We start from the raw sequence: 144,179 nt of genomic DNA, 5'->3' as shown, positions 1-144,179 counted from the left end.
TAGCAGTACCTCTGGTAGCAGAAAGTGATTATGTTAGCAATATCATGGATTTAAATCAGATGGAGATTTCTCTATTATTTCCCAATAAGTGTGCAGGTAGACACAATGATATGAATGAGAATTGTGCCAAAGTTACTACTTTTTCACCATCTGAATAAGAACTTGTAGACATAATATGACCAATAAAATCATGAAAGCTGAAGGTCATGTTGGAATCTCATCAGAGATAAGGGAGAATTTGCACTGCACTGTAAAACCCTAAAGAAGCAGTAGTGACATCTGCTATCATTCCTGATTCCCAAAAAGGAAGCATCCAATAAATAAAAAAGTGGAGTGCTCTCAACCTGGGAATTACAGGATGGGGATCTTCAAATAGGATTCAGAAGGAATCATGCCACAATGGACATGGTTACTACACAAATTACTTGCAAAAAGTGCATAACTCCAAAGACGTCCCCAGATGTGTGGACTATATAAATGTTTCAACAGTTTATAATTTAATCAGTAGACACATCTTATGAAAGAAAATGATGAAATGGGGAACCCTGATACATTTATTCTGTCACTTAATTGAGTTATGCAAGGACTAATGGATCAGGATACAAATGGGTAAAACATTACAAAAGCTGCTGACCCCTAATGGATCGAGGTAAGGTTGTACCTTAGCACTCTTACCTTTTCCAATCTATATCTCAGACATCCTAAATGTGCTAGAAATTGTTAGACTCTTGCCACTTAATGGACACTAAGAAACTATAAAATGGGCCGACTTCAGAAAGATAGGTGCATGTATAAATCTAATCAAGTGTATACCTACTCCCCCACACATATGCGTACACTTCAACATTGTTGTTATTCACCATTTCTGAGTGGAGATTTGAACTTAGAGCTAGGCCTAAGAGTCTCAACCCCCTGAATTGAGATGGATGAAGAATCCTACTACTGAATGTTTCAGTATAAAGTTACCAAAAGTAAGTTCCATGTGTTTGTGGATTTTTATATTATTTTTAAATACATAAAGAAAATTAATTTACTGTGAAACACACAAGTCGAATCAGAAAATAATTTTAAACAAACACAATCATACTATGATCACCTAAAGATAAAGATACAACATTCTATCTCCTAAAATTGCTTTGTATTAAATTGTAAATCAATTACAAACATTTTTCAACACTTTTTAAAACATTTTTTATATTTAAAATAACCCACTTTCACTTAATTTTTTTAATTTTAATTAACATTGTAGCAAACATAGTTATAAGTTGTATTTTTTTAATTAGTTGAAGATTTTGGGGATTTCTTAAAACTAACTTAATGATATAATTCAATTTATCTTAAATGACATTGTATTATTAAATTAAACATAATAACCTTCATCAATAATTATTCTTACATTTTCACTTAAAGATATGTGCATGTGTTAGACCTGGCATCCTTGGTGTGGTTTCTCCTAACATTCTGCCCTTTGACCTCCTGTTTTACTGGCTGATTTTTGTTGGCTTTTTGTATTCTGGGCACTTTAGCACTGCTGACCAGTGCCAACGTGCATGTGCTCTGTGCTTTAAACAAGGTAACATTGGCTTTTCCATAATTGGAATTTTTATTTTATTTGTAAGTCCCTAGTAAACTTCACTACATGTGCCCAGGACCTGTAAATGAAATACTACTACTGTGGCTACAACAATGATTATGCCAATCAATCAATCAATCAGGGTCCTTGTAGAATGCGGCTAATAACTTGTTAGAGTTATAGTAGCCTTTTTAACATGTCTCAGGCCTGCAACTGCAGAGCCTGTGTAAGCAGTTTTAAATTGCAGTTTCAAACTGGCAAGCGCAACCACTTGCCAGGCCCAAACCTTCCTTTTTATTACATAGAAGTCACAGCTGAGGTAGGCCCTTGTTAGCCCCATGGGCAGCGTGCAGTGGATTTAAATAGTTGCATATATACTATTAAGTTTTACATATCCAGGTAGTGAAAAAGTGCCAAAGTCTTTTTCTACTACTGTAAGGCCTATTTCTCGAAAGGGTAAGCATTAGGGTTACCTTGAAGCATCCTTTAGGTGCAACTTTCAACTGGGAAAGATAGAAATCTGGAGTTTGGGTTCTTTGTACTCATAATTTATAATCACAATTAATGGTGATTTTTTAATGTAAGTCTGAAAATGCCACTTTTAGAAAGTTAGCATTATCTTACTTTAAGCATTCTGGGGGTCATTCTGACCCTGGCGGTAATTACCGCCATGGCGGAGGTCGGCGGTAGCACCGCCAACAGGCTGGTGGTGCACCGCTGGGCATTCTGACCGCGGCGGTTCAGCCGCAGCCAGAAACGGAAAGTCGGCGGTGTACCGCCGACTTCCCGCTGCCCTTGAGAATCCTCCATGGCAGCGGAGCGTGCTCCGCTGCCATGGGGATTCTGACACCCCCTACCGCCATCCGGTTCCTGGCGGTTCTCCCGCCAGGAAAAGGATGGCGGTAGGGGGTGCCGCGGGGCCCCTGGGGGCCCCTGCAGTACCCATGCCAATGGCATGGGCACTGCAGGGGCCCCCGTAAGAGGGCCCCACGAAGAATTTTAGTGTCTGCTTTGCAGACACTGAAATTCGCGACGGGTGCAACTGCACCCGTCGCACCTTCCCACTCCGCCGGCTCCATTCTGAGCCGGCGTCCTCGTGGGAAGGGTGTTTCCCGCTGGGCTGGCGGGCGGACTTTCGGCAGTCGCCCGCCGGCCCAGTGGGAAAGCCAGAATGACCGCTGCGGTCTTTCGGCGGGAACCGCTTGGCGGCCGGCGACCGCCGTCCGCCGCGGTCAGAATCACCCCCTCTGTGTCTCTGCATGTCTCTGAAATCATCAGGCTGATGAGCCTTTCTGGGCTAGATGGGTGGGAGGAGCTGGTACACTAGAGGAGGGTTGTGCCTCTCCTCACACAAAGGGCTCTATACTCCTCTGTAGAATATCCAGAGCCAGGGAAGCAAGGGCAGGTATGTTGTGATCTTCAAAGCCTCTTTGAATTCTCCCCCACTTCAAAGGCACATTTGAGTATAAGTACGGGGCCCCAACCCCACCAAATTAGAATTATACTGGAAATAAGAACATTCTGCCAGGAAGGACTGCTGTGCTGCCAGAAGGGATTGCCACTGCATTGATGTGTTGACCTACTACTTGCTGTGTGCTGTGCTGTAGGAGGGACTACTTCTTTGCTACTTGCTTTGCTGTGTTGGCCTCCTGCCTGCTGCTTCTTTCCTCGAGTGAGAAAGATTGGACTTGTTCTCTACATCCTTGAATCTAAGGGCCAGATGTAGCAATCTTCCAAATTGCGATTTGCAATTTGCGAGTCCCAGCGACTCGCAAATTGCAACTCGCAATTTGGAATGCAGAAAGGTGTCTCAGACACCTTCTGCGAGTCGCTATGGGGTGGCAAAGACCCACCTCATTAATGTTAATGAGGTGGGTCGCAATTTGCGACCCCATAGCGATTCAGGGCACTCACGGGGATGGTGGCCTGCTGGGAACAGCAGACCACCATGTCCATGACTGCTTTTAAATAAAGCAGTTGTTTTTTTTCAAAGTGCAACCCATTTTCCTTAAAGGAAAACGAGCTGCACTTTGAAAAAAAAAAAGAAACCTTTAGTTTCGGTATTTTTCAGGGCAGGTAGTGGTCCATTGGACCACTGCCTGCCCTGAAAAATTATTTTTTGTGCCAGAAACAAAGGGGAAGGGGTCCCATGGGGACCCCTTCCCGTTTGCGCCTGGGTTACCATCCACTTCAAGTGGATGGTAACTGCGCTTTCTGCGGTCGCAAATGAAAATGCATACCATTGTGACTCGCAAATAGGAAGGGAACACCCCTTCCTATTTGAGACTCGGAAATGCATTTTGCGAGTCAGTTCCAACTCGCAAAATGCATTTCAACATAGCGAAAACGCATTTGTGACTCGCAAACGGCGATTTTCGCCGTTTGTGAGTCGCAAAGTCTTTGCTACATCTGGCCCTAAGTTTTCCAAGGACTTTATGGCTTGCCCCCTCTTCAAGAGGTCTCAGTGCCATCAGATACTTTGTGTATGCTTATCACACCGTGGCAGAAGACGTCCTTTGAGAACTAGAGCCTCAACTGCTCAAGAGAACAGACCCTTGCAGAGATAACCTGTGCTCTGCTCTGCACCAGCGAAGAGACCCATGTGATAAAACCCTGCGCTTTGCCTGAGCTACAGCCATTTATTTCTGTAAGTGGTGTTGCAGTACCTGTGGTTGGCCACATGTGTTTCTTTATTTATTCCAAGGTGGGGCTGGAGCATATATAAGCCTGTTTTCTAACACTTAGGGCTGTTGTAGAATTCAAAGTGCATTTTGTGATCTGCAATTTTTATATTCTTATGCAGGTGTGTGTTTTGTATTAGCATGTCCCTTCCTAAGTCTTTCAATAAATTTCCCTCAACCCCACCGATATTGCAGTAATTATTACCAATTTTCCAACACTTCCCCTTGTCCCTCTCACATTTACTACTAAATCCTACACATACATCTGAAGAGATTAATGCCACCAGGGGGAATATCACTGCAAGAACAATATTTAAGAGGTAGACATCTCTGGCCTTAGGTTTGTGAATAGTATTTTGTAGTACTGGATTACTAATTTATGGAAACATTTTTTTTTGTTCAATGGGCCTAATTTGCATTCTCGGGAGATGATACTATGATTTTCGATTTGACAGCAACACATGCTCTTACAAGGTTTGGGACATTTTCTGAGATCAACATTTTAAAGATCAACACATACAAAGAAATGACAATTTGAACAAATATTTGCATGGACTTTGGATGATCTACATCTTGAAACACTGACTAGTTACTGCTATATGTGGGTACATTTTCTATAATCTATCTATAGTCTATTATTCACATGACAAATAGATAACATAATTGAGCAGTCTAAGGTGGTCTCAGGAACCCTGGGGAGACTGGGTGACAAGATGGGTTACAAATCTAACCAACGAAACTGCATGAGCTACTTGTACCTTACTATATGGATGTAATGTTTTATATAAGAAAGCCCTTGATACAATCCAGTCCTCAGAAAAGAGTGTATGGACACATTGGCTAAGGTTAACACTAGGTATGCCAGGATTCACACTCAGATTAGAACTACGGATGGCAAAACTGATTTATAAATAATACCCTAAATCCCTAACCAATTGAAAAATGTATTACTTCTGGAGCTGTTTTTGGCACAGTATAAAAATACTGGAAGTTAATTTAGGCAGCCCCCGCCATGCAAAGTAAAGATAATTTTATGCACGTGCATGTTAATACTTGCCAAAGAAAGATTAAAATAATGCATTGAAAAAAATAGGCTAAAGCAAGTCTAAAAAGCTACACATGAGCCAGTATGTCCGATCCAGCAAACTCAAATATGAGTTTATAGTAATAGTGATCTAAGTGGGTCCCCCAGCAGTTATGTAGTGTACAAACATGTAATAAGAACATGGATGCTGAAACTAAGACTAGGTCAGCTTCTGATCCTGGAGGGTGGGGTAAAGTGGAAAAGGAAGGGATATCAATATTTTCATTGCATGATATGTTAAACTTCTACAGAAACCTTGATATTTGTACTAATAATTTTGTGATGCGCTGAAGGATGAAAGAAATGCTTAGATGCTGCTGCGGTATAGAACGTTACAAATTCAAATAGTGCCAAGACTTGATATCATATATAATATGATGTAAGGATATCGGGTTACATTTTAGGCTTTTATAGTGTTTTTACACTATATGAGAAGAAAATGATGAAGGGAGATTTCTTTAAAAAATATGTTTTTTTTCCTAGACTCTATTTTACATTGCATGTTTATTAGAAAACGTTTATAAATGCGTATTTCCTAGAATGGCAAAAATCAAGCAATAAATAAACTTGAAACCAGAAACAACTTGAACACCTTGAGGCAACTTCTATCAGATATTAAACTACCAGAGAAGTATAGATGTCACAGCTGTGAATTTCTACTGTGGGAGACTGTCCTATATCTAAATCCATACTTTTGATATAAGAGTGAAAGCTGATTCTTATATCTCAAATCTACTAATGAATGGGTGAGGAAACAGGAGACCCAAGCCTCAGTTACTGCTATCCTTAAGCATGACAAAAATGGAAGCACACAATGGCTCCAACAGTCACCTAGTAAACACTTGCAAGATGCTTCTACAGGAGATCATAATTCATGCTGTCAAAATACCCCTACAGGACTATAATATAAAGTTAACCAGACAATCCTCATTTGTGATCCTGTTGACCCAGGGAGCGCTCATTGCTCTCTTTGTAATATACATGGGACAAAAATGTGACTGTTGCCTGCTTGGTAACCAATCCTGTTGGCCATGACAAGTTTGGTATGGTTTTCCCCCAACGTTTTACCTTTGAGCCCCACTCACTTAAACCTAAAATCTAAATCTTGCATAGATCGGGTTTCACTGATTAATTTGATCATTTCAATCTTAAATTCTTTATTACATTTTTCTCTAGATTTATAAATTGGTGTGAGGTTGTTCTCGAGTTGTGTTTCACTTCAAAGTTAAGTCTGAGTGCTCTGTGCTAAGCTGCCTGAGTGTGGAGCACAGGTTATTTTACAGATTGCTTGTGACTACACCCTGAGCAACTGTGGTTGCTGCTTGAGTCGGGTTTCACCCCCTCAACCAGTAACCCTGTTTCTTCCACTGGTGTCAGCAGTGGAATCACAACTTGTGCAGAGCCATACAGTGAATTTATGTTCCACTGAAAACCCAGGTAAGTAATGTGAGACCGATTTGAGCCTTTTTAAATTCTACCTAATTATTTATTGGCTGTTTTTTTCTCATTTCAAATTTAAATTCCATACCTCTTTGTCTTATATCATGGAGAAGAAGATGCTCAATGTTCATAGCCTCAGCATGAAGGCATGGCTGGGCTGCAAAAATTCTGTGTGGAGAGGAAACTGCATGTTAGAAAGAGGGCAACAAAGTTGGTCCTTCAGACAGCCCACCAAACCTATGAGGAGATCACAAGGATGCATTGCAGTCCTGAGGACTCTGATGCATAGGATCTTAATGAGGATGATCTTGATTAGGGGGAATTTGATTTAGGAGTGCAGACCGCTTGGCTGCCGGCCCTGACCAGGAGCTTTTCGAGGGCTGAGACTATCTTCCCACTGAAAGAGAGCACATTGTGAGGTCAGGGAACAGTGTGTCTTCAAGGAACTTGTCCTAAGAGGAGCTGGAGTACAGGAGGGCAGAAAGGGAGATCAGGCTGCAAATAGCCAAGCTCAATATGGAGGAGAAGAGAATGGCTTATAAGCTAAGTCTCAGGGAGCCGGTCATAGAAGTTAGAGAAGGAGAATCCAGCAATGGTGACAGGATACTTGCAGTGTCTGAGGGAGTCAAGAGGGCCCCATCTCTAAAGCTCTGGCTCCTAACTATGTGATGGGAGATGATATCGACAAATGGTTTGTCATATATGAAGTAGCTCTGAGTATACACAAGATCCCAGAGGAGTACTGGGGCAGTAGCTTGTGGAACCATATGCCTGCAGTGGGGAGGGACACACTACTCACATGGTAGATGAACAGGCAAGTTATACCTCCATGAAAGTCATACTTGTGCCAAATTTGGGCAGACCCCTGAGAAGCACTGTCAGAGGTTTGGGGACAGTCCCAAACCTCCAACCCAGTCTTGGTTGGATCGCTTATATTATTTGAGCAAGGCACGGAATGGCTGGGTGAGGGGCAGCAAATGTTATGATCATGACAGACTGTACAACAAGTCCTCAGGGAAGGCACCCCAAAGTGCTATGAGTACCTACAGGTTGGACACTACAAGAGGGAAGCAAAGTGTCCTAAGTGGGCACAGCCCCTACCAGTGGGCAGACATCAGGGCTGGTGAGTGTAATGCTTGGAGGGAAGATTTCCCCGGTTAGTGTTGGGGAAGTGAAGGGGTGTCTGGGTGTAGTGCTTGGATAAGAGATTGCCCCAGTTAGTGTGGGGGTAGTGCAGTGTTTACCCTCCTGTCCCTGGTGCATGGGGAGATGCTGCCAAAGGCACATATGTCTAGCAACACTAAGGCGTATAAGCAGTGTGTCACTATCAATGGGCAGAGGGTGGAGGCTATGAGCCCTTCATACATGACTCATGCCTGCGAATGCAGCCTTTGTGTGTAGTTTTCAACTATCATTTTGATCTGGCAAGGTAAACCTCTTGCCATACCCACCACAATTCACAATTCTGAAAATGCCACTTTTATAAAGTTCTTATAAAACAGTGGTTCTCATTGGCGTCATAATATCTCAAAGTTAATATGATTTCAGGAGCAACAATGGCTATAAACAGTTACAGTGTTCATAGAATTAACTCCAATCACAACACAACAATTTCTGAACTATTGCTGGTAATAATGTAGCATCACCCAAAGCCAATAGTTTTATGATATTTTACAGCATATAACCACAGTACATATGATTGCACAAAGAGAAGGTGCACTGTGTCCAATGTGATGAAGGAACCACTAAATCAGTAATTCACAGTTTATACATATTTTCAACAAAAAATAGACAAGAAAGTAAAATGTGTATGTTCCGTAAACAAAACACAACCTTGTGTACTAATTAAGTCCTAGTATTATGGTAAATCCATGCCTCTTCCTGAATAAGGCTTCAAGTAGGTTTGTTTGAGTATTCAATGTTGAAGAAGTTTTGACCCTGTTATGGTCCCCGTGATGTGTTTTATATGTGACGCGTTCTATGCTCCCTGTGTCATCAGTGATGTCATCAATGGTGTAATTTGAGGCATCATGAGTGATGTCATAAAATATGTCATAGAATATATCATGAGTAATGTCATGTGTGAGGTCATAAGCCGTGCATGGTGGGGGCACAAGTTATAGTTAGTGCTAAAGTTAAATTTCTGTGTTTTTAGTAAAAAAATATAGGGGCATATTTATACTCTGTTTGCGCCGTAATTGCGTCGTTTTTTTTTACGCAATTCCGACGCAAAACTAACTCCATATTTATACTTTGGCGTTAGACGCGTCTAGCGCCAAAGTCCATGGAGTTTGCGTCATTTTTTAGCGTGGACACCTACTTTGCGTTAATGATATGCAAGGTAGGCGTTCCCGTCTAAAAAATTGACTCCGAGGCATGTGCACCGTATTTACACTCCCGGGCAAAATTCACACCCGGGAGTGGGCGGGTCAAAAAAAATGATGTCCAGCCGCTTTTGTGCCGTTTTTTAGCGCCTGGACAAGGCAGGCGTTAAGGGACCTGTGGGCTCGGAAGGAGCCCAGAGGTGCCCTCCCATGCCCCCAGGGACACCCCCTGCCACCCTTGCCCACCCCAGGAGGACACCCAAGGATGGAGGGACCCATCCCAGGGAACTTAAGGTAAGTTCAGGTAAGTATTTTTTTTTGTGGCATAGGGGGGGCCTGATTTGTGCCCCCCTACATGCCACTATGCCCAATGACCATGCCCAGGGGACAGAAGTCCCCTGGGCATGGCCATTGGGCAAGGGGGCATGACTCCTGTCTTTGCTAAGACAGGAGTCATTTCAATGGGGGTTGGGAGTCGAAAAAAATGGCGCAAATCGGGTTGAGGCGAAAAATTTGCCTCAGCCTGACTTGCCCCATTTTTTGGCGCCCAAGCTCCATATTCCCCTACGCCGGCGCTGCCTGGTGTACGTCTTTTTTTTTCACGCACACCAGACAGCGCCGGCGGCTAACGCCGGCTAACATCATTGAATAAATACGGCGCCCGCATGGCGCTTCAGAATGGCGTTAGCCGGCGCTAATTTTTTTGACGCAAAACTGCGTTAGCGCAGTTTTGCTTCAAAAAGTATAAATATGGCCCATAATGTCATTGACAAATTCACCTAGCTATAACATTACTTTAACAGTTGTTGTTTTTTTTCAGTGGATTTCCAGTGGTTTTTAACCTAAAGTAATACTTAATTATCATATGTAAATGCAACCCCCTCTGCTCATGACCTCCTGCCATTCAAGGCAGGGGATGTTGACTGCAGGATCCCAACTAAAGTGGGAGATTGGCCATAGAGCCTAGCACTGGGCCCCATCACCCAGGACTGTTTTTATTTTAATTAAAGTGAAGGGAGGGAGCCGCACGCCTTCCTTCCCAATCATTGTTATACTGGGGGGACCCCTCCATCCAGGGTCCATTCTAATCCAATTTAAGCTCTAGGAACTTCATTCCACAAGGCTTTGTAGTTTTAAGGGGAGGGGGACTGCGTGCCCCCCTCCCTGACCCATTGTTCACCCCGTGGGACTTCATCCCCAGGGCTATTTATTTAAGTAAAGGGGAGGGGGCCACATGCCCCCTCTCATAGCATTGTTCGGCCCCTGTGACCCTGTCCCCCAATCTTTTAAATGAAGGGGAGTGAGTGCACATGGCCTCCTTCCCTTAGCTGTTTTCAGCCCTGGGAACACCGTCCTCCTTGGCCCGACATTCTTTTGAGGGGGAGGAAGGCATGCAGAACTCCTCCTCGGGCTGATTTTGGCCTGGGGACCCCACCTCACAGGCTGTGCATTATTTTTAGAGGGAGGTTGTGCATGATGCCCCCCTCCCTGGCCTTATTTTGGTCCCGTGGACCCCATCCCCCAGGGCCCAGTGTTCTTTTGAGGGGGAGTGGAGAGAGCATGTCTCCCCAGCCTTTGCTGATTTCAGCCACATGGACCCCACACCCCCAGGCCTGGCATAATGTTAGGGGGAGGGGGCATGCAGCCCCACCTACCCGGGATGATTTCTGCCCAGGGAACCCTGGTGCCCGACATATATTTCAGGGGTAATGGGGCACATAGCCCCACTCCCTGGGCTGATTTTGGCCCTGTAGACTCCATCCCAACATTCTGCAGGGAGAGGGCAGCATGTGGGCCAGTGACATTCTGCAAGGGAAGGGGGCATGCAGCACCTCTAACTTTGGCCGATGTTGCCCCCAGGGACCCCATCCCCCAGGGCCCTCAAACATAAAGGTAGGTGCCTTGGTGCGCACCCAGGGTACCCACCTTATTCTAATTGGGGAAGCGGGGGAGCCCTAAGTCCCTTGCGGCTCAGACAGTTCGGTTTCATACAGCGGGAGCCAGCATTGTTCCTGCCTGCAGGAAGCAGCTCCTAATGCTACTCCCTGCAGGTGGGAGAAGTATTTTGATCTGTTTCACCACCCAAATCACTGTGGGCAGGGAAACAGATCATAGGTCCACTCCCAGATGGCTGGAGCATTTTTGAGTGGACTTGGTGTTTGCTCCCGTTGGTGTGAGTTTTGAAAATGACCCCAACAAGTGAGAGCAACAATATTGTTCCCTGCTCATGCTGCTGTAGGAAGGGAATGCGCTATGTCATGGGGATGGGCTCCCCTGGACATAGCATCTGAGCCAGCCCCAGAGGATGAAGCCCCCCTGGCCATTAATAGCTCAGGGAGAGGGCAGACAGTCACTTTCCCATTTTGAACATTTTGGGCCCAAGGGGGTCCTCCCCATGGCCTTTAAAGGCTCAGGGACAGAAGCCATGCAACCTTTCTCCTCTCCTTTAATGATTTCAGCCCCAGGGGTGAGCTCCTCAGAGCCTTGAATGGCTTGGGGAGAGGGTCTGCAAGTCCCTCCTTCCCATAGTTAATATGTTTAACTCCAGGGGTGGGTTCCCCAGGGCCTCTAGAGGCCTGGAGGGAGTGCATTCCCCCTCACCATATATAATAGGTTGCCAAGGAAGGATATCTTTAGAGCATTCAACAACGCCATAAGGTCAAATTGTGAAATATGCTTCCAAATAATGGTGTTAACCCATGTATTGTCTATCCTGTTGCTCAGCTACGTGCTGATGTCGAAGGCTGAATTAGGTTTGGGCCAGGTGAGGAGCGCACCCCCTGTATTACGATCAGGAAAAGGGCTAGGCAGGAGTGTGTGCTTGCACCATTACTTTTTAATATTTATGTTAATGGCCAAGATGACCATCTGGTGAGTGCAGCAGCTGACCCACCTAGGTCAGGGAATCACCTATTACCCATCCTTATGTACGCAGATGACTGCATTCTTTTGGCCAGACCACATCTGGGACTCCTAAAATGTCTGACCTGGGCCTTACAACAAATACATCTAAATCATATGCCATGGTTTGTAGATGCACTAAGAGCAGGCCAATCCATTTTGAAGTTAATGGGAACACACTCAAGTTTGTGACTTCTTTTTCCTATTTGGGGATACTGTTCAGTAATAAGATTACTTGGAGGCACCTGAGGAGTGTGGGAGTAACCCAGCATGAACAAACCACAGCTTCTCTGTTTATATTTTCAGCAAGGCTGTGTCTATGCCCCTGAAAGCCTCTGCCACAATTTATAAAACTAGGGGCCAGATTTAAGAAAAGTGGCGCTGCACCCAGTGCAGCCCACTTTTCTTTCACCACCTAGCACCCCCCAAACGCCACCATGTGTGCGCCGTATCTAAGATGCAAAGCACACAAGGTTCACGGTGGAATCACTTGCATACAAATATTTTAGCAATATTAAATCCTATTAATGTTGTAATTAACCATAGATCAAATTCCATAAATGAATAAATCTTCAAACAGCATGCAATTAGTTTCTGGGACAGTGAAGAATTTTAATATATTCACTAATTATATATCCATTAATATAGCAAAAAAGAATGTTTTGTGTTTTTATACAAACGCACTGGTGACCCCTAGTCCACAATCCCTTTTTTATCAAAGGGACCGAAGGAAAATACCAACCCTGCTGACTCTCTAGCCACAGAAGGTTGGAGTCCTATATGCAGTCTTTCAAACAATCAGAAATCACTCCTAATGGACTTCAGCAGCTCCTGCGAAGAATTGAGTAATGGAGAGTATAAGGTCGATGTTTCCGTCTCCCAAGGCTCAAACCATCCATGAGACCATCCTCAGGACAATGAGTCAGAGAGGATTAACTCAAAATAATTGTTGCTTTCAACATCAACTTACTAGAACAGCACTGCTTAATTGTTTTCGTCTGGCACATCCAACGCTAGTCAGTTACTCCAGTATAAAGAAAGTGCGATGTAATTTCACCACAGATAAGTAAACTCTCAGAGCACTGGAATCAATCACAAAGCTAGGATGTGGTGCACCATGGCAGTAGTTAGGGAACTAGCATCAACATTTTTTATGCTACTTCGAAGCTTTGCCAAACTTTTGACACTAATCCTGCAAAGCCCATTGAGGCCCATTTTAAAGAATGAGCAGCTGCTAAAAGTGCTGAAAAAATGACTCAAAGAAATCTATTAGATTTCTTTGTGACATTTCTTTGTCCCCTTAATGGTGGAATGCCCACTCTGTAGACATTATTCGTGGCACAGGCATAATATAGCACAAAGGGTTGCAAAGTGGCGCAATGCATGCATTGCACCACTTTGTAAGTTTAGCGTGGCAATTTTGGCCTCGTTGGGCCACATTAGCGTAAAAAAATAAATGACACTTATATGGCTCAAGGATTCACTAGGGGCTCTTAAATTAGCCCGTAGACCTGTACCGATTGTCAGCTATGGTGCTGGTATGTTGGGATATAGTAATAAATTCCAATGGAAAACTAACAAAGATAGTTTTCCCCATAGATTACTGTCTTTCCCTAATTCTGCTCCTTCCACAATAGCGCACGAAGAACTAGGACGTCAATACATGGACAACAAATGAAGGCTGGCACCAACTTAGTTGGGTAGAAGAAGAAGAAGTCTGTTGAGTAATGTTTACCATTAAGTACTACTCCAGCCACTTAGTCCTACCTACTCAAAACACCACACAGTCAAAGGTTTTACCTTATTAGATTCAGGCTGGGATTGTCTCAGTTTTTAGTGTGATATCCCTCAAGATTATGCAACAGCAAAGATTTGCTTCCATGCCCATGCAACACAATTGCTTAGCAGGCACAACTCCATTTGTTCTTTTCTTTGCAAGTTATATAGAGGCCAATGAACTCACATCCAGAGACCTTTAGTGCGAGGATCAAATATACAGGAATGTAAAAGGCTTTAGAATATCTGCAGCTGCTAAAGACTGATATTGTATGTCACACTATCTACAGATGACTTGCCTCCGTAGTTAGATGTAGGAGACTTGTTTGAAAGTGAACGTGCATACTTGTATAAATATTTATAACATAATTTTAGGCAGGTGCAAATTTCCCCCTTTGTTCACATAGGCCCTCATTATGATATTGGTGGAAAAAACCGCCTAACGCTGTGGCGAAGGCCGCCAAAAGACTGTTGCCGCGGCTACCAGCTGTCAGCCGGATTATGACCACATCGGGATTTCCGCCAGAAGGATGGTGGAAATCCTGCTGTGGCAATGCCGGCGGATGGCATTAAGGTGATGCTGCTGCCAGCAGAAGGGCCACACCAGAAGACCACAGCAGACTGTATCATGATGTATGATACAGCCTGGCCATGTTCTGCTGGCGGACGCTGCTGCTGGCAGCAGCGACCCGTCCCGTCTCCTGCCAGAGGACCCCCTGATATCAGGTGAGTCGGGTGCTCCAACTGGGGAGGGGGGTGGGGCGTGTTGTGTCTGTGTGTGTGTGTATGTTTGTGTGTGTGTGTATGCCGGTGTGTGGTGCGTTTTGTATGTTGCATGCATGGATGAATGTGGGTATGACTCTGTCTATGCATGTGTTTGTGTGTGCATGAAGGTGTGTGTATGTAGTGGGGTGTCTGGGGAGGAGGGAGGGTTGGGGGGAATCTGGGGACAGGGAGAGGGTGGGGAAGACCGTTATCAGTGACAGGGAAGGTATTCCCTGTCACTGACAGTGCCTACTGCCATGGTTTTCGTGGCGGTAAGGTTGCCACAAAAACCATGGCGGTAAGGAGGGTCATAATTTTCCAGGCGGGCAAGTGGCGGCCGCCAGGCTGGAGACTCCAGTCTCCAGCCCGGCGGTCATTACCACCGTGGAGGTCGGTGTGGTACATTGGCGGTTTGGCTTTAGCCAAACCGCTAATGTCTTAATATGGAGAAAAGTACCACCAGCCTGTAAGCAGTACTTTCCTCCATATTAACGCTGTCCGCTGGGGTCATAATGACCCCCATAATGTTTGTATAGTAGAAAAAGTCATGGGTTATGTACTGTATTAAGAAGGGGAGGAAATATATTGCATTGTTTTCTTTGATATATCAAGATACCTCATGTACTTTTTGTAGATACATTGTCTGATTTTTTTTATATTTAGACAACTGTTTTAACTTTTTTAAATTATTTTTTAATAATGTATGTATGTATTTTATATGTGCACTTTTATGGTTTTGATCCAAACCAAATAAAGCTTTTTGAATCGAATAGGTTTGACACCAGAGGTTGGCTCCCCAGGAACTCTGCTGCCTCAGGAAGGGGGTTCCCCTGCCTTCCTATCCTATAAACACTGTTATTTTCCCAGGGGTGGCCTCTCCAGGGCCTCTGGAGGCTTGGGGAGGATGGCCATGCAGCTCCTCTCCCCTTTATGGATATCGTCCCAGGGGTGGGCTCCTCAGAGATTATAGTAAATAAATGTGGCCTGGCCGCCATTTTTGTTTGTGTATTTCTGATCCTGCGAAAGTCTCAGAGGATCACAGCATTTTTTTTTTTTTTTTTTTTTTGTGGGCCCGGGTTGGGGTCACTCTAGGTCCCCCTATGGCCTAGGGGGTTCTGGGTATCTCTACACTGACACTATCTATCTTTTTTGTTTTACAACTTCAAGACAAGGGACTAAGGTGGTCATTTTGACATTGACGGTGAGTGATAAAGTGGTGGTAATACTGCCAACAGGCTGTTGGTAATTACCACCAAATTATGACCATGGCGGTGATAACTCCCATAGACATCCAATGTACCTCACCAACCACCAGGGTGTAAAGACCACTGACCACGGTGGTAGCAATCAACAGCCAGGCGGAAGACAATGTAACACCCACCATATTATGACAGAGCACACCACCACAATTTCTGGGGCCGTTCCAACACCATCAGAAGCCTGGCGGAAATAGATCACAGAAAACGAAAGACTAACCCTCGGAGACACAGAGAAGATAAAGGCTGCCATGGAACCGGAACTTCAAATCTTCCCGATGCTCTTCTACGCCATTCTCCACCTGGAACACCAACGCCGACGAAGACAACGAGGGAGAGTACAGCAGTCAAGCACACAAGGGAGGGAGGGAGGAAAAGGAGAGTGAAACACACACGCACAACACACACCATTCACACAGACACCATAAAAACAATCAGCTGCATAGGAAAACCAGTGTCACAGGACACACGTCATAATAATGCAAGGACTACAGCATTCTAGAACTGAAAGCGTAATTGGATGAAAACAGCCACCATATTATCCATGAAACAAAATACACATGAGTCACTGTGCAGAAAGGGCCAATGGCCCGTCCAAAATACAGTACAAAAGGCTCACATGGCTACAGGGCACAGTCCAAGCCCCAACTCTTTCCCTAACATAATCTGCACTACACTGTGCAATGCATCATGGTCGGAATGGCCAGGCTCCTCAGGGGGAAAGGGCGTGGGAAGCACTGAAGCTGAAGTGGAGAACTTGCCCACTAGTTCTGGAGGGGGCTCCATGCCCATTTTCCTATGCTGGGTAGTGCAAGGCCACAGTCTCTGAGGTGAGGAACTTGCACACTGCTTCTGGAGGGGGCTCCATGCCCATTGTCCTATGCTGGGGAGTGCAAGGTCACAGTCTCTGAGGTGGGGAACTTGCTCACTGCACAACAGTCCCTGGGGTTGACCTACATGCCTCTGCTGGAGCTGAGGGCTTCTGTGTTCCAGTCTGAGGTAAGTTGTGTTGTGTCCTAGCCTGAGGTGAGGGCTGCTGTGTCCAATCCTGAGTTGACGGCACCTTGACCACTGCTGTTGGGGGAGCTCATGCCCCTCTTAGTTGGTGGAGTGGGATCCTTCCCTTCCCCGGGTGGTGGAGTGGGATCCTTCCCTTTCCGGGGTGGTGGAGTGGGATCCTTCCCTCTCTTGGGTGGTGGAGTGGGATCATTCCCTCTTTTGCCTCCACGACACGGAGATGCCTCCACTGTCCCGGTGGACAGTTTGACTGAGGTGCTGGGCTGGGTCGTTAGGTCCCAGCTCTTACGGGCAGGACGGGGTGGAGGGAAAGGGAAGAGGTCAAGTTGGGCAAGAAAAAGCTTCTTAGGGACAATGGGGCAGGATGAGGGAGGAGGGATGGGAGTCGAGGTTGAGGGAGTGGTTGTCAGAGGTGTACATCTGCTGGACCTGGGTACAGGTGCATGGGCAGTGTGCTGCTGTGAGGTGGATGGTTGTTGGATGCCTGTGTGCATGCATTTGTGTCTCTTAGGAGGTGGGGGCAGGCAGGATGGGGCAGACAGGATGGGAGAGGACATGAGACGCCTGGATGGATGTTGTGAAGGTGTCTGCAAGTGAGGTGTGTGTTCTTCTTGGTGTGGTGATGGTGGTGGTGGCTGTTGATGCAGTGCATGCATGTGTGAGTGTGAATGTGACAGTGAGCGTGGAGAAGGAGGAGGAGGAGAGGGACAGTGGAGGCAGTGGATGTTGTTTTGTGTGCAACTGTCTGTTGTTTGTGTGAGTGCTTGTGTCCTGAAGTGTGCTGATTGTGTTTGTCTGTGCCACTCTTGGGTGATGGTTTGTGTGCATGCTTATCTGTATGTGTGCATGGGATGGGTTGGGGGTGAGGAGATTGGGACTGGGAAAAGGTAGTTGGAGGGGGGACAGTAGGAACAGGGACAATGGCTGCATCAGAGAGGAGGCCAGAGCCTAGAACAATCTCAGTTGGGCTGCCAATACACCGTGAAAGCCCTCCAGGAATGCATTGCATTGCCGTATCTGGGATGCCAGCACCTGGATGGCATTCACCATGGTTACATTCCCTACAGAGATGGTTCTGAGCAGGTCAATAGCCTCCTCACTGAAGGCAGCAGGGCTCACTGGGGCAGGGCCTGAGATGCCTGGGGCAAAAGAGATGCCCACCCTCCTGGGTGAGCGGGCACGGGCAACTCGATGAGGGGCTACTGGGAGGGTTTTGCTGGTACTGGGGTGGCGGCTGTACCTGTAGCTGGGGTGGTCCTAGAGGTGTCCGCCACCACCAGGGAGCTTCCATCGTAGGAGGTATCATAGTCAGTGTTGTCAACGCCTGTCTCCGCTGTGGTGCTCCCCTTGCCCCCGTCCCACTGGTCCCCTCGGCGTCGGTGGACTCTGCCTCCTGGGTCCTGTGGATGCAGCTCCCTCTGTCGCCGGTGCCCCTGCTCCTCCGCCAGATGATGCTAATGCACACATGGAAAGGATAACAGAAGAACAAAGGAGGGGTATAAAGAGAAATGGAGCACTAGGTCAATTACTGCACCAACACCACATATGGCATACACATTACAGTCACACACAGGGATCAGGACTGTGTCCCATGCATCGCACTGGCATTACATTGGCTATGTACTACAGCTAGATGAGAGCTAAACACCACCAACTGCACTCCTGCTGGTACTCCCTATTTCCTGTTTGACATGGTATGCAACCTAGCTATGTTACCAGATTTAGCAGTACACCCATTACACTTGAGCTGGATCACGCTGCGTTCTCAGAGCTGGAATTGATGGGCACCTACTAACTGACAGCCACCACCAGGTTCCCATGTCCCCTACTAATCATAGTTGTAACACACACTGAACTCACCCCCTTGTGGCTGCTGTGATGCCCTCAAGCACCCATCCAGCTCTGGATAGGCCACCGCCAGTATGTGGGCCATCAGGTGGGTCAGGTTCCGACAGGCAACCTGCCCTTGTTGGGAGGCCATCCCCAGCTGGGCCTCCGTGGTCTTCTGTGTCCAGCGTCTCTGATCCTCCCACTTCTTCCTACAGTGGGTGCTCTGCCTGCTGTAGACCCTCAGGGTCCACACATCTTTGGTGATGGCATACCACAATCCCTTCTTCTGATGGACGCTGACCTGCAGAGGAAACAGAGACATAAGGACATCATTACACATACAATCCAGCCTGTCACACATATGGCCCACAAATGCCATTTCCATCTCCATTAGCGCACACATTACTCAGCGCCCATGTACACTACCATCAGACATATGACCCCCCAAATAACACGATGCTTGCACAACATCTCCATGCAACCCTATTATGTGCCTCGTGCCCAAGGTGAACTCACCTGTTGGTCTGGAGGCCCATACAGCTGCCAATACTGGGGTAGGAACCCATCCACCAAACGCTCCAATTCCTCCAAAGTGAAAGCAGGGACCCTTTCCTCAGTCACACGGGCAATGGCAGGATCCAGACACAGGTCACAGCAGCACACACAGTGTAGTTGTTGTCCTGTGTAAAGTCAGGAATTGAGTGAGGTTGTTGACAGAAAATGGCGGTCACGTCCGCGGTGCTGTACACCATCACCGCCGCTGGTGATCCCCATAGGCCACTATACTCCATAGAGACTCATGTCATCTAATGAGGAATAGCACAGCGGTGCAAGACTGCCTTCCGCCATGACGTGCAACCCCGGCGGAGTTACCTCACTTCCACCTGTTCCTCCATACAGGACAGGCAGTTGCCATTTTATGGTGGTGGACAGTATTCAGATAATCGAGAACTGCGTCATTTCAATTTTTTGCACATACATTGCCATTCACAATGTCCCATCACGTGCCTGCTCTATGTACACTGAAGTGGTGGATCCATTGTTTAAATTGTGACAGTCTACTCACTCTTGTGCCCCTTAGATACCTACCACTGCGGAGGAATCAGAGGACAAGACAAGCCCCCATGTACAGACCCCTTGTGGACTTGGCTACACTGGGGGAGAGGCATATAATACTCACCTAGAGAATGGACAGGGCCACAATCACAGAGCTATGTGCTCAATTGGAGCCTGATCTGATATCAGGTATCCGTCATCCCACTTGGATCCCTCCTCTAGTGTAGGTTCTATCAGTGCTCCATTTCCTGGCAACTAGTTAATTCCAAGTGACAGTGGGCTTGACAGCAGAAATGTCATAGCCAATGTTCTCAATCGTGCTGGCAAGGGTTTTGTCTACCCTGGTGAAACACATGTGCAGCTACATTGCTTTCCCCCAGGTGGAAGATTTGGCCACTGTGAAGGCAGATGAGGACATATACCCCAAGGCATGCAATGGGACATATACCCAATATTATCCGGACGATTGATGGTTCATATGTTGCATTTGTCCCACCCCCCTGCCAGAATGAACAGGTGTTCAGGAATTGGAATAGTTTCCACTCATTCAATGTGCAAATGGTGTGCCTGACTGACCAGTACATCTCCCACGTCACTGCCAAGTATCCTGGGCTGGTGCATGACACCTTCGTCCTGAGGAATAGCAGCATGCCTCATGTGATGGCACAATTACAGAGGCACAGGGTATGGCTAATTGGTGAGGCTGAGTCCCCACCCAATGTATGTCAGTGTATGTCTTTTGGTGTTGACTGCATACCATTGTGTATGGCTAATGTTTGTCCCTCAATACTTGCAGGTGACTCTGGCTACCCAAACCTATTGTGGCTCCTGACCCCTGTGAGGAATGCCAGGACAGGGGCTGAGAATCATTATAATCGCGCACATGGGTGAACCAGGAGACTTATTGAGAGGACCTTCGGCCTCCTGAAGGGCAGGTTGAGATGCCTCCATCTAACCGGTGGATCCCTGTGTTACTCAATCGAGAAGGTCTGCCAGATAGTAGTGACATGCTGCATGTTGCACAACCTGGCCCTCAGATGACATGTTCCTTATCTGCAGGAGAAGACTGGAAATGCCCTTGTGGCATCAGTGGACCCTGTGGACAGTGAGGATGAGGAGGCAGAGGATGAGGATGTGGACAACAGAACATCAGTTATACGTCAATACTACCAATGACACAGAGGAGCTCACCATTCCTCTGATTATTGATTTGTTCTGTGCGGCTGTAGCAGGATATCATTCACTTCCTTTGCATGTCTACTTACTGTCACCTAAGGCTTCTCATTTTGCAGATGTTGGTAATATGACAACAGTGTACTGATGTGATGTCTTCAGACAGATAGAGGTCTTAAAATGTATGCTATCACAGTGTTCAGATCATTTGCACATGATGTGACTGTTTCCATTTATGCACATTGTCATCACATAAAACACTTTCACTTAGTTTGGGTTCAAGGGTGTTTATTGTAGTGCAGATAATTGATGTAAAAGTGCAATGAAATGGGGTGATGGTAGAAGTTAGTCCAGGGTATTGTTCCAGTCTGTTTGTAGCACAGCTCCAGTGTCCAAGGGGCCATAGGAAGGGGAGCAAAGGCAGTTCAAAGTGGGCAAGGTGGGCCACAAGGGGGACATTCAGTAGGGTCTCATTTCCTGGCAGTGTTCTTGGCAAGTGTCTCTGGCTTCTGTCTGGGTCTCAGGGAACATTTGCGGGATGGTTCACCTTCTGCAGGAGGAGGGGTGCTGGTGGCCTATGGATCCTGTGGCAGGGCCTCCTGCCCTCTAGCTGCAGTGGAAGTGGTGGGCTGGTCAGTAGACTAGCTAGTGGTAGGGGTCCGCTGGTGTGCTGTCCATTCCCTCATGTTGTTGGCCATATCTGCCAGAACCCCTGCTCTGGAAACCAATGTGGTTTGAGGGCATGCAAATCTTCCCTGATTTTCTGATGGTGTAACTCCTGCAGCCGCTTGTTCTCCTGCATGTTGGTAAGGATCTGGCCCATGTTGTCCTAGGATTGTTGGTAAGCCCCCAGGACATTGGTGAGTGCCTCCTGGAGAGTCGGTTCCCTGGGCCTTTCCTCTTCCTGGCGTACAGCGGTGTTCCCAGTGTCCCTGTTCCCCTTTGCCTCTGTCCCCTGAATGGTGGGCCCACTGCCACTGACCCTTGATCCCTGACTGTCTTGGGTGTGAGGTGTGGACTGAGGTCCCTGTACAGGTGGACACACTGCTGATTGACAAGTCCTGGAGACAGAGTTGTGGTGATGTTGGGTGGGTGCTGTGGTGTTGGATACTGATATAGGAGGCTCTGTGGTAGACTGTGATTGGGCTGGGGTGGCCGACTGGCCAGTGGTACCTGATGGGCCAGGTAGTTCATCCAGATCCTGAAGTCTAGAGTTACTGTCATCATTGGGGGCGTCTTTTGTTGGGCGACTGGTTAGTCGTTGCACTTCCTCGCGGCTGATATTGGCTTAGGTAACTGTGGGGATGTAAGTGATGTATTATACTTTATGTCTGTGACATATTGTGCAACCCTTGCTTCCCCTCTATTGTTGCTGTTGCCCTGCCACCTTTGTTTGTATATGGTGATGGATTGTGTGCTTGTTAGTTCTCCATTCTGTGGACGCTTTGGTGATAGGTGTCCATGCAGGGCTGGGAGGGCTGTCCATGCATTAGTATGGCATGCAGGGCTTGGCATTGGGATTAGTCATATGTGTAGGTGCAGTGTGTGGGATGGAGTGGAGTGCTGGGAGTGAGGGGATGAGATGGCAGGTATGGGGGGTGATAAGTAGTAAATATTGACTCACCAGTGTCCAGTCACCCGGCAACTCCAGTGAATCCTGCAGGATGCAGTATTGCCAGGACTTGCTCCTCCTATGCTGTGAGCTGTGGGGAGGAGGTGGGGGTCCACCACCAGTCTCCGAATGGTGAGCTGGTGCCTTGCTGCAACAGAACGTACCTTCCCCCATAGGTCGCTCCACATCTTCCTGATGTCGTACCTTGTTCTTGGAAGCTGTCCCATGGCGTTCACCCTTTCCAAGATTCTCCACCATAGTTCCATCTTCCTGGCAATGGATAATTGCTGTACCTGTGCTCCAAACAGCTGTGGCTCTACCATGACTATTTCCTCGACCATGACCTGCAACTCCTCATCTGTGAAACGGGGGTGGCTTTGTGGGGACATGAGTGTTGTGTGGTGTGGGTTGTGCGGAGGGTGTTAAGTGATGTGTTCGGGTGTGGGATGTGGGGTGCGTGACGGATGTATGGAGGTTTGTGGTGTGTGTAGTTTTCTCAGTGGTCTTCGTGTTAGTCTTCTAGCACTTATTGGTATTCATAAAGGGTGGTGTGTGATGTGGGTGTGTATTTTATAGTGCTATGGGTGGGTGGATGTGGTGTGTGTATGAGTGTCAGGTATGTGGGTTTAGTTTTGGCCAATGTTGTTTTGTTTTGTATTAGGGTGGACATTCTGAGCGCACTGGTGTGTACCGCCAATGGTTTACCACCATTGAATGTCTGCCGTAGTGATTAGTGGGTCATAATGTGGTGGTTGTTGTTTTGTTGGAATAACGGTATGGGTGTTCGTATTGTCACTTTAGCACTGACCTTTGGGCTGGCAGATTAGAGTTTGTGGCAGTATTCTGTCGGTTTGGTGTGTGTGTGTTATAATATGGCAAATGGATATTCGCCACCCAGTCGGTATGTTGACGGCCGTCACCGCAGCAATAAGCAGGATTTGCCGCCAATGTCATAATGAGGGCCTAAGTCCCAGAGGCCTGTAATGGCTGCCAGCAACATTTTTCTCTTGTTGCTGGCCAAACCGAGCCCTCACTACGGCGGGAGTCTGACTGTCACGGAAGTGAGATGGGTGAAGGGGAATGAAGCTCCCTGGGCCAATCAAAAATTGGTGCTTCTCTCATGGACCCAACTGCCAAAACATACAATTATCCTTGAACCTGAATTCCTCAAAAAATACTGAATTGATTTACACAAAATCACAAAAACACATTCTGTGGACCAAAATCTTGCTTCCTGCTAAATTTGATGTAATTCCTTTCAGCAGTTTTTGCTGTAGCTCGTCTTAAAGAAGACTATGGAAAAAACATGGGGATCATATGTTTTGGGCCCCCCCTTTTTTGTCGGCATCCGCTTGATGGATCACTCCAAAATGATCCAGGAAGCAACTGAAGTGGATGAACTTTTTTTTAAACATTTTGTGAAGATTCAAAAATCACAGCCAATGTTATAAAACCAAAAAAGTGTTCTTCCTATGGAAAAGCAGTCCTAACTGTAAGTACAGAGTGGCAATATATGTATATGTATATATATATATATATATATATATATATATATATACATATACTCGCGCACTCGTCATGCACAGTTTTCTCATCAATAATGTTACAGCAAATGTTACAGCTATAATATCAATGATGCCATAGAAGATGTCATGAGTGGTGTATTGTCTGGGGTAATTAGCAGTGCATGGTGAGGGTGCAAGTTATAACTACCTACAGGTACAAGTTATAGTAACTTTATGTTGAAAAGTGGGTTACTGGTAAAGGCAGGTAGGTACGTACACATAGCAATAGGCCATAAACCCCCATTAGGTCCAGTCAAGATCTCAGTAAATTAATCCTTGCTCAGCCCTTGGTAGCTTGGCTCACGATCAGTTAGACTTAACTTAGCATACAGGTGTGTAAAGCATTTAATATCAACAAAACAGTAAATAAGAAAAACACAACACACCATAAAAATCCAACACCAATTTATAAAAAACAGAAACTATTTTTATATTTACAATGACACCAAAACAGAAAATATCCATTGTAGGGAACAGGAGATGTGAATTTTTAGAGATTAATATAATAATAAAATGCTTTCTAGTGCCTAAAACCCAAAGTGCCTACAGGAGACATCTGGTCGCACTCAATTGGGGCAAAATTCAAATTTGAGGCCAACCGTGGTGGAGACCTACTCAGATACACTAAGCTGGAGGCCTCGATTAAGGTTTTACCTGCACACGTAGAACATGTTTTGGAGATTTTCTTTGACCATGGCAAAGTCAAAAGTTGAGGCTGACTGCAGTGGAGCCCTTCTCTGATGCATTGCACAGGAGGAATCGGTCAAACTTTTACCTTCACACTTTGGAAATTTCTTGGAGATTTTCTTCAACCGGGGCAAAGTCAAAAGCTGAGGCCGACATGATGGCGCCACTCTTGGATACAATGTGTGGGAGGCCTTGGTCAAACTTTTACCTTCGCACTTAGAAACTTTTCTGGAGCTTTTATTCCCTGATAACGGATGATCCTCCTCAGCAAGCTGATTTCGATGCAACATCATCGGATTGCCTTTCCGCAAGGCCCCGTCAAATTCTGGAACTCTTGGGATCCAGAGCTTTTCAGCAAGACGAACTGGAAATTCCGGTCAAGTAGTGGTTGAGTGTGGCCGGCTTGACTCTCAAAATCGGGTCGATCCACTTATGGTGCTTTTTTCCAAAGTTGCTCAAAACTTCTCCAAACTTCTGAGTCTTCTTCCAGAAGTATTTTTGGGTCCTCCAATTCTCCACAAACTTGCTCCAGGGTTCCAGAAGCTCTGAGTTGTTCCATGAATGTTGGGATTTCAGTTCCCAGAATGTCCCTGGTCAGAATCCTTAAATGGCCACTGGAGACTGGTCAGCTGGGCTATTCTTGAAGGACTTGATGCAGGGGACTCCGGTTAGCTCCTTTGTACCTGTAGCCCACAGGGAGGCCATGTCTGGAGTTGCAGAAGCAAGGCAAAGTAATTTTCTTGATGAAGCCCAAAGTGTTTTTGTTCTTCTGTGTACAGGGTCCAGGTGCAGGTCAGGGGTCCAGAAGGTCAGTCCTTTTTCTCCAGTATCTTCTCCAGTATCTTCTTCCAGCAGGGATATTAATTGTGGGGCAGCCCCTCTCTGATTCTAATCAAGGGGCTCATAGCTGTCTGGGGCTGTATGGAAATGGAGGAGGTCCAGTTTCTGTCCTAAGTGGCCTTCCCTCCTTGAAGAACAGTTTGGATACTCTTCCCCTATCCTGTTCTGCCATCTGCTGTCGCAGTTCTCTGCTCACCAGATGCTTTTTTTGTTTCAGCCCGGTTACTTTACATCTCATCAAGGCAGGCTGGCTCAGGCTACCAGAGGCTGACCAATCAGGAAAGGACACTACAGGGCTCAATTTGGTAACTTTCAGAAATAGTTCTAAGCCTCTTTCCCTGTGCTAGCTATGTTAAATTCAACATTGGCAAGGACATGCATTAATTATAACAATTGATTTGGTACCAAACTTGCTATCTTTAGCTCTTCTCCATTAAAAATAATACTTTAATATTTAAAAAGAACATCTCCCCATGTTAACTATGGGGTCCATCGACTACAATGTTTTTCCCTCACCAGGGCTTATAAAACATCTTTTATGAAGTCTTTGCTTATATTTATACCCAACCCCAGGGACACTTAGGGCAGACCTTGGGGGTGACATATTACTTAAACTTAGGATTAACTTTAACTTAAAAGCAGGCAGCAATGCTGGTCTGCCTTTAAAATGACACCACGGACCACAGCAGTGCACCCAGGGGTGGCCTATATTTCCTGGGGCCAATAAACCTACATGCCCTTCCTTATACCATAGACTTATAGCTTGGTGGTGAGAGCCAATTATAGTTATGCCTAATTTGCTTATACCATTTTACACAGAGCACTGGCCCTGTGACTGGTTAACAGTGTACAGGGTACAGTCAAAGTCAGTAACCATCAGTATCAGTCCAAATGTTTGGGTGATCAGGTAAAAAAGGGTCACTTTTCCATACTTGAAATAACTCTAACTGCTGAATACCCATGATTTTGTGCATGTAAAATCTGAATCTTACAATACCGTCCATGTAACCTTTGTTTTTAGTGAATTTCTAAGGTGTTTTTAAATTATATTTCCTAACTATAACTTCACTGTAACGGTTGCTTTTTTCAATAAACTTCTAGAGTCTTTTTTAACATTAAGTAGATGCCCATCACAATGCACGGTGGGGGAGGGGGGGGTTGGACACAGGGCATGACTGGGCGATGTGCTCAGCCAAGCTTTCTGCTTCCCCTCCTCCTTGCTATCCATTTTCCAAATCCATGCCCATGTTCCCTCATTATAGCCCTATGTGGCCATTGTTCAGCTACTGCCCTTCCTGCCTGCCCTGAAAAGGTAGCTTGTTGCCCCATGCCACCTCTTCCATGCTCTCTAGTGTCTGAGTCTATGCACAAGCCCCCTCGCTCCAGCACCTGCATGGTCAGAGGGGTTTTTACCACCTTCTATTTAGCTTGATGTCCCTGCCCATTCCTCCTGCCCTACATTGCCCAATTCTATGCCCCATAATTGCCCCCGCTTAGCCTCTGTGCCGTTGGAACATCACTTTTTTGACCCTCCAGTGGCGCACAGTGCAGATCCATATCTACAAGGCCTTACAAAGTCATCCTGCATGGTTTTACATGGCCTTGTAGATATGGTGTAAGGCAACGAGGGAAAAATTGCGGAGTTGCATACACTGTGCCAGGGAGGTGTGCCATGGGCATTTATGTGGGTATTCACACTCAACACTCATGGATTTTGACACTGCCTCAGGTTTACAACATAGGGTAAATCTTGGACAGTGCCAAAAAATTACGCCTCCCCTGAGCAGGCGTTACAAGGAGAAAATTTAAAAATGTTCTTGTTTTTTCCTCTTTCCATGTGTGCTGCATAAGTAAACGCCTCTTGTGAGTGTTTTGTGCAGGAAGGTGTCCCTTCCTGCACAAAAACAATCATGCCAGCAACACAGACACCCTTTAACCATGGTGCAAGGGTGCCTACATTGGCACTCTGAAGCAAATTCTGCACTGGCTGAAATTACAGGAGTGCACCATATCTTGTAGATATGGTGCATTCCTGCTATATACATTTGGCGTATGGCAGTGCAGCTAAAAGGCTTTGCACACTGCCTTACGTCAAATGTTTGTAAATAAGGCCCTGAGTATTCTGTTGAGCTAACACTACCCCTCCCACATGCCAAGCATGGTATGATGGGTATCACCTGTCCCTGCCACCTCCACCCTGCCTGTCTGAGTTCAATGCCCTTTCCATCCTCTATGGTCCATTTTGCTGCCACTCCCTTCTGCCCTGTGTGGTCTGTCGTGAAGCCCCTTCCCTTGACCTTTCATGTCTTTGTCCAGCTCCTATCCCCACCTTCTGTCCTCCATGGTTCTTTGTCCATGCCCCTGCTCCCTACCCCTTCCCACCATGGCTGTTGTGCTGTCACTGAGCCTCCTGCTTGCCATGCATGGTCTTCTGTGATGCCACAGCCCCTCCCAGCTTCCCTGTGTGCTTGGTTTGCTGCTCCTGTCACCCTCTCATGTTCCCTCTGTTGTCTGTGTGTATGCCATTATAGTTTCACTATTTCCTTCCATGGTGTGTTGTGCTTCCAATGCCCGTCCCACCTGCCTTCCATTGTCAGCTAACTGCTCCTGCCCTGCCTCCTTGCCCTCAGTTTTCCATGTTCAGGCCCCTGTCCCCTCCCTCCTGCCTTGTCTGGTCCATTGCCATGCCTCTGCCCCCTCCCTTTTGCCCTTCATGGTCCGTTATGCTGCAGCTGTCCATCCTGTCTGTCCGGTATAGTCAGCTTGATGCCCTTGCTTCTTGTTGCTTTGCTCCCTATTGTCCATGTACACAGCCCTGTCCCCTCCCTACTTCTTTCCATGGTCCGTTGTGCTGCACTGCCTTCCTGCTTGCCCTCTGTGGTATATTGTGCTGCTTTAACCCATGACGCCTGCCATGTAAGATCCGTTTGATGCTCCTGCCCATCTCTCTCCTGCCCTCTGTTATCCAAGTCTATTGTCCCTATCCCATTCCTCCTGTCCTCTGTTTTCCAGTGTACTATACTTGCCAACATTTTGAAGCTGGGAAGAGGGAAATTTTGGGAAAAATCTGGAGAACTGATTTTCCCTACTGACATATATAGGAGGAGATTTTAGGCATGAGACTGATAAAATAAAGCCCTTTCGAGCTTAGAACTATTGGACGTATCCTGCCTGAATTGGTCTGTTGGCATGTATGGTTGTACTGCCACTGCCTCTTCTTTCTGCCATCTTTGGTCTGTTGTATTGCCACAGCCTCTCTTGTCTGTTCTGCATGGTTCCTTTGTTGGCCCGCCCCGCTTTCCCCTTCCCACCATGCTCCCTTGTGGTGCAGGCGTGAGGCCCAGTGCTAAACTCAGGAAGAGTTGGAGGACCGGAGTGTGTGGGGAGGCCCTCGCATCATAATGTCCATGGTATAAGAGTGTTGCTTTTCAAAGGTGCAAGTGATGCCGCCTGAAGCCCTTGTGAGTGGTTCTACTCATAATGCCCACCAATGCTAGCTCCCATACTGCCAACCCCAATCGACATCCCACACTGCCCATTGCTATCAAGTGGCCGGCTGCTTAAAGTCCCTCATTCACAGTGCTTAAAGGTGCTTGTTTCTTACTCAGCCAAGCAGTGCTAGCCTCTAAACGTGTTCACTCAAGCTACCTGTGCACATCAGTGCCAGCTTCACTAGATGCTCCTACCAACCACCACCATCCGCAAAGCCCGGTCAGCCCTGAGCATGTGCAGCACACATCAGCTTCTGCCAGTATTTTCAGCCAGACTAAACTGCAAAATGTAGGCACAAAATAACGAAGTAGCCGTGCGTGTGTTTACAAAGCTCCCTGCTTACGGAAGGTTTACAAGTCTCATTGTCGCTAATAAGGGCACCCACATCTTGTTTAAACAAGTCACCTGTTCACCGGCATGCATATCGTGTTATGAGTCTGCTCACCTGCATACGTTTTTTACAAATGTTATGGTTGATTCTGCATACAATTTCCACAATTGACATACTCATCTACCTGTGTTTTTAACAATAACTCATGTTACCTGCATATCATTTTCTCATTTAATATGAGCACCTAGGTAGACGTTCCTTAAATAATCTAGCTATGAACATGCTTTCTCCACAAATAACCTGCTCCGCCAGCATATATTTTCCACAACTAATCCACTCACATGTATATTTTCGAACTTTTCTACCTGCTTTTTTGCTTTATCTAGTAACCCACGTCATGACTGCGGGTTCAGCCATATGATGGGGTACTCATTCACATTGCCAAATTCACAAAATGGGGAACACTGTTATCCATTATCTTGCGTCAGTACACCGTCTAGGGTACATTTCATGCAGGCACTGTTAATGTTGCCCCCTTACTAAGAACAATTTAAAGATTAAATAATGCTGTCGTTTATTACTTAATTTGTGAATGGGAGACAGACGTATGACAGGGTGTTCACAAACTGCATTTACCTTAACTGAGGAAGGGGGGATGCAGGCTTGGGAGTTCAAAGGCCGGTGTAAGATGGTAAAGCTTTAAATGCTGCATTGCACATTCAGCCATTTCTATTGTGAGAACTAAAGATTTAGGGGGTTATTACAACTTTGGAGGAGGTGTTAATCCATCCCAAAAGTGACGGTAAAGTGACGGATATACCACCAGCCGTATTACGAGTCCATTATATCCTATGGAACTCGTAATACGGCTGGTGGTATTTCCGTCACTTTTGGGACGGATTAACACCTCCTCCAAAGTTGTAATAACCCCCTTAGTGCCAAACGTCGTCAGATAAATAATTATCTGAATTAGTTTATTCTTAACGATGTGGAATGTGCCGTTATATGATGAAGCATAGCTACCAGTGTCATATGTAGGTTCTGTGAAAGAAAATGTTTGGTAAATGCATGTAGGACAGTGACATGTCAGGTTTGTGGCAGAGTGAAGAAAGAATGTTGCTGACATATTTTGAAGGTAGTGGGGAAAAGTGCTGTAGTACAAAGCTCATTTCCATGCTTCCTCCCCTTCCCTTCCTTTGATTTATTGTCAATAGACCAGATTGGGAGCAGCTGACAGGAGTTAGCAGAGTGAGCCAATCAGATCGCCACCCCTTGGACACTAGGCAGTAGTTCCTTCTCCAGCAGGCAGTATTACCCAGATTGACTTGTTTACACTAATGCTACTCTTTATACAATAACAACACACTGTGCCATAGTTTTTGGGGCGGGCTCACAGGTATCCCTGCTGGAATGATTAGATTTACCAGCAAGTACATCTCTCCTTTATAAATGCGTCCAAGCTGTTAAATGATTTGGGAGTGCCTAGCTTGGGGGTAGGGCTTGGCTCTAGGAGCCAGTCCATTAGCCATTAATAATTGATTTGCCAGATAATAAAAATGATAAGGGCAAAGTAAAAAAAAAATGCAGTCTTTGCTCACTACTTAAAACTCATCCCTAACTTTTATGCCCCATCACCTTCAAATACCACCAGCCACCACTTGTTAGCAGTCTAGCTGTTACTTAGAATAATGTGGGAGGCTGCAGTAGAACACAAGTGCAGTGTTGCCACACTGGGCAGCCTCCCACACAAATGGGCATAATTGTTTCCATTTGTGCGGGTTAAATCACTCCTGGCTTGTTGTGTAAATGTGGGCCACAATTGCCCGTCTGTGTGCAATATGTGTAGAATTGGTGGTACCGGCAGATGATCTGCAATTTCATGCATGCTCCCTGGGCTCTGTGCAGTCGCCTACAGTTTCAAACCAGGGCCATCATTCATTCATAGTGCGAACTCGCTACCTACGATGGTCCTGTTTCATGGTTGTTGGCCTACCCCCAAAGAGAATGGACCAATGGTGTCACAAGGGGGAGACCTGTCATCATTCTTTTTTCAATCAACTGCCTCATGCGGTGGGAGTGCTGTGGATTTTGAGGGAAAAGGAGTGTCAAGGCAAGTGCTGGTTGGCCTTGAATGGCATTTAAGGCCTTGATCAGAAGTTTGCGAGCCATTGCTTGGCTAGCCAAATTCGGTTAGTAAAACTTTCTGCAGTCCCAAAACAGTACATGGATTCCTTGTTTTTATGGTTACATGTTTATTTTCTACTAGAGACATGCTCACCCTTTGAAGTCTGTTGTACCACCTGTGGCTGCTTATGAATGGGGGCAGGAAAACGGATGCTGTGGTGCTTCATGACCTTGCCCGTCCTCTGTACCAAAGTACTGTTACAAAAAGGGAACTTACAATCGTAACACCGAGATTGTTTTGTTGTTTGGCTCACCAATCTGTTGCGTGAGTCGTTGGTACATGACGGTCAGTGCCAAGGACAGGAAAAGACCTGAGAGGCAAAACACAAATCACCCGATCTCTCTGTAAAACAGTTACCGTGATTTCAGGTAAAAGGTTGGTTTGGATGTACTGGGACTGCAAGTAAAATGCAGAGAGGGGTCATGAATCATTATGAAAGTTTAACTTTAACCCCTCAGGTGCCTTGGATGCAACGGTTACGTCCTGGGCAGCACTGCTCTGGTGCCCAGGACTTAACCATTATGTCCCAGTAGGGGCCCTCAGGGGAAGTGCTAGTGCCCCCCCCCCGGGGGTCTCACACCCCCATCCCCTGGGCAGGGATGGAAGGGGAATTGCTTCCCCTTCCACCCCACCCCCCTGACCCTCCTGTGGCATCTGATGATGTCAGCACATAATCGCGCGCTGACCTCATCAGAGGCCTGCCCATCCGCGCTGGAAGCTCAGCTTCCACCGCAGATCAGAGGCGAAATGCAAAAGCATTTCGCCTCGGATCACGTGGAGGGGCTGAGAGGGGCATCAAAGGAAAGGAAAGGCCAAATTATTTTTAAGCCGTTCTTCCCTCCCTGGGGGAAGATCAGCCTATTATAATTAGGCCAATCTGCTCCCAAGGGGGGCAGAAACCACTAAGCCCAAGGTATTTTTTTTGTGCGCCAATTTCACGCAAGGGGAGTGACTCCTTAGGTAATGGTCGGTCACCAGGAGGGCAGAAACCACTTAGGCACCAGGGATTGGTGTATGTATACGTGTGTGTTTTCTTTGGAGGGGAAGCCCCTTGGGCAAGGGTCACTCCCCATGGGGGCACATTGCTGTTGCCCATATCAGCCCCCCTTGGGGGCATATCGGCCTATTTTTGGAAGGCCAATATGCCCCTAAGGGGGGCAGAAAACCTACCAGAGACTAGGGAAGATTTTTTTTTCAAAATAAGAGAGTGAGGGTATGGCCATACCACCCACAATGGGGCCAAAGTTGTTCTGCCCACCAGTGAGCAGATGGGGCAATTACCCCCAATCCACACTCCAGGGGTGCATAAAGTCTACTAGATGCCAGGGAATAAAATAAAAAAAAAACAATAACTAGTGGGGTGGTAGCTACCAACCAGTACGGACCTGGTTATGCCCCACCCCAGCTGAAGGGGGTAACAGTCTGTCAGCTCTCCCACTGCACACCTAAACATCTTATCCCACGGCAAGCAAGAGGATGTTTGATTAGTTTAGGTTTTCGTTTTACATTTGGGCCATGAGAGCTTGGCTAAATCTCAAAATTGTCCCACTTGAAAGGTGAGGGCTACACTTTTTGGACTTTGGGATGCTGCCATGTAGAAAAATCCACAAGACCTAGACACATCTAAAAAATAAACATCTGGAGGATTCCAGGGTGGTGTGCTACACAAGCACCCGCACCATTTTCTTACCCACAATGCCTGCAAACCTCCAACTTCGCTGGAAATCACACATTTTTCCCAAAATGTTTGTGATGGAACCTTCTGGAATCTGCAGGAATCCACAAAATTCCCACCACCCAGCATTGTCTTTTCTATACCAATAAAAATTCTGCCACACTTGTCAGCCTAAAAATGTTTTTTTTTTTAAACTGCCCTTTTAGACTCGCTTTGGTTCCCCTAAATTTCGACATGTTTTTGGCTCTTCCCTGTCACAGGCACTTAGCCCACCTACACAAGTGAGGTATAATTTTTACCGGGAGACTGAGGGGAACGTTGGGTGGTAGGAAATTTGTCCCTGTGTGGTGATCCCTCACAGAAATGTGGGAAAATGTGATTTTTTAGCTATATTTGAGGTTTGCTGAGGATTCTGGGTAAGAAAACATTGGGGGATCCATGCAATTCACACCTCTCTGGATTCCCTCGGATGTCAAGTTTTTAGAAATGTTTGGGTTTGGTAGGTTTCTGTTTATGGCTGCTGAGCCCAGGACAACAAAACGCGGGTCCCCACCCCCACAAAAACAGGTAGTTTAGTGCTTGATAATTTTGATGTGTCCACATAGTGTTTTGGGCCATTTCCTTTCGCGGGCACTAGGCCTACCCACACAAGTGAGGTACCATTTTTATCGGGAGACTTGGGGAAACGCTGGGTGGCAGGAAATTTGTCCCTCTGTGGTGATCCCTCACAGAAATGTGGGAAAATGTGATTTTTTAGCTATATTTGAGGTTTGCTGAGGATTCTGGGTAAGAAAACATTGGGGGATCCATGCAATTCACACCTCTCTGGATTCCCTCGGATGTCAAGTTTTTAGAAATGTTTGGGTTTGGTAGGTTTCCGTTTATGGCTGCTGAGTCCAGGACCAACAACGCGGGTCCCCACCCCTACAAAAACAGGTAGTTTAGTGCTTGATAATTTTGATGTGTCCACATAGTGTTTTGGGCCATTTCCTTTTGCGGGCACTAGGCCTACCCACACAAGCAAGGTACCATTTTTATCGGGATACTTGGGGAAACGCTGGGTGGAAGGAAATTTGTGGCTGCTCTCAGATTACAGAACTTTCTGTCACCGAAATGTGAGGAAAAAGTGTTTTTTTGGCCATATTTTGAGGTTTGCAAAAGATTCTGGGTCTCAGAACCTGATGAGAGCCCCACAAGTCACCCCATCTTGGATTCCCCTAGGTGTTTAGTTTTTAAAAATGAACAGGTTTGGTAGGTTTTCCTAGGTGCCGGCCGAACTAGAGCCCAAAATCCACAGCTAGGCACTTTCCAAAAACCAGTCAGTTTTCTTTGGGAATTTGTGATGTGTCCAAGTTGCATTTCCTGTAGTGGGCGTTAGGCCTAACGATGCAAGTGAGGTACCATTTTTATCGAGAGACTTGGGGGAACACAGAATAGCAAAACAAGTGTTATTGCCACTTGTGTTTCTCTACATTTTTTCCTTCTAAATGTCAGACAGTGTACAAAAAGACGTCTATTTGAGAAATGCCCTGTAATTCACATGCTAGTATGGGGACCCCAGAATTCAGAGATGTGCAAATAACCACTACTTCTCAACACCTTATTCTGTACGAAGTTTGGAAATACAAAGTTTTTTTATACCTATTTTTTGCTCTTTATATTTCACCAAATGAATTCCTGTATACCCAGTATAGAATAAAAACCCATTGCAAGGTGCAGCACATTTATTCGCTTTGGGAACCTAGGGTTCTTGATGAACCTATAAGCTCCATATGTCCCTGCAACAAGAAGAGTCCAGCAGATGTAACGGTATATTGCTTTAAAAAATCTTACATCACTGGAAAAAGTTACAAAGTAAAACATGGAGAAAAATTGCTGTTTTTTTTTTACCTCAATTTCAATATATTTTTATTTCAGCTGTTATTTTCTGTAGGAAAACCTTGTAGGATCTTCACAAATTACCCCTTGCTGAAGGGGACGTGCTGAACTTTTTTTTTGTCTTTGTCACCGGGGGAGAGCCCCGGCAACGTTTGGAGGAGGGCGGAGCCAAGCCCTCAGGAAGAGCCCACGAGGAGAGCGCATAAAGTGCTGCCTGCGCTCCCGAATCGCGGGACGCGCTGAACTTTTTTTTTGCCTTCGTCACCGGGGGAGAGCCCCGGCAATGTTTGGAGGAGGGCAGAGCCAAGCCCTCGGGAAGAGCCCACAAGGGGAGCACATAAAGCACTGCCTGCCCTCCCGCATCGCTGGACGCGCTGAAATTTTTTTTCTTCATCACCGGGGAGAGCCTCGCAACGTTTGGAGGAGGGCGGAGCCAAGCCCTCGGGAAGAGCCCACGAGGAGAGCGCATAAAGCTTTGCCTGCGCTCCCGCACTGCGGGATGCGCGCAGGGGGCGCCCGGGCAAAGCCCGGGCCAAAGGCGGGCCCGTTGTTCGCCCGTCATCGACCGGAAGAGGCCGGGCTTGCCCCCCCCTCTTTAATTCATGCCAAAGGGGCCCTGGAGAATGGGCTAATAATGAAACAGTGCAGTTTGAAGGAGAAGGTGGAGCCTTTTTAGGCTCTTAAAGTGTTCTTCTTCTATTTTGTAGATATTTTTTATAGATATTTCCATTGTTTTAAATTTATGTATGTGTTAGATGTTGGAGGGGGTATAGAAGTATAACCTCCAGACTTTTTAAATTATAAGACATTCCGTTTTTAACTTAGGATTTGCTTGCCGTGATGGGGAAACGTAAAGGAGATCATGGAAAGGGGGGATCTTATCAGGAGGTTACTGCCCCATAGCTTATAACTAGTTATCTTATTTCTGTGATGGGTGTCATTGAGACGGAGATAGGAAAGGTGGAAGCCACCCTAGAATCAACTCTTGAGAAAACAGGGAAAGGAATGATGGAAGAAAAGACTCCTCAAGGAAAATCTTTATCAACTGGGACAAGGAATCCCTGTGTTATATTGAATATGGATCCTCGAGTTGATCACATCACCTCTATAACCCCAGAGAGTCCACCCATTAAAAAGAGTAGGCAACCGATTTCTCCCCATGTTATAGACTCCTTTTTAGACCCAGCTCTTTCTCCTGTAAAAACTAATGTACCTGGAAAGCCTTCAGTAGAAACAGATAACAGAAAGGGGAAGTTACAAATCAAACCACCAAAGAGGTCTACAGGGAAACAGACAAAAGATATTAAAACTTTGTAATTTTCCAATGACTATCTTAGTCAGATTGAAAACCAGCTTGGTGATATTAGAAAGTTATGCTCCCTGGTATTGGAGAGAGTGGCTGTTCTCAAAGAGAAGGTTAACTCTATATCAGTAATAGTGAAGTCTCCACAACCGAGGGTGAAATCTCAGTCCTAACACATTGATTTAGCGTGTCCATTAATCTCGGTTACCCTGCCAAACCAAAAAAGCAGGCAAAATCTTGTCCAGAATTTACCCATAAAACCCCTGATTTCTGTGGCTGTAGAAAAACCCACAAATAGGTAACTACAGCAGGGAGGAGACAAGCAGGAGGGCTGTGAGGGTCAGGCGCCTATAAAAGCCCAAACAATGTATCAAAAGATCCCGCTGCCATGAGCTCCATATATTTTAATTTTGGAAAATGTGCTTATATTAGGAAATTTATATCCTGAGTCTTATACATCTCTGTTAAATAAAGTTACACATTGGGTTGGAAAGTATTTGGGGCAGAAGGCTGACCTTTTTAAGGATATCTTAACTGTGAGAAGGGTCCCCTGGGTTGTTATATTGCCCAAGTCTTCACAGGGGGACTGTATAATCATAAACTTTAGGAGTCCTTGGACAATTAACACCTTGCACCATTACTTCTCAACCACAATGCAATTCACGGGATATGTAAAAGTAAAACATTTAATTGAGTTTATTCCACCCCCAGCCCATTCTCATCTGTCAGATCCAAATTGACTTGGGAAACAAAACCCTAGCCATTCTGGTGTCCCTAGGCTGCATGATACTGTCCTGGTGCTGTCAAATAGGTTTGAGCCCCTGGATTCTTTAGAGCAACTAGATTGACCATCAGTAATGGGGTCTTTCCCAGAGGAGAAACCAGAGATAAATATATTACATCACTCTTACTCGCAATCCAAGGGAGTCTCTAATATACCAAATATGACGAGCTCAGGGGTTATCTCCTGGAATGTGGCAGGATTGAAATCAAAAATGGGAAACCTTGACTGGCTAGGATTAGTGACAGAATACCTTTTTATTTGCTGTCAAGAGACATGGCTTATAGAGTCGCCCCATATCAATGGTTATACCACATATAGTATTCCTGCAAACAAGTCCTCCATGGGCAGGGCTAAGGGAGGTCTGGCTACTTTTGTATCTGTAATGGTAAAGGGGGTGGATGTGCGTGTTGTGGGCACATCCCCTATTTTCATGGTTCTAATTTTGAAACTTTCTGAGCATTCGATGTGCTGTTGATTAATTACTGCACAACATTTTTGATCATTCAGACATTAGTGTGGTTGACAACCTTGAAACGATAATATATAAGGCCATGAATACAAATAAGAAGGATTTAAGAATAATTTGGGTTGGTGACTTTAACGCTCATATGTGTGAACCAGAGCTTTTAGATTGCTGTGGGCTTTATGATGAATATGACTGTCCTATCCAACATTTTAAACACTCTCTTTATGGTAACGCCCTAAACCGTTTGATATTAGCTAACTCTTTGCTCTTTCCAATACCATTAGTAAAGGGGGTACCGACGTTTAAAAGAGGTGACGCTCATACCACAATTGATTTTATTATCTATTCTAGAGAACTCACCCTCTTGTTGGGCAGTTTAGGGTGTTGTTAACCTGTCTTAGTGATCATAATCCACTAATCATAGAAACAAGGCTGGGTTTGAATAATGATTTAAGAATGGTGAAGCATCATCTAGATATGAAGTTTTCAGCTCGGAAAGGCCTGAATATTAAATGGGGAAAATGGATAGCAACAGCTTTTTTAAAGATTTAGGTGGTCATTACAACCCTGGCGGTCGGTGTTAAAGCAGCGGTAAGACCACCAACAGGCGGGCGGTAAAAAAATTGCAATTACGACTGTGGTGGAAACCGCCAACAAAGACAGCCACTTTAACACTCCGACCAAACAAACAGCGCGGCAGTCACCTCCATCAGACAGGCGGGAGACAATGTACCGCCCACACTATTATGACAGGCCAATCCGCCTCCTTTTCCGGGGCAGATTCACCGCGGATAAAAACATGGCGGAAACAGGAATCCCGTAGAGAAAACCTCACCTCTACACACCCCACGAGGAACGAGGATGCCATTGATCCGGACCTCCAAATTCTACCTGCAATAGTCTTCCTGCTCCTCTACCAGGAGCGTGAATGCCGGCGGCGAAGACCACGGTAAGTACTGCACCTACAACACAGGGGAGGGAAAAAACAGGGACATACACACGCAACACCCCGACCCTCACCCACTACAACACACACACTAATACATATCAATACATCACAGTTACACCCCCAAACCCCCTGGAAGAATGCAAAGACAATAAAAAATGAGTGTAACCATTGTAATATATTAAAAGCAAGTAGGCAGAAATATATATATATATACACCATATACAAAATATATACCAAGCATAGTAGTCCAGGTAGTGCTCTAAGAAAGTCCGTGGAACACTGGGACCACACGGTATGGCGAGGCCCACACAAGATCCCCGACCACGACAGAGAGAACACTGCAGGGGCATCAGAGAGCAACTAAACAGGAACCTCAGGGGGAGAGAAAGGGGGGGCACCTCAGCCACTTGAGTGCACAGCGCCAAATCCACGAGGGGGCCACATGCCCACTGTTCCATCCTGGGGAGTGCAAAGCCACAGCCTCTCAAGTCTTTACAGTGGGTGGCTTGCCCACTGTTAAATCCTGGGGAGTACAAAGCCACAGTCTCACAAGTCTCTACAGTGGGTGGGTTGCCCATTGTTCAATCCTGGGGAGTGGAAAGCCACAGTCTCTCAAGTCTCTACAGTTGGTGGGTTGCCCACTGTTCAATCCTGGGGAGTGCAAAGCCACAGTCTCTCAAGTCTCTACAGTTGGTGGGTTGCCCACTGTACAATCCTGGGGAGTGCAAAGCCACAGTCTCACAAGTCCCTACAGTAGGTGGGTTGCCCACTGTTCAATCCTGGGGAGTGCAAAGCCACAGTCTCTCAAGTCTCTACAGTTGGTGGGTGGCCAATGTTCAATCCTGGGGAGTGCAAAGCCACAGTCTCATAAGTCTCTACAGTTGGTGGGTTGCCCACTGTTCAATCCTGGGGAGTGCAAAGCCACAGTCTCTCAAGTCTCTACAGTTGGTGGTTTGCCCACTGTTCAAACCTGGGGAGTGCAACGCCACAGTCTCTCAAATCTCTACAGTGGGTGGGTTGCCCACTGTTCAATCCTGGGGAGTGCAAAGCCACAGTCTCTCAAGTCTCTACAGTGGGTGGGTTGCCCACTGTTCAATCCTGGGGAGTGCAAAGCCACAGTCTCTCAAGTCTCTACAGTTGGTGGGTTGCCCACTGTACAATCCTGGGGAGTGCAAAGCCACAGTCTCACAAATCTCTACAGTGGGTGGGTTGCCCACTGTTCAATCCTGGGGAGTGCAAAGCCACAGTCTCTCAAGTCTCTACAGTGGGCGGCTTGCCCACTGTTAAATCATGGGGAGTACAAAGCCACAGTCTCACAAGTCTCTACAGTGGGTGGGTTGCCCACTGTTCAATCCTGGGGAGTGGAAAGCCACAGTCTCTCAAGTCTTTACAGTTGGTGGGTTGCCCACTGTTCAATCCTGGGGAGTGCAAAGCCACAGTCTCACAAGTCTCTACAGTGGGTGGGTTGCCCACTGTTCAATCCTGGGGAGTGGAAAGCCACAGTCTCTCAAGTCTCTACAGTGGGTGGGTTGCCCACTGTTCAATCCTGGGGAGTGCAAAGTCACAGTCTCTCAAATCTCTACAGTTGGTGGGTTGCCCACTGTACAATCATGGGGAGTGCAAAGCCACAGTGTCATAAGTCCCTACAGTGGGTGGGTTGCCCACTGTTCAATCCTGGGGAGTGCAAAGCCACAGTCTCTCAAGTCTCTACAGTGGGTGGGTTGCCCACTGTACAATCCTGGGGAGTGCAAAGCCACAGTCTCACAAGTCTCTACAGTGGGTGGGTTGCCCACCATTCAATCCTGGGGAGTGCAAAGCCACAGTCTCTCAAGTCTCTACAGTTGGTGGGTTGCCCACTGTTCAATCCTGGGGAGTGCAAAGCCTCAGTCTCACAAGTCTCTACAGTGGGTGGGTTGCCCACTGTTCAATCCTGGGAAGTGCAAAGCCACAGTCTCTCAAGTCTCTACAGTTGGTGGTTTGCCAACTGTTCAATCCTGGGGAGTGCAAAGCCACAGTCTCTCAAGTCTCTACAGTGGGTGGTTTGCCCACTGCCATATCCTGGGGAGTGCAAAGCCACAGTCTCTCAAGTGGATAACAGTCTCCACTGGTTCTGGAGGGGGCATGGTGCCCAGAGTGCTTCATCCTGCTAAGGACAGAGGTAGTGGATGACAGTCTCCGCTGGTTCTGGAGGGGGCATGGTGCCCAGAGTGCATCATTCTGCTAAGGACAGAGGTAGTGAATGACTGTCTCTGCTGGTTCTGGAGGGGGCATGGTGCCCAGAGTGCTTCATCCTGCTAAGGACAGAGGTAGTGGATGACAGACTCCACTGGTTCTGGAGGGGGCATGGTGCCCAGAGTGCTTCATCCTGCTAAGGACAGAGGTAGTGGATGACAGTCTCCACTGGTTCTGGAGGGGGCATGGTGCCCAGAGTGCATCATGCACCCCGTGACGGACTCAGTTGAGTAAGTGCCCTTGCCGCTCATGGGCCAGCGGTGCTTGAGACAGCGTGCCCTGTTTAGCAGTGTTTGAGATGGCGGTGCCCTGTTTAGCGGTGCTTGAGACAGCGGTGCCCCATTCAGCGGTGCTTGAGATGGTGGTGCCCTGTTCAGCGGTGCTTGATATGGCGGTGCCCTGTTCAGCCATGCTTGAGACGGCGGTGCCCTGGTCAGTGGTGCCCTGTTCAGCAGTGCTTGAGGCGGCGGCCTCCATTGTAGGGACTCAGCTGCTGGCGGTCCTTCATGGCCCAGCGGGGCTTTTGCTGGCGGTCCTTCATGACCCAGCAGGGCTTTTGCAGGCGGTCCTTCATGGCCCAGCGGAGCTTGTGCTGGCGGGCCTGTCCTGGGCAGCTGGGCTGGTGCTGGCAGTCCTGTCCTGGGCAGCTGATCTTGTGCTGGCGGGCCTGTCCTGGGCAGCTGGGCTTGTGCTGGCGGGCCTGTCCTGGGCAGCTGGGCTTGTGCTGGCGGTCCTGTCCTGGGCAGCTGGGCTTGTGCTGGCGGGCCTGTCCTGGGTAGCTGGGCTTGTGCTGGCGGGCCTGTCCTGGGCTGGAGGTGGCCTCCTGGGCAGCGAGAATGATGGCGGTCTTCTCCGCCGTGCTGCTCTTCCCAGACTTGACAGGTTTCTTGTGGCCCTTCCCCACCTGGGAAGGTGTCACAGCTGACTCCACACTCCCACCGGGACCCCTGGGAGCGGCTTTAGTGGCTGGAGTCTTCCCCCTCTCCCGAAGGGCACTGGCCAACTTCTAATGCTTCACAGGTGGGGGACTGTCTGTGCTGTGGCTCTGTGCCACAATGGCTGCCCTGGTGGCAGGTGCACTCCAGATTCCGGTGACTACAGGCACCACTGGTCCCGGAGATGTTGTGGCTGAGGTGCTAGTTCGGGACCTAGGAGACGGACGGGGTGGGGGAGGTGTGGGAAAGAGGTCAAAGTTGGACAGGAAAAGTTTTTGGGAAATACTGGGACGGGTAGATGGACGGGGTTTGGGAGTGGAGGAATAGGTGGTGGTTGTAGGAGGTGTACGTTTGGTGACTTTGGGTGAAGGTGCATGCGCTGGAGGCTGTCGTGAGGTGGATGGCTGTTGGGTGGGTGTGTGCCTGCGTTTGTGTATCTTGGGAGGGGGTGTCACAGACACACTGGGAGAGGACACCGGGTACGTGTGAATGGTAGTGGGGTTGGTGACTGCACGTGAGCGGGTTGTGGTGGTGGGTGTGCTGGAGAGGGATGTAGTGGCTGTAGAGGTAGTGCATGCAGGTGTGAGTGTAGACGAGACTGAGAGGGAGGAGGGAGACGAGGAGGAGGGGGACACAGTGGAGGCAGTGGATGTTGGTGTGTCTGCATGTGTGTGATGCTTGCGTGAGTGCCTGTGGGATGTGTGGTGCTTATGTTTGCCTGAGCTTCCCTTGTGTGGTGAGGTGTGTGCATGCTGGTCTGTAGGTGTGCTTGGGATAGGCTGAGGTACAGGGGATTGGGTCGGGGTGGAGGAAGTTGGAGGGGGGAGTCTAGACACAGGGACAATGGCTGCCATCAGTGCTGAGGCCAGAGTCTGAAAAGCTCGCTGAAGGGCCGCCTGACCAGAATGAATGCCCCCAGGAATGTATTGGTTTGTTGCAACTGCCTTTCTACACCCTGGATAACATTCAAAATGGTAGACTGCCCAACAGTGAGGGCCCTGAGGAGGTCAATGGCCTCCTTACTGAGGGCAGCAGGGGTGACTGGGGCAGGGCCTGAGGTGCCTGGGGCAAAGGTGATGCCCACCCTCCCGGGTGAGCGGGCACGGGGCGAAGGCTGAGGGGCTGCTGGGAGGGCGGTGCTGGAAGGGGGGTGTGGTGGCTGTACCTGGAGATGGGGGTGGCACAGATGTTGCCGCCACCACAAGGGAGCTCCCATCAGAGGACGAGTCCGTGTCACTGGTCTCAGCTCCTGTCCCCGAAGTGGAGCTCCCCTCGTCCTCCATTCCACTTGTGAACTCCGAGTCCGTAGTGTGGCCCTACATGGCCATGTGGGATGCAGGTCCCTGGTGCTCCGGTGCCACTGCTCCTCCGCCTGATGATGCTAATGCACACAAGAACAGAGAGACCACAAAAAGGGGGGGGACGACAGAAGAAAGACATGTTGAGTGCATGCATTACAGCTACCGTTGGTGGACACGACAGACACAGAAGCCCCCTGCACTTCGCCGCGCTCTTGGGCTCCACTGTTCAATTCCTGGGAAATGGCCTACAAGGCTATGGACGACATCTGCACACATAGATGACACTCAGGCATGACTAGGTGTACTTGGCACTCTACAGAGGCGGGGTGGGGTGCCACATGGCCTGCCTTACGGAGGGTCCTTGCCTACGGAACTCGCCCTGGCCTAGGGAAACCCACAGCCCACCTCCCCCACCCAGACACTTCCACTGCACGCAAAGTCAGCAGAAAGAGAGTGTACTCACCCCCTTGTGGCTGCTGTGATGCGCTCAATCGCCCATCCAACTCCGGGTAGGCCACCGCCAGGATCCTGAACATCAGGGGGGTCATGATGGGACGGGCACCCCTCCCACGTTGGGAGGCCATCCCCAGCTGAGCCTCCGCCGTCTTCTTGCTCCAGCGGCGAATGTCCTCCCATCTTTTCTGGCAGTGGGTTCTCCGTCTGTGGTAAACCCCCAGGGTCCGGACGTCCTTGGCGATGGCACGCCAAATTTGTTTTTTCTGGTGGGCGCTGACCTACATGAAATGTACAGGGGGAAGAGTAAATAATTACCAACTGCACCATCAAACTGATTGGCCCCCATCCCTACCCTTGCCATGTGGCACATGCATTCACCGTCTTTCATGCACGCAGCACTCTCCCCCCTTCCTTCTTACATCCAGCCCTTACCACACAGGCATAGCCCATACAACATGCTCCCTGTGTACTTACCTGTTTGTCTGGAGGACCGTAGAGTAGCGTGTACCGGGGGAGGACCGCATCCACTAGTTTCTCCAACTCCTCTGATATGAAGGCAGGGGCCCTTTCCCCAGACACTCGAGCCATTGTCTCTTCCAGACTGAGGTCACTTCAGCACTTGCAGTGTAGGTCCTCTCCTGTCGAAGATCAGATATTGAGTGACTGAACAGATAGAAAATGGCAGTCACGTCCGCGGCGGTGCGTACCGACAACGCCGGCGTACATCGTCATAGGCTCCTGGGACCCATAGGGTCCAATGTTAACCAATGCAGCATTGCGCCGCGGTCTTCGACCGCCTAACGCAACGGTGTACAACGCCAGCGCAGTTACCTCACATTCCATTGTCCCACTTTACAGGTCAGGCAGCCGCCATTTCAGGGGCCCACATGGCTTCATTTTCAACTGCGTCACACATACCTAGGCCTGGACTCAACACACATACAGGCCACCTTTTGTGTGTGAATGGTGTTCTGTGTAAACTGTGGGTACGTACCTCTGAGTTGTTTGACTCTGTGCTCACTGTTGTCCTTCATAGGCACAGTCCACTGGGACATGGGAGGAGATGGCAGCATCCTCCGGTGTACCGACTGTTAGTGGACCTGTCGACAATGGAGGAGTGACATGTGATTATCACATACAGGCTTGACCGTGCCACAATCCAGGAACTGTGTACCCAGTTGGAGCCAGACCTGATGTCAGCAATCCGCCATCCCACAGGAATCCCCCATCAAGTGCAGGTGCTGTCAGTGCTCCATTTCCTTGCAAGTGGGTCTTTTCAAACAACAATGGCCATAGCATCAGGGATGTCCCAGCCTATGTTTTCCAATGTATTGTCCAGAGTGTTGTCTGCCCTTCTGAAACACATGCGGAGATACATCGTTTTTCCTCAGGTGGAGGATTTGCCTACAGTGAAAGGTGATTTCTATGCCCTGGGACACATCCCCTACATCATAGGTGCCATTGATGGGACACATGTGGCTTTGGACCCCCCCACAGGAGTGAACAGGTGTACAGAAACCAGAAGAGTTATCATTAGATGAATGTACAGATGGTATGTTTGGCATACCAGTACATCTCCCATGTGAATGCCATGTTCCCTAGCTCAATGCATGACGCCTACATCCTGCGGAATAGCAGCATCCCTTATGTGATGGAAAAAACTCCAGAGGCACCGTGTGTGGCTATTAGGTGAGCACCTGGGAGCAAGACAGTGGGAATGATTGTCTGGGTCTGGGGTTATCCCTACAGGTTAGTGTTGTCTAACAGTTGTCCCTCGCCATTTGCAGGTGACTCTGGTTACCCCAACCTGTCATGGCTACTGACCCCAGTGAGGAATCCCAGGACAAGGGCAGAGGAACGCTACAATGAGGCCCATGGGTGAACTAGGAGGATGATCGAGTGGACCTTCGGCCTCCTGAAGGCCAGGTTCCGGTGCCTCTATATGACAGGTGGATCCCTATTATACTCACCAAAGAAGGTGTGCCAGATCATCGTGGCCTGCTGTATGCTTCACAACTTGGCTTTGCGATGACAGGTGCCTTTTCTGCAGGAGGATGGTCCAGATGGCAGTGTTGTGGCAGCTGTGGAGCCTGTGGACAGTGAAGTCAGGAAGCAGAGGAAGAAGACATGAACAACAGGGACTCAGTGATCCAGCAATATTTCCAGTGAGACACAGGTAAGAGTACAGACCTGCCTACTACATGTACTTTAACACTACTACCTCTCTACTGTCTGTCGTTTTCACCCAGTGAATGGTCACTGAGTTGTCACTTTCCCTTATGATTTCACAGATGTGGGTCCCACTGTATGACATCTGCTTAGATTCATCATGGACTAGAGCTGTGTGACATAGGTATGTTGACATTACAATTGAAAGAGCATTTTGTCACTGTAATTGCTAATACACTATTTCAAAATCACAGACAGACTCCAGATTGTTTTGTGCTTTAAGTGTGTTTATTTAAGTGCTCAATATTGGAGGGGGTAGTAAAATGGTGATGGGTGATGGCGGAGGAATGTCCATGGCAGAGTCCAGTCTATTAGTCTCACAGGTGCATTGCCCATGTGGGCATAGGAAGTGGAGCTGGGGTAGTTTAAGTATGGACTGGGTGACAAAATTGACAATAGGATGACAATCAGGGTGGTCTCATCTTGGCATCGTGCTCTGTCTTGTTCCTGGATCTCAGGGACCGTTTGCGAGGTAGTTCTCCCTCTGCAGAGGCTGGGGTGCTGGTGTGGTGGTCCTGTGGCAGGGCATCCTGTCCACTAGCGCCGGCGGAGGTGGTGGGCAGTTCATCGTCCATGCTAGTGTCAGAGGTCCCTTGTAGTTCCACAGTGTCCCTCCTGGTGTTCACAAGTTCCTTCAGCACCCCTACGATGGTGCCCAGGGTGGAGCTGATGGTTCTGAGTTCCTCCCTGAAGCCCATATACTGTTGCTCCTGCAGGTGCTGGGTCTCCTGAAACTTGGCCAGTACTGTTGCCATGGTCTTCTCGGAGAGGTGGTAGGCTCCCATGATGAGAGGAGAGGGCCTTGTGGACAGTGGGTTTCCTTGGCCTGTCCGCCCACTGTCGCACAGCAGCCCTTCCAGTTCCCCTGTGTTCCTGGGCCTCCGTCCCCTGGACCGTGTGCCCACTGCCACTGCCCCCAGGTCCCTGTTGTTGTTGGGGTGGTGGGTTAGCCTGGGTTCCCTAAAGTGGTGGACACACAGCTGATTGACGTGTCTTGGGGACGGAGGTATGGGCCCGCTGGGTGGGTGCTGTGCTGGTGTTTCCAGAGGGGGGAAGGTCTGTGGTGGCTTGTGACTGGGTGAGGGGAACCGACTGTCCAGAGGTCCCTGATGGGCTGGGCTGGTTATCTAGATCCAGTTGGACAGAGCTGCTGTCATCACTGTGGGCATCTTCTGTGGGTGGTGTGGATCCTCCTGTTCGGTGACGTTGGGTAGGGGTCCTGCAGGGGTATAAAAGGATGGTTATTACATCTGTGTGTATCATGGTGTGCAATTGGGTGGGTGACTGTGTACCCCAGTGCTTGCATTCCTGTGTGGGACATTGTGTGATGATGGTTTAGGGGGTTGTATGGGTATGTGCAGTGGGCATGCTTTAGTGATGGGTGTCCATGCTTTGTTGTTGCATGCAGGGCTTGGTGTTGGGATGGGTGGTTTGTGATGTTGGGACATATGTGAGGAGTTGGAGTGCTGGGGGTGAGGGTGAAGGTGGGGGTATGTGCTGGCATGCACGTAGGGTGGGGGATGTTATAGTTAAGATTTGTCTTACCAGAGTCCATTTCTCCACCTACTCCTGCGAGGCCCTCAGGATGCAGAATCGCCATGACCTGCTCCTCCCATTTTGTTAGTTGTGGGTGAGGAGGTGGGGGTCTGCCGCCAGTCCGCTGATCCGCCAGGTAGTGTCTTGAGACCACGGAACGCACCTTCCCCAGTAGGTCGTTCCACCTCTTCCTGATGTCCTCCCGATTTCTTGGGTGCTGTCCCACTGCGTTGACCCTGTTCACTATTCTTCGACATAGCTCCATCTTCCTTGCAATTGTGGTGTGCTGCACCTGTGATCCGAATAGCTGTGGCTCTACCCGGACGATTTCCTCCACCACGACCCTGAGCTGCTCCTCCGAGAACCTGGGGTGTCTTTGCCGTGCCATGGGGTGGTGTAGGTGATGTGTGGGGTGAAGTGTGTGGTGATAAGTGTGCTGATATGTAGTGGTGTGTTGTGTGAGGTGCGTGGAAGTTCTGTGGGTGATGGTGTTGTGTGCCTGTGGATGCTGTTGTTCTTGTTGGTGCTGTCTCTTTCTGGCCTTCTTTTGGAATTTTTGGTCGTAGGGGTTTGTGGGTGATGTGGGTGTGTGTTTTATATTGTAATGGGTGTGCGGGAGTGGTGTGTGTATGTGTTTCAGGTGTGTGAATTTCGAATTGTCCAATGTGGCTGTGTTTTGTAAGAGTGTGTGTATTTTGAGCGCGTGGTGTGTACCGCCAATGGAATACCGCGGCTGAAAGACCGCCGCGTGGATTCGTGTGTCGTGATAGTGTTGGCGTTTTTGTGTTGGCATGACGGTGGAGGTTTTGTTTTCGCCAGTTTATCACTGACCTTTGGTGTGGCGGACTTGTGTGGGTGTCTGAATTTTGGCGGATTCCGAAATGTGGGTCATAATAGCTGTGGCGGAATTCCGCGGCGGTGTGTTGGCGGTCTTCTGCACGGCGGTAAGCGACTTTTACCGCCAATGTTGTGATGAGGGCCCTAATTCCTGAATAAATGGACAGACGTCATGACAGCTTTGGGTGATGATGTCCCTCCTCATGAAATTGTTTACGCTTTTTCTTACCTGACAAAGTATATGGCTGAAAAATTGCAGTGTCATAGTACTAATAAAGAAAGAGGCCCTCGATGGTTTAACCATGCATGCACCTCCTCTCTAAACAATTTGAAGAAAATAACTAATTTCTCCCCTCAAGACCGACAAGCTATTAACATAGCAAGAAAGAGATATAAGGATGCACTTGCTACCAGAAAGACTGAATTAAGGGAGTTGGCTTGGGAGGAATTGACTGAGGCGAGCAAAAGTAGAGATACAGCCACCTTTTGGTGAATGGCTAATTCTCCACTATTGAATGATAAGGCCAAAATGACCATGGACACTGTTATTCCAGCACAAATCTGGGTGGATTATTTTTCAAAAACCTTCCCAATAGAAAATAAAGTACTACAGGATGATACGAGTTGTTTTACGACAACAAGTAATACATTGATTAGTGCAGCTTTTAGTAATACTATAAATGTAGCTGATGTAAAACAGGCCATTCTAGATTGTCCTTCTGAGAAAGCTCCTGGCCCAGACAGAATCCCAGCTGATTTATATAAAGCACTCCCAGATTTTTGGGGACCATTGCTCACTAATGTCTTGAGATCTGTCATGACAGGCCCATTAGTAGATACCTGGAGAGAGGCTATCATTGTCCCGATTTTTAAAAAGGGGGACAGGTCAGATCCCTTATGTTATCGACCAATCTCCCTCTTGGATAGTTTGGTCAAGATTTTAGGTTGAGTGATTTTAAACAAGTTGGAAAATTGGGCAATGGAGACCAATTGTCTCTCAGAAGTGCAATTTGGGTTTCGACCAGGGCTGGGTACAGTCGCACAAACACTTAATTTGACTCTGATAGTCCAGAAATACACGAAAGCCAAAAAGGGGTGTGTACATTTAGCATTCATGGATTTGTCATGTGCTTTTGACACAGTTAATCGAGAAAAACTTTGGACGGTTATGTCAAAAATGGGGGTGGATGAAGACATAGTTGTCCTACTTAGCAGACTCCATGCATGTACTTCAGCACAAGTTCGATATTCCCAGGAGGGTGATTTAACAGAGAAGTTCTCTTCACTAAAGGGGGTCAGGCAGGTTTGTGTTCTGGCCCCCTTTCTTTTCCTTCTGTCTATATAAATGGAATAGAGAAGTTTCTCTGTGAAATGGGGAAGAACTTGCCAACTATCAAAAATTCCCCAATTCCAGTACTGTTGTATGTGGATGATGCAGTACTTATCTCAAGGACAGCAAATGGCCTCCTAATTTTACTGAATGCTTTTAATGTATTTATGGGGAATCATGGTCTTAAAATTAATAGATCTAAGTCATTTGTGATGAAGAGTGGGCCAAAGTTAGCCAAGAGTAAAAAATGTATATTGGAAGGGGAAGAAATACTTAAGGTCCCACATTTTACGTATTTGGGGGTTCCTATTGATGTAGATTTTAATTGGAAATGTTTAGTAAATATACGCCTAACACAATTTCAAAGAGCCATAGATGCTATTTTTAGATTTTCGAAAGAACTGGGACATCAACCCATAAAAGAGATGATGACTGTTTTTTCTAGTAAATGTCTTTCTATTGGGACATTTGGAGCAGGGGTTTGGGGCTATGCTGATTCCTTGAGCCTCCAGGTCGTAGAAAACAAGTTTTTAAGGAGACTATTAGCAGTCCCGCAATCAACCCAGGTAAAATGTTGTCATGATGAATTGAGCTTGAGAGGTATATCCGATTATATAAAGCTTCAACCTGTATTATTATGGTTAAAACCAGAAGCTCATTTATGTAGAATGGTGATACAGGATTGTCTTTTTTTACCAAGATCATTAGATATACCTTGGCTCAGATATGTCCGTTCTTTGTTTTCCTCCCTTGGAGTAGGGGAGTTATTTTCTAAGCTGGACCTAATGACAAAGCAGGACATCAAAAGGGTAAAGGAAATATATTGGCAGCAAATATGGGACTCAAAGTCAAATTTATGTCCAATGTTAAATTTGGTTATTCTTAGCTTTGAGAGACAAAGGTTTCTAATTACCATTACCTGGTAGCATTTCCCTCCCGTGGAACTTGGTTTAAGAATCTTCCACCATGTTGCTGTGACAGAAAGACATCTCAAAGCACTCTGAACTTTATATTGTTTTGTAATTTTTATGACACTCCAAGAAAAAGGTTTTTACTTCCCATTCTTTTATCTAAAAGTATTAGAACTAGCCAGCTCGCCTACTTATATTTACAAAAGTTGGGAGACGAAGAGACAATGCAGGCTATGTTAAATGATATATATGCTGCTTTTGGAATTCAAAATATGTATCAATAATGTTTGTATTGATTTAATGCCTATGAAATTTGTATGGTTGTATTCATTGAATGTCTTTTATGGTCTATTTTGTACGGAAGAAGAAGACCCCTTGCTGAATTCAGAATTTTGTCTACTTTTCATAAATGTTTAGCTTTCTGGGATCCAACATTGGTTTCACAACCATTTCTGTCACTAACTGGAAGGAGGCCGAAAGCACAAAAAGCGAAGGGGTTAAAAGCTGCACATAACTTTCACTATTGTGTTATTCTGAAAAACATTTAGAAAAATGTAGGTGTCAATGGTTATTGAAAATGAAGATAACAGTGTAGATTTGAATGATTTATTAAACGAGTGTCCAGAATATGAGGCAAACTTCTTCCCTAGTAGCAACATGTATTTTGTATGGCAGTGCAGGCATGTGCGGATTCACTGCAATCCCCAGTGTCTGACTTAAATACAAAAATCTGCTTCAGTCACGATAGGTATTACCATCAGTTCACCTTACAAAACCGTTGTGCATATCACTCCCAGTCTCGACCTGTATCTGAAATTAATCATAGCTCTTAAGAACTGTATCAAAGTAATTCTTGCTTTGAATCAATTTGAGCTACAACTTTACTTTGAAATACAGGGTTTGAAATGTCCAGGCATAGAAATCCCCTCCACCGGCAAAGTTTGTGGAAATTGGGCACTTTGCACTAGGCAGAGTAATGCAGAGTTCCTGAATTTCACAATCCGGCATGGAGCAGAGTTTGTTTGCGCATCCGAGGTTGGATTTTGGCCCTCTCTTGCGACTGCCACAATACTCCCATGCTGCTAGTGAGCACACACAAGATTTTGCATTTGATTGCACTGTTTCCAGTGCGCGCAAGAGACTTTGCTTTTACTCATGCTGCTTCTGGCCACAACGGCAGTCAAAAGAGTCCAACTCACAAGTGTGAATGCACCTGGAATGGATTTTCTACTCCAGATACAGCTACATCTAGTCAAAAAGTGTTGTTTGTATGGATTTTGTTCTCCAATGGACCCTTCAAGTTGTTTTTTAGATCGAGGAGCCTTTTTTTTGTGTCCTCGTATTTTTATGAACTTCCATTCTGAAAACAAGGCCCTCATTCCAGTATTTAAACCTAGAGAGTACCGAGTATTCATGGTAGGAAGCCGGATAGGAGACATATCTATCCATACAACCCTTTCACCAAAATGTCTCCATCCTATGTGTCTTACTCATCAGACAGCCTCTTACCTATATACTTCTTATTATAACACAAACACCTTGGTCCACCCAATTCATCCAGGGTTTCCATAAATTCACCACACCTTTTGCACAGGAACGGCTAAGATCTAGCTTACATATTTTTGTTACAGTTGATAACCATTTAATCCGAGACGGAGGTGTTGAGGATAACTATTGTCTACAGATCTCCCTTCTACCCAACAAAATAAGGTAGAACAGCAAACTCCTCTTATAGCCAACCAAATAATCTCTCTTGGGGGACCAGCCAAATAAAACTAATTTGGGAGAGCACTCTACCTGTACATGAAATACTTTCTTTATAATTTCAAAGAACTCTACCCAAAAAACAAAATCTGCGGACAGAGCACAAACATGCGAACATCGTCAGCCTCAACAAGACCGCATTTCCTACAGGCCAGGTTCCCTTTAGAACTATTAATTTAGCTATCTTTCTAGGGGTATAATAGACCCTATATAAAACGAAAAGATGGTTCTTCCTCAACGAAGCAGGTTTCAATAATTTATAAAGAAGCTGGCACGAAGTTGACCATAAACTGATAATCTGTTCCCTCCAATCCAAATCGGCCCATAGAGAGCCAGGAAGATCCATAATAAGCAGCTATCTCTTTCCTTTTGGGAGTGCCATCAATCAATAACTCCTCTAACTCGTTTGTAGAAGTTCCCACTTGTAGTTGGAGATACTTAAATCTAGAAAATGAGCCCCGTTTTGCTAACAAAAATTCCTCCCAAGATTTTAATTTACCTTCATGAAATATCTGACCCCATTCCACTATGTCCGCTTCCTTCAGAGGTCGAGAAAGAGAGTCCTTAAGACATTCTGGTGTACCCGGGGAGTCCTATTTGGAGGCGTAAACACTGTAATAAGATAAGCCTGTAATTTTCCTTATCTGTGCCCATAACCAGGTAGTGGTTTGTAACACTTTCAGTCTGACTCTTTAGAAAAATTTAGGATGACCGAATTTATACATACATTTTTGTCCATCTTCCCCCTCACACTTTAACATAGCTCTCTCTAGTGAGCTCACCCCATTCACTGACAACAAACATTTTGCATTCTTTAACTGAAAAACCCAAGCATATAACTGGATGTCAGGCAACACAATCCCTCCTTTATCATATTTTCTTCTAAGCTTCTTCCTAGATATCCTAATCCCCTTAGAAGCCCAAATAAAACTGTCTATCTTTGCCTGGAGTTTTTTTTATCCCTATCTTGTTAAAAGATAATGGAATCATATTGAAAAGAAAAGTAAGCTTAGGGAGAATTAACATTTTTATCAAATTCACTCTACCATATAATGTTAACGGTAGGTGCGACCAACTTAATAATTGTTTTTTTTTATCTCTCATGTCGTATATTTTAGATTTTCTGCTGGAATATCCTCCAGATTGCCACAGATCTTAACCCCTAAATATTTCATCTCGTTCCCTGTTAATCCATGATTTTCACTCATATTCCAAGTCATGATTTCTGTTTTAGACATATTTACTGCGTAACCCGACATTTGGCCAAATTCTGACCTTAGAAGTTCAAGCCTCTCCAATGCAAGGGACAAATTTTCAGTGTAAATCATAATATCATCTGCGTATAAAGAAATGTTCTTCTCCCAACCCACATAAGGGAAGGGTTTACTCAGATGGTCCCTCTTAATCATGAAAGCCAATGGTTCAATATACAAATTAAATAATATTGGGGAGAGGGGGCAACCTTGTCTAGTTCCCCTTGTAATACCAAACGGTACAGTCAGATCACCATTTAGAACTAATCTATCTGAAAGGGTTCTATAGATGTTCTTCACAAAAGTTCTCTCCAAAATTAAGATGTTTTAGAATGGAAGACCCAATTTATTCAATCAAAAGCTTTGGTAGCATCCAGCGTTATCACTGCCAAAGGTAAATTATGCCCTTTCGCTAAATCCATTGCTCCAACAAATCATGGGACAACTCAAACATATATTCACCCCTTAAAAAGCCTTTCTGACCATGTTGAATCAATCCCCCAATCACCAAACTCAGCCTGTTAGCCAGGATATTAGCATATAATTTATAATCATTATTTAACAAGGAAATTGGCTTATGAGAATCGGAGCATAAAGGATCCTTCCCTGTTTTCCGGATAAGAGTAATCGCTGCCTCGTCCCAGGATTTTGATAAGGGGCTCTCACCTTTAAGCATACTATTAAAAAGAGTTATTAGAAACTGAGTCACTACTTCTTGTATATTTGCAAAAAATTTGAGTGGTAAACCATCCGGTCCTGCCGACTTCCCCTTTTTACCTTTAGAAATAACCTGAGCAATCTCTCCTACTCAAATTTCCTACTCCAGGGAAATCTTATCAGTGTTACCCAGTTTCTTCATTTGTAGATCTTCTAACCCATGGAATATATCCACCGGTATGGTTGGTAAAACTTTGGTATAAAGAGACTCGAAAAAGCTTACAAATGTCTTTTGAATCTCTACAGTCTCTCTCAGAACTTCCCCAGAGGCAGTGCATCTTAATTCTCTTATCTCATTTCTTACCAAATCTGTCTTTACCTTCCACGCTGTCAGAAATAGAACTATGCGCGGTCCAGGTCCTGCCCGAAACTCCGCTGCGCGGCTCAGCAGCGCTTTCTGCGCACCACTTGTCTTCTTCACTTGCTCCAAAGATGGCCATCAACTTCGTCTGCCCTGTGGCAAAGCTCATAGAGCTGCAGGTTGAGGTCATTGGTGGACAAGATGCACTTATCAGTGCTATTCCATGAAGGGACTACAATTCCCATGTTTGTAGAGGCAGAAGCCATCTTGGGGTGTGCAGGCCTATAAAGCCCAGGCCACACCCAAGCAAGTTGCTCACTATTTTGAAGACTTTGATGCAGCCAGAACTCATGGGGGTTTCTCTGGAGATGAGCAGAGTTCCTGAATGGCAGAGTGTCATCCAACCAAAGTATCCTTGTTACCATGGTGAATTAAAAAACGAGTAGGTGGTACTCATAGCGCTTCAGTTCATAGGAGGAAAGTGCACTTGGCATGGTATTCAAAGCGCTTCAGTTCAAAGGAGTAAAGTGCACTTGGCATGGTATTCAAAATGCTTCAGTTCACAGGAGTAAAGCACACTTGGCATGGTACTCAAAGCGCTTCAGTTCACAGGAGTAAAGTGCACTTGGCATGACATTCAAAGCGCTTCAGTTCACAGGAAGTAAAGCACCCTTCCACAGCAATAAAAGAGCTTCAGTTCATAGGAGTAAAGCGCACTAGGCACGACATTAAAAGCGCTTCAGTTCACAGGAAGTAAAGCGCTCTCCGCACAGCAATCACAGCGCTTCAGTACAGTAGTAAAGCACCCTCGGCACAGCATTCAAAGTGCTTCAGTTCACAGGAGTAAAGCGCCCTTGGCACAGCAATCGTGGCACTTCAGTTCACAGGAGTAAGGCACCCTTGGCACAGCATTCAAAGCGCTTCAGTTCACAGGAGTAAAGCGCCCTTGGCACAGCATTCAAAGTGCTTCAGTTCACAGGAGTAAAGCACCCTTGGCACAGCATTCAAAGCTCTTCAGTTCACAGGAGTAAAGCGCTCTTGGCACAGCAATCAAAGCACTTCAGTTCACATGAGTAAAGCGCCCTTGGTCCAACAATCAAGGCGCTTCAGTTTACATGAGTAAAACTTTCAGGCCTAGGTGGCAAATGTGAAAACATTTCAAAGATAAGCAAATCATAGTTTCATTGTTTTTGGAAGTATAATATGTGAGATACATATTTAAGTCTTTGATGATATGTGAGATACATATTTAAGTCTTTGTGAATGTCTAGGCTGAGACCAAATGTTTTATGTTTATGAATGCATAGTAGTTGGATGATTGATGTTCAGAGTATGTCCATGGTCCAAGCTCTTGCCTTCTGAAGGTTCAGAGGTCTCAGTTCGTTCTTTTTCCATGACTCAGAGAAGGGCCACGCCGAGTTTTGTCTAAAGTTCATGTCATTCTGAAGTATCATGATTTGACTAAAAGTTCTTGTTCCATGATTCAGAGAAGGGCCACGCCCAGTTTTGTCTAAGGCTCATGACATCCTGAAGTATCATTATTCTACCAATTGTTCTTGTTCCATGATTCAGAAAAGGGCCACACCCAGTTTTGTCTAATGCTCATGACATCCTGAAGTATCCTGATTCTACCAATTGTTCTTGTTCCATGATTCCGAGAAGGGCCACGCCCAGTTTTTTGCCTAGAGCTCATACCATCCTGAGGTATTATGATTTTACTAATTGTTCTTGTTCCATGATTCAGAGAAGGGCCACACCAAGTTTGATCTAAGGCTCATGACATTCTGAAGTATCACGATTCTCCCAACTCTTGCATCCATGGAGACGCCTTTGTTTATTCCATAAGGGTCTCAACTCTTGCATCCACGGAGACGCCTTTGTTTATTACGTAAGGGTCTCAACACTTGCACCCGTGGAGACGCCTTTGTTTATTTTATAAGGGTCTCAACACTTGCATTCACGGAGACGCCTTTGTCTATTCTGTAAGGGTCTCAACATTTGCATCCACGGAGACGCCTTTGTTTATTCCACAAGGCCTTTATCTAAGTGTATAATTGAATGTTAATGCTGTTATGAACAAGTATATACATACATGCTTAACCATTTTTCCTTTTCAGATCTCTCTCCCTGCTGTTCCTTACCCTAATTCCCTTCCCCCTGACTGGCTTCACAATAACTCTGTGCTAAAATAGCTTTCTGAGTTGGTGACGCCGGAAGGTGGGCCATTTGTTCGGCGGCGTGCAGATCCCGAGGAAAGGACACTGTGACAGAATAGTGAGCCCACGAGTTTTATACTTTCATCTCAGTCTGTACGTTGGCTGATCAAGATGGCCACTTCAAAATACCCTCATACAGGTAATCAAGTGCAAAGTGATCTAACTGAATAAACATTTTGTTTGTTTTTTAATTATTTTTTTTAGACAATTTGGTTGACAAGGTTCAGTGTTTCCTCTCACAGGTGAAATCAAAAAGTCCCCTTTTGTATTATTGGTGTCTGTTTGTTGAAGACTTTGAAAAAATATTTGACAGACGTTCAATTACCATATCCACAGACCAAGAGTTACTAGGATTACGTCAAGAAAACAAAGACTTGATAACGTGTTCATCACATTTCAATCGGTTAGTGGTGGAAACAACTTGGCCAGAGAAAACACTTAAGAGTCCAAGAAAAAACGAAGGGGATCTTTTGGGCAATTTGACAATCCCTTCAGTCTGTTCTTGCACAAATTGCCATACTAAATATTTTTGAATCCGAGAACAACAAACTGTACAGGTTTTAATAGAGTCAGGGACAATCAAACATTTTGTAGATCAACAAACAGCACTAAATTCACAGATACCCAGTATAATATTCAGAATAAACTAATGTCTTCTGTGAAAAAGAGAACCAGGTTTTACGAGAATATCTCAATCAATGCTTAGTCAACGAACTAATTAGATCATCAAGATCACTACCAGCTTCTCTGTTGTTTTTTGAGCCCAAAGCTAATGGCATGTAAATGACTAAGAAAAAGATTCAAGCTGTAGCAGAGCTGGTTTACAACTCCCACCATTCTTCTATAGAATCAACTAATTTCTATGGCTCAATTGGACGTTGTCCCCACATTTTACCTGTCAGACTGCCTGCTCCTGCCCAAACCACACCAGAAGTTGTGGACAAGAGTGAAAATATGTTCCATCCAAAATTCATAGGAGCCTATGAAGTGCTTCGACAGGTGAACCCTGTAACATATAAACTAAAGTTGCCATCGTCCTTAAACATTCATCAAGTGTTTCACACTTCACTTCCGAAACCTGCTTCATCCTCAAGTGTCGTACAACTTGCTACTCCATTAGGCCAAGGTCATTGGGAGCATGAGGCACGATTTATCCTAAACTCCGGATATCGTTGGTCTTCCCTTTGGTATTTAGTGAACTGGAAGGAATACGGACCGGAAAACGACTCATGGGAACCTGTGAAAAACATCCATGCACCACGTTTGGTGCGTCGATTTCACCTCCTCCATCCTGGTAAACCGGGCCCTGGACTACGCTTGGGAGAGGGGTGTAATGTTAGGAATAGAACCATGCGCAGTCTGGGTCCAGCCCGAAATCCCGCTGCGCTGCTCTACAGTGCTTTCTCCAAACCACTTGTCATCTTCACTTGCTCCAAAGGTGGCCATCAATGTCGTCTGCCCTGTGGCAAAGCTCATAGAGCTACAGGTTCAGGTCATTGGTGGACAAGATGCACTTATCAGTGCTATTCCATGAAGGGACTACAATTCCCATGTTTGTAGAGGCAGAAGCCATCTTGGGGTGTGCAGGCCTATAAAGCCCAGGCCACACCCAAGCAAGTTGCTCACTATTTTGAAGACTTTGATGCAGCCAGACCTCGTGGGGGTTTCTCTGGAGAGGAGCAGAGTTCCTGAATGGCAGAGTATCATCCAACCAAAGTATCCTTGTTACCATGGTGCATTAAAAAAGAAGTAGGTCGTACTCGTAGCGGTAAGGCCTTGCTGAATCCACGTTTCAAGGAAGTCGTTACTTCCAAAAGGTAAAGCACCCCTTAGCATAATGAGCAAAGCGTTTCAGGCCACACTGGTAAAGCACCCCGGGCACGACATTTAAAGGGCTTCAGTTCAAAGGAGTAAAGCGCACTTGGCATGGTATTCAAAGCACTTCAGTTCACAGGCGGAAAGCGCACTTGGCATGGTATTCAAAGCACTTCAGTTCACAGGAGTAAAGCGCACGTGGCATGGTATTCAAAGCGCTTCAGTTCACAGGAGTAAAGCACACTTGGCATGGTACTCAAAGAGCTTCAGTTCACAGGAGTAAAGCGCACTTGGCACGACATTCAAAGCGCTTCAGTTCACAGGAAGTAAAGCGCCCTTCGCACAGCAATCAAAGCGGTTCAGTTCATGGGAGTAAATCGCACTTGGCACAACATTAAAAGCGCTTCAGTTCACAGGAAGTAAAGCTCCCTTCGCACAGCAATCAAAGCACTTCAGTTCACAGGAGTAAAGTGCCCTTGGCACAGCATTCAAAGCGCTTCAGTTCACAGGAGTAAAGCGCCCTTGGCACAGCAATCATGATGCCTCAGTTCAAAGGAGTAAGGTGCCCTTGGCACAGCATTCAAGGCGCTTCAGTTCACAGGAGTAAAGCACCCTTGGCACAGCATTCAAAGCGCTTCAGTTCACATGAGTAAAACGCCCTTGGCACAGCATTCAAAGCGCTTCAGTTCACAGGAGCAAGCGCCCTTAGCACAGCAATCAAAGCACTTCAGTTCACATGAGTAAAGCGCCCTTGGTCCAATAATCAAGGCGCTTCAGTTTACATAAGTAAAACTTTCAGGCCTAGGTGGCAAATGTGAAAACATTTCAAAGGTAAGCAAATCATAGTTTAATTTTTTTTGGAAGCATAATATGTGAGATACATATTTAAGTCTTTGATGGTATGTGAGATACATAGTTAAGTCTTTGCGAATGTCTAGGCTGAGACCAAACGTTTTATGTTTATGAATGCATAGTAGTTGCATGATTGATGTTCAGAGTATGTCTATGGTCCAAACTCTTGCCTTCTGAAGGTTCAGAGGTCTCAGTTCGTTCTTGTTCCATGATTTAGAGAAGGCACACCCCGAGTTTTGGCTAAAGTTCATGTCATTCTGAAGTATCATTCCACGCAGAGATACTAATCAAAATCCCCCTAATAAAGGCGTTATAAGAGTCCCATGCCACATGAAGAGGTGCCAAATTCATATTTAGCTCAAAAAAATACTTAGGCCCTAATTACAACCCTGGCGGTTGTCGGAGAAGCGGCGGTCCTACCGCCAACAGGCTGGCGGTAAAAATTTTGGAACCGCCATGGTCATCCTCCACTTCTCCGATCCGACCGCCAGGGCGGAGTTGACTGCTGGGCTGTACACCTGAGTCTCCAGCCCGGCGGTCGTCACAATACCGCCGGCGGTATCATGACCCGGCTGACCGCCATGGATTTCATGTGATTTGGAACTGCCATGAAATCCATGGCGGTGACCACTAATAGTGCCAGGGAATTCCTTCCCTGGCACTGATAGGGGTCTCCCCCACCCCCCACCCCCACCCCAGGTCCTTCTCCTACACCCCCCACCATCCCTGCCACCCCCAAAGGTGGCAGGACCCCCCTCCCCAGCCCTACCCCCAACATTACATTACACATTTACACCCAACACGCACGCATACCCGCACACATACCAACATACATGCCAACAGCCACACACACAGTCATACGCACACACCCACATTCAGACATACACGCACACATCCATACAGACATACATACAGACAGACGCACTCATTTCCAAACGCACAACACCCCTGCATGCATACACGCACTCACACACCCCCTCTATATACACACACGCACACCCCCATGCACGCACACAACACACACAACCCCCCCACGCCCTCCCCTAACGGACGATCAACTTACGTGGTCCGTTGATCCTACGGGAGGGGACGGGATCCATGGGGGCTGCTCCGCCGCCACCACACCGTCAACAGAACACCGCCACGCCGAATCACAGAACGTGATTCGGTGGGCGGTGTTCTGTTGACGTGGCAGTGGAGGTGGAGCAACCTCCACTTCCTCGCCACCCACCAGTATGGCTGCTGGCGGCTCTCCGTCCGGAAAAGGACGGAGGGCTGCCAGCAGTCATAATACGCTCAGAGGAAAACCGCCACCACTGGCGGTCTTCAGCAGGACGGTCCCTCGGCGGTCTTGTCAAAAGACCGCCGAGGTCGAAATGACCCCCTTAGTTTCCGACCCCAGCCAGTTCACCACCTTTGGATCATTTAAAAGTGATTAGTCCAGTGTCCATCTTCTAGCATGACGTTCTAGGCCACACTCCAGTGTTAATATCACTGCTGCATGGTCAGACAAATGTCTAGAAATATGCTGAATATCAAGAACAAACTTTTTAAGTGATCTCTCTAGTAAAAAATAGTTTATCCTTGAATGATGCTTATATTTCTTATTATGAAAAGTGAAACCTCGAACTCGACCATGAGTTTCCCTCCATATATCCATTAATGTAAATTGTTTCATAATAGCCTTAATATATGCCTGCAACTTTTGATGCCCCAATGATCTACTCCCAGTTGATTTATCAAAAAAAAAAAATTTAACACCATATTAAAGTCCCCAGACATTATAATTGAACATTCAGCGTCTAGCAGTTCAACGCACAACTCTTGCAGGGGGGGTATATCATCCAGATTGGGACCATAATAACAGGCAAAGGTTTAAATATTTCCATTTTTAATATCTGCTACAACCCACCTCCCCATCACATCTGCTTTCTGACACAAAATTAGAACATTTAACCGACTTTTCAAACTCCCTTAGAATGAGACGCATTGTCTGAACAAACCATATATTTCTCCCACCTCTGAGATTTAAGAATATCGTGGGCCTCTTTGCATGCCAGATGTGACTCCTGCAATATTGTAATCTGGGCTGGAGAATCTCTTATATACTGAAAAATATAGTCCCTCCTAGGCTTAACCCGAAGACCATTCACGTTCCAGGAAAGACATTGAACACTGTTACTAGCCATTTCCTGTATCATTCCCTGTGCCTTTAATATTCTTAACTGGATCCTTGAGATTATGGACAGCCCATCGATCCTCTTTGTAGTGAGGTACATATTTTTTTTTCCTTTTTCTACCCCATCCTTACCCCAACCCTTCTCCCCAGAGTACTTCCCCTTCCACTCCCTTAGCTCCATGAACCCTCCACCCTGGAGAACCCAACACTTCTTTATACTGGCTGTTAAAGCCCTTAGCAATGACGGGCTTCACAAAAAAAAAAATTAAAGCAAGAAAAGGAGGCGGGGAGCAGAGGATCCATTACACTTAACCAAAAAATGAAATTAAAAAGCAAGTGCAACCAAAAACACCTAACTATGTGCTCCTAAACTCCTCCAGAAGAGTATCCGCTTCCTCGCAGTCTCTTAAGTTATACATTTTATTATTCCGCATCACTCTCAGGGTTGAGGGAAATTTCAGTTGAACTGTAGCTCCCAATGCTCTGAAATCTTCCATCCTTTTACCCAACTCTCACTGCCTATTTGAGGTGATACGAGAAATGTCTGATCTGACCTCAAAGGAGCATTCTTTCGCACTTAGAGTACCCAATTTTAAAGCTTTTGATAGAATTTTTTCTTTGACCGTGTAGGAGAGAAAGTTCACTAGGATCCGCCTAGGTTTAGCTCTGTTCATGGTTTTTCGAAAAGGGTCTCAATGTACATGCTGTATATGATTACTTTGTGCCTCCTCTGTCCCTTCCCAGGCATCACTTTGAATCAAAAGATCCACCACGAAAGCCTTGATATTTTGACCTTCCTTCCCTTCTGGAACAATCATTAACTTAATGTTGTTCCTTCTAGCACTATTTTCTAATGATTCTAATTTCTCAAAACCTTCCTTATTCTTACTTTTTAATGCCTCTATTTCCTGCGTATTCTTCGCCACAGCATCTTTTAACTGTTCCACTTGAGTTTCCAGGGCCTGCGTTCTTTGAGCCAATAAATCTAATTTGTTAGCTAAACCTTCACAGACCTCCTGAATCTCCTTCTGATTAGTCTGTGACACCAAAAAATCCTTGCTTGACTTCTTTGGTTAGGGAATGAAGCAAAGATCCTAACAAACTCGTCTGCAAAGCCTGCACCTTAGACACCTTATTCATGTCCGAATGCGAATTCTGAGATCCTATATGCTCCATCAAAACCAAAGTTTCAGAGTTTGTTCCACCAAGGCTTTCTGAAAGGTTACCCGATTCCTTTGCCAAGAAGTTCAAAGCCTGAGCAATGCCCCGATCATCAGCCATTGTTCCTATAACAGGTTTGCTAAAGTCTCCCCCTCTCATGAGCATAGGACTTTGGGATGTTGGAGGCGTTAAAACTATGTCACTCTGCCCTTCAGATGCAGCTTCCATCCCACCATTTGACCCTCTACTGGAATGTACGTTTTTTAAAGGGATAGTTAAAACCCCAACCGAATTCTGTGCTTTAAAGTACGATCTTAAAGAGAGGGTGACGTTCAATTGACGCACGGGGAGCTGTTTTTTCCTTCTCCCCGTGTCACTATCTGACTCGGGGATTGCCTCCTTCCTGCCGTGCTTGTCACCACTTTAGGGGGATTCTCCCTCCTTTTCTGCTGGCAACAACGCTGCTCCCTCCACCAGGGGGACCTTCTTTTCCAATCCCCACCTCTAAAAACACGGGCCCCCCTCCAAATTATCCGGTTTAAGAGATTCCAGAAGAGCACTCCACCATCCCCTTCCTGAGAAAGTATGCCAAACTTACCTCCTGAGGTAGGCACCTCCGGTAAACAAACGAGGGGGAGAGTCTCACTTCCTCTCAGCTCTGCATTTACTGCCTCCAAGCTCACTCGACCATCCTGCAGCAATTACCAGCCGGTGCTGCCTCAGCCTGAATTCCCCCCAGTCGCGCCTCTCAACGCGCCCTCCTCTAATGTCTGCTGCTTGCTCTCGACCCCTCCTCCTCTCTCTCCTGCGTCTCAGACCGTGTCACTGCACGGTGTTGGAACGCTGCCTCAAGCCTAGAGCAGCATATGCGGCTCAAAGGTAAGATCAGGAATGGTTTGTTTTCCCCTGCTGCAATGCCTTTGCTGCTCCACTATTCCACCTTCACTGCATCGCGGGACCTGCGGGGTCCGCGCTCCCATCATTAGCGCCGCTCAGCAATACTGCTGAGAATTGCCAGCCGCCATGTTCTCCTCGCCCTTTTTTTTTCTTTTTTTTTCAAACAGTAATGAAGTGCTCCAGAGATTCTAACTTCCTGTCCAGCGGGCTCCTCCCAGTACTTTGGCCATCTCCTGGTCACTGTTCAGTTGGATTTCAAGGTTGAAGGATCACTCCTGGATTTAAGGACTTTGTTTTTGTGAAATCACACAAGCGAGTGCAAAACTATTGAATACAGGTGTAGTTTGTTTGCATGGATATGCTCTAGTATTTCTTTATACTTTCATTTGATTTCAATTTTTTTATAGTGGTGGGTGGCCTGGTGTTTAAGAATAAGCCTAGTTATTATTTATTTTTCATTTCATTGTTTTTCATCTTTTTGTAAAGGAAAATTGTTGCTCAGTGCCTTCTGTTTTCTACATGTTTGTAACATTTGCAATATTATTTTACTATGTGCCTTAGACTTCCAAAGGGCCATCTAGCCAGTAGGCCCAGTACTAGTAGTCATCAATGCTTGAAATAAATATTTCAGTGGTGTATGTTTTTAAAAATGTAATTAGGACAGGGATGGCATTAAATTAAGTGTTGGCTATTTTTTTAATTTCTTTTTTTGCAAAATGTGTATATGTTGTATGGTAATGTTTGATGGCATAGGAAGATGTCTGTACTGTTTTGTATAGCTCAGTTAATTTTCATTTTCATGTTTCGCATTGCTGAAATAATGATAGTGTTTATTTTCAGCATTGCCACCATGCTTCCTTATGGCCAATGTGTGTGTGTGTGTGTGTGTTTTTTCATTGCTCACCATTTGTCCTTGTTCTCCAAGCTGTGTGGCCAGGGGCCATTTTGTGTAGTATACAGGGAGTGCAGAATTATTAGGCAAATGAGTATTTTGACCACATCATCCTCTTTATGCATGTTGTCTTACTCCAAGCTGTATAGGCTCGAAAGCCTACTACCAATTAAGCATATTAGGTGATGTGCATCTCTGTAATGAGAAGGGGTGTGGTCTAATGACATCAACACCCTATATCAGGTGTGCATAATTATTAGGCAACTTCCTCTCCTTTGGCAAAATGGGTCAAAAGAAGGACTTGACAGGCTCAGAAAAGTCAAAAATAGTGAGATATCTTGCAGAGGGATGCAGCACTCTTAAAATTGCAAAGCTTCTGAAGCGTGATCATCGAACAATCAAGCGTTTCATTCAAAATAGTCAACAGGGTCGCAAGAAGCGTGTGGAAAAACCAAGGCGCAAAATAACTGCCCATGAACTGAGAAAAGTCAAGCGTGCAGCTGCCACAATGCCACTTGCCACCAGTTTGCCCATATTTCAGAGCTGCAACATCACTGGAGTGCCCAAAAGCACAAGGTGTGCAATACTCAGAGACATGGCCAAGGTAAGAAAGGCTGAAAGACGACCACCACTGAACAAGACACACAAGCTGAAACGTCAAGACTGGGCCAAGAAATATCTCAAGACTGATTTTTCTAAGGTTTTATGGACTGATGAAATGAGAGTGAGTCTTGATGGGTCAGATGGATGGGCCCGTGGCTGGATTGGTAAAGGGCAGAGAGCTCCAGTCCGACTCAGACGCCAGCAAGGTGGAGGTGGAGTACTGGTTTGGGCTGGTATCATCAAAGATGAGCTTGTGGGGCCTTTTCGGGTTGAGGATGGAGTCAAGCTCAACTCCCAGTCCTACTGCCAGTTCCTGGAAGACACCTTCTTCAAGCAGTGGTACAGGAAGAAGTCTGCATCCTTCAAGAAAAACATGATTTTCATGCAGGACAATGCTCCATCACACGCGTCCAAGTACTCCACAGCGTGGCTGGCAAGAAAGGGTATAAAAGAAGGAAATCTAATGACATGGCCTCCTTGTTCACCTGATCTGAACCCCATTGAGAACCTGTGGTCCATCATCAAATGTGAGATTTACAAGGAGGGAAAACAGTACACCTCTCTGAACAGTGTCTGGGAGGCTGTGGTTGCTGCTGCACGCAATGTTGATGGTGAACAGATCAAAACACTGACAGAATCCATGGATGGCAGGCTTTTGAGTGTCCTTGCAAAGAAAGGTGGCTATATTGGTCACTGATTTGTTTTTGTTTTGTTTTTGAATGTCAGAAATGTATATTTGTGAATGTTGAGATGTTATATTGGTTTCACTGGTAATAATAAATAATTGAAATGGGTATTTATTTTTTGTTGTTAAGTTGCCTAATAATTATGCACAGTAATAGTCACCTGCACACACAGATATCCCCCTAACATAGCTAAAACTATAAACAAACTAAAAACTACTTCCAAATATATTCAGCTTTGATATTAATGAGTTTTTTGGGTTCATTGAGAACATGGTTGTTGTTCAATAATAAAATTAATCCTCAAAAATACAACTTGCCTAATAATTCTGCACTCCCTGTATGTCCATAGGCTTGTATGTCTTCTTTGTTCTCCATGCCTCCTTGTTCACAACTGTTGTTTGACCATGTGGCCATTTTCTGCATCCAGCCAATGCGTCTTTGCCATAGACTTGCATGTGATCTTTCTGTGTTCTCCATGCCTCCTTGCTCCTTGTTGTTGTTGATTGACCATGTGGCTGGCAGGTATTTTGTACATGCAGCCAGTGTTCCTGTGCCTTAGGCTTGCATGTGTTCTTTCTTTGTTCCTCATGACTCCTTGGTCCTTGTTTGACCATTTGGATAGCAGCCATTTTGTGCATGCAGCCTGTGTCCCTTTGCCCTAGGCTTGAATGTGTTCTTTGTTTGCCATGCCTCCTTGCTCCTTGTTCCTATTTGACCATGTGGCTGGCAGTCATTTTGTGCATCCAGCCAGTGTATCTTTGCCATAGGTTTACATACAAACATCATCAATTATTGATCATTTGTTTATTTTAAGCTTATATTTTTGTTTTATTTTTATTTTCTGTTTAAATGTTTTATTATTTTTATTCTATTTTTTTTATTATTTATTTATTTTTCATTTCTTTTTTTATTTTATTTTATTTTTTTAAATATTTTTTAGTTTTTTATTTTAACTTTATTTAATCCTGCATGTTGCCTTGATCCATCCATCCACATCCATTCCTCCATCAATCCATCTACCAAAGGCACACAGCTGCACTACAGCACTCAGTTTCTTTAGATGTCTAATAATTCAATTTCTTCCTGGACACCCTGACTGCAGAGCACTGCAGAAAAATCAGCAGCATAATTAATTATTTTAATGATATATTTCATTTCCCCTGGACCACCTTGTTGCCATAGGTTTTTTAAATAGATTGTCCATTTACCTATGCACCTCTCTCTGACTACCCGAGGTGTCTCCTTTAAAACAGAAGGAGTTGAAGCAAAGAGCTATATCTGCATATCCTGCTGCCTGATTTGAAATTAAATTTTATGGTGTGGTTTGACTTTGCAGTATTTGATTAAATTGGTATTTATTGCGTAAGTAACCATCAGCACTAAGATCACATTTGTCTGTACTATTTAAACCTACAACAATGCCACGCTTCACTAACTACATGTTTTTCTTGCTTCTTTTAGGTACACAAGAAAAGAGACCTCACATCACCTGCAGTATTCCCAAAGAGAAGGCCTTACAGTTACTTCGGTCTTCCAAACTCTTCCGCTTGTGCATTTTAGTGACACTGCCAACTTAGAGCTTAAGATGGTCCCTAAAGAAAGTGTCTCCCAACCAAGTGGTCAGTGATAAGAAGCAGCTTTCCATCAGTGGCATGCCAACCGCAACCTTTTTTGGGTGATGGGTGCCTGCCACACCGGCCCTCAGGGAGGAACCTGGGATCAGCACTCCAGCATCAGAAGCACCACCGCGGCAAAAGCCTAAGACCATGTCTGTCAGTGAGGCAGCCACTGCAATCATGTTGACGTCGACAAGCAGTGACGTTGGATTGGATTTTTCCCCTTCAGAAAGTAGTACCCAAAGGTTTCAGAAAACAGAGCAAAGTGGACAGCAGCCATATCCAGCAATAGTAGATCTTCCTGAAGTTGGAGCAGAATATGAGGTTGAGCTTCTTGATGAGCAAGAACCTCTTGTTTTGGTATCAATGCCTCCCAGATCTCCGGCAAGAAAAAAGAAAGGGTATTACACCATCATCTTCTCCAAGCACCATGTCTGATGATGATGATAGGGACATGGAGTGGACCCTGGCAGAGTCTGGGAGATTCCAGGAGAGGCAAGTGAAAAGAAAAGTTTCAGAAAGCCTTTAGAATCATGGAAGGTGATGATGATGAGGATGATGATGATGAGACAGTCATTCTGGAAGCTGACACAGAGGAGTCCGATGTTACTATCCAACCTGCTCTGAGGAATGTTGCACAGGCTCACCACCAGCTCCTATATTTGTGAGGCCCCAGCAGAGATCTGCACCAACTCGTACCTCAGTAGAAGTATGTACGGCAGCAAGGCAATCGACACACCCACCTAACTACAGTTCTTCTTCAGGCATTGGCAGAGGCCCAATAAGAAAGTACTCCTCCACAGTTTGGAACTTCTTTACGATTAGCAAACAGGAAGAGAACATTATGATGTACACCATTTGCCACACCAGTGTTCGTCGAGATAAGCCTGGTTCACATTATGGTACTAGAAGCCAGATGACCCATATGAAAAAACATCACACAAACCAGTGGGAGGAGCAGCTTACAAAAACGGCTGAACCTGGTCACAGTGGTAAAGGTGAGGGGTTCCAGGAAACATCATCTACAGCTGGTTAAATCATGGTGGAAGGTGAGGAAGAGAGGCTGACATCCTCATGCAAAGTGGCCCTATCCCCAGCAGTGCACCTGCATCAAAATCACCCACCTCAGTGACCTCACAATGTCACTTGAAGACTCAGAGTCAGATGGAGACACCACAGCATATGATCACTATACTACGACGCACATTGACTCTATCACCGCCTACATCTCAAAAGTCACTTGCATCAGTGGCCCCACAAAACAAGAAAATCCAGGCTTCAATTACGGGAGGTTTAGGCAGGAGGGGCCTGACCACCGCAACCACCCATTGGCATGTTTGTACAATGGCAGGCTGGCAAAAATATTAGAGCTGGATCTCCTCCCTTTTTCTTTTGTAGAAGGAATGGGATTCTTAGAGGTTGTGGCAGCCATCGGCCTGAAAGTGAAGGTTCCAAGTCTGATCTATTTTCCCAGAGTTGCTATTTCGGTGTTACATCATGATGTGCTGCATTTGGATGGACAAGCTTTACAGCAAAGTTTCATCCATACTATCCACCTGACGACAGACATGTGGGTCAGTTGTTGGGGGCCTCATTACATGTGCATCACAGTACATTGGATCTCTTTTGTGGGAGTAAAGCAAAAGCTATCAGCATGTCATGGCCCTGAAAGAAGTTGTAAGTGCGTGCGGTGGTGTGCAACAGTAGTCATGTCTGCCATGGGGAAAGCACACACAGCTACAAAGATCTTGGACAAACTTAATAGCAAGGAGGCTGAATGGCTGCAACCCACGGTTGTTCAAATTGGGTTTGTTTCAATGGACAATGGCAGTAACACAGTCAAGGACATGGCAGTCGGAGGCTATTTCAGGGTCCAGTGTTTGCTGCTCCACTTCAACATGGTTGTGTAAGACTTTTTTTTACAAAAAAGGCATAGTCAACAACATATTGACTTCCTACCAATGAATCTGCATTCACTTTAGCCATTCTTTTAAAGCCCAGAAACTGTTGTGGATTATTCAGCGTGGTAACAGTGTACCAGTTAAAACCATGATACAGGAGGTGCCAACATGTTGGAACTCAACCTATTATATGTTGCAACATCTGTTTGAGATAGATCAATGACTTTGTCATTCTAAGGGCAGGGGATGCAATTGGGAATGCTATGTCCATGGATGCGGACAAATGGAGCCTCATCAAATGCTTGACACAGATGCTTGTCCCTTTTGAGGTTTTCACATGGTAAGTCAGCAAGTAGGACAGTACGATGGGCCAAGCTATCCTGTTGTCACATCTGCTACAGAACCAGCTATAGAAGGTGTCTGAATCATTCACACTCAAAGGAAACCCCAGCAGTGCATGCCTTGTTTGACAGCCTAAGCTATTGCTTGACTTGCAGTACAAGGCTGCAAAGTGTCATTATCTTATCCAAAGAGTACATCTTTGCCACCCTACTTGATCCATGCTACAAAAAACTATTTTCTCTTTCATTATTTTTTCTGGTGGGGATGTTTCAAAATACAATAGGTGGATTGTTGAGCAAGCCGGAAAACTGGGTGAAGAATGGTCCCACTCTGCAGTTCTGTTGTACCGCCTTCAACTTCCAGAGAGAGAAGTCTTGTCTCACTGCAGGCAACACTAGCAACAAGAACACAGGCAACAACAGCATCAGAAGAATCAGACCCAACCTCTACATTTGCTTTGTTCCAAGTGGCAGTCTTAAGACCAGTGCACAAGCAAAGGCAAAAGAGGCAGAGCATGATGCAGCACCAGTGGCATCAGAGGATGGTCCAGGAGTATCAGGTTAACCCAAAAGAGGTGTATGTGGATCAAAACCCATTGGTGTATTGGTATGGGAATATGCACCAATTGCAAGAGCTCAGCAGGCTGACAATAAAGTATCTGGCCTGTCCTGTAGCCAGTGTCTCTGCTGAACATGTGTTCAGTGCATCTGGTGCAGTTGTTGCATTGAGAAGGACCAGTCTCTTTCCTCAAAACGTGGAGAGATTAACCATGATAAAAATAAACCAACATTTTATACCACCTGATTATGCTGTTCCTGAAACACCGCAAGAGGAGAAAAACTGGTTGGAGTCAAGTGTGTTTGTTGACCAACATCTGGGTGAACCACCTGGGTTTGAGGACAAACTATACTTTCTGGACTGAGTATGCCAGTGCACCATAGCAATTTTTATCATTTTTCATTAAACTTATTTCTTTGCAAAAAAGTAAAATAATTGCTAGCGGAGCATTATTTTGTATCAGATTTATGTCCCCCCAACATTTTTAAGTCACGTATTATATGGCCGGATTGGAGTTGGACCTATGTGCAGTGAGGAAGCCCCACATTCCCTTCAGGACATTGGGGATGATGCCTGCCTCCCTCACATGCCATTGCCTATCCTTTTTTTTTTACATCAGCAAGCAGGGCTGCCCCAGAAGATTATTGATTAAAAGACTGCCAATGCCAATGTCAAATTCTAATGTGTTGCTACTTTCTACTATTGGAGGAGATAATATTTTGTTCAACCACCATGCTTGGATTGGAAGAGGTAGCTACTAACTATTGCACCAATGAGTGGTAATATATTGATTGATTCTGAGTAATGATTGATGATGTATGTGGTGGCGGATAGTGAGGGAGGGAGTTAAACACATTTGTAAACTTGATTCTGATGAATTGCAATGTTAGGGGGCTGATGAATGATAATCTTATCCTGAAAATGATTGGTATTTCAAATGTAGTGAAATTTATCTGCAGGGTCCACTCCTTTTTTCTGGTTCCTCAAATCAGACCAGTCACTTTAGTTACTAAACACAAATCTATACAAGATACTCCTGCTATGTTTCTCTCTTTGCTCTTCAACAGCAGTACACTTGACTACACATGTCTACCTCGCTGGGTTTGGGACTGGAACGGAGTTCCTCAGAATCAGGAGGAGGAGGTTGGGAGGACTTAGGGCAAGACTAGCTCACCAGCTAGAAGGAAAAAGTTATAAACTTTAAGGAGAAACCATGATTATGGTGAAGACACTAAGATATATTATTAACTCAGTTCTGGGGCCTGGAGAGAAGTGCGTTGATTTGTGAAATGCTGCTGAGTGTGTGTTTGCTGCATTGCTGACTCAAACGTGAAGCTCCTCTCTATGTTCTTTCTCTGCCTTTGAGTCTTCTTGGTATAGTCCTGACTCCTCATGAATCTTACCTTGCATCCTTTTGTCCTGTTCCATTACACTATAATACAGTTACTATTTTTTCAATATGCAGGCTTTCTCCTAGTCCTCTCCTGCATGAACAAAACTTGGTGAAAGCTCAAGACTGAAGCCTACCCATGGGAAAGGTTTAGACAAAGCACCCAAAAGTGACAGACATTAAAAGAAGAATAGAGATGCACCGTCCAATTTGGAAATGCAGTATCATTTGTCTTTTAACAATCACATATTTTAAGACTGTGTGGGTTAACTTCAGTTCTCCATAATTTGTATTTTTCAAACCTTGAAGACATAATGTTTAAATATATACTATCTTGCGTCTCTCTGAGGCAGAAGAGCTGTTTGCAATACATTTAACAGAACTGTGTCATACTTATCGCTTCATCGTTTCCTTCCACAACAGATTGATGATGGTATGCTGCTCAGCGTCCTGATGAATACTGGCATAGTTTCTGTAGTATAGTTTTTGCCTTTGTCACACCTTTCCCCAAATCCCCTTTCCTGTCCATTCATCAAGCCCCCTAACCCTCTTCCCCCAGGCTGTGCGATTTATTGAGGTGTGACTTAATTTTACACCAAATTTGAATCACACACCAACTGACTGAATTACTTTCTATTTCCTGAGCAACATTCCACACCAGCCCTATCAACATCATCACTAAGGCCTGCTGTGTTGTGTATTGCATAAAAGCTTAACTTTGTCCAACCCCTCTTGACTTAGAGCCCACTTTTCCTAACTCCGTGATTTCATTTCCTAAGTTTAGTTTTTAAAAACTAGCTCCCCACCATTGCTCAGAAAAAGTTGATGTTGCTAGTTTTTATTATCATAGCAGATCTCCTTTGTTGTGTGACAAATCCTGTCTGTGTGATAGTCTGGTCTCAGTCTTCCAAAGGTTAAGATATAATATGAACCAATAACTGTCTGTTTCCTTCAATCTAGTTTACAGTGATGGATAACCTTTTGATTAATCCTGCAGTTGGAGTTCACATAGGTGGGAGTGCCACCTTGTGTCTTCCCTGTTAGTGAACTAGCCTCCCACTGCTACTACCTACCACCTCCTTAACATTGCCACCTTGGGAAAAACCCTGTAGTAAGAAGACTCTCTCACTTCATCTATTCAGGTAAGAGAAGAACTATGGATTGAAGTGAACTTGTTTAGTTAGTATTTGACTCCTACTAAGGAAGATGTTGTCTGTCTGTATTTTGTAGGCAAAATAGGCAATGGCAGCCATCCCTAGTGGCTAATATAGTTGCAAAGGGCAGTAGAGCAAGGGTATAAGTAAATGACATACACTTTTTTAGCACATTTAAAAAGCAGGCTTCACTAAAAGACAGCAGTGCAAACCAAAACACCAGAATAAACATTTGAGACAGAAATCAAACAAAATAATTCATCCCTTTTTTATTTTTAACAAACACAAAACCCCACCCTTTCCACCCACAACAGGCACAGCTCTCCCAAACTAATAGCCCCGTCCACAAAAAGTCCAAAGAAAAGTCCAATATGAAGTTTTTGAAAATCTCATCCCAACTCCCTCACTACCCTCTCTGCCCAAAAAACTTCTCTCGCACCAAAACTAAAAACTTTAAATAGGGCTCAGAGGAGGGTTCTGTCTATAGGTGTCTGGAGCTGATCCAGGTTATGCTTGATCCTAGAGAACTGGCTCTCCACCCGGATTATCCACTGCAGGATATGGTGAAGAATTGCCCTGTCAAAGAGGGAGAGGCAGTGGTGGTGCTCGTAATGTATGGCTGGGATGCTGGGGCTGCTGAGCTGTATTCTTGGTCTGAGAAAGCTATTTCAGCCTCTTCCTCCTCCAGGACCACCAGCCTCAGGTATTTGGCCTGGATGTACCCCAGCCTCTGCTGCCTTAGACAGGAAGTTATCTCCTGCCTGGTTGGTGGTCGTCCAGCAGGAGTAGCTATATCGAGGAAAACAAAAATAAAAAAGACAAATTGTAAACAATGCTCTAAACCAACACTTCTTTAATAGAAGATAGTGGGTTGCACAGTAGCACTACATTGCTGGTCCCCTAGGGACATTGGAATTTGATGTGATTATGATTAGGAGAGTCCCAGGACCAATGTTATTTGTTTACCCACACAATCCTCATATAAAAAAAGCACTGACTTTCTGGTAGAAAAGGAATTAGGCAGAATAAAACTAGATTAGAAAACAGTGATTTCATATTTTTATATTTTTATTTTTACGGCCTTTCTAGTAACTAAGCAGACACTGTTAGTGGAAAAATAAAAATGAATTACCTTTTAGTTATGAGTGAAGCATTATGTACTATGGAGTACAAATTGTTGTGACAAATTAATGGAGGCATGCTAGCCATCGCTTTGAGTACTTTGCTACTGTTTGCGGCTGGGGCAGCTGTAGTTGACAATTATCTATCATTAATTCCAATGTCCCTGCTCTTCCCAAATGCCTTTCAATTAGTTTCTGCCCTGACTCCAAAGAGGCAGATGAATAAATAAATGATGCCACACGTCATGTTTAAAATGCGAATATATTTATCCTGCCTGCCTAAGTAAATAGTGGGAAGAATGATGCACTGCACTGCAGTGAAAGGAACAGGCTATATAGATAGTATTTAGCATGTTTGCCACAGAGTATCCTTTATGCCATACTTGAAAGCAAATCAAGCACATACTATTCCTCAATTTACATACTGGCCTCAACCACCACCACAAATTCTTTCCCAAAAATTCATTTGCTGGGCAATAAGGAAAGGGACCTTGACTTACTGTACTACAGAGTAAAGCTGAGGGATAAGTAGGTAGGTGGAGCTTTTGCTATAGAAGAGAGGGGTGTCACTGATCGTTATGTGCCTAAGCTTTGGCTTTTTCAGTCACTGTATAGAAGAAAATCTAAGGGAAAAATCAGAACAGGCGTCTAATAAATCTGTTATTGGAAACCATGAAATACATTTTGGAAACACTTCACATAGCTATAAAAATGTGGCACATGCTGAGCATGGATTTTTCAATTTGTTTGGTAGGCTGGGACAGAAGAATTTAGAAAAGAATAAAGCCGTGAATTATCAACAGGTAAATGAGCAGGCGAAGGCAAAACAACACACCTTGTTTGTTCAGCTTGCAATACATTGAACGCTTTGTAAATACCACTTAAACTGAAGCAGAAGCATTTTCACAGCCAACACTGCAGACATGAATTTAACCATACTGCACTTCTGCAAAAATGGGTGGTAAAATGGATTGTATGTCGCAACAACACATGCAGGAACCACGCATGCCTAAACAACTCGGTCGGAGCAATGACCGCATTGTTACCACAAATGCCTTTACCACGAATGCCTTAACAATGATTTTAAATTGTAAAGGCATTCCTGGTAAAGGCATCAGTGAATGGCATGCATGGCTCCAGCATGCGACCCCCCCGGACCCACACCCACCCCTAAAAATTATCATGACCCCCACCCCTAAAACCTAAAACCACCCCAACCTCCACCCCGCACCTAAAATTACCCCGACCCCCACCCCCACCCCTGCCCCTAAAACCTAAAACCACCTCAATCCCCACCCTCACCACTAAAATTACTGTGACCCCCCACCCCTGCCCCTAAAACCACCTCAACCCCCATCCCACACCTAAAACCTAAAGTACCCCAACCCCCACCCCCAAAAAGTAGAAATACTCCAGACCCCCACCACCACCCCTAAAACTACCCCACCCCGCCCCTAAAACTAAAATTACCCCCACCCCGCCCCTAAAACTAAAAATGCAACAACCCCTCTCCCCACGCCTAAACCTAAACCACCCTGACCCCCACCCCTAAAACAAAAAATAGTCTGACCCCCCACCCCGCCCCTAAAACTACAAAAGCCCTGACCCCCTCCCCTGCCCCTAAACCTAAACCACCCTGACCCCCCACCCTCTAAACCTAAAAATACCCTGACCCCCACCCCTAAAACTAAAAATAGTCCGACCCCCCACCCCGCCACTAAAACTACAAATGCCAGACCCTCTCCCCGCCCCTACACCTAAACCACCCCGACCCGCCTCCCCCTAAAACTAAAAATACCTTAACCCCCCCCATCCCTGCCCCTAAATCTAAAAATACCCTCATCCCCCCACCCCCACCCCTGGTCCTAAAACAGCCCCAGTCCCTCTCCACTTACCTGATCACATCGTCCTCCTCAGCCGACTCCCTTCTCCTGTGCCTTAAACACCCATGTGCGTGGTTAAGCACATGCATGGTTGAGGCACCGAACAAGGAAGTCGTGGTTAACAAAAGCGTTGTTCCGCTTTCATTGCCCACGTCTTTCTTTTTCATGAGTTGTGGTTAAGGCTGTTTCACGGTAAAATGCCATGGGCAGGGGTCAGGTTGATAAATGAAGATGGTGGGTGGGATATATATCTGCCTCGATTAATAAATACAGTGAGTCAAGAAATTAGAATATAAATTAAAATACCCCCACTTTGAACCAAGGCTTCGATGACCATAAAACACAAAGTAAGCAAAGTAGATGAGCAGCATGCCCCTTTACAGAACAGATCCCTTGTTTATTCATCCAAGCAATGATTAAGTCATCCTTTCATTCTTCCTACTATATTCACCCATAGCCACCATGATTTAAGCTTGATTTTCTCTCATTCAGTCTTTCACCAAAATTCACAATCCATTATCAATTAATTCAGCATCCACTATCCACCCTTTCTTTCAATCATCCTTTCACCCATCCATTAATTTACCCAATACTCACACATGCATCCTTTCATGCACCCACACATCCTTTCCTTTCACTCATTTAATCATCCTTTCTTTTAACCTTCCGTTCTTTCCAATTTCCATCAAGCCATCAATCGTAGGGCACATTATGGGGGTGATTCTGACTATGGCGGACGGCGGAGGCCGTCCGCCATAGTACCGCCGCCAAATGACCGCACCGCGGTCAAAAGACCGCGGCGGCCATTCAGACATTTCCTCTGGGCCGGCGGGCGCTCTCCAAAAGAGCGCCCGCCGGCCCAGAGGAAATGCCCCTGCAACGAGGACGCCGGCTCAGAATTGAGCCGGCGTAGTTGCAGGGGTGCGACGGGTGCAGTTGCACCCGTCGCGTATTTCAGTGTCTGCAAGGCAGACACTGAAATACTTTGCGGGGCCCTCTTACGGGGGCCCCTGCCGTGCCCATGCCATTGGCATGGGCACGGCAGGCGCCCCCAGGGGCCCCGCGGCACCCCCTACCGCCATCCTGTTCATGGCGGGTTTCCCGCCATGAACAGGATGGCGGTAGGGGCTGTCAGAATCCTCATGGCGGCGGAGCGTGCTCCGCCGCCATGAAGGATTCCCCCGAGCAGCGGTAAGTCGGCGGGAGCCTGCCGACTTGCCGCTTCTGACCGCGGCTGAACCGCCGCGGTCAGAATGCTCGTGGGATCACCGCCAGCCTGTTGGCGGTGCTCCCGTGGTCGGTGGCCCTGGCGGCCACCGGCCGCCAGGGTCAGAATGACCGCCTATGTGTGCTTTTACTGAGTTGCAGATAGAAAGAGACCAATCACCACTGTCGCTGTAATGCAGGAGATTCACAATCACAACGAGGCCCATATAGCTAGTGAATTAGAGTAATTGTCAATAAGCAAGCAATGTCACTTACTACCGCCCATCCCGGTCACTGCTTCTCCCCCTGCACCATCTTTAATTGCAGAAGAACTTGAGCCAGCTCCACTGGTGGTCAATGTGGCTATAAATAAAACATTATACAGTTTTTAGATGCCAGGTACATCTCCCCCTCAATTAATATATATATATATATTTTTAATGCAACCGCAATACATCGTTACAGTTCGGTTAGCACTGCAGTATTTTCTATCAAAAATTTCACTCTCAGCATTTTGCAATACATAGTGCAAGAGTACTACACATCAGTGTGAAATTGCTTGGGACTGTACGAGCTACATAAAGAAAGTCACAGAGAATGCTTAGTCATTGATAACACCCTACTCTGCCATGGTGCTGGGGTGAAGAAAAGAAACAGGAGGAGAATGAAGGAGGGAAGAGAAGAACTAAGTATGTTAAGGGAAAAATAAACAAAATGACAAAATGTGACAAAAAGCGCACAAAAAAATTAAAAATACACAGACACAAGGAAACATACTAAGAGAGTAAATGAAAATGAGGGGTGGATTAATTAGGAAGGAGGAGGATTGAAAAGAGATTAAAAAACAGGCACAACACCATAAACAGAGTGAAAAGCAAGATGACCAGGACCATGCGAACCATGAGGTGCTGTTCACATGCGATTTTGGTACGTGAGTGGGTACTTCACGTTGCGTTTGACATAAAATGCAATGCAAATGGGAGTGGCAAGGAATTCTGTCTGCCTGTGGAACTCCACATAGCGCTGTGGAGTTTTTTTGCCACACCCCAGAGCTCTGCCTAGTGCGACTCTGTCCATTCCTCCCTGGCCTAGTCTGAACGGTGAGCCCCAGTTTCTTAAAAAGGAATATATATGTTGCAGTATGCATGTTACTTTCTTGCAGATGCATATTGAATGGTACTAGTTCCCTAAATTACTTACAAATAGAAAGCATGTGTTGTTGTATATTATTTGGGCCAACAATTATCTTTTTAAAGATTATTTTGATCAGCCCTGTCTCATTAATACCCACTGCCTTAATTTTAGCTCTCTTGTCAAAGTTATCTTCCCTAGACATGTATTCACAGACAGGCAGAGGCACAGAATGGTTAAAATAAGACGAGTCAAGCTTTCTAAAAGTCCGACTTCACCGTAAGTAGTGATTTTAAATTGTGAGTAAAATAAAGAGACCCCAAACTCCACATTTTTATATTTTCCTAATTGGAAATTACACTTAAAAGATGTTTTAAGGTAATCCCAAGGTTAACCTATGGGAGAGATAGTCCTTGCAGTGGAAAACTAATTTATCAGTTTTTTACTAACTAGACATGTTAAACTTAAAAGTGCATGCCCAACATTTTAAATACACCGCACCCTACCCTTGGGGCTAACTAGGTCCTAATTTAGGGGTAACCTACATGTAATGAAAAGGATGGTTCGGGCCCAGCAAGACTCTTGTGCACTTGCTAGACTCAAATGGCAGTTTAAGCTGCATTCACAGGCTCTAGAGTGGTAGGCCTGAGACATGTTTGAATGGTTCCAGTAGTGGGTGGCACTATCAGTGCCGCAGGCCCACTAGTAGCATTTAATTTACAGGCTCTGGGAACATATAGTGCACTTTACTAAGAACTTACAAGTAAATTATGTATGCCAATTGTGGAGAAGCCAATGTTACCTTCATTACAGTACACAGCACCTGCACTTTAGCATGGGTCAGCAGTGGTAAAGTGCCCAGATTCCTAAAAGTCAGCAAAAATGAGTCAGAAAAACAGGATCAGAGGGGGAAAAGTTAGCGGAACCACCTTACAATCCATTGTCCAAGTCTGTAGCCCTGTTCCCCATTACAGCCATGTGGCTGTTTTTCTGCCACTGCTCTTCAGGCCTGACCTGATCTAGCTGCCCCATCAATCTTCTCCCTACCATCTGTTGTCAGAGACAATGACCAGCCACCTTCCTCCTGTCCTGCATGGTCCAATGTGCTGCCCCATTTAGCTCGATGTCCCTTCCCTCACCTCCTGCCCTCTGTTGCCCAATTCTATGCCCCATAATTGCCCTTCTGCTTAGTCTCTGTGCTTAGCTTGCTACCCCTACCATACTTCCCCCGCCCTCTGATGTCTGTATGCAGGATCCTGCACTCTCCTTTTCCCCTACCATGTTTCATGGATCTGCCACTGCCCCTCCTATCTACTCTGAGTGTTCTGTTGAGCTGCCACTGCCCCTCTTACCTACCTGGTATGGTCAGATGGATGCCAAATATTCCTGCTGCCTCCACCCTGCCTATCTTAGTTCCATGTCCTTATCCCCGTCACTCCCTTCTGCCTCCATGCTCTATTGTGCTGCAACTGTTCCTCCAACCTGCCCACCGTGGTCTGCTGTGCACTCCCTTTCCCTGCCCTTTCTTGTCTGTGTCAAGCTCCTACCCCTTCCATGTGTCCTCCATGGTCTTTTGTGCATGGTGCTGCCCCTCCCTCTTGTTCACCATGGTTGTTATACTGCGACTAATCCTCTCGCTTTCAATGCATGGTCTTCAGTGCTGCCAGAATCACTCCCACCTGACCTGTGTGGTCAGCTTGCTTCCCCTGACTCCCTCCCGCCTTCCTGCTATTGTCTGTGTGTATGCCATTATAGTCTCACTGTTTGCCTTCATGGTTTGCTCTGCTTTTAGTGCCCATCCTACCTGTCCTCCATGGTCAGCTTGTTGGTCCTGCCCTGCTACCTTGCCCCCTGCCCTCTGTTTCCATGTGCAGGTCCCTATTCCTTCCCTCCTGCCTTGTCTGGTCTTTTGATGTGCCCTTGCCCCTTCCCTCCTATCCTCCATGGTTTGTTATGCTGCAACTGCCCCTCCTGTCTATCAGGTATGGTGAGCTTGCTGTTCTTGCCTCTTTTCCCTCTGTTGTACGTCTACACAGCCCTGTCTCCTCCCTATTACTTTCCATGGTCCGTTGTACTCCACTGCCATCCTGCTTGCCTTGTCTGGTGTACGGTGCTTCTGAAACCCCTGACGCCTGCCCTGTAAAGTCGATTTGATTCCACTGCCCATCTCCCTCCTGCCCACTGTTAATGTCCCTACCACATTTCTCCTGCCCTCCATGATCCAATATATCATACTTGCCACATTTTGAAGTGGTAAGAGGGAGATTTTGAAAAGAAACTCAGGGAAATGATTTTTCTCATTGACTTACATTGAAAAGGAGGATATTCTAGACAGGAGACGGATAAAATAAAGCCCTTTTGGGCTTAAAACTATTGGACGTCTTCCATCTGAATCAGGTCATGTATGGTTGTACTGCCACTGACTCTTCCTCCTGCCCTCAATGGTCTGTTATATTGCCACTGCCTATCTTGCTTGTCATGCATGGTTGGTTTGTTGCCCCTGCTCATATTTACAATACCCTCCATAGAGCGTTATGGTGCCACTGCCCCTCCGCCTGCCCAACTGCTCAACTTGTTGACTCTGCACCCTCATTATTTGAGTCCATGTCCCTGACCTTTGCCTCCCCATAGTATTCTAATGAACAATTAGATATCTAACATTCTATATTTATGACAAAAGTGTGGCAATCCTGACATCATCGTGATATGATCAAAACTGTAATACCTAAAGCATCCCCTATAGAAATGATAAAAATGAGAGGTCTTATTCCCATAGAAATTATAGTGAGTGCTCTAAAGAACTAAAATGAGGAGATATTTTCTGAGTTCTGAAATAGCGACAAAGCACTTTTAAATTATTTGCTATCTTTGTCTTTTTTACCTAGTTGATCACTTGATTATTTGTTACACTTAGAAGAGAGGGCTTGGTGATATAGCCAGAGCAGTAGACTTTGCAACTGGGCATCTAGGTTCGTGTTTTTGGCATCAGCTCGACATCTTGTGATTCTGGGCAAATCTCAAAATCTCCCTATACCTAAAACCAAAATGAATGTGTTGTTGTGTAATATAACTGATGCTCATGTAAAGCACTCCAATACCCTCAGGTCATGTCTGCGCTATAAAAAACTGCAAAAAAACAAACAATTAAGTGTTTGCACACCTCTCTATATATAACACAGTCTGCTGACCTGCTAACACCTGACTACATCCACCAATCAGGGTTGGTGCAAGACAGTGGGAGCAGGCCACACTTGATACGTACAAAACTCTATGCTGCAGTTGCACACACAGAAATAATGCCTGCACTCCAGGATGCCAGTTCACCATGAATTTATTGCAAAGACTGACGCATTATGACCCCACATGTCTCTGTCAAAGCCATGAAGTGAAAAGTGCCCCATTTCCTTTTAAAGCAACCATTCACCATCAACAAAGTCCTTTGCAAGATTGGTAAATAATCCCATTAGAAAACAGATCATTATCATTCAACATAATAAAAAGACTATCAACATGTTAATCGTAATGTGCAAAACATGAAACAGATATTTGCACTCTTATTCACCAGTTTTTCATGATCAAACTGTCCAGGGATAATGAAGTGTAAGCCTGGATTAATTTGCCTTTTTGTACCCGTATAATGAATAAGGGTGCAAATATCATATTCGAAATAACAATAACTATAACTGGTGAATTTCTAAGGTTTTGTATGACTAAATTTAGAACCTAACTATAACGTATCTGTAACCTTTGTTTTTGTTCAGTGAATTTCTATGTTTTTTTAATGTAAAGGAATTTTCATAACTATATGTTAATCCGACCACTGCTGCACACAGACTGGAACCCTTAACCTTCAGCGTACATGTCTGAGACCTTAACTACTAGTCCAGAGGTGACTCCATGCTGTGCTGGGTCCAGACTTATCTATGACATTCAAACCACGGATTTTGAGGAGAAGAAGTCTTCGATGTTCCATTACAAGGAATGTTTAATAGTCAAACCATTAGAAAATAAACAGACACATTGCCATGAGATATTAGGATTTGAACATTTAACCTATTGACAGTCCAAGAGCTTTACCATTAGGGCGGAAGTGACCCTGGTCTCCTGTCCATTAAACCATGACTATAATATTTGTGCTAAAGATCTTGCCAGTTGGGCATTTTGAAGTCATTTTATGGAGTGACCATTGAAATAATGGTATGGAAGAGAGAGAGAGAGCGACAGGACAGTGGGGGAATCCCGAAGGCCCCTTTGGTCTTAACCGTCTCTCTCATCCTGCGGGAGCTGGCAGTGCTCCCTCAAGCAGGGAGCTGCTTTTAAACAGAAGCTCTCTACTTGTGGGTACAATGTTTTCATCTGTTTCCCTGCAGGCATATTTATGTGCAGGGAAACAGATGAAAACTCCGCTTTTTGCAATTCTGAGCTGTTTGACAGAAACTTGCAGAAACAAAAGTGTTTGCTCTGACTTGGTGGGAGCTGTGAAAGCTCCCTTAAGGTCAGAGCAAATAGGTATGTCTCCGAGGGTGGAAGGCAACCCAGGGGGAGAGGTAAGCAACCGGTCCCCAGGGCCATCACTGGCTCCTCGGGGGGGGCTATGTGTCCCCCTGTAACGTAAAGTAGTCCTGGGGAGGTGGTGGTCCCCTGAGCTGTGGGAGCCCATGATGGACCCCTTCTTTCTTTTAATTGAGCCAGCATGGCCCCCCTTGCATTCACTTTGATTAAAGCCCTGGGAAGGTGGCTGTCCTAGGGGCTGCATGTCCCCTGCATTCCTCATGATTTAAACCACAGGGTGGTAGTAATCCTCAGGCTGTGGGGGGTTGTGTGGCTCCCCCACATTCATTATATCTAAAGCCCCAGTGATGTAACGGTCTCCAGGGCTATGAGAGAGTCATACAGCCCCCCCACATTCCTTATGATCTAATCCCGGGGAGGTGGCAGTCTCTGGGGCTGCAGGGGGCCTAGCGTGACCCCCCAGCATTCTATATATATCAATGTATGCACAGGTCAGCCATCAAATGTGGGAACATTTATAAAAAATGCTTTTTTGCCCTTGGGGAGGGTCCACCTGGGACCGCTGCATCAGAGCTAAGAGTTCAGGATGTCCCTATCCTGGCCCCCTTTTTGTTTTTCTTTTTTTATGGGACTCGGCTGAAGCTGGGTCCCAAGATGGCGGTCAAAACTTTCTGGTTTAAGTGTTGGCAGCCATTCAGAGCTCTGCATTTCCCTGTGTGAGGTCATTATTATTCACAAACCCTTCATGCCTCTAGATATCTATATTTCCTTTTCCTTTACTATCTCAAAAACTACTGAACCGATTTACACCAAACAACAAAAAGTACTATTTCTTCACAAAAGAGCTACTTTTCTGCCAAATTTGATGTAATTCTGTCCAACGGTTCGGGCTGTAGTCATGTCTAAAATCCCTTTGTGAATTATAATTGAAAACACATTTTTTTACCCCTATTTTTTCTCAGCCCCTGCTTGACGGATCACACCAAAACTTCCCATGCACAACAAGATTCAAGGAACACCTCTTTTTGGATATTTCGTGAAGATTTGTCAAAGAGCAGCAAAGGTATAGGCAAGTCAAAAAATGCTTTTTCAATGGAAACATGGTTCTAGCTATAACTACCTATATATATTTAGTCACCACAAGGTAGTTATCGTTAGGCTCTTTTTTACCATAGACGGAGCTTTGGCACCGCTTGATGAATCTTCACAAAACTTTCAAAACTTATGCTTTAGTCAGTTCAGCTGCTGTCTTGAAAGTTTCAGGGTGATCCTTGAAATGGGGGCAGAAATAAAGTGGGGTTACAAAAACACTTTTCCCCATTCTGTGTCTACTGGGATTTTGCATTCCTTAGACACGGCTACAGCCCAAAACCACTGAACAAAATTACACCAAATTTGGCAGGAACCTAGATCTTAGTCCACAGATTGTGCTTTTTGGGATTGGGTGTAAATCTGCTCAGTGGTTTCAGAGATATTAGAGTTTAAAAAATATAGATATTTAGCGCCACGGAGACAGATTTGCGGATTCAGATGTGCTCATTCAGGGGATATGCAAGGCCCTGATTGGCTGACCGCAACCTGACAAAAAAGTTGTGGCCGACATTTTTTTTTTGTTGCATTGGCTATGGGGCAGGAAGAGAAGAGTGAAAAAAACACATAAGGGGTCGTGATACATGTATCCTGACCTCATAGGGCACACCCTTTTTTCATCTGACTTGAGGATATGTGAATCCAGAGAAAAAACTGAAAAAAAAACACCCGGTGCTTCCAAGCTGATGCTGTGCATAGCTGAAGACCTTTTGCAGTTTGGGTTTGAGTGCATGCAGGAGGGTTGGCTGGCCAGTCCCTGTGGCTAACCACCACGCACAGCCAAAGGCCATGCGCAGCACTGCTTATATATAGGTCTGTGTGTGTCAAAAATGCCATAAAAATTCACTGAAAAAAAACAAAGGTTACAGTGACGTTATAGTTAGGTTCTGAATTTATTGGCACAAAATCTTAGAAATTCAACAGTTATAATTATGGTTATCTCAAGTAACTGTATCTTGCACCCCAAGGTCACTATAACTTGCGCCTTCACCATGCAACACTAATTACTCCACATAGTACATCAAAAATGACACCTTTTATGGCATTATTGATATTATTACTGCAACATTTGCAATAAAACTGTTGATGAGAAAACTTTGCATTGCGGGGGTGCAAGTTATAGTTATATTAGGTCACAAGTTATGGTTATTGAGTTACATGAGTTTAGATGCAGTGGATGTTATTTTTTCCAGTTTTTGGAATAAATGCCTGGCAAGCATATGAAAGATACATTTTAAGGAGTCAAAACACATCTCTGCCTTAACAGTATGCTTGCATTAAAACTACAATTAAACACCGCAGATGTCTTTCAATGATACTGCAGGTTGGGACAGAAAAGTCCATTGTATCGTGACAGATATGCACCCAGTGCCTAATTGTCCTATCTGCAACAATATGTGGACCCCAGGTAGTGTTTTTTAAAAATAATCATGGGTGCACATAGATCATGTGTGTGTGCCATGAAACAGGCCTGTGTCATGGATTTCTGTCTTCTTAGACCAGGAGGAGCACCCAAGGCACAATTCTAACAGGGTGAAAGGCTTTTGCCTTAACCAGGAGTTAAGAAGCACAAGTGTAGTGGTAGACACATACCATATAGTGAATAGTAGGAATGAACAGGCCTTTTTACCAATGCCACTGCTCATGTAACGTTCTGCTTCTGTATGCTTCACTCACCATTGGCCTGTATCAACTTTATGTGTAGAGCTTTGCAGCATACATGTGTTGCATGTGTGTGCTCGATACCTGTGTGCCTGCAAGTGGTACAATACATGAAAGCCTATGGGTTCCAATTTGGGAAACCCGGGACTGGCTGGAGGAGCATGGGAAAGTAGAGGATTTCCCCCATTCTGATTTGTGGATTGCAGCATTCTTGAGAGCCAGATGGGACACACAAAGCAGGAAGGAAAAGCCAGGCTCTTTATTATACTTCAAAGGGTGTTCTTTGATAATGGAAAACATCAGTGGAAAGGGGCCTGGGCATGGTTTAGGATAGAAATGGGCCTGATAAGAGATTCATAAAGAGGAGGGCTGGGACCCGTTGATAACTGATTGATTCACATGTACTGTGTCTGACATCTAGGTGTGAACCTCTAGTCATTCCCTTGACTTTATTGTGGGATGGTCAGACTTGAAGTTGCTCCTGCTGTGAAAGACTGCTTTCCAGAGGAAGGGCAGGATGTGGGAGAGGGCACTTCAAAATGAAGCAGACCCCTAGCACAATCTTTAAAGTCTCAGACACAAAACCATATGTTGTGTCTGAAAATGGACTATGAAAAGGGGTGCTCAAGGCCCCCCACAGGGGCAACTGTCAGAACTGCCAGTTGGGCTGCATGTTGAGGAGGAGAACCTCTTCAAGACTTCTACTTGTTATCAAGACTGGGTACTAAGGTCTGCTAATCTTCCAGCTGGGTGAGGGGACATCACCCAGGGAAACCCAAGGCTACCAGTCCAGAAGCGTCAGTTCTGGCCTACTTGCCAAGACCAGTGTACCCTGTGAGGAAGAGGAGAGTGCTTGGAGTGAGCGAGGTCCATAGGGGGATCCTAGCACGTGGATCCCCGTAGAGAGGGATGAAGAAGCAGCTGCTGCACCGATCAGGCTTCTGCCCGCATGTCAACTGAAGTTGGTGAACCCAGATGCCATATGAGGCTGCTGTGAAGTTAGCTATTGCTGCACCAATTGGGTCACTGCCATTGTGCAAGTTAAAGTCTGCTACATCCCCCAGTGCCAGAGAGGGCTGCTGTGAACAGTGTGTTAATTCTCTGCCAATTGGGTCATAGCCCTTGTGCGGACTAAAGGCAGCGACCTTGTATGCCAGAGGGGTACCATGAAGAGTGAGCTACTGCTGTCCCAATCGGGCCGTAGACCACGTGAGTAGTAAAGTTAGTGACCTCATATGCCAGACGGAACCACTGTAAAGAGTGCATTACTCTTGTGCAGATCAGGCCGTAGCCAGTGTGTGGAGTAGGTCTGAGACCCTGTATGTCAGAAATGGGGCCACAGTGAAGAGCAAGGGTTGTAACCTGATATAGCTGATTCAAAAACAGAAAGCTGCTTTGGTGACTTGCAAGTGTCCGAATCCCAACTGAAGCATCAGAACCCAAACCACTGTCTCCCTACATGTCAGAGGAATCAGAGGAATCAGAGGAATGTAAAGTGTCATTGAAAGGAGCGTTACAGACAACCATGTGATACCCCTACTTAGCAGAGGGTGCTACTCACCACCACCAGCTGCTGCAGACCTCCCCACTGTCCGAGCTTGGACTGGTCCTAGGAACTCCAGTTGAGCAATGCCGGTAGGAGCTGGTAAGACTGAATAGAGGATGAAAGGGTCCAGTGGAACTTCTTCTGCCTCATAGCGCTATGGGCATGGGAACACTTTTGACTTTAAAAGACTCAGAGTGGGACTTCTAAGACTTGGTATTCTAATGGGGAATCGCCTAAATGTTGTCTGCAGTCAATTGGGAATAACCACTAATAATAGAGAGAAGGAAGTGGAACTCAAGGACCTGCCTATTTCACACTAGACTACTGATCGCAGGAGGACTGTAGGTACTATTTGTGCATGCTACATTTTACTCTCTGTTCATATTAAGTACTCCTTTTTTAATAAAATTAAGCATTTGACTGGATAATCATTTAAGCTGCTATTGAATATATTTTGAGATACAAGCTGGGGCCCACCCCCTGTATCTACATCCCCCCAGAATGGTGACACCAGAGTGACACCAGCATACTACCCTAGAATGGTGAGCCATAGCCTTCTTTGTAACATAACACTCACCGAATGTTTTCAATACAATGCCATAGTAATCTGCCATTTGAGGACTATTGGCTTCAACATATTCTTTTTTACAAAAAATACATCAGGCTTACTGCCTGTGTGGTAACTTTGTGTAATACACCAATCAGACCTATGGAATAACTTTTCCTAGTGCAACAATCATGGTGCATTTACCCTAGACTTGCCACCATAAACTAGACTCCACACTAATAACTTTACTACACTTAAGTCCCTTGGTAAATCGGGCCCTGTCTGTCTTTCCTCCCTTTTAGCTAGGTTCACTAGGATAGCCGCACTCACCACCTATTTAGATGCACTAAATACTAGTAGTAAAGTTAGAGTTTTGGTCTAAGTTTGAACTTTTGGCCTACATCTAGACCCAAAGTCTAAACCTAAACCAAAAGTCTAAATGTACTTGTTTACCAAAAGTTTCGAATTTTGGTCTAAGTTTAGACCAAAAGTCTAAACTTAAACCAAATGTCTAGCTTTAATACATGTAAAGTTAGACTTTAGGTCTAAACTTAGACTTTTTGTCTAAACTTAGACTTTTGGTCTAAGTTTACCTTTGTGAATCGGGCCCCTGGTGATTATTGATGATGATGAGGTCCTTGGTACTAATACTGGCTTAGATGCAGGCATCAACGTATAGGTCTAAAGGTTCACAATGTTTGGATGTTTCCAAGTTATTTTGACACACATGGCACAATAGGCCACTCCATTACAATGTGGGGCAAGACATAGCAACTTGGAAGAGCATTGGAGTATCTGTCTCTTGCTCCGCAAATGCTTCTACTCCTTTATATTTACCTGGAAATGTGACTGATGATAAAAATTATTAGAACCTTTGCAAGACTAGTTAAAGTTGTTAACACTTCTAAATCCCTATACTCTCTCTTACTCACAAAACAATGGAAATATACAAAGACCATATCTAGGATTACCAGGAGGTTCCATGTTATGAGAACACCTCTTGTTCTGAAGCAAATCAGTGCTTTCTGGAATTATTAATTATGGTTCAGTTCAATTAAACACATAAGACTAAAATGCCTGGAAACAATGATTTGTAAAAGTAAAAACCATAATGGAAATGTATCTCAGTGACATACATCGATCTGATATTTAGAGTCATTTTATCAAATAGAAACAATGGCATAGGGCCCCTTATAAAGTGACCAACACAGTGTAGTTGGGAGTCTTCATTCCAATTGCATTACAGAAGACAGAAAAACCATGAGCCTCATTTAGAGTTTTGAGTACTGAGTTAACTCTTTCAGGATGATGTAGGACAATATCTCCAACATCCTGAGGAGCTTCCACCTGAGAAAGTTAGAGTTTCCAATGGCCCTGTGGACAACTCTCTATATTAACAGGAATTGTTGTCATGGCTGTTCCTATCTATGCACAAAACATTTGAAGGACAGTACAGTTAGACATGATGGCTGGCTAACAAATGTTTACAAAAACTCACAAAGCAGAAGTTTGTTTTTGAAATGCAAAATAACTAATGGTCCCACACATTGAAGGTTTTCTCCCAATGTGACGGTGCTCATTATTTCTTTCATCTCCCTTACAGCCAGGTTTATCTCTAAACAGAGTAAATAGTATAAAATTCTTCCTTCGATGGCCTGTACTTTGTCGGGCCATAAGAGGAATTATTCTTTCGAGAAGACACAAGCAAAAGAAGGGGGATATAATAAATTGAACCGAATGTCATTGGAACTTGAATGACTGTTCCCATCAAATCAGAGAAAGACATATAGGTACAAAGACACAGAATAAAAAAACTACAGAGATTATTAGTCATTGAATGTATTTTCAAATATTGTCAGAAACAAGACACTGAGTAAACAAAGACATTTTGTTACCTCCATTCTTGTGACCTACTGATCGATTCAATATAATGTTAATTTTCCAGACAGAGGATGAGGCTCTGCTATTGGGGTTTCAGAACTGAATTGAGGTCTTTCTCTTTCAAATATTTTCTGGCTGTCGCTCAAACACTGCCTTTGTGCTAGGTGATGGCTCTCACAGCAGTAACAATAGTGTTGGCTTCAAGCAGAAGTATCCAAACCAAGGACACAATGAAACATCAGATCTCAGCACTTGGTTGTCATCAGCCTCACTGAGTAGTCATCAGGCATAGACAAAAGGACAACCCTGCTTAGAAACTTTGAAACCTTTGACAAGAGAAACCTATAACCTACCCTTACTTCTGCGATCAACCCTATGTTATCATTGACGAAGAACTAATCAAATGCCCTTTGCTAAAAAGGACTTCACAGAAATTATTTTGGTAGCATTTTCCTCATTCTCCCTCACTTCAGTTCTGGGTCTCCAACATTTATCCACAGGGCTGCCATCAATGCACTTCCACTGTGTAGGGAAGCTGTATCTACTCTCTATCACCCACTACACACTTAGGCGCAGATTCACTAAGGACTTCCATTGCCCTTCATCAAGCAAGGCAATGGAAGGCAACAACAGCCCTTAAAGGGGATTTATAAAGCTGCCAGAAGCCACCTTGATTGGCTCTGCACAACTTAGTAAATCCAGACATAAGATAGCGCAAATTGGTGCCTCCTTGCATTACTCTGTTTTGAGAAAGCGTTCCATGGGTGGAGTGTGAGCATTCTCAAGCACCCACACATGGATGTAATCCAGATTTACTAAGGTGGATAAACCTTGGGTTGCATCACAATAGTACACTTTCCCAAGTAGGCACAATGAGGAGAAATATCTATACTGTTCCTTGTTACTTCCTCTTTCAATGCATGCTACATTCTGCAGCACCCATAGAAAGAGGAAAACACATCAAAGGATTATGTTTATGTAGGATGGTGCCTTTTCCTGCACAAAAATAATCCTACTGGTAATGCAGGCACCTTTTTCACCAAGGTACGATGCAACCTTTGTTTGCGCAAGGCACACAGTGAGGCAATGCAAGGGGCAAGCAGAAATATATCATATCTTAGTAGATGTGAAACATTTCTGCTCTCTCCCTGTCATGCAACACAGTGCATTAAGTTGTCTTGCTGTGTTGCCTTCTGTCACAACCTAGTAAATCTGCCCTTTGCTACAGACCCACCTCATATACACACACACATGAAATGTCAGCTCAAAGATCAGGTGGTCACACAGAATCCCTCCTTGGGCCATCTCAGACAACCTATGTGAAACCATCCCCTCTATTGCTCATTAGAGCCTTCCTATGCTTTTGAGTTTCCCTTAGCTGATTGCCATAGCCCTTTGACCCCTTTGTTACCCATTAAGCATTTTTCCTGACTTCATCCATCTGAGTTTCTCACACCATTTCTGCAATGCTTTACAGACCACATTCATTTTCACACATTCTCCTTTAAACTCCTCTGTTAATTTTCTGCCCCTATGTCCACCCTCAGAATACAGAGCCAGCATCATAGTGCATCTTCTACACTCAGAGGTCAGTGTGTAACAGTCCAGTTTTTTATTCGCTGTTCATGCTCTGATTTTTCAGCAAATATTTACCAGTTCTATATCTGGGCAGAATATTTGTAGGTTTCTTGGGGATGGCAGCTTATAAAGAATGAATTAAAACCATTTTCAGAAGGGATATCACAATACAGGATGCCTAGATTCACATAGATGTCCTCCTGCTCTTGGTCTTCTTCCTTCATTTCCAGGTCCTTCTATGCCTTTAGGCTTTAGTACTCCTCCTAGTTTTGTTCAAGTTGTCCTTTTTTGGTTGTTTTGGTTCTCCTGATCCTTGTCTCACTGGATCTTGTCACCATGGTTATGGTTTCCTGAATCTTGGCATCCTTATTGTAATCGCTCCTGACCCTGGTCTTCCTGGCCCTGCTCCTGGCTCATCCTTCTATTTGCCCTTCCTGAGCCTCCTGATCTTGGTTGTACTGATCTCATCCTGATACTGATGGTCTGCTGAGTGCTTTTCCACCTAGCCCTGTTGTTCTGGTTCCCCTAGAGCTGGCACCTCTAGTTTACCTGGTGTGGGTCATCCTGATTCTCCTTGCCCTGTCCTGTCCTTGTAGTCCACACGGTCCTGCATCCACTGGTCCTACTTTGTCTCTAATCCTCTTTGTTTGGTCTTTGTATGCCTAATCTTCTTGGTTCTGATACTTCTGGTCACCCTGGTCCTTTGAGGCCTCTTTCTCCGATCTCTTTCTTTTCTTTCCTGATCCTCTTGACCCTCATCCAGTTAACCTGGTTGTTCTTATCCTTCTCACCCTGCTCATCTAATTCCCAGTACATCATTTCCTGATCATGCTGCCATCCTCGTCTACCTGGCCTTGTGTGTCCTGGCCCTCTTAGGTCTTGTCATTTTTAACTCTTGTATTCCAAATGTGGCTCATCCTTATCCTCCTAGCCCTGGACCTTGTCCTCACAGTCCTCTGGCACTGCACCCAATGGTTTGGACCCTCTCTTTGTTTTGGTTCTTTTGAGCCTTGTCATTTTGGTCTTGGCCCTCCAGAACATCTAAGTCCAGTCCCCTGAGCCTTCCTGGCTCTGGTTGTTCTGGTCCTTCTGATTTTCCTCACCTTGTTCCTGCAACCTCCTAGTCTATCTGCACCACTTGGCCTTCTGTCTCCACTGCGACTTCTCACTGGAATAGCCCTACTCATAACACTAAGAAAAACACCCTTCCAAACTTGTCACTCACTTTCACCTTGTCAACTCATTACCATTGAAAAATGCATTTTTTCGACCTTTTGTCTAAAGGGAGCCAACATGGATTCACTTGATTGTGTTCAACATATCTCAATGTAAACCTTCTGCCGTGTTTGGGTATACGACATGTTATCCATTAAGACTGTCTCAGTCCAACTCCAATTTATGAAAGACCTACAGACTTACCTCTTTAAAGTACACTACTTCATGATGCAGTACCGGTCCACTAACTAGTCACCCCTTCTATCACATGTTGACTGTTTCTTTGTCATTGACCTTGTGCTGTGCTGCCTTTAGGCTTGTTTCTCACTATATTAACTACATAAATAAGTAAATGAATAAATAAAGACAAATGAATAAATAAACATACAAACAAACAAATACATAAATAATTAAATAAATAGATAAATACATCATCGTATGTGACCAAATGTAAAAAATAGGATGCTGTGTATTTTACCATTGAAGTGAAAACCTTTAAAGTCAGACCTATGAAGCACAAAGACAGACATACATTTTCTAGATAATTGTACTCATGCCAGCCAAGCCATGCTACTCCAAAACCATTCAACCTTACTGAGCAGGAGCTTTAAGAACGTAAATATTATCTAAGTCATGCAAACAAAAAAGGCTGTTTTTTTACAGTTCAATAACCAGAACAAAAGCAAAGATGCATTAGTGCATAGTTTTACTACATACAAGGGAAGCTTAGAAATGGTATGCTTTCTACTGATGCAGCTTTGTGTTTGTTCTGTTGTGAACCGACTGTTCACAATACTAAAATATGTCAACAAAACATTGAAAAACAGAAAACGGACAAAACAAGAAGAAAACATCACAATTATACCAGAAAAGTAAATTTCAATGTTATGATTCAAACTAGAAAGGTCCTGTTTGCTCAGCGTCCTGCCTTATGACTACCCCTAATGGGCTAAAATCAAGCCCCCAAATTGACCTTTATCCCTGTTGTCTTTGACAAGCCTTTGGTCTCTTTCTCCCTGTACCATTTAGGGCCAGATGTACGAAACGTTTTGCGACTCGCAAACGGCAAAATCTGCCGTTTGCGAGTCGCAAAACGCGTATCCCAATGCAGAAATGCATTTTGCGAGTCGTTACCGACTCGCAAAATGCATTTCAGACTCGCAAATAGGAAGGGGTGTTTCCTTCCTATTTGCGAGTCGCATTGGGATGCAATACCATTTGCGACCGCATATGCGGTCGCAAATGGCATCGCAGTTACCATCCACTTCAAGTGGATGGTAACCCAATCGCAAATTGGAAGGGGTCCCCATGGGACCCCTTCCAGTTTGGGACTGGACCCCAAAATATTTTTTCAGGGCAGGGAGTGGTCCAAGGGACCACTCCCTGCCCTGAAAAAAACCGAAACTAAAGGTTTCGGATTTTTTTGAAATGCAGCTCGTTTTCCCTTAGGGAAAACGGGCTACATTAAAAAAAAAAAAAACTGCTTTATTGACAAGCAGGTCGCTAACATGGAGGCCTGCTGACGACAGCAGGCCTCCATGTTAGCGAGTGCCTATACTCGCAATGGGGCCGCAATTTGCGACCCACCTCATGAATATTCATGAGGTGGGTCATTGCGACCCCATTGCGAGTTGCAGTCGGTGTCTGAGACACCGTACTGCATAGCAATTTGCGACTTGCAAATTGCGAGTCGCAGGGACTCGCAATTTGCAAGTCGCAAATTGCTTTCTACGTACATATGGCCCATAGATTCTACACCAGTAAATTAGACTTTTACTATCTAAGTGCTATACAGACACCTCAACACCAACCGACTTTAAGATCAAGTGAGTATCAACTCTTTTTTGAAAAGTAAAACAGAAAAAAATCACATCAGTCACAAATCTTTCTAATGATGTTTCATCTGTATCATAAACCAACAGTAATTCCTCTGTGTCAATGTTCCTCTAAATCTGACTAGGTCCTCAGTAGGGCAGTGTTGCTTACATTAACCATTTTTATTGTAACCACCTTTCAGAGGACATCTCCCATCAACACTTTCCCTAGTACGAGTGCACTGTTGTCACTGCAAAACAAATAGTTTTATATATTATCCTTAGCATATAAACAAGAACATCTGGTAGTACAATAGAATTTATAAATAACAGATTTACACTTTCACAATAATAAATATTGGCATGGCAGAGACACAGCACTCGAAACAGACCACTCAACAAAGGAGCCAAAGCCTGCATATCAACACAAAAGGGGAAAAACAAAATCTCTCTGCCTTCCTAAGATAGAATAATGCACCCCGGCCATTGAATCCTACCCATGATTGATGTTCTTGCATTATGGTGTATATAGCGCTCTTCGACCAAATCTGTGCTATTTCAGTTAAACAAAGCAGACATAATTATACAAAACTCAGTACACCGGAAATAAAATAAAATGGAGCTGTATTGTTAATACAACGTACTGCAGTCAGTACACCAGACGGCCTCATTTTTGTGCACACTTTTGGCAAATTATAACATGATTTTAAGACAATCATACATAGTGCTCAATTTCTATGATAATTCGGTGTGTGACAGATTCACAGATGAATGCTTGTATTACACTAGCCATTCCTAACCTTTTGACTTCTGTTGACCCCAACTCAATCATTACTGGAATCGAGGAACCATCAGTGAATCATTATTGGAAGCCAGGGACCCCTGACGTAAGCAATTTCTCATTTAAACCTTAAAACTATACATAAAATAAAGAAAAATACAAAAATATTAAACTAATTTATTTCACAATCAAATATACATAAATCAAAATTGCAATTTTAATGGAAAGACGGAGTTGTTCTAAATTCGTTTTTTGATTCTTTAAGATGAAAAGATATGCAGAACTCTACCGTATCACTTTGTAATTTTTCCTCCTAATACATGCTCTATTGCATGTTCTCGTTTAGTCTGCGTATGAAATGAGGCCACCCATCATTTATACTATATTTTTCTGCTGTACTTCCACTGTTCCAATGAATCAGCCTATGGATACCAACTTAACAGTCGCGCGGACCCCCTGAGTAGGTGTAGCAGACCACCAGGGGTCCTTGGACCACAGGTTAAGAGCCTCTGTATTAGATGGTATGTATCGGGTGACCAGGCATCCTGGACTTCCCAGGACAGTCCCCATTTTCACCAGCTGTCCTGGCAGATTTCAGAAAATAAAACTAATGTCCTGGCTTTTTAAGGGGGACAACTGAAAACAGACTGGGGAACTTTTTTTGGTGCTATTTAGCAGCTCTTATAAATCAGCAATTTAATTAACATGATGGTGCTTGTTTTTAAAAATACATTATATTTATTTTCTTAGTGCCTCTTTTGTGTTCCTATGTTGAGCTGTCATTCTGCTCTGTTGATGTACAATTGTAGTCCTTCTATTTCTGTAAAATGTCCCAGTTTTTGGTTCATAAGATCCGGTCACCCTTAGTATGCTGAATGTGTCCTGCTATCATGAATTATATTTTCACGGAAAGGAAGTCTGCATGGATATTAATTTTACCGATTATTAAGGATAATGGGTTTCATTGACATGCACTATAATAATCACTGCCAGTGCAGCTAAAATGATAAATGCTCGAAAGAAAATGTGTGGGAGGAAGTTGAAGTGGGTAGTATTTTACATTAAAAATTGGTTGATGATTTTTTATTGCAATAATTTATTTAAAAATGATTGGCTTCACGAGTAACATTTCTGTACACCAAGACAAAAAGTTTGAACGATTAATATGTGTTCTGTCTCTTGTTGCACACAAAGTGAGGCTTTACTGCTTGAGTAAATATATGCAAGGGTCCTATTTGGATCACATCGACACAGAAATTACATTCCTGCTTGCATTTATTTACAACTCTTGACAACCCGTTTTATGTTCTTTAAAGTATGTTTCTTATCTTAGATACATTTTAATGGAGATGTTAACGCGATTTATAGACTCCTCCGCAGATCTCAACCCTGTAAAGTTATTAATGGGAAAGTGCTCTCTGCGTCTCAAGTCTCTTAAGTGAAAACACAGCTCCGAAAAATCTAATATCTTACCGTCGTTTCTATCCACATTAGCATGGTTATCTAATAAAAATGAATCATTCAAAAAATATGCGATTTAGAAGTGTGTTAATATTTTCACAAGTTTCAATATCGCCTCTCAGTGGAGTAGCATGGTTGTTCAATGGAAATCGTCACAAAGGTAGAGTTATTGAAGCCTGCCCTATTCGATGGAAAGAAAATACCAGACCGGCAAGCGACAATCAAATCATGTTTCAACTTGAAAACAGATAACAAACCACATCGGCAAGAGAAACTTTTCGTGAGGATGTGATTATTTGCACGAAGCCTAGGCATCTGCTGAAATATTCAGCGGCGAACAAAGGATGGCAGAGCACGCGGGCCCTGTCATGATTATAATCTGTGGGGAAGCAAAATTCACTTTCATTTCTGACGTTGTGACGGGAATTGATGGACAATCTAGTGATTTTCCTCTCCAAGTTAATGTGAGGGCAGTGGTGGATGTAGGAGCCAATGACTCATGGTTTCAACAATTGAGTACATTGTGCTGAATTGTCTCAGGTTTTTTTTAGCAATCAGACCATTTAGCCGACTAATGGGACTGTTTATGCCGCCCGTCTTGGTGCCCAGCCCCTCCTATGCTGCAGCTGGCTGGTGACTAATCATGCAGGCGTGGCTTGTGCTTCTTGAAAACGCTGAAATTAATACGCAACAGCTGACTACCAGCAGCCACGTTTTAGAAGGACGCTTGTGGTAGGGTTAATGAAATCGGTCTTGTTTGAGTGTAGCCAACAATAAAACACTGCAAACTAAGGAACACACAATTTCTACCAGAATTAAACTACTCGAAGTGCATGCAAAATGTTTGATTTGTATACATGTACTGCTATCCATTAAAATATGTTTATTGACAGTCCTTTTGATAGCGCATTTACTTATGTATCCAGAGTACGTCTACCTTTTGGCATGGTCACTCTGGAATACTTACCTTTTCATGACCCTATTTTTTAAGATATTACGACTCTATGTATTGTGACGCTCTTATTCAGTGCCACAGTGTGTGTTCTCTGCGCCTAAAATCGCACAGTCAAAATTGGTTTATTCCATTTTATTTTCCTGTAAGGACACGACAGATGGTGTAGAAAATTTATCAATGGCATGGATGTTAAATGTGTTATGTGGGTTCAGTGTGTATTTACACCATTCTCATATATGACACACATATATGGCTGTATAAAGAACCACTGTGCTCTGGCTTGGCTACAATTTAAAAGCCCTGCATTGACATGTGAAAAGGAAAAGTGCCTTTGCCCTGTAGGGAAACCGATTTATCAGGTCTTCCCGGATGACAGTGCATGCACTGTTGATGCGAAGGGTATTGTTTAAAATTAAGGTCTTGGAGCCTCCCCATTACTTACCATTAGTTGGCTTTATTGTCACTCTTCTTTGCTCCCTCGTATTTGGCCAGTGCATTCCGGGTGTCACTTTCTTTTCTCTCTTTACAACCTGGACCAAGCACAGATTGCTTCCTCTTGATTAGTGTCCATCAGCTGCTTGTGCTTTGATTGAGGTACTATTTTTTTTCCCCTCTGTTGGACCTGGCTCTTTTTGTAGGGTCATCCCCAAACTTTTTGCCTCCTTCCACCTATTTTTCCTGACCTGTTTTTGTTGGCTTTTGAACTCTGAGCACTTTACCACTTCTAACCAGTGCTAAAGTGCATATGTTCTCTCTGTAAATTTGACTGTTAATTGGTTTATCCATGACTGGCATATTTGATTTACTAGTAAGTCCCTAGTAAAGTGCACTAGAGGTGCCCAGGGCCTGTAAATCAATTGCTACTAGTGGGCCTGCAGCACTGGTTGTGCCACCCACATTAGTAGCCCTGTAATCATGCCTCAGACCTGCCACTGCAGTGTCTGCGTGTGCAGTTTTTAAACTGTAAATTCGACTTGCAAGTGTGCCCACTTGCCAGGCCAAACCCTTCCCTTTTCCTACATATAAGACACCCCTAAGGTAGGCCCTAGGTAGCCCCATGGACAGAGTGCAGTATATGGTTAAGGTAGGACATATACTTATGTGTTTTATATGTCCTGACAGTAAAAAAACTACTGAATTCGGTTTTCACTGTTGCAAGGCCTATCTCTTTCATAGGTTAACCTGGATACTGCCTTTAAACATGATTAAAGCATAGCTTCCATTTGGGAGCAGATAGACATCTGGAGTTTGGGACCTCTGAACTCACAATTTAAAAATACATCTTTCAGTAAAGTTGGTGTTGAGATTGTGTGTTTAAAAATACCACTTTTGGAAAGTGGGCATTTTCTTGCTTGAACCATTTTTGTGACTCTGCCTGTTTATGGATTCCCTGTCTGGGTTAGTTTGACAGTTGGGCTGTTTGCACCTCTCTCCACACAGTGACACAAAGGGGGCTGGGGTGTAGAGTGCATATTCTGATGAGCCCTCTGTGCTAGGAGGGAGGGAACCTCGCACCTGAAAGGGGTGTGCATGCCCTCACACAATGCAGACTCCAACCCCTGGTGTGTGTCTGAGGCCTTGCCTGGGCAGGGCAGGATTTCACAGTCAAGTGAGACTTTCCTTTGAAGTAAGCCTACTTCAAAGGCCAAAATGGGTCTAAGAAGAGGATCCAAAACTACAGACTTTAAACACTTCTTGGGGTAGACACTCTACCTCACAGACACTTCTGGACAAGAAACCTGCTGGTGAAGAATCCCTGATCCAGACCTGCCAAGAGGAACTGTCAGGCTGCCCAAAGGTCTCACTGGGACTGCCTCTCTGACAAGGACTGCTTCCTTGCTGTTGCCCTGCTGCCTTGCTGCTCCCTGGCTGTGCTGGGAAGTGCTCTCCAAGGGCTCGGATAGAGGTTGCCTCCTGTTCCCTGAAGTCTCAGGACCAAAGAGACTTCACTCCTGCAACTGGACTCCTTGTGTGGCGACAATTTGATGCACAGCCTGTGAAAAAAAATACGCACAGCCTGCCCTACGGTGAGAAATTCACTGCACGCCAAACCGGAATGACGCGGCGTGACTTCGCATGGAGAAGATCGATGCAGCGCCTGTGTTGAGACCGGAACATCGACGCACTGCCCACCGGATTGATGCACAGCCGACCCGGGATAACGCAGCCCGACTTCCAGAGAGGAATCGACGCAGGTGGTTGGGTTGGCGCAGGGGGGGAACACAGGGATGCACCATTTTCTTTTAAATACGGCACATCCCTGTGTTTTAGAAATTACACTGCTCGGTGCAGCAAGTTTGCCTGCAAACCACACTGCACCATTTCCTTGTAGATGAGACCCTTTTTCTCAATTTGTGCGTTTTCTTTAGTTCCACCTGGAGTTATCTAGCAGATTCACAAAGTCTATTTTTCCCTTTATTTATTTACACAAGGAGCTATCCATTTGCATTAGGAACTCAATATTAGCAGCATTGTTTTCATAAGAACAGTCAGTAGAATCATGCTGACACAGACTTTCTGTTGCTATTGGACAAGCGTGGTATGAAGATATTCATTATAGCAAGTATAAAATATCAAGGGCATAGGCTAGTTACATGATGTTTATCAGAACTCCTTTCGGAGGGCCATGGGGCAAGCAGATGTCTGCACTGCAAACTAAGGAACACACAATTTCTACCAGAATTAAACTACTCGAAGTGCATGCAAAATGTTTGATTTGTATACATGTACTGCTATCCATTAAAATATGTTTATTGACAGTCCTTTTGATAGCGCATTTACTTATGTATCCAGAGTACGTCTACCTTTTGGCATGGTCACTCTGGAATACTTACCTTTTCATGACCCTATTTTTTAAGATATTACGACTCTATGTATTGTGACGCTCTTATTCAGTGCCACAGTGTGTGTTCTCTGCGCCTAAAATCGCACAGTCAAAATTGGTTTATTCCATTTTATTTTCCTGTAAGGACACGACAGATGGTGTAGAAAATTTATCAATGGCATGGATGTTAAATGTGTTATGTGGGTTCAGTGTGTATTTACACCATTCTCATATATGACACACATATATGGCTGTATAAAGAACCACTGTGCTCTGGCTTGGCTACAATTTAAAAGCCCTGCATTGACATGTGAAAAGGAAAAGTGCCTTTGCCCTGTAGGGAAACCGATTTATCAGGTCTTCCCGGATGACAGTGCATGCACTGTTGATGCGAAGGGTATTGTTTAAAATTAAGGTCTTGGAGCCTCCCCATTACTTACCATTAGTTGGCTTTATTGTCACTCTTCTTTGCTCCCTCGTATTTGGCCAGTGCATTCCGGGTGTCACTTTCTTTTCTCTCTTTACAACCTGGACCAAGCACAGATTGCTTCCTCTTGATTAGTGTCCATCAGCTGCTTGTGCTTTGATTGAGGTACTATTTTTTTTCCCCTCTGTTGGACCTGGCTCTTTTTGTAGGGTCATCCCCAAACTTTTTGCCTCCTTCCACCTATTTTTCCTGACCTGTTTTTGTTGGCTTTTGAACTCTGAGCACTTTACCACTTCTAACCAGTGCTAAAGTGCATATGTTCTCTCTGTAAATTTGACTGTTAATTGGTTTATCCATGACTGGCATATTTGATTTACTAGTAAGTCCCTAGTAAAGTGCACTAGAGGTGCCCAGGGCCTGTAAATCAATTGCTACTAGTGGGCCTGCAGCACTGGTTGTGCCACCCACATTAGTAGCCCTGTAATCATGCCTCAGACCTGCCACTGCAGTGTCTGCGTGTGCAGTTTTTAAACTGTAAATTCGACTTGCAAGTGTGCCCACTTGCCAGGCCAAACCCTTCCCTTTTCCTACATATAAGACACCCCTAAGGTAGGCCCTAGGTAGCCCCATGGACAGAGTGCAGTATATGGTTAAGGTAGGACATATACTTATGTGTTTTATATGTCCTGACAGTAAAAAAACTACTGAATTCGGTTTTCACTGTTGCAAGGCCTATCTCTTTCATAGGTTAACCTGGATACTGCCTTTAAACATGATTAAAGCATAGCTTCCATTTGGGAGCAGATAGACATCTGGAGTTTGGGACCTCTGAACTCACAATTTAAAAATACATCTTTCAGTAAAGTTGGTGTTGAGATTGTGTGTTTAAAAATACCACTTTTGGAAAGTGGGCATTTTCTTGCTTGAACCATTTTTGTGACTCTGCCTGTTTATGGATTCCCTGTCTGGGTTAGTTTGACAGTTGGGCTGTTTGCACCTCTCTCCACACAGTGACACAAAGGGGGCTGGGGTGTAGAGTGCATATTCTGATGAGCCCTCTGTGCTAGGAGGGAGGGAACCTCGCACCTGAAAGGGGTGTGCATGCCCTCACACAATGCAGACTCCAACCCCTGGTGTGTGTCTGAGGCCTTGCCTGGGCAGGGCAGGATTTCACAGTCAAGTGAGACTTTCCTTTGAAGTAAGCCTACTTCAAAGGCCAAAATGGGTCTAAGAAGAGGATCCAAAACTACAGACTTTAAACACTTCTTGGGGTAGACACTCTACCTCACAGACACTTCTGGACAAGAAACCTGCTGGTGAAGAATCCCTGATCCAGACCTGCCAAGAGGAACTGTCAGGCTGCCCAAAGGTCTCACTGGGACTGCCTCTCTGACAAGGACTGCTTCCTTGCTGTTGCCCTGCTGCCTTGCTGCTCCCTGGCTGTGCTGGGAAGTGCTCTCCAAGGGCTCGGATAGAGGTTGCCTCCTGTTCCCTGAAGTCTCAGGACCAAAGAGACTTCACTCCTGCAACTGGACTCCTTGTGTGGCGACAATTTGATGCACAGCCTGTGAAAAAAAATACGCACAGCCTGCCCTACGGTGAGAAATTCACTGCACGCCAAACCGGAATGACGCGGCGTGACTTCGCATGGAGAAGATCGATGCAGCGCCTGTGTTGAGACCGGAACATCGACGCACTGCCCACCGGATTGATGCACAGCCGACCCGGGATAACGCAGCCCGACTTCCAGAGAGGAATCGACGCAGGTGGTTGGGTTGGCGCAGGGGGGGAACACAGGGATGCACCATTTTCTTTTAAATACGGCACATCCCTGTGTTTTAGAAATTACACTGCTCGGTGCAGCAAGTTTGCCTGCAAACCACACTGCACCATTTCCTTGTAGATGAGACCCTTTTTCTCAATTTGTGCGTTTTCTTTAGTTCCACCTGGAGTTATCTAGCAGATTCACAAAGTCTATTTTTCCCTTTATTTATTTACACAAGGAGCTATCCATTTGCATTAGGAACTCAATATTAGCAGCATTGTTTTCATAAGAACAGTCAGTAGAATCATGCTGACACAGACTTTCTGTTGCTATTGGACAAGCGTGGTATGAAGATATTCATTATAGCAAGTATAAAATATCAAGGGCATAGGCTAGTTACATGATGTTTATCAGAACTCCTTTCGGAGGGCCATGGGGCAAGCAGATGTTACAGGGCCCAACCGTGATGGTTGAGGCCTTTCACACCCGATGTTCTGTAATGCAGGTCAAGCAGTCCAAGGCTTATGGAGTGGAGGTGGGTAGAGGACAAACAAAGGCTCACAACACAAACTACATCAAGCAACCACAAAACATGATTGTCCAGTCCAATATCTGCTTTTATGAAAAAACTTAGTATTAATCTACTAACGCAAATGAACACTATGACCCATCACAAACAATATACAAAGGGCCTTATTTATACTTTTTGGTGCAAAACTGCACTAACGCAGTTTTGCACTAAAAAGTTTTGCACCGTCTTGCACCATTTTTTAGCACCAGCTGGGCACCATATTTATGGAATGGTGCAAGCCGGTGCAAAGGGTAGGCTAGCTTTAAATAAATTACGTTAGGCAGGTTTGAGTCAAAGTAAATGATTCTGACCAGATTAGCATCATTATTTTACGCTAAGGAGCATATTTATACTCTGTTTGTACTGAATTAGCGTCATTTCTTTTTCTCTAATTCAGTGCAAAACTAACTCCATATTTATACTTCGGTACTAGACCCGTCTAGCGCCAAATGTATGGAGTTAAAGTCATTTTTTGGAAGTGGAAACCTACCTTGCCTTAATGAGATGCAAGGTAGGCGTTCCTGTGCAAAAAATGACTCTATTGTCTTAACGCCATATTTATACTCCTATGCAAAAATGGTGCACGGGAGGGAGGAGGAGTAAAAAAATGGGGCAAAAGATTGCTTTGCCCCATTTTTTAAAGCCTGGGTCAGGGCAGGCATTAGGGGACCTGTGGGACTATTTCCATGGTGGAACACCATGGAATAAGCCCACAGGGGCCCTCCCCAGGCCCCAGGGGCAACCACACCCACACCAGAGGGACTGCAGAGGATGGGGGACCCCATCCCAGGTAAGTACAGGTAAGATTGCATTTTCTTTTTTAAAGTGCCATAGGGGGCCCTGAAATGGGACCCCATACATGGCACAGGGTGCAATGGCCATGCCCAGGAGACCCCTGTCCTCTGTGCTGGCCATTGGGGTGGTGGGCATGACTCCTGCCTTTTCTAAGGCAGGAGTCATGTGGCATGGTACGTTTAGCACCATAAAATGATGCTAATCTGGTTAGAGTAATTTTTTTTTTTTTACTGTAACCTGCCTAAAGTCATTTTTGGGTGCTAAACCCTCTTTTTCTATACTGCCAGCCCCACCCGACTAAAGTCATTTTTTAAAACTTTAGCCTACCCTTTGCAACGGTTTGCACCATTCCATAAATATGGAGCCTGGCTGGTGCACAGAAATGGTGCAAGCCGGTGCTAAACTTTTTGGTGCAAAACTGAGTTAGTGCAGTTTTGCAGCAAAAAGTATAAATAAGGGCCAATATTTTGTAAGTTTGCGCCACTTTTGCGTAAAAAAATGACGTTAATGCGGCACAAAAAAAATATAAATATAAATATAAATCAGGGCCTTGGTGCTAGATGGGTCTAGCACCAAAGTATGAATATTGAGTTAGATTTGCACCGAATTAGAGTAAAAAAAATTATGCTAATTCGGTGCAAACAGAGTATAAACATGCCGCAGAGTATAAATATGCCCCTTATATATGGCGTTAAGGCCATAGAGCCATGTTTTGCACGGGAACTCCTACATTGCATCTCAGTAAGGCAAGGTAGGTCTCCACTTTCAAAAAATGACTTTAACTCCATAAATTTGGCGCTAGAGGGGTCTAGCACCAAAGTATAAATATGGAGTTAGTTTTGCACCGAATTAGAGTTAAAAAAATGACACTAATTCGGTGAAAACAGAGTATAAATATGCCCCAAAGTCTTTATAAGGCAAACATGCTTGCTTACTTTTTCGGCTCCTGTTTCCCACTCCCTGTTTTAAAGTTAATAGTTATCCATCATTTATGTGTGACGACATCCAAGCTAGGCCACATTGGTGAGTTCAAGTCTTAGAAGTTCTATGATGGCTTTGTTAAAGTCATTGTGTGCCATGCCATAGTGTGTCTGTCAGAGCAAGTTCCCACAGAGCCTGATGGTCCGGTTGCTAGTCTTACTCGCTCTCGCTGAAGGGGTGGTTCGGAGACTCTTGGAAAGGGCCTGCGGTCTGGCAGTGAGCGGAAGTCATAATGCTGTGGTCAAGGCTGCAGATATCCACAGTGCCCTTGCAGTCATGTGGTTAACCTCTATCTGCACCACTGGCAGGCCTTAGGTGCACCAGGTTTCATAGAGTTGACCCATATTTTTTTCAAGATTACCTGCTGGTTCAGACAAATACCCTTCCACTTCATCTCAGCTCCCTCCTGAGATATGGGGGGTTGTACCAGCATACACAGTTTGGCGGCCCCTTCCAGGTTAATGCACTACCCAGGGTGATGATCCTCTTCTCAATATAGTGGTACACTAGAGTGATGGAACTTACTCTTCATCAAGCCCCTACTTGGCATGCTATGGTCATGAGTGGCAGAAACAAAGTAATGGCCCTCCCTGGGGCACAACACTGCACAAGGCAGCAGCCCTTATCTTGGCACAGCACATCACCAAGGGCGATGACCCTTGTTCATCTCCGCAGCCCCCAACTGGCAAATAGGGCCTGAAGTTCACACACAGACAGACAGCCTGATATCATTGTGGCAATCTTGATGGACCCGAATCTCACACTCTGTTCACTGGACATCGCTCCCTCCAGTCGAGCTCCTTCTCTTCATAGTACACTGTCCTTGAGTCAGGCAAAAGCTAATGCTCCAGACTCCACACAATTGTTTTTGATTCTCCTGGGTGATGTCTCCTTAACAAGTGTGGGAGACTGTCTGATGTTCAGTCCCCAGTCGTGGTCACAACCAGGGGCATACCTTTGGTGGGGTTGGAGTGTTACAGCCGCCCCCCTATAAATGTATTTTTCAATAAATAGTTGGGTACAGGTGTTTTCATTTGGGTATGGTGAGATGTCTGTCAGATTCCACCAGGAACTTTTACATACACACAGACAAGAACGTCCTGCAAAATATTGTGTTTTCTCTCTTAGTACACCTGCCGATCTTCATTTCTCTTCTTTTCCACTGCCTCTTTGGCCCTTCTCATGCACCCTGCTTGTCGTATAATGTATTTCAACTTTGTATGCCAGCCTGATTTTTGGAAAATCTAAAGCTAACCCCTCCACAATCTTACTGACCAAGCTACATCCCTGGTCAAAACAGGCAGAATTCAGGGGGAGAGGAACATGACGGTCAGCTAACGCGCTGCCCGTGAACTCCCGTCAGACGGACAAGAGACGCCAAGCATCGCGCGATTTGGGTCGTGAGCAGACCTCCCTCCGGTCTGTGCTCGGGAGAGCTGCAGAGGTTTTTTTGCTTGTTGCTTTCGGGTTTGTTTGGTGCCCCCGGCCCCCGGCGACGGCCAGATCGACAGGAGGGATTTTGGGCGGGGAGAGGATTCCCCCTGCGCGCCTTCGTGCACTTGGTCCGGGTGCCTGCACTTGAAACCTGGAGCTCCCGCTCGGCGCTTTTGGGTGAAGCCCTGGAGCTGTGCCGGCAGAGCAAGCGAGGATCGGCAGAGACGGTGACATTATTTGTTTGGTGGCTTGGGGGGGAGCCCGGGCATTTAGTCCCTTGGTTGTAGCCTATCTTCAGCAGGCAGAGGCAGTTCGTATTACCGGTGCTGCCTTCCCAGGAGTAACGGGGCACTTAAGGCAAACGGCAAACGCGTATATACATGCATGTGTTGCTTATTTGTAAAAATAAGCAGGTGCTAGAGTTTCCTATGGACCGGAGGAATTTCGTGCATTTGGTATCGCGTTTTATAACTGCATTTCTCTAGGGAGTGTTAAGTTTCAGCTCCCTGCCATTCCACAAACACAAATCCTGTGCAAACTCACTGCTCTGCGCAGAAGGGACTCGAAGCACAGATGGACTCCGAGTATTCAGCGCTCTTGTATTTGTGGTGGTTCACCGTCTGTTTGGAAGTGCTTGAGATTGTGAATTGCTGCTTCAACTGAGATTTCTTCAGGTTTAAGGGTCTCTGAGAAAAGAGGTGGGCCATTGCTTAGATAGGTCCCCCGTGGGGTGGGGGCATTCAGATCCTCACATCTTGCAATGTGTTTTCCAGGATTTCCAGTTGCCAGAAAAAGAGAGAGGGGGCAAGAAAAATACTCCTGTTATTGCGCCTCGTTAATATTCTCATTTCACCCCTCTACAGTGTTTTTTCCGACTTTTGTCGGGAAAATTAGGAAGGAAAACGGCGAACAAGAAGGGGGGGTCATTGACTACGGGGAGGGGTGGCGGGGTGCCCTGGAAACAGGCTCTAAATTCCAGTATTTGGACAGAAGCGGCGAGGGGTGTGCGACGTGGGAGATCTTATACTTCCCGCTGCTCTCTTCGTGGAAGCCTCCCGGAGACCCCGGGGGTCTTCACCAGAAATAGCTTAAGCGGGAAGGGGGTAAGAAGGGAGTGTGAGAGTGTTGGAGCCCCACAGTGCATGTCATCAATCAAGCGTCGCCCCAGGGGTGCCCGGGCAGAAGTCAATGACGGGATTGTTGCTAGGAAAAGTAAGCCTGGTACCCGTGATGCAAGTGCTAATCTTCGGACTCAGGTGTCTGGGACTATAATAACAGGCATAGCGGGCTTAGATCCTAAAACCCATGGTGAGGGGTCAACCTACACAACATCACTCGTGGAGCACCCTCTACCCCACCAGGAGGAAAGTCAAATTGAGCTCCAGGGGAGGAGCGACTCGTTGATCACAAGGTACTTTCAGACTACAATCCCTCCACCACAAGACATGGCAAACGCTCAACGGTCTTAGGCGAGTTAGGGGTTTCAAAGCTAGTTGAAGGCGGTCCAGCTGCTGGCCCAGCACAAGAACTATTAGACAAGGAACCAGCTACGCTGGGAGAGGGCTCTCCTAAGACACTACCCTTGCTGGAAGTTGATGGTAATTCCTCTAGTGGTTCAATACCACACGACTTGGATGTACAGGCTCTGTTAATCTCTCTTACGAAAGAAATTAGGGGAAAATTTGAGATTTCAGAAACTAATCAAACTAGGATTTGGGAAGCCTGTGAGGTCTTGGAAAGTAAAATCAACCTGTTATCAGACCGGTTGGGGAAGTTAGAGGCAGTGGTGGAGGCCCACAAGGAGCTAGTGTTAGCTCAATCTAAGGACATTTTACAATTAAAACGGGGAGAAAAGTTGTTGCAAGACAAATTGGAAATATTGGAAAATAACATGAGGAGAAATAATATCAGGCTCCTGGGAGTCCCAGAGGGCTTGGAAGGGGAATATATTAAGGGCTATGTGATCTCGTTGATTAAGGAGGTCCTCCCTAGTATGACAGGGTTTAATCTGGAAGACGATATTCAGAGAGTCCACCGTGATCCTTTTAAGAAAAATCCAGGAAGGAAAAACCCCAGGAGGATTCTAATAAATTTCAACACATACTCTATTAAGGAAAGAATCTTGTCCGAAGCCCTCAAGGTTGGGGCTTTCCCCAAGGGGGAATGGTCTCTTAGGATAAGATCAGATGTGTCTAAGGCAACGTTAGACAGGCAGTGGGAGCTGGGGAACCTCATGCGGGAGCTCCGTGAACTTGGGGCTACAGTCCAACTAAGGTTCCCGGCAGCTCTCCGTATAATGTGGAAGAATAAAATGTACAATATGAGAGATCCTGGGGAGGTCAGCATATTTATAGATCAGATTAAGGCGTCTCAATAAGATCTAGTGGAAAGTCCCCGTCCGGCGAGGAGTTCGAAGTTAGGATAACAGGATGGTTATCCCAGTAGAAATAGGGAGGGTTCCTCGGGGGGGGGGGTTTTGGAGGCATGTTGTTGCTGGGTGTAGGGGTGGGAGGCACGGGGTGTTGGGGTTCGTTTTGGGTTTGGTGGGTTGAAAATGATAAAAATAAGAAAGTCCTCATATCTTGCCAATATAGATCGGGGGGTCGGTGTTCTCCCTCTTTCTCCCTTCTCTTTGCGAACGGTCATGCAGGGTATTGAAAGGTTGAGATTCCTCTCTTGGAATGTGAATGGGTTAAGGGTGTCTGGTAGGAGGAGGAAGATCTTTGAGTACTTACGTTTGGTTGAGGAGGAGATTATTATACTGCAAGAAACCCATCTTCATCAAAGTGAATGGGAGACCTGGCTTAAACAGCTGAATTGGGTTTCATTTAGCGTATGCTCTTCTCAAACTAGTACAATAAAAGGTGTGGCAGTTTTGATTAAGAAATCCATGAGGTTCAGAGTAGGAACAGTGCATGTTGACCCCAGAGGGAGGTGGGTAGTGGTAGAGCTGTGTGTATGTGGTCACTGGATTACAGTGTCGGGTTACTACGGGGCAAACATCGACGACCCAACGCCATTTCAGGACTTATTTAATATTCTACTTTCAGCTAGGTACCCAGTGATGTTAGGTGGGGATTTTAATATATTGCTAGACCCTGCACAGGACAAGTCAACCCACCGGGGTACGGTAAATTCACCCAAAACAAGGGCACTGGTGAAACAAGCGATGCAGGATTTAGGCTTGGTAGATGCCTGGCATTGGAGAAGGGGTGAAGGAGATAGATATACATTTCACAATAAAAAATATGGGCATAGATCCAGAATAGATTTTTTTTTAATTCATAAAAGTTTATGCCCAGAGGTAAGAAGGGTAGCCCACAACACAGCATACTTGTCAGACCATTCAGCAGTAATACTACACTTAGATATTAGGGTTATTAACAGGACTACTAGGAGCACAATTAATCGTACTTTATTTCTAGACGACGCATTAGTAGAAGTGTTAAAAAAAGATACTAGAGAATTTTTTCAGGTGAATCAAGGAACAGCAAGTTTGTGGTGTGTTTGGGATGCGTTTAAGGCTTATATAAGAGGGGGGTTAGTCAACCTTGCAGCTTATAAGTATTGGGAAGAGAGGGAAAAGCTGGGAAATATGGAATTGTCATTAAAAACCCTTCAAGTCTCAATGTATAATGCGCAGTTAGAAGGGAAAAGGGACTTAGTAAAGGAGCTGTCTTGTCAAGAGGAAAAGGTTCGGTCTAGTTTAGACACATTTTTGGAAAATCGCTGTAGGTTAAAGTGGGAGAGTAGTCAGTATGCACATTTTGAATATGGAGAAGGTTGTAGTAAACTGTTAGCGTGGAAGGTTAAGTCGGACCTTTCCAAAAGGCACATTTTATCGGTCAAATCAGATCTTATGAATCAGATCTGCACGGAGCAAGAAGAGATTGAGGGGGCATTCGTATCTTTTTTTCAGGAGATATATTCAGAAAGTTCGGTTAACTTGGAGGAACCGGTAAGAGAATTTTTAGATAATGCATACCTCCCAGCTCTAGAGGAGTCTAAGATGCTCCTATTGAATGACAAGCTAAATGAGGCTGAGTTGGTTGAAGGTTTAAAGGCATTAAAAAAGGGTAAGGCAGCTGGGCCAGATAGTCTACCTAATGAATTATACAAGGCTTTGGGGGATGAACTTACCCTATTTTTATTAGAGCTATTTAACTCTATGTTGATAGAAGGGGCCCAAATTCCCAATTCCTGGAGAGAGGCGACAATCTGCTTATTGTTAAAGCCGGGTAAGGATTCCACGTCTTGCTCCTCCTATAGGCCCATCTCCTTGCTGAACGCAGACTATAAACTTTATACTGGAATTTTAGCCAAGAGACTGGGGAGAGTCATCGGCAATCTGATCCATCTGGACCAAAAGGGTTTCATGAAGGGGAGGCAGCTTCACGAGATAACTCACGAGCTATTTGCTGCAGTTGATTTGGCGGTACACAAGAAGGCGCCACTGGCGATTTTGACTTTTGATGCGACCAAGGCCTTTGATCGCGTTAATTGGACGTTTTTAAAGGCGGTGTTGGAAAAAGTGGGCTTGGGAACCCCTTTTGTTAGGGCGATAGGGGAATTGTATAGATGTCCCCTAGCGAGAATCCTGGTTAATGGGAAATTATCACAAGAATTTAGGATTGGGGGGGTACGAGACAGGGATGCCCCTTATCTCCCTTGCTTTTTAATTTATACATTGAACCCTTGGCTACTTTACTTCGGTCCTCTAAGGAGATTATCCCATTTCGAACTGGGGGTTGGGAAAAAAAACTAGCATTATACGCAGACGATTTGATGATATACACGAGTGATGTTAGGTCTACTCTACCTAGGGTCATCGCCTTGATGGAACAATTTGGTAGACTTTCCGGGTACAGCATAAACGCAGAAAAGACGGAAATAATGTGTTGGAACTTGTCGTATGCTTCCCCCTTAGTTAAACAAGAGATCAGATATCTGGGTATTCGATTAGCAGCCGATCTTAACGAGGTAGCTAAATTGAACTTTGACATAGTATATAGGGAAACCAAAAAACTGTTAAAGGCGTGGGCCGCTCTTCCTCTTACGATAATTGGAAGATCCAATATTTTGAAGATGTGTATCCTTCCAAAATTTACTTTTTTATTTAATACTATCCCACTAGAGTTCAAGAAGAGCTGGTTTAAAAAACTACAGGGGGAGTTATCCTCATTTGTATGGGCTTCCAAGGGAGTTAGGATTCCTTGGAAAAAGTTGAGTAGAAAAAGAGAGTGTGGAGGTATTGCGTCTCCAGACCTTTTTAAGTACTATTTGACTTTCCAGTTAAAAAACATTAGAGTCTTATTGAATAAAAAGTCAGAGCACGATTTAGTCTGGAGAGCATTAACCGCACATCTTGAAGAAGGAGCAGACCATTTTTTATATAAATTTGGACATCCCAGCTACTTTAAGAAAGTTCGTTTGAAACTCCCCAGACATGCATGTAACGTTTGGATGTATTTTCGGAGGGCGTTAGAGATACCTTATTTTTGTAGTTCGGCTCCCATTTGGGATTCTCCTGGCACTCCGGAATGCCTTATAGATGAACTATCAACGCCTTTGAGAGCAAGTGGGATGGAAAGATGGGGCCAGTTGATAGAAGGAGTTGAAGTGTTAAGCTGGTGTGCATTCCAGGAAGGCACTGGTGGGACAGTTTCTAGATTTAAGTACCTTCAGATATCTAGTTGGGTAAAGTCTCGTCGAAATAGAGAAATAGGGAGGAGCATATGGGAAGGGAAGCTAAACCAGAAAATCATCAATAAAGAGGTTGCATTATGGTACCACGCTTTGTTAGAATCATCAGATGATAGCGCTTCCCTTCCCCTGTTGAAGTGGGGAGCGATCTTTCCAACTTTAGATGTTATAGCACTGTGGCAAAAGTCTTGTTCAATATTGTGGCTTACTACCAGTCCTGCAGGGCTGAAGAAAAATCATTTGTTCACACTCCATAGGGTTTACTGGACTCCGGCCAAATTAACAGCTATTGGGAAAACTCAGAAAAATTGTCCAAGGTGTGGGGAAGATAAGGTGGATGATATTCATATGTTTTGGCAATGCTCTAAGTTGTCGAATTACTGGGGAGATATAGGGAGTATTTTTAAGGTAATCTTTAATGTCAACTTAGTTTTAAACCTAGCATTAGTGGTGTTTGGGGTTCGGGAACAGGATACAAATTACCAGAAATTGTCAGTTCAGCAGGAGTATTTGCTGTTTATATTAATCCTTCTAGCTAGGCGAGAAATCTGTCGTAAATGGATTGATCCTCTTCCTCCTCGTGTGTTGGACTGGCAAACATCTGTAAATCGAATTTGTACACTGGAACAACGGGGCCCCCTGTCTAGAAAAGATAATTTTTGGTTGTATTGGGAAAATGTGTATCAATAACATATTATTCTATGCTATATAGGTTCTTTGTTTGGTCTCTTCCCTTAAAAAAAAAACAAAAAAGAAACCTTTTATTTCTTTTTGTATTTTTGAACTTTTAAAGTCCAATGATTAGATCTCCACCCCACCCTTTGGAGGTGTTGCTTTGGCTATGATTGAAAGTAACATCTTTTGATCAATGTCATCTGTACGAGAAAAGTATAATTAGTAGATCAGGTGGGATGATCTATCGAGGTCTGGACTATGTACTTGGAGGCATGTTGTCGCCTGCCGCGCCAGTGCTTTTCCTATTCAACCAAAGCAGGGGTAATGAATATGAGGACAAAAAAAAAAAAAAACAGGCAGAATTCATGCTGAACTTCTCTACACTGATGTACAGCTTCAGTTTAACAATTTGAGAGCCTCAAGGTCCTCTCTTTAGAATTAATTTCCAAGCAGCAATGAGTTTTAGTGACTCCGTATTTGAACTTTGTGTTCTTGGAGTTGCGCTCTTTAAAGTGCCTATTTCCAGAGAGCAGTCTATCACAGTAGGAGTATCTCCAAATCTAATAGCTCCAAACACAGGCTGTGGGAGTGACTAGAAGATTACACCTAGATGTCATACTCAGTTAAATGTGCATCAAAAGATTATAAAGGACCCAGCCCTACTTGTGACCCATGACACTCTGTAAAAACAGTATGCTGCCACCACCGCACTCATGATACTGAGCTCCAGGTAAGGGTGTTAATTCTCCACCACTCTGACAGTACCACTTGGTACACCCTTCCTGGTCTAACTAGGACTCAGTCTATGAGGCATGCCTGGGACATGGTTCACACACATGATCTGTGTTTGCTCATTAAAGTAAGCACATCTACTGAGAGTCGTTGCATAATATCGAATGCAGCTCTCAACATATAATAACTCAGTTTCTTGATCTTAATTATCATCAACGTTAATTATACTACTGGTCAAGAAAAACATTGCTTTATTAGTATATTACAGTGTATAGAATGAAAAGCACAGAGAGTGTGAGAAGATATAACATATAATATTCTTCAAGAGGAAGGGGTGGGTGTAACTGGCATAGTTCCTTCTACCATATTTACAGTAATATTGCTCGTGATTATGCAGGATTACTTGAGAAGCATGGCCCAGCATTTAGTACATTTTTCTTAGTGCAAAATGTACCCTTGTGTCTAAGATGGGCAGGAGGATGCATTTTGTGCTAAGAAAATGACACTAGATGTTACAGGACCGGAACAACAGTAGCCATCAGCCTCTTGCTCCATCTTTATTTGTGGTTTCTGTACGCATGCAGTAGGATTTCTGACCCAAATTACTCAAACTGGCTTAATCACGTAATTTCAATGATTTCGCATCATAACAGTATTTAAAGATTACTGAAATTACTCTGGCGTAAGTCAAACTTTGCCCAGCCCTAATCAGAAGTTCACTACCAGACTGAACATTTTTATATCAGCCATCGTGCAGAGCAGATTAAGTCCACTGGTGCTACTATGTAGTGTGACAATAAGCAGAATCTCTGTTTCATTCTCTTGCCCCATTCTCCTCTTCCCAGGTACACTTCTAACTTAATCAGTAAAGGTGTAAATTTGGCTGTGGGTTTGGAAAAGTGTGGGCACTCTCATTGCTCCCACTGCATCTCGATTGCAAGAATAGTGCATCTTTAAAGTTTAGTAGATTCTCCAGGAACATAGCTAGGTCAAATTAAAACCCATAATTGCTATCTTCATGTGAAGAATGCTTAGAAAATGATCCAAAATGTGTTTACACATACTTTTTTAAATCTAATTTAATGTTGAAAGTAGATGTTTAATAACTTTAGTGGAAAAGTGACCTTATGTCTTTCTACTTGGCTGTGTGAGCCAAAATGACTTTGAGCCATTTTTTGCCACTCATCTCACCTCCCGAAGCTCAATCCACATTCTGGCTCTCCATAGGACAATGACTTAGCATAGGCTCAAAATTAAATAATTTTGTCAACAACTGGCCGCTTAGTATCAAATGGCCATGTTGGACAAGTACAATAACAGCAAACAGACTAAAGAGCCTCCTTCACACTCCCACATTTGATGTGAACATCTCAAATGGAGCTGACAGGATCTTCTTCCATTCATTCCATTGGCAATCCTGTACACTCAGACTCACATCTTGGCAGAAAGGTTTTGACCATGGAAAAAGGGAGGATACCTCCTCAAAATATTGGAGTGATTTAGTGCAGGCAGCGTCTCTTCTAGGAGAAGCTGGAGATAGACATGTTAAATTCAGGGATGCTGGGAATTTTTACTGTAAGGCAAAGAGGAAGTGCTGAAAAAGTACTTTTTGCCTTCAAAGCTCCTATTTTCTGAATATATTTTTGTTGGCATTAGGATTCTGTGTACGTTACCATTGCTAACCAGTGCTAAAATGATTGTGCTCTCTACCGCAAACATGGTAAATTGGCCTACACCTGATAGACACAATTAACTTACTTGTAAATCCCTTGTAAATGGTACTTTAATTACCCAGGGCCTGTAAATTAAATGCTACTTATGGGTCAACAGTGCTCATTGTTGCACTTATTAATGTTGCATGTTAAAACGTGTCTCTTGGCCTGCCACTGCAGCCTTTATTGCAATTTAAAACTGCCTTTTCGATCTGGCAAAAAATAAACCTTTTGCGAGGCCTAAACCTTCATTTTTAATACATATAAATTACCCCTAAGGTAGGTCCCAAAAGCTCATAGAGCAGGGTGCATTTTATTCAAAAAGTAGTATATGTGGGTTTTAGTTTTTCATGACATGGTAGTGGAAATACCCTAAATTCATTGTTCACTACTGCAAGGCCTATATCTCCCACTGGGCAACATTAGGTTATCTTCTTACTTTTAATAAATGCTAACCTTTGCTTGTTAACAGGTAGAAAGACCATGTTTGAACACAAATTAATTGTAATTTTAAATTCTCTTTAATTTAATTTTAAGGAACATTTCTGAAAATGCCACTTTTAGAAAGATTACATTTTCTTGCCCTAATCATTTAGTACACATTGCCAGTGGCCCGTGTCACATGCCTTTGAATGGCTCTGCTGTTTGAGTTAGTGTAGTCCTGTCGGAGAGTTAGAGAAAGGAGACCATGTGTATGCTGAATGTGTCATCTTGCCAGGTCTGCTGCAGTGGAGATATGCTCTACTGCATTTACATTTCAAATGGGCTTGCCTCTAGCATATAAAAAGGAACCTGACACTATTTGTTTGTCACCATAGAAATCTTGGTGCCTTGACCCAGGAAAGTAAGAACTTTCCAGAACCAGATGTGGGGGTAGCTGAGGATGTCCCCCTAATTCAGAGGCTGGCACCAACTATAAATATTGGATCCTCAGAAGACCACTTTGGTACGCTTCTGGACCCCAGAAGACTTGCCTGTTTCTAGCAGAGGACTGCCTTGCTGCTTGAAGGCTTGCCTTGCTCCTTGAAGTAGAACTGGACCAGCTCCTTGAAACCAGGACCACTAAAATTGCCTCTAAGGGCTAGTTGGCTGGCCTCATGTGTGAACTACAGACACAAGATCCAAAGAACTTGAACCCTGCACCTGGCCTATGCTGGAGTGAGTCCCAATACTCAGGTGGTGCCCCTGGTCTTAGACCCTTGGAAGTGGTGTTAGAGGGCTGCTCCTGCCTAACCCTAAAAGTTGGGACCAAAAAGCTCCAGAAGAAGTGTCAGATGACCAAGATCTGCCTTCCAGCTGATCTGCCCAAGGTACATATCCTGTCAGCCTGTAATCAGTGTAGCTCGCGCTAAATTCTTCTCTGCAGCAGAAAATCCTGGACAGCGGGAGCTCACAGCAATGGTATCTGGCCTCATGGAGCACTCTTCCAGTAGAGCATGCAGCTTCGTCCCGCTGGAGGTTTTCAATTTCCAAAAATGTGACTGAGTCTGAAGGTAAAAATATTTACAAGACTTTACAGTGACAGGCTGTTTGTTGACGATCATGACTCCCTTAGCCTAGAAATTCAGTTTTTCTTACACAGAGCTTTTTTCCCGCCATACTCAGTGACTTCACAGAGACCTCATTCAGTGGTTCCCCAATGACGACAATGCCTCTGAAGACAAAGCTGCTGCTTTGCCATGGGGAACTCTATCTTCACCTCGACCTGACTTCTGAAAACTTTATATGTCTGAAGGTAAGGCGAAACTGGGCCCAATCCACCTCATGCATCCAACCTGTACTCCATCATGGTCAGCCCTAACTTTAAACCTTTCCCAGGTGTTGTGTGACCCACAATAAATGCTTTGATGTTTTAGGTGGTATTTTACACTTAAAACTTTAAAAAGTCTTAACTCTGGTTCTACTGATTGGATTTAATTTGTTCTAGTATTATTTTGTTTATTAAAATTCACTTTAATGTTGCTAAACTGGTTTGGGATTTTTCTTGTGTTGTGACTTCACTTTATTGCTATTTATGTGTTGCAAAAATTCTTTATTCTTTGGCTCTAAGTTACTGCTTTGTGCCAAGCTACCTGAGAGTCAATGACATGTCAATATTTTTACTTTTGTGGTCCAACCTAACAAGTATTGTGGTTGTTGCCCGTGGGGGACTTCCATCCCCCTCAACCAGTTACCCAATTTCTAACAAGGTGGCATAGGGCAAGAGAGTAGACAGGAATCAGTAGGAAAAATGCTTAAATTATTCACTTGTACAGAGAATATGTCTGTCTCCTCATAATCATCTATTAAGAACAGTCCTTGACCTTGGAAGACTGTATTATTGAAAAGAAGACCCTGCTGGAAGAAAATAACTCAGTACTTCTGAATCCTGCCACAATTCAGGGATTGGAATTGCTCACCAAGAGCTTCAAAGACACAAAAAGCAGAAGGATGTCTGAGTCCAAGAGGGGCCCCCAGGCTACAGAAGACTAGACTCTCCAGGAACCAAAGAGTGTGAGACACCTGGTGCCTAGACGTCTGCCCTGAGTACCTGAGGGTGGCAAGAGTGATTACCATAGCTTGATACTCCTCCCAAGCCAAGGTCATTAATCAAGTCAGAAGTTCTAGGTCAGTTGTATTCCAAACTACATCAGAGCCAAGAACATATCCAGCTGACAGACTGTGATAGGCTATGATGCTTCTCCACATGTATTTAACCAGTTTTCACTATTGTGATCATATGGATCTTGTTTTGCTTACTTCTTTGTTTTTTCTTAGTTTTTGTGAGAAACTGAGATACTGGTTGAGGTGGGTGAAGCTCTTCTGAAGCAGTCTCCACAATTCTGGTTAGGATGAAATGTCACCAAACCCCAAATTAACCTGTGCATAACCCTCTGGTAGCTTGGAACCAAAAGAAGTCATACTTAGCTTAGAGGCAATGTGTAAAGTATTTATGTAGGCCTCTAAACAATAATAAAGTTAATACACCAAACTAGAAAAATCCCACTCAATTTAGAAAAACAGAGTACATTTTAATAAGCTATTTGAGACCAAAACAACAAAAATCCAATTAGTTATATGGTCGCGCTGCACTGGACAAGGTCACAATTTCAGGTCACCTGCAGTGAAGCGCAGGCCAAATACAAGGTCCAAGTTGGGCCTGTTGAACAAAGAATGGTAAATCCAGGTTGTAGAGCATTGTGAGGTCCTCTTTCATGGATGCATTGTGCAGTAGTGGTTCTGAGGAGCTGCAGGACTGAGATGCAAGTTCCTGTGTCAAGGATACATTACGCAGCAGTAGTTTAGAGGAGGGGCAGGGCTGCAATGTGAGGTCCTGTGTTGAGAATGCATCACTCAGTGGCATTTCTAAGGTGCTGCTGGGCTGCAATATGAGAACCTGCATTGGAGATGCGTCAAGCAGCAATGATTCTGAGGAGCTGCTGGGTCCTGCTTCTGGGATGCATTACTCTCCGGCGGTTCTGATGCACGACTAGGAGGTCATGTGTTCTATTTCATCAGGTCTGCTGTAACCACAGTTGGACTGGCAGGGCCACTTCCGGCCCACTTCTAAGGGTTCAAGACTGGGGTGGCCCCACTACAAGGGTAGGAGTCACAGCAGACAGTGTCACGATGGTTGGAGCCATGTTCTGTCCACAAGGCTATAATCACAAGGTAAGTCAACTAAACCTTTGAGTCTCCCTGGTGGTCCTGGGTTCAAGATGAAGGTCCACTTCTCACTCAGGCAGCAGGACAGCAGAGTAGCAGGGCATCAGAGTAGCCGGGCTGCAGAGTACCCGTCCATCTTGCAGCAGAGTAGCAGAGCAGTCCCTCTTCTGCGTCTACCACAGGTCCAGATATGTACTGAAGAGTTGGGTCTGAGGGTCAGCTATTAATCACTAGTGCCAGCTTTGAAGTAGGAGAACTTTATAGAAGATTCCACCTCAAAGGTGTTTGGTATTTTCTGCCTCCCTGCCCTGGCCCCAGCTTGTGTGGGGGTACAAAGGACTAGTGTGAAACCCTTTGTGAGTGTGCTGGGACAGAGTCTTTGTGATGTGTAAGTGTGGTAGGTAATAGCTCTGCCCGCCTGTCAGTCAGAGATGGCCCACCCTGCCAGCTCCCATTCCCCCTTTGCCTCACTGTCTGGGAGCAATACATAAAGACCAACTGTCAGCTACACATAGTCATGTGAAACCGCATACTGGCTGCAGGCACCCAATGGTTGAGACAAGAAAATGCCAAACTTACTAAAAGTGGCATTTTCAGATTTGTGATTTGAAGTCCAATGTTACCATTAAAGAAAGGTTTAAATTACAATTCTTTAAGGACCAAACTCATCATTGCTACCTGCTTCCAATTGAATGTTGTTGCTAATTAAATCTAATAAGGTAGCCCAACCCATTATATAGGAGAGGTAGGCCTTGCAGTAGTGAAAAACAAATTTAACAGTGTTTCACTACCAGGGCATGTAAATCCTAAAAGTACATGTCCAACATTTTAAATACAATGCACCCTGGCCAATAGAGCCTACCATAGGGGTGGAATTTGTATTAAAAAGAAAAGCTTAGGCCTGGCAAAAGGTTTATTTTGCCAGGGGGAAATGGCAGCTTAATACTGAACACATAGGCTAGAATTGCAGGCCTTAGACATGTTTGAAAGAGCTAGTTAAGTGGGAGGTACAATCAGTGCTGCATGCCTACTAGTAGCGTTTAACTTGCAGGTCCTGGGTACAGGTGGGACCACTTTACTAGGGACTTACAAGTAAATATAATGTGGCGATTCCGTGTAATCCAATTTCACCAGGTTTAGAGCAGAGAGCGCACATATTTTGGCACTGGTTAGCAGTGGTAAAATGTGCAGAGTCCTAAAAGCCAAAAAAAGAAATCCGAAAACAGGACAGTGAAGGTAAACATTTTGGGGATGACCCTGCAGAGTTGATCAAGTCTAACAGTTTTGCATTGAGCACTCTTATACCCTTAGGTTATAAAACCCTTTGTATAAATAAATACATAAATTTATAAATACAAGGAACTTTCCCAAAAGTGTTAAAACATTTGGACTAAGTAATTTTCTTTACACCTTTGGAGGGACGAGACAAGGTGCTGAGGGTTGGCTGAGGAGGTTGTGCCATAGGCGAGCAAAAAAATAATATTTGTTGTACATGGAGCTTTTTTGGTGTGCTGAAATCAAGGACAACTCAACCTCAGAGTAAACAAATTCAGCTTTGTGGAGCCTTGTCTGACAACCACTTCCAGAGCTGGATAATTTTCCAATCCAGAAAGGAATTGAATCTGAAGTTAAACCTTGGACTGGGGTCTCGTGTACAATTTATCTCACTGGCAACATGAACTAGATAGCTATGAAATCCAGCTTTTTCCCTCTCATATCTTTCTGGCTCAAAACCAATGGCTTCAACAGAGGCTCAATGGTGGCATACCTAACTTTCTGGGGCACTTGCTGGCTTCTGCCTTGGAACTTGCTCCGCTAGAAGACTAGGTGTTGGAAAATGGGTTATTGGTAGGGCAGGTAGGTACCTACACCTAGCAACAAGCCACTAACCTCCACATAGGTACAGTTAGGTCTCAGTAAATTAATCCCAGCTCAACCCTTGGTAGCTTGGCAACGAGCGTCAAGGCTTAACTTAGGAGACAAAGTGTAAAGCATTCAAATATCACAAAACAGTAATTAAATAAAACACAGGAAACAGTTTAAAAATCCAAAACCAATTTATAAAAATAGTTTATATTTTTATCTTTAAAATGACACAAAAACGATTAAAATCGGTTCAGGGGAACCGGAGATATGAATTTTTAAAGAATTATTACTTTTCTAGCGCTTAGAAACAAAAAGCGCCAATCGGGTCATCTGGTTGCACCTCGACCGGGGCAAAGTCAAACTTTCAGGCCGACCGCGATGGAGCCCTGCTCGGCTACAGGTCGCGGGAGGCCTCGGTTAAAAAGTTACCTTCTGACTTAGTCTTTATTTTGAAGTTTTTCTTCACCGGGACGAACCTGCCAGTTGAATCCGACCTCCTGGAGCCCTTCTCGGATACGATGGCTGGGAGGTCCCGGTCAACTTTTTACGTTCGGACTTAGTCTCTTTTTTGGATGTTTTTCTTTACCGGGACGAACCACGAAGTCAGGCCGGGTCGTGGTTGAGGCAAGCCGGCTAGAATTTCCGCGGCGGGTCGGTCCCTCTCTGGAGCTTTTTTCCAAAAATTCTCAAATCTTTTCCAAACTTCTGGGGCTTCACCCAGATGTTCTTTTAAGGTTCTTTTGGGGTCCACAGCTCACCCCAAGGGTCCAGAAGTTCTGTGATGGTCCTTGGGGGGTGCAGACTTCAACTCCCAGAATGCACCTGGCGCAAACTTCTTTTTGGCCACTGAACAGTGGTCAGCTGGTCGCTTTCTTCAGGAGTTGGTGCAGGGGACTCTGGTTAGCAATTTTTCACCTGTAGCAAACAGGGAGTCCCTCCTTGAACCAGTTGAAGCCAGGCAAAGTCCTTCTTGTGGTGAAGCCCAAGAGTGCAGCTGGTGCAGTCCTTCTGAGTGCAGGTTCCAGGTGCAGGCCAGGGGTCCAGCAGGGCAGTCCTTCTTCTTCTTTAGTTCCTTTCTTGTTGAATTCTGGAGGGGATCTGAGGTGTGGGTGCAGGTCTGCCAGTTTTATCCTTGCTCCTGGGTGAAAAGCAAGGGGGCCCTGGTTCTCCAATCAGGGACAGGGTCGTCCCCCTTTGATGACCACTTCCTGGGAAGTGTGGCAAAAATCCATCCCAGAAGGCAACAGTCTCTAAAAATCCAACATGGATGAATCAGATTTTTGGAGGTTACATCTGGCTGAGCCCACCCACTGGTGTGGCTAAAAATCATAAAAACACCCCTCTCCTGCCCTCTCCTAATCTAATCAAGGGGGCACCTAGCTGTCTGGGGTTGCAGGATGTGGGGGTGTTGCTGGGTGCTGCAAATGTCCTTCTCTGCCTTTGAAGACCAGTTTGGCAGCCCTCCCCCTTCCTGCCTCACCATCTGCTGAGGGGAGATTCTCTCCCCCAAGCACATTCCTTTGTGTGAAGCCTGGCCACTTCACACCTCATCAAGGCAGCCTGGCAGAAGCTGCTGCAGGCTGGCCAATCAGAGCACAGCAGCAAAAACAATGCAGAGCTGAAATTGGCAACTTTTTAGGTAAAGTCTAAACTTTTTATTTGAACTAGTTATATTAAATCCAACAACTGGAAGTTGTAGGATTTATTACAACAATTAATTTGATACCAAATTCTTGGTATGCAACATTTAAGGAGACTTTAAAATTTAAAATAAAGTCTGCCCATTCTAGCCTATGAAGGCCATTTACTTCAATGAGGGAAAAACGAATTTGGCTGTTTTTACCTCACCAGGGCTTATAAATCTATTTTTATAAAGTCCCTGCTTATAGTTACATGGCACCCAGCCCTAGGGGCACATAGGGCACACCTTAGGGGTGACTTATATGTAAAAATAAGGTAGTTTAAGACTTTGGAAGTACCTTTAATTCCAAAGTCGAATTTGCATATAACTTTAATTTAAAAGCAGCCATCAAGGCAGGCTTGCTTTTAAAATGACACTGGGCACCTCAGCAATGCACCTAGGTGTGCACCACCTATGCTGTGGTCCCTAAACCTACATGCCCTACCATATACTAGGGACTTATAGGTAGGTTAACTTAGCCACTTATAATTAGCCTAATTTGCATATCCATTTTACACAGAGCACAGGCCCTGGGACTGGTTAGCAGTACCCAGGGCACCTTTAAAGTCAGGAAAACACCAGCAAAAAGTGGAAAATGGGGGCAAAAAGTTATGGGGCCTCTGCAATCAGCCCTGTTTTCTCACACTAGGACTTCCAAAAAAAGACTAAGGGAATGATTTAGATTTCGGCAGAGGGGTTACACCAATACAACTGTGATGGATATCCTGTCTGCCGAAGTCTAAATCCCGTTTGTACCTATGGGATTTAGATTTTGGCAGACGGGAAATCCATCACTGATGTCACGGAGTACCCTTTTGCTGAAATCTAAATAGGGCCCTACGTGTGACTGAAAAAACAAAAGACAAGAATAGCCGAATTTGTGTAGCCAACCTACACTGAAATTATGTGTAGGCACGTTCAACTGCAAACAAATATTTTTCAATGGTGCTTCAGTGTCTCTTGGCACTCTTGTGTGATTTTAATTGATTTGCTACCTTTTTGCTTATTGTGTTTTTATTTTGACTTGGCATAGTTGAGCAGAGACATAACAGGAGGTGTTGACATGGTATCATGACTGTAACATGGAGACTGCATACAGAGTAAAGGCGATTAACAATAAGTAATTGACTTATCACATTCCCATCCTTCTTCCACAGCCGCTTCTTCACCAGGTTGAGTAATACTAAAATGCACACTCATTAGGGCTACCATTATAACCAAGAAATGACAGAACAAAGATCTTCTTTATACACCAGTTTATTGTAGTTATTATAGCATGTAAAGTGAATCAGACTTGTACTCCAGGCCAGTGACCCATCAACCAGAATCTTATACCACACTGGAATTTGTAGTGGTGTGAAAATGAAAGGAAACTATCATGCAAAAGGACCCCAGAATCTACTTCAAGGATGCAGGCATGCTTCTGGTTGATTGGAGATTACTATTTATGAGAACTTCCACTCCAGTGGGTGTACAATAAACTTGGTTGCCACATTTCCAAAGTAACTGATATTTAGCATGGGTGGCTTTAGCCAATAATTGACTCCAGTAAAATTGATGAGCAGGCTTTTGGTATGACTGAAATCAGCCACTCATTCACACACTTGCGTCATTATCGTACTGAAAATGATGATACTATCCATTGAGCACTGTGTTGTTTGTTGGCACCTGTGCTTAGTCTTATTAAGAGAGTTCCATTAATGGTAGGAAATACATTTTAGTACTTAGAAGATGGTGAGTTGGGTGAAGGCAGAACTTTAAATTTTCAATTCCACATATTTTTTTAATTTGTGGTATAGGTGAAGTATTAGTTACATTTATCTTAAGTTATGTTTTAGGCAATATGTACACATAAACAAAGGAGCGACTGGCGTGCAGAGAGATAATGAAACAATGGCCACCAGAAAAAGGTTTTGGTAGCTCCTTGATTAAAAGGCTGCCTTATGTCTGGCAATTTGATCTGGACAGTGGCATGCTGTAGAAATTGGGTTATGAATTGGGGTGGCAATTGCCCACCTCAACCAATGATCAGAACTCTGGTAAGGGTGAATTCTTAAAGTTACAAAATTATCCAGCACTCAAATAGCTATGGCATAATGTAGACAGGCTTAACCTAGGGCAATATGTAAAGTATTTATGCAGTAACAAAAAAGATATGAAGTCAAATACCAAGCAATAGCAAACCAAAACCAAAATAGAAACAAAGAGTAAAACTTAATAACCAAAATTACATCAACACAATGAAATTCCAATAAGGGGAGGAAGCGATATGATTTTTTAAAGTTTTAAGTAGAAATAGCAATAAAAAGATCTAACTGTGAATAAACAATGGTTGCAGTAGACCAGGACCTAGGTGCAATTTCAATATGACAGTGAAGGAGCACTGGTTGGATATACCAATTAGGTGTGTCACTGTCAAAAATGTTACCTTCTGACTTAGGGGCTGATTTATGTGTTGGAGTAGTGTATACTCCATTGTAAAAGTGATGGAGCATGCTCAATTCAAACATAATGATCCGTTCACCCATTGCAGGCAGATCATAGATTTGGCTACAGTGGTGACTACTCCATCACCACAATAGCCAAACCTCTCTGACAGTCTGATGAGGACGGGTGCACATGTAGCCTTTGTTATACTGTCTGTCACCACCAGGCCTGATTTAGGTCTTGGCATTTGGAAAAATCTGTTTTACAATCTCCACAGTATATAATGGGATTGTTAAATGGCGGATGATATATCTGTCACGTTTGTGACAGAGTATTCCCCTCTGCGAAGATCTAAATGAGGCCCTTAGGGCCTCATTTACAAGCCCCTAGCAGCACACTGCACCATTGGAGTATCATTTTTTTTTAAGCTCGGGTGGCGCAGTGTGCCGGTCTAAATACACAAGGCCACACAAAGCTACCTTGCGTGGGTTTTCATGGCATTGTAAATATGGCCCCCTTAAAGCCATAACTCTGAATTATTTTTTCACGCATTTTCCTCTTACTATGTGTACTATATTCTGGTGGACATAGAAAGAGGAAAATGTTATGTCCCTTCCTGTACATATAATCAGCCCTGCAATGCAGACACCCTTGAACCATGGTGTAAGGGTGCATGTGTTGGTGCAAGGCAGCAGTTTGTGCTGAGGAAACTGCAGGGATGCGTTGTATTTCTGTAAATACGACGCATCCCTGCAATTTCAAAATTACTCAGCGTGATGCAGCAATATGCTTTGCAGTGCCATGCTGCATCGTTTCTTTGTAAATGAGACCCCTATTATTTTAAGTTCTAACTCTTCTGAGTTTTTGGAGTAGCTGCTGTTGGCAATTCCTAAGGCCCCCAGCAACTCAGGGGTAGCAATTAGGAACCCGGACTAACTCAACCAGAGGCAACCGGCCTGGTCCACTCCACATCTAGCTGTTCCTGGTCAGCTGGACACTCCAGGGAAAAGGACATATGCAGCTTATTGCATCCCTGAATCCACACAGGATGTCAGCCACTTTTGAAATACACTTCTTTGTCCAAATGTAAAGCATGTAAAAATGATGAGAACATCAGTCATTGGTGATGGGACAAAAAACGGTCCATAAGATTAGGGGACGATATACATGCAAAAGTTATTTTGCAATATACATTTTGAGGTGTAGTTGTCCCAAGATGTATGTAGGAAGTACCAAACTATAGTTACATAAACAGATTTTACAACATCTGAGAGCTATTCAAAACAAGGAGAAAACGTATCCTGTTGCTCGCCATATCCATGAAAGACATAATGGAAAGGTGGATGAAATAAAGTAAAGTGTGATAGATGGAATAGCCAAAGATATTAGAGGAGGAAATAGAGAGAAGAAATTAAGAACTTTGAAATCAAGATATCTAATAATGCTAGATACCAAAGAGCCGAATGGATTAAATAGTAATGAGGAGCTTTACATACATTTGTAATGCAAACTATATAAGATTAAATGGAATGAGAAGGAGGTAAGGGAAAAAATTTAAGCGTATTAAGGTGAATGATGCCGGTTATGATATTGGACACTGTGTCATCTATGTCCTTAGAAATTAGTGCAAATAGCCAGGAAATAGGCTTTTTGATCAGGAAAATGTTTATAAAATGCTGGGCAGTTTAAATAGTATGCAGTTAAATGCAATTTAAAATTAATATCAGAAGTTTTGACAGTTAAAATAGAAATGTAATTCTATTATTGATATTAGGAAGGAATACATTGATTTCGAAAAGAAATAAGTAAAAGAAATACATGATAAAGTATGAAGTTAAGATGTGTATTGAGATTGTGATCGAATTAACATGAGTATTATGTAGCTATCCATATCGTTATTTTTTTCTGATTAGGTGGTTTTACGAACTGTATTATAGTTGTAGGAAAACAATTTCTGAATAATGTGAGTGCTGTTAATATTGCTTTGATGATTATAGAGATTGGCAAATCTGTATATATGTATACGAAATTAAAAAAGAATGATGTCACTGAAATGAACTGATAATGTGATAAATAAAGGGAAGCCAATATGGCTACCGCTAGGTTGACAAAGGTAGAAATGCCAAAACACGTTCCTCTGCATGTCAATAAAATTGACTTTTAGAATTTTTTTGTTTGTGGAGTGTGGAATCCTTTTTGACAATAAAAAGCAAGTGAGAATATTTAGATGCGGTGGCGCGCGTCCGATATGAGCACCACCGGCGCTTAGATGCGGATAAGTTACGCTGCACGAAATGACTACATATAGATATATATATATATATCCTCCAGTGCTAGGTCGCTATAATCCGGCCTCATTCAAAGCCGCTTGCCTCGGAAGGGGGCAGGGTAGCGAACCCTCATTAATGCCAAAAGACACGTCGGTTGCAAAATGCAAAGCCTTCTCTGTGTTTGACACTCACAGCGTGCCGAGACGAATTCGGCATCAGCGTATTTATTTCCAAGAAATCCCTTATGCGTTTCAGAGCTGAAGCTCCTTGCTCACAGGTAATTACACGTCTCGGATTTCAAAACTTTTTTAAAGAAACCCACTACCATGTTTTTGAATAACAACATAAACAAAGGACTATCACAACCGCCGTTTTCAAAGAAAACATGTTGGCTATCTATGAACATGTTTCTTTCTGCTTCTTCACATCTACTGCGTATTATATGATAAAGCAACCTATTATCCTGCGTCTAGTACATAATGCATGTTACTATTGATTCATAATGCTAAACAATGATATCAAAAGTTATTCTCAAAAACTTCTCAAACAATTCTCAAAAAAGTATTGTTTTCTATTGACTACCCTTGTCAGACACATGATATCATCTAGCTCAGTAATGCAGTGTAACTGCCAATTTAAATACTGAACCTTTCTACAAACCAAATTCTTTTGACCTGTATGTTGAATCCGCAAAATAGTATGTCTATTTATAACAAAGTAGAAAAAAGAAACATTAATTATACATCACAGGGTCGGGTCATGTTAAATTTAGTCTTATCTGTTCTCATACTGGCCTCCATATAATAGCTCTTTTGCATTCAATATACCTGAAAAACAAAAACAAAATAGATTAACCAATACTGTTCAACCAATCTGCCAGTATCAAACTAATACCTTATTTGTAAAAACCCAATAAATACTGCTGTATGATATAGTGACACCTATGTATTACCTTTCATGATCATTACAATGTACATGCTATGGTAGCCGCACTTTATCCTAAGTGTACCGATAAGTCCTCAAGACACAAACACAAAGGCGGTCATTACAACATTGGCAGTAAAATCCGCTTACCGCCGTGCAGAAGACCGCCAACACACCGCCGTGGCCGCGGAATTCCACCACAGCTATTATGACCCACATCCCGAAATCTGAGAAAATTCAGACACCCACACAAGTCCGCCACACCAAAGGTCAGTGATAAACTGGCGAAAACAAAACCTCCACCGTCACGCCAACAGAAATACGCCCATGCTATCACGACCCACGAATCCACGCGGTGGTCTTTCAACCGCGGTACTCCATTGGCGGTGCACACCGCCGCGCTCAAAATACACACACATCTCCAAAACACCACCACATTGGACAATTCGAAAGACACACACCTGATACCCATACACACACCACTCCCACAGACTCAATACTATATAAAACACACACCCACATCACCACCAAACTCCTACGACCAAAAAACTGAAAGAAGGCCAGAGAGAGACACCACCATCCACAAACTAGCAGTCACAGGCACTCAACACCATCACCCACACTACTTCCACGCACAAAAACACCACACACCACTACATATCACCACACTTATCACCACCCCACACATCACCTACACCACCCCATGGCACGGCAAAGACACCCCAGGTTCTCGGAGAAGGAGCTCAGGGTCATGGTGGAGGAAATCGTCCGGGTAGAGCCACAGCTATTTGGATCCCAGGTGCAGCACACCTCCATAGCTAGGAAGATGGAGCTATGGTGAAGAATAGTCGACAGGGTCAACGCAGTAGGACAGCACCCAAGAAATAGGGACGACATCAGGAAGAGGTGGAATGACCTATGGGGGACGGTGCGTTCCGTGGTCTCCAGACACAACATCGCGGTACAGCGGACTGGCGGCGGACCCCCACCTCCTCCCCCACAACTAACAACATGGGAGGAGCAGGTCTTGACTATTCTGCATCCTGAGGGCCACGCAGGAGTCTGTGGAGGAATGGACTCTGGTAAGTCAAATCTTAACTATCATATCCCCCACCCTACCTGCATGCTATTACAGACCCCCACCCTCGCCCCCTCCCCTATCACTCCAACTCCTCACATATGTACTAATAACACAAACCACCGTTCCCAACACCAAGCCCTGCATGACACAACAAAGCATGGACACCCATCACTAAAACATGCCCACTGCACATACCCATAAAACCCCCCTCAACCATCATCACACAAGCCCCCACACAGGAGTGCTAGCACTGGGGTACACGGTCACCCACCCATTGCACACCATGACACACACAGATGCAATAATCATGCTTTTACACCCCTGCAGGACCACAACCCAACGTCACCAGACAGGAGGGTCCAGACATCTCCACCCCACCCACAGAAGAGGCCCACAGTGATGACAGCAGCTCTGTCCAACTGGATCCAGATGACCAGCCCGGACCATCGTGTGCCTCGGGACAGTTGGTTCCCAACACCCAGTCACAGGCCACCACAGAGCTTCCACCCTCTGGTAACACCAGCACAGCACCCACCCAGCGGGCCCATACCTCCGTACCCAGGACACTTCAATCAGCTGTGTGTCCATCACAACAGGGAACCCAGGATAACCCCACCCCAACAACAACAGGGACCTGGGGGCAGTGGTAGTGGGCACACGGTCCAGGGGACGGAGGCACAGGAACACAGGGGAACTGGGAGGGCTGCTGTGCGACAGGGGGAGGACAGGCCTAGGGAACCCACTCTCCACGAGGCCCTCTCCTCCATCATGGGAGCATACCACCACTCCCAGGAGACGATGGCAACGGTACTGGCCAAGTTTCAGGAGACCCAGCAGCTGCAGGAGTAACAGTATTTGGGGTTCAGGGAGGAACTCAGAACCATCAGCACCGCCCTGGGCACCATCGTAGAGGTGCTGAAGGAGATACTTAACATCAGGAGGGACACTGTGGCACTCCAAGGGGCCCCTGAAACTAGCATGGACGAAGAACTGCCCACCACCTCCGCCGGCGCTAGTGGACAGGAGGCACCGCCACAGGACCACCACACCAGCACCCCACCCCCTGAAGACGGAGAACCACCCTGCAAACGGTCCCTGAGATCCAGGAACAAGACAGACCACGATGCCAAGACCCCCGCCAAGAAATGAGACCACGCTGATTGTCATCCTACTGTCCCACTTTGTCACCCTGTCCATACTTAAACTGCCCCAGCTCCACTTCCTATGCCCATATGGGCAATGCACCTGTGAGACTAATAGACTGGACTCTGCCATGGACATTCCTCCACCATCACCCCTCACCATTTTACAACCCCCCTCCAATATTGAGCACTGCAATAAACACCCTTGAAGCACAAAACAATTTGGAGTCAGTCTGTGATTTCGAAAATGTGTATCAGCAATGACAGTGACAAAATGCGTTCTCAAATGTAATGTCAACATACCTATGTCACACATCTCAAGTCCATGAGGAATCTAAGCAGATGACACATGCTGGAAACCACACCTGTGAAACTGTAATGGAAATGTACAACTCAGTTACCATATACTGGTTGAAATCGACAGACAGGATAGAGGTAGAAGTGTGAAAGTACTTGTGGTAGGCAGGAATGTGTTCTCACCTGTGTGTCACTGGAAATATTGCTGAAGAACTGAGTCCCTGTTGTCAATGTCTTCTTCCTCTGCTTCCTCTTCATCATTGTCCACAGGCTCCACAGCTGCCACAACACCGTCATCTGGACCATCCTCCTGCAGAAAAGACACCTGTCGTCGCAAAGCCAAATTGTTAAGCATACAGCAGGCCACGATGATCTGGCACAATTTCCTTGGTGAGTAGAATAGGGAACCACCTGTCATATGGAGGCACCTGAACCTGGCCTTCAGGAGGCCGAAGGTGCGTTCGATCACCCTCCTAGTCCGCCCATGGGCCTCATTGTAGCGTTCCTCTGCCCTGGTCCTGGGATTCCTCACTGGGGTCAGTAGCCATGACAGGTTGGGGTAACCAGAGTCCCCTAATAGCCACACCCGGTGCCTCTGAAGTTGACCTATCATATAAGGGATGCTGCTATTCCGCAGGATGTAGGCGTCATGCACAGAGCCAGGGAACATAGCATTTACCTGGGAGATGAACTGGTCCGCCAAACATGCCATCTGTACATTCATGGAATGATAACTCTTCTAGTTCCCGTACACCTGTTCACTCCTGCAGGGGGGGGACCAGAGCTACATGGGTCCCATCAATGGCACCTATGATGTTGGGGATATGTCCAAGGGCATAGAAGTCACCTTTAACTGTAGCCAAATCCTCCACCTGAGGGAAAACGATGTAGCTCTGCATGTGTTTCAGCAGGGCAGACAACACTCTGGACAACACGTTGGAAAACATAGGCTGGGACATCCCTGATGCCATGGCCACTGTTGTTTGAAATGACCAACTTGCAAGGAAATGGAGTACTTATAGCACCTGCACTTGAGGGGGGATCCCTGTGGGATGGCGGATTGCTGACATCAGGTCTGGCTCCAACTGGGTACACAGTTCCTGCATTGTGGCACGGTCAAACCTGTAGGTGATGATCAAATGTCGCTCCTCCATTGTCAACAGGTCCACCAGCGGTCGGTTCACCGGAGGATTCCGCCATCTCCTCACATGTCCCAGCGGACGGTGCCTAGGAAGGACAACAGCGACCACAGAGTCAAACAACTCAGAGGTATGTACCCACAGTCTACACAGAACACCATTCATAGACAGAATCTGGCCTGCATTTGTGTTGTGCGACAAGGCCTAGGTCTGTGTGACGCAGTTATAAATCAGGCCATGTGGGCCCCTGAAATAGTGGCTGCCTGACCTCTAAAGTGGGACAATGGGATGTGAGGTAACTGCGCTGGCGTTCTACACCGTCGCTGTAGGCGGTCGAAGACCGCAGCGCAATGCTGCATTGGTTAACATTGGACCCTATGGGTCCCAGGAGCCAATGACGATGTACCCCGGTGGTGATGGTACGCACCGCCGCGGACGTGACCGCGGCGGACGTGACCGCCATTTTCTAGCTGTTCAATCACTCGATACCTGATTTTCAACAGGAGTGGACCTACACTGCAAGTGCTGCTGTGACCTCAGTCTGGAAGAGACAATGGGGGTGATTCTCATTGAGGCGGGCGGCGGTAGCAACCCGCCTCGCGGGAACCGCCATATGGCCGCTCCGCGGTCGAAAGACCGCGGAGGCCATTCAGGCTTTCCCGCTGGGCTGGCGGGCGACCGCCAGGAGGCCGCCCGCCAGCCCAGCGGGAAACCCCAACCCACGAGGAAGCCGGCTCCGAATGGAGCCGGCGGAGTGGGTATGTGCGACGGGTGCAGTTTGCACCCATCGCGTATTTCAGTGTCTGCATTGCAGACACTGAAATACACAGTGGGGCCCTCTTACGGGGGCCCCTGCAGTGCCCATGCCATTGGCATGGGCACTGCAGGGGCCCCCAGGGGCCCCGCGGCACCCCCTACCGCCATCCTGTTCCTGGCGGGAGACCCGCAAGGAACAGGATGGCGGTAGGGGGTGTCAGAATCCCCATGGGGGCGGAGCGCGCTCCGCCGCCATGGAGGATTCCCCCGAGCAGCGGGAAGTCGGCGGGAGACCGCGACTTTCCGCTTCTGACCGCGGCTGAACCGCCGCGGTCAGAATGCTCGTGGGAGCACCGCCAGCCTGTTGGCGGTGCTCCCGTGGTCAGAATGACCCCCAATGTCTTGTGCGTCTGGGGAAAGGGCCCCTGCCTTCACTGCAGAGGAGTTGGAGAAGCTTGTGGACGGGGTCCCCCCCCAGTACACACTACTCTACGGTCCTCCAGACCAACAGGTAAGTACACAGGGAGCACGTTGTATGGGCTATGCCTGTGTGGAGAGGGCTGATTGTAAGAATGAAGGGGGCACAGTTCTGCGTGCATGAAGGACTGTGAATGCATGTGCCACATGGCAAGGCTAGGGATGTGGGCCACTCACTTAGACGGTGCAGTTGGTAATTACTTCTCTTCTTCCCCTGTACATTTCATGTAGGTCAGCGCCCACCAGAAGAAGGATATTTGGTGTGCCATCGCCAAGGACGTCCGGACCCTGGGGGTCCACCACAGACGGAACACCCACTGCCAGAACAGATAGGAGGACATTCACCGCTGGAGCAAGAGACGGCGGAGGCTCAGCTGTGGATGGCCTCCCAACGTGGGAGGGGTGCCCGTCGAAACATGACCCCCCTGATGTTTTGGATCCTGGCGGTGGCCTACCCTGAGTTGGATGGGCACTTGAGGGCATCACAGCAGACACAAGGGGGTGAGTACAACATCATTCAGCGGACTTTGCGCGCAGTGAAGGTGTCTGGGTGGGGGAGGAGGGCTGTGGGTTTCCCTAGGCCAGGGCGAGTCCGTAGGCTGGGCCCCTCCGTAATGCAGGCCATGTGGCACCCCACCCAACCTCTGTAGAGTGCCTAGTACTGTTATACATGCCCCTGTGTCATCTATGTGTGCAGATGTCAACCATAGCCATGTAGGACATATCCCAGGAATTGCATCTATAGAGCCCAACAGCGCGACGTAGTGCAGGGGGCTGCTGTGTCTGTATTGTCCGCCACCGGTAGCGGTAAGCCATGCACTCAACCTGTCTTTCTTCTGTCGTCCCCCCCCCTATTTGCGGTCTCCCTGTTCTTGTGTGCATTAGCATCATCAGGCGGAGGTACAGTGGCACCGGAGCACGAGGGAGCTGCATCCCACATGGCCATGGAGGGCCACACCACGGACTCAGAATACACCAGTGGGACGGAGGGTGAGGGGAGCTTCACGGCGGTCACAGGATCTGCAACCAGCGACACAGACTCGGCCTCCGATGGGAGCTCCCTTGTGGTGGCGGCAAAAATCTGTGCCCCCCACTTCTACAGGTACAGGTGCCACCCCCCCTACCAGCACCGCCCTCCCAGCAGCCCCTCAGCATTGGCCCGTGCCCGCTCACCCAGGAGGGTGGGCATCACCTTCGCCCCAGGCACCTCAGCCCCTACCCCTGTCACCTCTGCTGCCCTCAGTGAGGAGGCCATTGACCTCCTCAGGTCACTCAGTGTTGGGCAGTCTACCATTTTGAATGCCATCCAGGGTGTAGAAAGGGAATTGCAACACACAAATGAATTCCTGGAGGGCATTCATTCTGGTCAGGCTGCCCTTCATCGAACCCTGCAAACTCTGGCCTCTGCACTGATGGCAGCCATTGTCCCTGTCTCTAGCCTCCCCCCTCCAACTTCCTCCACCCAGACCCAATCCCCTGTACCCCAGCCTATCCCAAGCACACCATCAGACCAGCATGCACAAACATCAACACACAAGGGAAGCTCAGGCAAACATAAGCACCACACATCCCACAGGCACTCACGCAAGCATCACACACATACCGACACACTAACATCCACTGCCTCCACTGTGTCCCCCTCCTTCTCGTCTCCCTCCTCCCTCCCAGTCTTGTCTACACTCTCACCTGCATGCACTACCACTACAGCCACTACGTCCCGCACCAGCACACCCACCACACCCTGCTCATGTGCAGTCACCACCCCCACTCCCATTTACACGTCCCCTGTGTCCTCTCCCAGTGTGTCTGTGACGCCCCCTCCCAAGATACACAAACGCAGGCACACACCCACCCAACAGCCATCCACCTCACAACAGCCTCCAGCGCATGCACCTTCACCCAAAGTCACCAAACGTACACCTCCTACAACCGCTACCTCTTCCTCCACTCCCAAAACCCCTCCAGCTACCCGTCCCAGTGTTCCTAAGAATCTTTTCCTGACCAAGCTTGACCTCTTTCCCACCCCCCCTCCAACTCATAGGTCCCGTACTAGCACCTCAGCCCAAAAATCTCCGGGACCAGTGGTGCCAGTTGTTACAGGTATGTGGAGTGCACCGGGCACCAGGCCAGCCAGTGTGGCACGGAGGCACAGCACAGCCAGTCCCCCCCTGTGAAGCACCAGAAGTTGGACAGTGCCTGGCGGGAGAGGGGAAAATCTCCAGCCAGCAAAGCCACTCACAAGGGTCCCGGGGGAGTGTCGACTCAGCTGTGACTCCTCCCAAGGTGGGGAAGGGGCAGAAGAAATCGCCAAAGTCTGGGAGGAGCAGCACGGCGGAGAAGACCGCCATCATCCCCGCTGCCCAGGAGGCCACCGCCACCCCAATCGTCACTGGCCAGGAGGCCACCGCCAGAGTCAGTGCCCAGGAGGCCAGCCCACCAGAGTCAGTGCCCAGGAGGCCAGCCCGATCGTCACTGGCCAGGAGGCTACCGCCAGAGTCACTGCCCAGGAGGCCAGCCCGATCGTCACTGGCCAGGAGGCCACCACCAGAGTCACTGCCCAGGAGGCCAGCCCGATCGTCACTGGCCAGGAGGCCAGAGTCAGTGCCCAGGAGGGCAGCCCGGTTGTCACTGGCCAGGAGGCCACCGCCAGAGTCACTGCGCAGGAGGGCAGCCCGATCGTCACTGGCCAGGAGGCCACCGCCAGAGTCACTGGCCAGGAGGCCACCGCCAGCCACAGCCCAGCTGCCCAGGAGGGCCCCGGCAGCCACAGCCCAGCTGCCCAGGAGGGCCCCGGCAGCCACAGCCCAGCTGTGCAATGAAGGACTGCCATGGCAAGCTCCGCTGAACAGGGCAAGCACCGCTGAACAGGTCAGAAACTGCAAACTCAAGCACCGCTGAACAGGGCAAAGACCGCCATGGCAAGCACCGCTGAACAGGGCAAGCACCGCTGAACAGATCAGAAACTGCAAACTCAAGCACCGCTGAACAGGGCAAAGACCGCCATGGCAAGCACCGCTGAACAGGGCAAGCACCGCTGAAAGCACCGCTGAACAGGGCAAAGACCTCCATGGCAAGCCCCGCTGAACAGGGCAAGCACCGCTGAACAGGGCAAGCACTGCTGAACAGGGAAAAGACCGCCAACTCAAGCCCCGCTAGCCCATGAGCGGCAGGGGCAGTGACGCAACTGGGACCGTCACGGGGTGAGTGATGCACTCTGGGCACCAGTCCCCCTCCAGAACCAGTGGAGAACAGTATCCACTCCGTCTGTCCTTAACAGGATGAAGCACTCTGGGCACCAGTCCCCCTCCAGAACCAGTGGAGACATGCATCCACTCCGTCTGTCCTTACCAGGATGAAGCACTCTGAGCACCAGTCCCCCTCCAGAACCAGTGGAGAACAGCATCCACTCCGTCTGTCCTTAACAGGATGAAGCACTCTGGGCACCAGTCCCCCTCCAGAACCAGTGGAGAACAGCATCCACTCCATCTGTCCTTAACAGGATGAAGCACTCTGGGCACCAGTCCCCCTCCAGAACCAGTGGAGACATGCATCCACTCCGTCTGTCCTTAACAGGATGAAACACTCTGGGCACCAGTACCCCTCCAGAACCAGTGGAGACATGCATCCACTACCTCAGTCCTTGGCAGGATGAAGCACTCTGGGCACCAGTCCCCCTCCAGAACCTGTGGAGACTGTTATCCACTTGAGAGACTGTGGCTTTGCACTCCCCAGGATGGTACAGTGGGGAAACCACCCACTGTAGAGACTTGAGAGACTGTGGCTTTGCACTCCACAGGATGGTACAGTGGGCAAACCACCCACTGGAGAGACTTGAGAGACTGTGGCTTTGCACTCCCCAGGATGGTACAGTGGGCAACCCACCCACTGTAGAAACTTGAGAGACAGTGGCTTTGCACTCCCCAAGATGGTACAGTAGGCAACCCACCCACTGTAGAGACTTGAGAGACTATGGCTTTGCACTCCCCAGGATGGTACAGTGGGCAACCCACCCACTGTATAGACTTGAGAGACTGTGGCTTTGCACTCCCCAGGATGGTACAGTGGGCAACCCACGCACTGGAGAGACTTGAGAGACTGTGGCTTTGCACTCCCCAGGATGGTACAGTGGGCAACCCACCCACTGTAGAGACTTGAGAGACTGTGGCTTTGCACTCCCCAGGATACATCAATGGGCATGGAGCCCCCTCGTGGATCTGGCGTGGTGTCTAGTGTGGGCCTTGCCCATGCATTTTGGTCCCAGTGGTCCACGGACAATGAATGGTGCATTACCTGCACTACTAATCGTGGTGTATATTTTGTTTAATGTGTATATATATATATGTATTTATTTGGTTACTGTCTTTTGATATATTACAATGGTTCCACTCATTTCCTTTTGTCTTTGCGTTCTTCCGGGGGGGTTGGGGGTTGTTACTGTAATGTTTCGATATGCATTGGTGTGTGTGTTGTAGTGGGTGAGGGTCGGGGTGGGGGTGGGGGTGTTGCATGTGTTGGGTGAGGGTCGGGGTGAGGGTGGGGGTGTTGCGTGTGTGTGTCCCTGTCTTTTGCCTCCCCCTCCCCTATGTCATAGGTGCAGTACTCACCGTTGTCTTCGCCGCCGGCGTTGATGATCCTCGTATAGGAGCAGGAAGACTAGTGCAGGAAGAATATGGAGTTACGGCTCCATGATGTTGTCGTTCCCCGTGGAGTGTGTAGAGGTGAGCGTTTTCCCTTTGAAATGGCTGTTTCCGCCGTGTTTTTATCCGCGGTGAATCCGCCCCGGAAAAGGTGGCGGATTTGTAGGTTGTGATACTGTGGGCGCTACATTGTCTCTCGCCTGTCTGTTGGCGGTGACCGCCGCGCTGTTTGTCTGTACCGCCGTGGCGGTCGGAGTGTTAAAGTGGCTGTCTTTGTTGGCGGTTTCCGCCACGGTCATCATTCCCATTTTTTTACCGCCGGCCTGTTGGCGGTCTTACCGCCGCTTTAACACCGTCCGCCAGGGTTGTAATGACCCCCTTAATAAGATGGTGGTGAATCTTTCTACCACAACTTTGACTAAGGCGCAAGTGGCGGTTCTTTCTCTGGGACTCTCCTTCCATCCAACCTCACATTTTGATTATACATTAAGTAGGTATGACTTGTTTCACTTTACTAGAAAACTTAGGTTAAGATATTGGCATGTAACGAAAACAAAAATTTAAAGTAATAATACATTGACCAAACAAGCACCCTCTATTCTTCAAATAGGAGATTTAGAGAAATTCCAAACTATAGGACATCTCATGGATAATACAAGCTGGGCAAACAATCCAGTGGGAAATATACAGGACGAAGGTGTAGAAAATAATTGGGACAGTGGCTTGGTGGATATTTTTAAACCTAAATCCATTTTTTGTCCACAGGTATACAGCGCATCCATAGAGATATTTGAGACATCCATAATTAAAGAATTTCAAAAGATGGAAAGCAAAAGGAAATTCCAGTGGCAGAATTTAAATAAAGAGCAATTGAAAGCAAGGGTAGAGTTACAGAAAAACAATACCATAGTTATTAAACAATCTGATAAATTAGATAATGTGGTTGTATGGCCAGTAGAAAAGTACTTGGAGGAAAGGTTAAGACAATTAAATGATAAAACTCAATATGAAAGATCCACCAGATCCAACAATATTTTTTGACAACATTACAAAATTGGTATACTGAAAAAAGCAATACAGAAAATGAATATTTATATTTGAAATGTGATTTCCCTAAATTCCCAGTACTTTATCTGCTTCTGAAGCTACACAAGGCCCCATTAAATCAACAAGGCAGACCTATTGTTCAATCTAGAGGAAGCATTCTTGAGAATACCTTGAAATATTTTGATTTCTTTTTACGACCATTTGTTGAAGCTTTACCCTCTTACATTGAGGACACTGGGGATTTCCTTAGACATATTGATGGTATTGTTTGGGGTGACCAATTTCTAATGTTGAGTTTAGATGTTAAGAGTTTATATACTAGTATCCCGCATGAGTTGGGCATCACTGCAATGAGACATGTTTTTAGAACAAGATCTATCTCCTTTTTACAACATACCAATATGTTATTGGACATGATTAGAACATGTTTAACAAATAATTTTTTCATCTTTCACAATCAAATCTATTGCCAAACCCTGGGAACAGCGATGGGAACATGTTTTGCTCCTAGTTATGCGGGCCTATTTTTAGGTTGGTGGGAGGAACAAGTAGTGTACAATATGTAGTCATTTGAAGAACATGCGGTCTTATGGATCCGATATTTAGATGATATTTTTTGTATGTTAGAGTGGCGGTGAATACACGGCGGTGGAGTTCATTAGATCTTTGAATTAAAATCAGTTGAATTTAAAATTCCCAGCTCATATAGACCGTTCACAAATAGAATTTTTGGATCTTTAATTGCAGGTTATTGACAGGAGATTAACAAGTCGCTTACGTTGTAAAAAGACAGCAGGGAATAGTTTACTTCACGCTATTAGTTGCCATCCCAAGAATCTTATATGGAGTATTCCCTATGGAGATCTATTGAGAGCCTAAAGGAATTGGACAGACATTCAGGATTTTTGTCACAAGGCACAGGTAATGAGCACAAGGTTTCAAGAGAGAGGTTATCTTAGAAATCTTATCAAAAATACATTGAGGAAAGTGATGACAATGGATCTTGACAAATTATTAGCCCCTAAAGTTAAGGAGAGTGTGATAGGCACTCAACCGATCAGGTTTATCACAACATACAATGATCAAGCTACAGAAGTCAGGTGTATCTTAAATAAATATTGGGATATACTAAAGTTGGATAAAAAAATGGCAGAGGAAATAGGAGAAAGACCTCAGGTTACCTTTAGAAGATGTGCATCACTCAAAGATAAATTATGTTCTAGTCTCACTGGATCACCCAAAAATCAGAAACAGTCATTGATACAGGGCTTTTTGTATTTGTGGCTCATGCAAAGAATGTAAATTCAGTTAAAGCTGCAAACAAATACGATTATCACAAGTTACTCAACCCTTTGAGATAAGAAAACATTTGAATTGTAATACTGAATTTTGTGTTTATGCCCTATTATGTCCATGTTCTAAGTGATATATACGTAAAGCCAAAAAACTGATTTTTGAACACATGAGAGCTATATCAAAATAGGGCAAAACATTTCCCATAACTAGGCATTTTGCACAATGTCATGGTAAACACAGTTCTCTTTTACAATGTTCCTCCAAATGTACAGGGAGGGAATAGAGAACAAGAATTACAAAGACTGGAGTCGAAGTATATTATTAAATATAGAACAATGTCCCCTGATGGGTTTAATCTTGGTGATGAATTATCGGTACATTTAGGATAAAGTGCAGCTACCATAGCATGTACATTGTAATGCTCATGAAAGGTAATACATAGGTGTCACTATATCATACAGCATTATTTATTGGGTTTTTCCAAATAAGGTATTAGTTCGATGATGGCAGATTGGTTGAAGAGTATTGGTTAATGTATTTAGTTTTTGTTTTTCAGGTATATTGAATGCAAAAGAGCTATTATATGGAGGCCAGTATGAGAACAGATAAGACTAAATGGGGGTCATTCTGACCCTGACGGTAATTACCGCCATGGCGGAGGTTGGCGGTAGCACCGCCAACAAGCTGGCGGTGCTCCGCCGGGCATTCTGACCGCGGCGGTACAGCCGCGGCCAGAAGCGGAAAGCCGGCGGTGTACCGCCGACTTTCCGCTGCCCATGGGAATCCGACATGGCGGCGCAGCTTGCTGCGCCACCATGGGGATTCTGACAGCCCATACCGCCATCCTGTTCCTGGCGGTTCACCCGCCAGGAACAGGATGGCGGTATGGGGTGTCGTGGGGCCCCTGGGGGCCCCTGCAGTGCCCATGCCAATGGCATGGGCACTGCAGGGGCCCCCGTAAGAGGGCCCCACAAAGAATTTCAGTGTCTGCTTTGCAGACACTGAAATTTGCGACGGGTGCAACTGCACCCATCGCACCTTCCCACTCCGCCGGCTCCATTCTGAGCCGGCTTCCTCGTGGGAAGGGTGTTTCCCACTGGGCTGGCGGGCGGACTTTCGGCGGTCGCCCGCCAGCCCAGTGGGAAAGCCAGAATGACCGCCGCTGTCTTTTGACCGCGGAGCGGTCTTTCGGCGGGAACCGCTTGGCGGGCGGCGACCGCCGTCCGCCGCGGTCAGAATCACCCCCCAAATGTCATGTGACCCCGAGCCTGTGATTTATAATTAATGTTTCTTTTTTCTACTTTGTTATAAATAGGCATATCATTTTGCGGATTCAACATACAGGCCAAAAGAATTTGGTTTGTAGAAAGCTTCAGTATTTAAATTGGCAGTTACACTGCATTCCTGAGCCAGATGGTATCATGTGTCTGAAAGGGTAGTCAATAGAAGACAATAATTTTTTGAGAATTGTTTGAGAATAGCTTTTGTTAACATTGTTTAGCATTATGAATCAATAGTAACATACATTATGTACTAGATGTAGGATAATAGGTTGCTTTATTATTTAATACACAGTAGATGTGAAGAAGCAGAAAGAAACATGTTCAAAGATGGCCGACATGTTTTCTTTGAAAACGGGGGTTGTGATAGTCCTTTGTTTAAGTTGTAATTACAAAACATGGTGGTGGGTTTCTTTAAAAAAGTTTTCAAATGAGAGACGTTCAATTAACTATGAGCAAGGAGCTTCGGCTCCGAAACGCGCAAAGGATTTCTTGGAAATAAATACGCTGATGCTGAAATCGTCTCGCCTCGTTGTGAGTGTCAAACACAGATAAGGCTTCGCGTTTTGCAACTGAGCGTGTCTTTTGGGATATATATATATTTAGTTTTAACTTACAAAACCATAGAAATTCACCTGTTAGAGTTATCGCAAGTAACTGTAACCTGTGCCTAAGGTAACCGTAACTCGCATGTGTAAAATGTTAGCCTACCCATAACTTACCTGTAACATTTGTTTTTTTTCAGTGAATTTCTATATTTTTTAAAATTCCATTCCCTAACTATAACGTCCCTGTAACCTTTGTTTTTTTCACTGAGTTTCTGTGTTTTTTAACATATAGTTATTTTCATTACTATGGCCCTCATTACAACATTGGCGGTAAAAGCCGCTTACCGCTGTGCAGAAGACCGCCAACACACCGCCGAGGCCGCAGAAATCCACCACAGCTATTATGACACACAGCACGGAATCCGCCAAAATTCAGACACCCACACAAGTCCGCCACACCAAAGGTCAATGATAAACTGGCGATAACAAAACCTCCACCGTCACTCCAACAGAAATACGCCCCCACTATCACGACACACGAATCCACGCGGCGGTCTTTCAACCGCGGTATTCCATTGGCGGTACACACCGCCGCGCTCCAAATACACACACTTTTACAAAACACAGCCGCATTGGACAATTCAAAATACACACACCTGATACACATATACACACCACTCCCACACACCCAATACAATACAATATAAAACACACACCCACATCACCCACAAAACCCTACGACAAAAACACCTAAAGAAGGCCAGAGAGAGACACTACAAACTACTACCAAGCATCCACAGGCACACCAGACCATCACCCACATAACTTCCATGCACCTCACACAACACACCACTACATATCAGCACACTTGTCACCACACACACCACCCCACACATCACCCACACCACACCATGGCACGGCAAAGACACCCCAGGTTCTCGGAGGAGGATCTGAGGGTCATGGTGGAGGAAATCGTCCGGGTAGAGCCACAGCTATTCGGATCACAGGTGCACCACACCTCCATTGCAAGGAAGACGGAGCTATGGCGAAGAATAGTGGACAGGGTCAACGCAGTGGGACAGCACCCAAGAAATAAGGATGACATCTGGAAGAGGTGGAACGACCTACGGGGGAAGGTGCGTTCCGTGGTCTCAAGACACCACCTTGCGGTTCAGCGGACTGGCGGCGGACCCCACCTCCTCCCCCACAACTAACGACAAGGGAGGAGCAGGTCTTGGCGATTCTGCATCCTGGGGGCCTCGCAGGAGTAGATGGCGGAATGGACTGTGATAAGTCAAATCTTCACTATTACATCCCCCACCCTACCTGCATGCCATCACATACCCCCACCCTCACCCCCATCACTCCAACTCCTCACAAATGTCCCAACATCACAAACCACACATCCCAACACCAAACCCTGCATGCAACAACAAAGCATGGACACCCATCACCAAAGCATGCCCACTACACATACCCATACACCCCCCTAAACCATCATCACACAAGGTCCCACACAGGAATGCAAAGACTGGGGTACACGGTCATCCACCCATTGCACACCATGGTTACACACAGATGTAATAAACATCCTTTTATACCCCTGCAGGACCCCTACCCAACGACACCAGACAGGAGAGTCCACACATGTCCACACCACCAACAGAAGAGGCCCACAGTGATGACAGCAGCTCTGTCCAACTGGATCTAGATGACCAGCCCGGCCCATCGGGGACCACTGGACAGTCGGTTCCCATCACACAGTCACAGGCCACTACAGAGCTTCCCCCCTCTGGAAACACCAGCACAGCACCCATCCGGCGGGCCTATACCTCTGTCCCCAGGACACGTCAATCAGCAGTGTGTCCACCACTACAGGGAACCCAGGCTAACCCACCACCCCAACAACAACAGGGACCTGGGGGCAGTGGGCACACGGTCCAGGGGACGGAGGCCCAGGAACACAGGGGAACTGGGAGGGCTGCTGTGCGACAGGGGGAGGACAGGCCCAGGGAACCCACTCTCCACGAGACCCTCTCCTCCATCATGGTAGGCTACCACCACTCCCACGAGACGATGGCAACAGTAATGGCTAAGTTTCAGGAGACCCATCGCCTGCAGTAGGAACAGTATTTGGGCTTCAAGGAGGAACTCAGAACCATCAATTCCACCCTGGGCACCATCGTAGGGGTGCTGAAGGAAGTACTCAACACCAGGAGGGACACTGTGGCACAACAAGGGGCCCCTGACACTAGCATGGACGATGAGCTTCCCACCACCTCCGCCGGCGCTAGTGGACAGGAGGCACCACCTGAGGACCACCACACCGGCACCCCACCCCCTGCAGACGGAGAACCACCACACAAATGGTCCCTGAGATCCAGGACAAAGACAGAGAACGATGGCAAGACCCCCACCAAGAAATGAGACCACCCTGAATGTCATCCTTCTGTCCCACTTTGTCACCCTGTCCATCCTTAAACTGCCCCAGCTCTCTTCCTATGCCCATCTGGGCAATGCAACTGTGAGACTAATAGAATGGACTCTGCCATGGACATTCCTCCACCATCACCCCATACCATTTTGCAACCCCCTCCAATATTGAGCACTTAAATACACATCCTTAAAGTACAAAACAAGCTGGAGTCAGTCTGTGATTTCGTAATAGTGTATTAGCAATTACTGTGGCAAAAAGCTCTTTCAATTGTAATGTCAACATACCTATGTCACACAGCTCTAGTCCATGAGGAATCAAAGCAGATGTCACACAGTGGGACCCACATCTGTGAAATCGTAAGGGAAAGTGACAACTCAGTGACCATACACTGGGTGAAAACGACAGACAGTAGGGAGGTAGTAGTGTTAAAGTACATGTAGTAGGCAGGTTTGTATTCTTACCTGTATCTCACTGGAAATATTGTAGGATCACCGAGATCCTGTTGTCCATGTCCTCTTCTT

Source organism: Pleurodeles waltl, chromosome 8, assembly GCF_031143425.1.
Source record: "Pleurodeles waltl isolate 20211129_DDA chromosome 8, aPleWal1.hap1.20221129, whole genome shotgun sequence".
NCBI lineage: Eukaryota > Metazoa > Chordata > Amphibia > Caudata > Salamandridae > Pleurodeles > Pleurodeles waltl.
Note: the sequence above shows the minus strand (reverse complement) of the source record.